This window comes from Littorina saxatilis, linkage group LG2 (assembly GCF_037325665.1).
Source record: "Littorina saxatilis isolate snail1 linkage group LG2, US_GU_Lsax_2.0, whole genome shotgun sequence".
Lineage (NCBI taxonomy): Eukaryota > Metazoa > Mollusca > Gastropoda > Littorinimorpha > Littorinidae > Littorina > Littorina saxatilis.
In genome coordinates, this window is record NC_090246.1 from 37,687,459 (window position 1) to 37,814,958 (window position 127,500).

Below are 127,500 nucleotides of genomic sequence, written 5' to 3' on the forward strand. Positions count from 1 at the left end.
CAGCAAAACAATTAAACAGATTTCTTGAAGTTTGTAACTATTACTTTTGGCGTTGGTATGCCAACATACTGGAGGTTTGTGGCACAAGGAAAGATGAGGTGGGGGCAAGTTAATCCCATTAGCTGGAAAAGCATAGCTTTATGTAGGGAAAATCATTTCTGCAGGGATATCCATGTCCGTTGCAATGGACAGATCACGGGTGTAGATATTCAGCATCATTGGCTGACGATGTGGTGTCGCAGAGTACACTAACGTCAGAGCAGACACTTTACGTGACGTCACTACGAAGACCCACAATCTGACCCGTAGATCTGGAGGTGGTGAACATGTGTTTAGATTGATTAAAGAGGGGAGAGGGATGGATGACGATGGAACTAGTTATGCATAAACGAAAGACCCCCTTTAGCGTATCACTTATAAGTTAGCCGACACGTTTTACAAAGTACTATACTGTGATGGAATATACGGGTTATTCGCCAGAGCTTGGTACCATTTTGTGACATGCATTCTCAATCCTTTTAATTGATTATAACGTGTATTAAATGTCAATTGTAATGTACTATCACCGCCCTGATATGGCCCTTCGTGGTCGGCTGGGCGTTAAGCAAACAAACAAAAATGTACTATCTTTACATTTTTCATTAATATTCCAGTTAGATCATGATACAGACATTCAACAAAAAACTTCTTTTTTTTAATTGTTATAGTATCTAAATCCGTGTCACATCCTCTGGTTTCCACGTCAAGCGAGTGATATATACATGTACTTTCAAATTCTGGTTATTATCTGAACATAGACCCAAAAATGTGCAAGTATTTCTCATTATTTCTCAGCAGGCCAAGGATATATATGGAACCAGCATCTATCAATGATATCAATGTGTATGAAAAAAAATGTCTCAGTTGAATAGGAAATAATTATCACCTTCGTAACGTCTCAGTTGAATAGGAAATATCACCTTCATAACGTCTCAGTTGAATAGGAAATATCACCTTCGTAACGTCTGAGTTGAATAGGAAATATCACCTTCGTAACGTCTCAGTTGAACAGGAAAAATCACCTTCGTAACGCTGTGTTCACAGGTATACAGCTCTGGAGTTATTGCGCTGTTTTCTTTTTAAACTAATGTTAAACGAAGAGACAAGAAGAATGCAGCACACAAAAACCAGTCACTTTATCACAGTGATCCTTCCAACTAAGCTGGAATAGCATAGCAGTGGCTTTGATGCGGTAAACTGTCAGATGAAATCAAACCCCGTACGACTGACGGGTCAACGATTTCTTTTCCGGTATTTTCAGTTAAAAACCGGTCAAACGAACGCTGAATATAACTTAGATTGGTTATTGTGTTTAATGTTTCTTCAACCGGTATGGCTACCACCAAGTCCGATACAAGTGTGTTTCCTTTCTCAGTTCACGTAGCCGTGGTCCATGGTTAAACTATACCGAGCAACAAAAGAAACGCGAATTATTTTTCGATCTTTTGATTTTAAAAAATGCAGTTAATCTGAGAGTGAGAATTTTCGGGATATAGATGCCATGTGCAGTCATGTGTAACAAAGCTGTTGTATGAATATTTTCCCATTGTGGCTGTCTCAACGCACGGGACAAGCAGTTTCCACGAGATACACATGATGCGCGCTTACAGCACGTGCAAGCGGAGTAGGAGAAACCTGATGTGTGAGATGTGTTCACTGATGCATTAGCAATAAAAAGAGACCACGGCACGCTTTCTGTCAGTCTCATTTTTGACAGAGCCAAGATGCCAAGATTGACACCAGAACAACGCGAGAGGGCAGTGGGTCGACTGTCGGCTGGTGATGACCCAGAAGCGGTAGCAGCTGCTTTCAATGTGCATCTGTCAACAGTGTATCGCCTTCAGCAACGTTTTGTCAACACTGGAAGCACTGCTGATATAAAGCGGAGTGGAAGACCTCGCGTTACCAGACTAAGGCAAGATCGCCAGATCCTGCGTCAGCATTTAAGAAACCGATTCCATACAGCCAATGAAACAGTCTGGAACACCGTCGGGAACCACCAGAGACCCATCAGTGGCCAGACAATACGCCGAAGACTTGCTGAGCGAGACCTCCAACACTGCCCTCCAGCTAGAGGACCAGTCCTCACTCAAAGACATCGCATGGCGCGCCAGTAGTGGGCCCATGATCACATCAACTGGAATTGGAGACAATGGCGAAACATTGTGTTCACCGATAAGAGCCGTTACTGCATTAGTCATGTTGATGGGCGTGTCAGAGTGTGGCAAAGAAGAGGTGAATGCTATGCTGATGACTGCGTCATGAAACACAATGCCCAGGGTGGACCAAACGTCATGGCCTGGGGTGGAATCGGCCTCAACCAAACCCTGTGACCTGTGTTTTTCAACAATCTTGGTTATGGTCGGGGAAACGGCATCACAGCACAGCGCTATATGGATCAGATCCTACAGCCTCATGTCGTGCCCTTTTTCCAGGCCCACAGAAACTGAAACAGAAACTGTGTTCTGCAGCAGGATAACGCTCGACCGCACACAGCCAGGGTCTCCCAGGCCTTCCTTGAACATCATAACATCGACATCATGGCTTGGCCCGCCCTCAGCACAGATTTGAATCCCATTGAACATTGCTGACACCAACTTCAACGAGAGCTCAACCAGATTCGCCCAGGACCAAGAACTACCGCAAAACTGCGTCAGGCCCTTATCCAAGCCTGGGGCAACATCCCGAGAGACGCCATCAACCGACTCATCAACTCCATGAGGCGACGCTGCCAGGCCGTTATCAACGTCAATGGGGGTCACACACCATACTGACCATCTGTCCTTGTCCTGGCTTTCTTTGCCCGTGGCATTGACAGACTATGACATAGCCAAGAACATTGTTTGAAGAACATTCCACCGTTATTTTGATTCGTTTCGATGTACCGTTCATGAGAAATGAAATATTCAATTTGTGATTAAACGTTTTTCTAGAGAAAATTCGCGTTTCTTTTGTTGCTCGGTATATTTGTAAACAAAAACAAAATAAAAACTCGGTTAAATGCAAAGGCGTTTCTGAGATACGGGCATTTTGTGAGAATCCATTCATCTTGCAAATTACTGAGAAAAATGCCACACCTTTGAATAATTGCATAACTATTTTTTTTAACAAGCGCTGATTTCAGCTAAGAAGGTCTTCTTGGAACCGGGAGCTAATATGTGTTGCTTTTGTCCAAGAACTGCATTCTAATGGCAGAATATTTGCATGGTGTTCTCATAATGGGGAAGAAAGCATTCTACAGACATTTGTGTACTCGCACGTGTGTTTGTGTCAGTGTGTGTGTGTGTGTGGGGGGTGCCTGCAACGTGCGTGCGTGAGTGAGTGAATGAATGCGTGTGGGCGGGCGGGCGTTCGTGCGTACGTACGTGCGGGCGTGCGTACGTACGTGCGGGCGTGCGTGCGTGCGTGCGGGCGGGCGTGCGTGAGTGAGTGAGTGTGTGAGTGTTTGATCAAGATCCTGTCACACACGGAGGATCATACTGAGGACACAAGATGTAGTTTTTCCCATGATGGAATCATACTGTCGGTGTGATTGATGGAAAGAGATTCTTAAGAAGATGGGCAAGAAATGTAAAAAGATAAATGCAAACAAATCTAATCACCCTTCCGTTCTCAAAATTAATATTGTTGGTCGGGTTGTTTTTTTACCGTAAGATGGACGCCAAATATCAATTCAGATTATAACAAAACCACGGATGCAGTGTTATGATGAACTTGTCTCTTTTTTTTTTTTTTTTTTTTTTTTTTTTACATTTATATATGCTTCGTCTTCGCAGTGAGGTATTATACTAGTGCCAGTATGTGTACCTAAACATCATTCTCTAAAATGTAAAGCCGAAAAAAACTCGTATGATATATTGCATTTGTCATAAACTATTTTGGACACAAATAAGGAGCTTAGTTTAATATGTTCAAACATAAATATAAGTTGTTTTTTGTTGTTGCATGAAATAAAATACAAATAACTTTTTTTAAGTGCTAAACGTATGATATTAATCCTATAAAGAATCTCTCAGACTGTTCTTTCAGGCTTCTGGTGTGTCTATTTTTTGTTGTTGAAATATAAAAAAGACGAATTAGTGGGCTTAGTTCACATGGACATTTTAACTAGACCAATAAAAATGAAAACAGCTACACATTATTTTTAGTCTTCACTTACTGTCTACCAGATGATTCGGTGCAGCAACTATAGAGTTTTGACAGAATTTACAAAAAGTACAGAAAGATAACATTTTGCATCAACACCTCTAGAAATAAAATCCACAACAAAATAAAACATCCAACACACACACACGCGCACGCACACACACACACACACACACACACACACGCGCGCGCACGCATGCACGCACGTAAGCACGTGCACACACACACACACACACACACACACACACACACACACACACACACACACACACACACACACACACACAAACCGAAACCTCAGCACTTTAAGAAAAATGTTAGCGGACCTTAACAAAATCCAGATGTAGTATTATATTCCGGTCTTCTCTTTGAGTCTTACAAATCATTCGTTGCAGCGCCTATAGAATTTGAAGGGGTGTTGCACTAGCACGTTATAACCGGAGGCCCCGTGTTGGACATTTCTGGACCTAATTGCGTTAAACGAAACCCTATTTTCCCTTTCCTGGCACGAAGACATGCGTTGTACCAAGCTGAGGATGAAAATTATTATGGTTTTATTGTTGTGATGTGGGAAGCGGAGTTCTATTTTGAGAGGTTTTGTTTAAGGGCACAGAGAGAAAAAGTGAAAAAGACTGAGAAAGAAAGAGAGAAAGAAAGAAAGAAGAAAAAAGAACAGAAAGAAAGGAAGAAATAAAAGAAGAGAGAAAGAAGGTAAATAAGAATGAAGGAAAGAAAGAAATAGATGAATATATAGAAATGGAAAGCCCAAAATGAGAAATGAAAAGTAAAAGAAACGCAAATGGAAAATCAAGAAATGGAGCTGGGGGAGGGTCGTCAGAGGGCTGCGTCGGATGAGAAAGGAATGAGTGGGAAAAGAAAAACATTCTTGGAAAACTGTCCTTTGAAATCGCCAGAATCACTCCCCCCCCCCCCCCCCCCTCCCCCGCTCTCTCTCTCTCTCTCTCTCTCTGTCCCTGTCTGTCTGTCTGTCTCTCTCTCTCTCTTTCTCTATATCTCTCTCTCTCTATCTCTCTTTCTATCTCTCTTTCTCTGTCAGTCTCTCTCTCTGTCTCTGTCTGTCTCTGTCTCTCTGTCTCTGTCTCTCTCTGTCTCTCTCTCACTCTCTCTCTCTCTCTCTCTCTCTCTCTCTCTCTCTCTCTCTCTCTCTCTCTCTCTCTCTCTCTCTCTCTCTCTCTCTCTCTCTCTGTTGTGAAAGGGCAAGTTGAACGGGAGTACATCGAGATGCTAGATTTCCGTTTGCTTGAAGCTCTGATTTCATCTCAAGCTCTTTCCTGCTCACGCGCAAATATGAGTTAATGAGTGCTGAGCTCCCAAAATGACTGTGACTGACAGTGTCTCTCGGTACGGATATGCAAAATCTTTCTTTCTTTTTGTACTTCTTTTTCCTGTATGGAGACCGCGAGAGAAGGGATGGAGAGGAGCCAAAAGAAAAAAGTTATGTTTGTTCTACAGTCAGTAAAGTTGTATTCAGGGCCGGACTAGGTAAGTACTGGGGGGGGGGGGGGGGGTTACAGATGGGGGTCAAGGGGGCAAAGCCCCTTGGTGGGGGTCCAGGGGGCGAAGCCCCCTTGGTGGGGGTTGCAAGAGGGCAAAGCCCCCTTGAAGCTGAAGCCTCTCCTTGAACGAAAAAGGTAAATTCGACAGCAAGCTGTTTTGGCAATGACGCATAGGCAACGGAATGCAATGCAAGGAATGTTCCCTTTTTCATGATTTTTTTTTGGAGGGGGTGAGAGGTGCGATTTCTCCTCGGATTTCATGATGATCCAGATGCAACCACCGCCCCCCCCCCCCCCCCCCTCCCCCCTCCCCCCCCAAAAAAATAAATAAAAATAAAATGCGTTTGGGAGGTACATGCCAGGGGGGGGGGGGGGGGTTGCGCAACCCCTGTAACACCCCCCCCCCCCCCCCACTAGTCCGGCCCTGGTATTGAATCGAGTTGAATCTGTTAATTTAACATAAATTTGGCCAAAACATTCTTGCGACAAATTTCGCACCCAAATTAAAGCATCAGTTCCCGTGTCATTTCATTCAAACTTTCTATGCCAGTTAAGGCCGTTCACTCTAATTTCTGAATCCCTTTTTGGATTAAAGATTTCATTATCAGGGATCACGTGACCGCCGCTCAAACAAAGGTACCCTTAAACTCGACCGGACAAAAACGGAAGGGACCATAAAAAAGTAGACGAAAAATCATACGTAATAGGCAACATTTTGCAACTTTTACATACTAGAAGAAAGTCAAATCAATTATCTACCCAGAACATGTTGTTTTGTTTAGCTAGCTTGCGTATTTTGTGATGCAGGTGTCGTTCGCATGAGCGGTCAAAAACGGGAGTTTTTTTCTCAATGTTGAGTGGTATCATAACAAAAAGCGCTGTATTTCAGCAATGACTTGGTGGATTGCTTTGAAAATTTCAGAGCATGTTAACTACATTGTAGACGTAATTCGAGTAAAGACATGCGAAGTCATTATATTATTTTACACAAGTGAACGGGTTTTAAAACTTGTTACGGATCATTGCATAACATCTAAACAAATACCTGTAACGATCCCAAATTGTACTCGAAGTACGTCTAGTATGTAGGCAAACTGTTCTAAAACTTAATTTGGGTGCGAAATTTGTTGCAATAATGTTTTGGCAAAGTGTGGTACATGTGGTAACGTTCCTGCTTCTCTGTCACATCGAGAATTACAGTCTGGGATTCCCGCTCAAAACAGCCGTTTTCAAGCTGAGAAACTCAGCCCTCAAACGTTTATTTTAAGGTATTTCTGGTGTGTGGTCGCATAATTATAACCCCCAACCCTAACTGTTTAGCTCTTGGGGCGATGACAGACAGTTTTCTTGTTAGACAGTATGACTTTCATGGGGGCATTGATACTCATCTTGTTGTCCTTTCCACAGTTGCCGCCGTGGTATGAACACTTCAGCTACTTCGCTCGCTACCTTACTCACCTCAACAGCGCTATCAATCCTATCATCTACGCCGGTTTCAACGACAACTTCAAGAGAGGTGAGTCTGACGAGCGTTATGTCTTGTAGCGTGTACCTTGTGCGTGAGTATAGTTTTGAGAAAGTGGGCGCATTATTATACTTTCATTAGACTTGTCATAGCGCAGAATCATGGGATGGAAACAGATGCACAATTGCGTGCGATCTTTGTTCGTGTTTTTTGTTTCGTTATTCTTGTTTAATTTTTTTTAATTGTTATTTTTTTTATGCGTATTCATTTTAGATTTCTTATTGCCGACAGTTTGGTGATTTTTTGTTTGTTTGTGTGTGGCTTCTTTACTGCTCGTTTTTGTGTGTTTTCTTTTAGCTTTTTCCACATCTTTAATTGTTTTACATTAGACTTATAATTGCACAGACTTTGTTTCTGGGTATCAGCTATGGATGTAAGGGAAGTAAACGAAGAATGACGTCTTCGGAACATGTTTGGTTACCGTGACTGGACGAGTCTTTGCCCTTTGAGTGCTGACTATTTCCCTTTGTTGATGCGTCTTTGTGTTCGGCTTTCCTCTCTACTTACCGATTATTTGCTTCTGTGATGTGGATTTGTATTTAATTTTATCGAAATAGGTGCATTTACGCTAGTTTTGAATAAACTGTCGAAAAGGCTTGTAATTGTTGGCATCAAAATTGGTTTTTTGTGTGTGTTTTCTCGAGAGAGAGAGAGAGAGAGAGAGAGAGAGAGAGAGAGAGAGAGAGAGAGAGAGAGAGAGAGAAAGTGTTTGCGTGTGTGTGCGTGTGTGTGTGCGTGTGTGTGTGCGTGTGTGTGCGCGTGTGTGTGCGATACCATATGATGTTGTTTTATTCAACCACACACAAAAATATCGCGAATTTGGCGTGTACATGTTTTGATTGCCTTTTTGTTTTGTTTTAGTTTTTCTTCTTCTTTTCTAATTGATTTTTTATGTGCGGGATTTTTTTTCTGAGGCGATTGAAATCATAGTACATGTAATAAGTTGAAACACATTGGATTTACCGTCATTTCTTTTTGTTTACTCAATTTTCTTCCTGGGCGCAAGATTGAGAGAGAGAGAGAGAGAGAGAGAGAGAGAGAGAGAGAGAGAGAGAGAGAGAGAGAGAGAGAGAGAGAGAGAGGCAACCTGTTTTTGTTTGTTTATGTGTTTGTTTGTTTGTTTGTTTGTTTGTTGTCGTTGTTGCTGTTTGGTTTTTTTGGGTTTGTTTGGTGTGTTTTTTCTTTTCTTTTTTCTGTTTGTTTGTTAGTTCAGTTTAATTCTTTTTTTGCTCCCATTTGTGCAGGGGATTAAATTTAGTTTTTTTTTCTTTTTGCATGCCGTCTGTGTTTCACTTACTTTTGATTTCCCCAGTGTCATTAGTCGCTTCGAGCTTTATTTATGCATAATCATGACGGGAAAGTTCATGCTTCAGAGCGCCATGTTCTAAATGGTGATCTGAGTTAGTTCAGCCTCGACTATGCGGCCAGACTTTGGAATAAAATAAATTTACAAGTGCAAAAAGATCAAAAGTTGTAGATACTTAATTTTTGCATTTTGATAGGAATTTTAAGTGAATTGTTTACGTTACGAGTAAGTGTATTCTCGAAGAAATACGTTTATCAAATTTGAAAGTTTTGACCATACCAAATTGTGAGTTTTCTAGTTTTAATTCCAAAATCTGGCCGAATCTAGCGGTTGAATAAAGATACTTTTTGTTGTTTTGAATAAAGGTAAAAACGTCTAAACTGTGCGGCATCATTATTGGTCTTTATTTCTTTTCTTTGGGCAAACAGGCAACTAAATGAAAAATGTCTATATTGGGCAAAATGTTCTACTTTACATGAATCAAACAGATTTTCTTTTGAATAAAAGTTTAATTAGGAACGAAAGCGGTTGAGGGGGATGAAAAGGGGCGGGGGGGGGGGGGGGGGGGGTAAGAACAGTTTAAACACTAACAGAAAAGTTGCAGTCATCTACGCGTGCCTATAACTTTTCTTATTAATTTGCAAGCTGCTATTTTAATAGATCCGTTTTGCTTGGTTCTGTAAGCACCTATTTAACTTATACTTTACTTATTCCGTGTAACTTTTAGTTCTTATGTTAAAATGCTTTCCTTTTACGTGTAATACAAATGAAAGTCTACTAATTTCTACTTACTTTCCCTGCAGCCTACTTTTTGACGACAAAATGCGGGTGACTGCTTCTTTAAATGTGTTCTTCATCAGACATTGCCTTTCAGCACAGTGTGCTTTAAGATATTATCGCACTTCTCTGTTTCCTTTTAACTCATTGTTGTGTTCATCTCTTTGTCCCGGAAGTGTGCTGCCGAGGTTACGTGCACATGCGCAGACGGACTATTGCTAGGTAGTATAACTAGTTTTGTGATGTGAACGCAATGGTTAAATATTTCCCTTTTCTTTTCTTTAGTTCTTTGTGTCTTGCTAATAGTCTGTCAATGTGATACTAACCCTTTCGACTAGAAGTATTTTGTAGTTACGTTTCGGTGTGCCTTTTTGATTGCTTGAATAAAAACGCAGCAAGCTGAGCATTTGATTGAATAGCCAAACGTACAGGAAATCTTGGGTTTTAATGGGGGATCATATTCCACGAGTTCATTTTGTTTTAGATAAAGTGGAATGTGTTTAAGTACAGCCTGACTTTCCTTGCTAGTAAGTCACCGTTTCAAATTAAAATTCGTTTTTCTTTGCAGTCAGTCATGCATCTATACGTCTTGAACAAACTGGTGTTTTTTTTGTGCAAAATAACCTTGGAAGTGATGTGGATTGGAGTTTGTCGTGAAATATACTCTGTAGATAAGTCGCCAGGATAATTTTTCAAATATTGGTCATTTTGTTAATTTGAGCGGATATTTCAGTTTCTGTGCAAATCATTTGTTCTTTGAAGCATACAGCGCCAAACTGGTGGGATACTAACAGAATGTGTATCACTAGGGGAAGAAAAAGGACATTTCTTGACACATTATTTCATTTGTATGTGGGATCATTCCTTTCACAAAATAGGCTTCATGCTTTTTTTAAATTCAAAACGTTTCATGCTTCTTTGTTTTTACCATTGTTCTCTTTTTGTTGCAAGACATTTCATCTTTGTGTTATTATCAGATTTCTAACACGCATTTGTGTGTATTCAGTTGCTTACATCTACTGTTCTTTTGGCTTTTTTTAATTTGTATTATGTTTTGTCATTTGTTTTTAATTTCATGTTGCAGGATTATACTGTTGTAAATCTTCCGTTACTAAACAAGTGTTTATGAGTAGTTATCATGGAAAGTGCCTATCCATTTTGAAATATACTAACATGCTTTTATTTCTTGTTTAAAGCTTTCAATATTTTTAAAACTGCATTTGTCTAAAATTTCAGTGGATATTTTATGTGACATTTTTTTCTGGGAGGCAGATGTATTATTGATGCTACCTTGCTTAATTTGAATAGTGGTACAGGCTATCACATGGACACGAGGACGCTCTCTCTCTCTCTCTCTCTCTCTCTCTCTCTCTCTCTCTCTCTCTCTCTCTCTCTCTCTCTCTCTCTCTCTCTCTCTCTCTCTCTCTCTCTCTCTCTCTCTCTCTCTCTTCCAAAAATGTACAACCTTTTGCTTCTTTTTCTTTTTTTTTTCCTCTCAACAACCATGCCGGGAATATCAAGCTGTGCCCATTCCCTCTCTTGCTAGTGTGACAATAACATTGTGACAGAGAGAGAGAGAGAGAGAGAGAGAGAGAGAGAGAGAGAGAGAGAGAGAGAGGAGGGTGTGGAAGGGACGGAAGGAGTGAGAGGGAAAGAAGGAGGATCTGAGAAGAAGGGAGAAGGCGAAGAGGGAGTACGGTTATCGGGAGCAACAAGTGCATCAATATGTAAATTTGTATCTTTTCTTTAGAAATCGTGAACGTATTGAAATAAATATAGTAGGAAGACTGTGCTCTTTATTTCAGGCAAATTACAGTTTTCCATTTGTTCAGTCTTGCTGCATCCACTTCTTCTTTTTTTTAACCGTGTCATTTTCTCGCCTAGCCGCTTTTAAAGTTTCCATCTTCTTCTTGTTCTTGGTTTTTGTTATTGCTTCCTTTTTTTCTCTTCTTTTTTTCTGTTTTTGTTTTGTTTTTTACTTTGGTTATTACTTCTGTCCTCTTTTATCCGAACAGTTCTCACTTTTCTTCCTCGTCCTCCTCGTCCTCCTCCTCCTTCTTCTTCGTCTTTTTACATTTAGTCAAGTTTTGACCAAATGTTTTGACGAGGATCGTACGTGGTGTGTGTATGTGTGTGTGTGTGTGGTGTATAGATCTGTACCGAGAAAACTACTGGACCGATCTTCATGATTTCACCTGAGAGTTCCTGGGTATAATATTCCCTGACCGTTTTTCCTTTGTTCCGATAAATGACTTTGATGACGTCATATCCGGTATTGTGAAACTTCAGGCAGCACTGTGGCGCGCTCATTTTTCAACCAAATTGGTTGAACATTTTGTTAAGTAATCTTCGACGAAGCCCGGACTGAAAGGATTAAAACTTAATGAATGAGTTTGCTCTTTAAAGTTGTCATTAAAATCAAATTTTCGCAAAAATGATTGCATCGTATTCTTCATAAAATTCGGAAGCTAAAGGTATATAACTATGTAATGTTTACTCTAAACAATGTTATCACAATTAACGAAAATAGATTAATTAGATACTTCGATTAATATTTTAGAAATCGATCCAAAAATGATTTCATCGTATTCTTTATCATTTCCTGATTCCAAAAACATATAAGTATGTTTTGTTTGGATTAAAAATAAGCTAAAAAAATAAAAAAGAATACAGAAAAGCGCTCTTTACTGCTAAGTGCAAATGCTACTGTGCTATACTGGCTTGTCACGTTCACTGCGTTATCCACGGGGAAATCGTCAAAGATTTCCTTGCCGCATGGATTTCTTTTCTTTATTTGGTGTTTAACGTCGTTTTCAACCGTTCAAGGTTATATCGCGACGGGGAAAGGGGGGAGATGGGATAGAGCCACTTGTTAATTGTTTCTTGTTCACAAAAGCACTAATCAAAAAATTGCTCCAGGGGCTTGCAACGTAGTACAATATATGACCTTACTGGGAGAATGCAAGTTTCCAGTACAAAGGACTTAACATTTCTTACATACTGCTTGACTAAAATCTTTACAAACATTGACTATATTCTATACAAGAAACACTTAACAAGGGTAAAAGGAGAAACAGAATCCGTTAGTCGCCTCTTACGACATGCTGGGGAGCATCGGGTAAATTCTTCCCCCTAACCCGCGGGGGGGGGGGGGGGGGGGTGCCGCAGGGATTGACGAAGCTGTATTTTCTCAGTGAAAAAATGCAGTGCGTTCAGTTTCATTCTGTGAGTTCGACAGCTTGACTAAATGTAGTAATTTCGCCTAACGCGACTTGTTCTTCTTTCTCTTCTTCTTCTGGAAACCAAACTTGCTTTGTTGTTGTTTTTCTTTCTGCAGAAACGTAAGCAAACTAAAAGCGTGTGTACCTTCTTCCTCGAGAAAAATAAAATTATGTTGTTGGTATGTTGGGTCGGGTTTTTTCTCAGCAGAATTGGAAAAACTAAACCGTGTTTGTCTTTGTGTCTTGTCGTTTCAGAATTCCTGAACTTGTGTCGCGGGAAAAAGAAAAAGTGCCGCTACAGCACCATAGTTTCCAGAGTCGACTCGTTCCAGAGTTCTACTCACATGACAAAAGTGTGAACCCATTCCGTGGTTCCTCCCGCTCTCCCTCCTACCGCCACCCACACTCCCCCTCCCCTCGTCTTGCCCTTCAGTTGCAGCCATCACCTAGCTCCAGCCTCCGGTCGGCTTCTTATAGCGTGAGTGACCGAGGCTTGACATCGACGTCAGTCTTAATCGACATGACGTCAGAGAGGACTTCATTACGTCATGTGGTTTCTTCGTGATGACGTCATTCGTGGATTAGAGAGCACATATCGGGATTTTTGTGTTTCTTGTATTGTGTTTTCTTCTTCTTGTATTTGTATGAAAGAGGTGGCTAATATGGTTGGATTTTGGATCTGGATTGTTGCTTTGTTGTCCATGATCCAAGGTCTTAGAAAAGTTGATTCATGACAGAGACACGTTATGTTTTTCATGCTTCAGAAGGTCAAGTATAGCGAGATTGTTGGACAAAATAAATGTGAACCTTTAAAATTATATTCAAGTGTTCGTGCGATGTAAATGCGCTGCGCCAATCTGGCGGCAAAGTTTTCAAAGCAACCTGCTGTGTAATGGTGTATGAAAGTATCAATGCTTAAACTGCAATGTTAATTGAAACAGAGCTCGCCTTTACAATTTTCAACGTTTTAGATCTAGATATATTGTGGTTTTTGCTACATGGTGTGTACTAACACGCTACCCGCCGTGTTTTCTAAAAGCTTCAACATTTTGGGGATCAGTATGTTGTCTACTCCTAGCTGAATTATTATTGTTGTTTTATGTATGTATGGATTCATGAGATATATATGTTGCGGAGAAGACAAAGTTATGCTCTGCAACGAACCCAAACAAAGATGAAGTCATTTTTCTTGTCTATGATCTTATTTTGCTATCCCCCAACACCCCCCCCCCCCCTCCACCCACAGAACGGACCCATGAGGGAGAAACTTGTAACACCGAACGGGATGCTACAACTGCAGCATTAAGTGCCCTTCACGTCGCAGACTTTCAACCAACTTTTCCCCAACATTTGTTGGTTTGAAATCGCTCCCGAGTTGTCGAAGCCAAGTCGGCGAAAAGTATGTCATGTGAACTCCCCCAATAACGATTTAGATTCGATTTAGGACAGATTAGCCGCGACTCGAAAATCAGTTGAGCGCTGCTCGACTCGACCGTGACTTGGCGCAGTTTTTGCGCAGACTTTCCTTATAACGCTTACTGATTGGTTAGCTCTATCCAAACTGCTCTTCACGCATTATAGTAGCTCTGATAGCTGAACTGGCCTTCAAGTCTGCCAAGAATAGTTTCAGCATTTGCGCTGTTAACATGTGCAGCGATTTTGATTTGACTTGGCGCCGACTAAAATCGCTTGAATGTTCGGAAAAAGTTCTTAGAAATCCTGCCATGTGAACAGCACTTTAGACACGAAAAGAGACATCATCTTTGTCTCAGTTCTGCACTGAACATTCGGTCGTTTCACATGTTATCTTTATATTATCGTCTGCTGTCCGGCGGGAATTTATTTTGAAAGCCACAAAAACTTTACACCTTAACATTATGTGTGTTTCATGTTCTAGGTTATATACAGTATTCCAAAAATGTTGCGTCCTTTTTAAACCTCTCTGATGTGTTTTGATATATTGTTTTTGTTGTTGTTGTTATTACTATTGTTATTGTGCGTAATTTAAAGAGCTTTTGTTGCGTTTTTCGTCGTGCTTGTGAGTGCCAGGAACTTCCGTCTGGATATTTGAATAAGAGAGTTGAGAGTATTGCTGTTAACAGGATAAAATAAGACATGTTTTTAATATCCGGATAATATATTTATGTGAGTTATTGTTTACATGGACTGGGAATCGAGACGAGGATGGTAGTGTGTGTGTGTGTGTGTGTGTGTGTGTGTGTGTGTGTGTGTGTGTGTGTGTGTGTGTGTGTGTGTTTGTGTGTGTGTGTGTGTGTCAGTGCGTGCATTCGTGTGTGTGTGTGTTCGTGTGTGGATTGGGGGGGCTGGATTTTGTTTTGTGTATTATTTTACCTTCCGTATCTCCGTGCGTGCATTCGTGTGGGTGTGTTTGTGTGGGGATGGGGGGGAGTTGATGGCTGGATTTTGTTTTGCGTATTATTTTACCTTCCGTATCTCCTTGAATTAGTGTGTAATCCTATTCATTCATTATGACGTCCATTATCATTAAAAACTAAGTGACCAATTACTCGTGTGGCTGTAAACTTTTTGATGATTGTTTGTAAACCTTTTCCAATCTTCTCTTGAGGTTTTTTTCATATTCTATTCATCTATACATGTATTTCACAAGAAACGTGGTTTTGTTTTTTTAAGAAGTGTTTTGGATGTCTCTACTGAGATTTGCCTGAGAAATCAGCTAGGCCTGATCACTTTTCAAGATTGTGTGTAGGCCACTATTATTTTCTCAGTGTTGTTGTTTTTGGTTTTGTTGTTGTTGTTGTTGTTGTTGTTAATTAAACCCTACAACGGTATTGGTGTATGTTTTTGATTTCGATCAGAAAATTATGAAGATTTGTAAATTATGAAGATTTGTAAATTATGAAGATTTGTAAATTATGAAGATTTGTAAATTATTGTTTGTTTGTTTGTTTGTTTGTTTTTGTAGATTTGAGAACATGTCATCGACGTCAAAGTGTCTTTATTAGATAAATATTCTTACGGGTGAAGATATTAAGCCTAGCAATGCTTGTGTCAAGAAAGTTATGCTTGCTTGGCGTTTCTTTGCTTGTGTGTTCTTACATAAGCACACACATTTGACAGCTTTAATCACTGACATGTATTGTGTGGTACAAATGCACTCAACAATGACAAAACCTGTCGATATGACAGTTATAAATGCAGATAACCGCTTCAGCAATTTTACTAATTTTCTCTGGTTAAATTGCCATTGATCTAAATCAGGAAGTGGAGCCTGGCATGACAACACAAACAAATACGGCCCCTCGCTCTATAATTGTGTAGAATGACAGTAGCAGTAAAACTTGGCTTGCATTCACCACAGCGTGTGAGCGGCTTTCATGCAGTCTGACATTTTTGCTGTTCAATGAGTTCACAGTTGGATTTTTCAGTTGATGACCTTTTCTATTTTTCCCTGAAAAGACTAAAAGTATGTTACATATCTCGGAACAAATGTTTGGGTTTTTTTAGTAGACGTACCAAAACAAATGTAATCATACGTTTTCTACATTTATCTGAAAAAGAAAAGGTGCGATTTAAACAATAGTATACCAACGACATCTACGGATTCCACGTTTATACTCAGTCAGTTCAAACCAAACCAAAACAAAGAGCCACAAAAAAGCAAACAAGAGGACATTCTCCAAAAAAGGGATGACTGTCACAAATCTGGGTCTTTTTGTAATTATGGTTATTCAGTGCATTTTCGCTTGCGATTTTTGTATCGCTTTTGGCTGATCAGTGTCAACTTTTCGTTAGATTGAGAGAGAAAAAACTACGTAAAACTGAAGCGACTGACAATGACGTTAAGGAGTGATTTTTGCTCTGAAGAGCAAAATAATGTAGGTCTCGTCTCACATATCGGCGACGGGTTTTTTTCAGGTGACCATCGCTAAGAAATATTATTGGTGTTAAGTTGACAAACATTGTATTTGTGAAGGTTTTGTTATTGTTTATTTGCTTATAGAAAGCGTCATAAGGACCTAACTTTTTGCATAGCTTATGTGCTGTCAGAAAAACTCACAGTGGACAGAACTAAGTGGTTGTGTCTTCACTCAAAATTGTGATTTACTTTCAATGCGTATCCTTATCTTGACGTTTTTGTTTTCCTGTTCATTCCGCTTTAGTTATGCTATTCTGAAATTTGCTGAGTGTTTTTGTTTAGTGCAAAGGCAAACCAAATGCTATATTTGGACTGCTACTATGCTTATTTTCAGTTTAAAAAAAACGGATTCTCAAGCTTAAACAGTTTTTCGTTGCCTTAACTTTAAAAAAAATTCGAGCTTTTCTTAATGCTGAATAAGTGGCTAACCTATTGTGCTGATTTGTTTTATTTAAAGTCTGTCAGAGCACTGATTTTACACAGAACGATGCCTGTCAAATGTCATACTATATACCAGTAATCCATATACTAGGCTTTGACGTATATGTGTGGGTGCTGATCCAAATGCCTCTTATTTTGTTTTGCAAACAGATTTAGATGTCGATTTACTTAAAACAAATGTTGATGAACAACTCAAAGTGCGCCATTTATGCTGGACATTCTCAATACTTTATCCTGGTGTCATAACGCAGCAGCGGACAAAGAATCTCTGGATTAATATGCGTCGACACTACTAATGTCTTGTTATTCGCATGACGGGAAATGTTATCGAGAAAGAGAAGTGTCAATTTTATGTGAAAGCAGATATATGTGTACTAGCTGAAAGTCTGACCTGTACATTCTGTACATCTCACTTTTCTGGTGCAAAAGATACGTTTTCTTGCGTTACAGTGCCTCAATAGAGAGTTCCAGAAAGTACTTTTTTCATGACGTGTACGTGTACGTGTAACGTCATCAAATGCACCTTTTATGTCACACGTTTGCCAGGATCTACACGTCTTGAATATATGTGGACCAAGACTCTTGGACGCGTACGAGTGACGTCAAAACCTAAACGCACACGTCTTGGCTACACCCAGTGCTTCTGGCTCTCTTTATGGACGTCCATTGACGTTCCTATGAAAACCTCATAACAGGCATTATGCGTCACTGGTGCTCTGCCTGTGTTCAGAAAATGCGTTTCTCGGGTTAAAAATAAGGTCCAGAGACTATTTATTGTTTATGGTGCAGAAAGTTAGTAACAGACGTCCTCCACACAACATTCTCTGACAAAAATTTATGAAACAAATATCTGTGTTCGTTATAAATCTGAGATCTGACTGTTCACAGCTTGGAACATGCACCATGCCGCTCAAAACTCACCATATTTGCGACAATTTCTATGATCGTCCATGTAACATTAAATTAACAAAAATAAAACAAACAGGAGTGGGCAATTGTTGCATTCTATCAAGTTTACAACAGAATAATTAGAATCAATCTTTGTACATATGATATCAGTGTGGAAATCCTGTTTAACAAATGCAACAAGTATTTGGATTTTGCTGAACAGCAATAGCTGGTGCACAACCCTGAATAAATAAACGCGTTGAAAGCGGTTGCTTATCCTAATTTGAGGGTTCTGGTCAAACTTAAAATGAGAAGCCACTCTCCCTCTGTCAGTGTCTTCAGGTCAGTGTCATGATATCATGAAGATATCTTGACTAAGTGGGTTCCAAAACAGCAAGTCAAACAGAAATTGAACTCGACACTTTTGTTCCGGAATCAATTAATCATCTGGAAAGATGTCAATTGTTAGACGTGATTATTTTCTGCAAAATTTTGAAAAACATTCTGAAATGTCTCTCTTGAATGTTTCATGATTTTATTCATATTTCAACCCGGGTGTTTTGGAGACCTGTGCCCCCAAGCATAAAAAGGTTGTAACAAATTTTCCAAACTTTTATGTCATGGAACATCGTTGTTACAGTAGGGTTGATTTTTACATTGGAACTGTTGGCTAGGACGCTACATTGGTGATCACAGAAATCAATAAATATTTGTTGTTTTCTTCAAATGTTTGGCGTTGGTTGATCAAATGTGTATAGCTTGATGCAAATCTCTCTCTCTCTCTCTCTCTCTCTCTCTCTCTCTCTCTCTCTCTCTCTCTCTCTCTCTCTCTCTCTCTCTCTCTCTCTCTCTCTCTCTCTCTCCATGTGGGGGTTGGAGATACTGCGCAAGAAAACGTTAAAAACAAGTCTGGAAGATTGCCCCCAACCGTGACACCACTACAAACGTCCGTCACCCTCACGCCCTACCCATCCTTTACCGCCTTCTGAAATCAAAGGAAACGAAATAAGAACAAGTCGCGTAAGGCGAAAATACAATATTTAGTCAAGTAGCTGTCGAACTCACAGAATGAAACTGAACGCAATGCCATTTTACTCGTAGCATCGTCAGGCCACCGCTCATGGCAAAGGCAGTGAAATTGACAAGAAGAGCGGGGTAGTAGTTGCGCTAAGAAGGATAGCACGCTTTTCTGTACCTCTCTTTGTTTTAACTTTCTGAGCGTGTTTTTAATCCAAACATATCATATCTATATGTTTTTGGAATCAGGAACCGACAAGGAATAAGATGAAAGTGTTTTTAAATTGATTTCGACAATTTAATTTTGATAATAATTTTTATATATTTAATTTTCAGAGCTTGTTTTTAATCCGAATATAACATATTTATATGTTTTTGGAATCAGCTAATAATGGAGAATAAGATAAACGTAAATTTGGATCGTTTTATAAATTTTTATTTTTTTTTACAATTTTTCGATTTTTAATGACCAAAGTCATTAATTAATTTTTAAGCCACCAAGCTGAAATGCAATACCGAACCTCGGGCTTCGTCGAAGATTACTTGACCAAAATTTGAACCAATTTGGTTGAAAAATGAGGGCGTGACAGTGCCGCCTCAACTTTCACGAAAAGCCGGATATGACGTCATCAAAGACATTTATCAAAAAAATGAAAAAAAACGTTCGGGGATTTCATACCCAGGAACTCTCATGTCAAATTTCATAAAGATCGGTCCAGTAGTTTAGTCTGAATCGCTCTACACACACACACACACACACACGCACGCACACACACACGCACGCACATACACCACGACCCTCGTTTCGATTCCCCCTCGATGTTAAAATATTTAGTCAAAACTTGACTGAATATAACAAGTCGCGTAAGGCGAAAATACAATATTTAGTCAAGTAGCTGCCATTTTTCAGCAAGACCGTATACTCGTAGCATCGTCAGTCCACCGCTCATGGCAAAGGCAGTGAAATTGACAAGAAGAGCGGGGTAGTAGTTGCGCTAAGAAGGATAGCACGCTTTTCTGTACCTCTCTTTGTTTTAACTTTCTGAGCGTGTTTTTAATCCAAACATATCATATCTATATGTTTTTGGAATCAGGAACCGACAAGGAATAAGATGAAAGTGTTTTTAAATTGATTTGGACAATTTAATTTTAATAATAATTTTTATATATTTAATTTTCAGAGCTTGTTTTTAATCCGAATATAACATATTTATATGTTTTTGGAATCAGCAAATGATGGAGAATAAGATAAACGTAAATTTGGATCGTTTTATAAATTTTTATTTTTTTTTACAATTTTCCGATTTTTAATGACCAAAGTCATTAATTAATTTTTAAGCCACCAAGCTGAAATGCAATACCGAACCCCGGGCTTCGTCGAAGATTACTTGACCAAAATTTGAACCAATTTGGTTGAAAAATGAGGGCGTGACAGTGCCGCCTCAACTTTCACGAAAAGCCGGATATGACGTCATCAAAGACATTTATCAAAAAAATGAAAAAAACGTTCGGGGATTTCATACCCAGGAACTCTCATGTCAAATTTCATAAAGATCGGTCCAGTAGTTTAGTCTGAATCGCTCTACACACACACACACACACACACACACACACACACACACACACGCACGCACGCACGCACATACACCACGACCCTCGTTTCGATTCCCCCTCGATGTTAAAATATTTAGTCAAAACTTGACTAAATATAAAAAGGCATCTGACAAAAATGTATGACAAATAAAATAAAATTAGAACCGAAAATCCGTTTTGTCTGGTATTTCGGATTTAGGATTTCGTGCTTCCTTTTTTCTTTCACTAATTCCTGAGACGGCATTCAAAGCTTACTCGAATCTGCCCACATGGTACGATGCAGAATAAACTTTGAAGCACAGGACAGGAAATGACGTCATTTGTCTGACTGGCAAATCACGTTTACCAATGAGTATTACATCCCAAGAAGGAAACAACTGAAGAAAGTAGATCAGTTATTCGGACAAGAAGAATTTATATGCCAGTGGAGCAGCAGCCCACACAACTGACCCAGACAATTAATTTGTTCCTTGGGCGGTGCGCTAAGCGACCAAGCCGCTTCCAACAAAGACGAATAGAAAAGAATTACGACGGAAGAAGCGCAGACGACAGATCCACTTAGTACCTTGTTCGTGGGTGATTTGAACTAATGAGATAACTTACGTGAGGGTTATCGATGCTGCTCCATCTGTCGACTTCAACCTTTTCAGGGTTTCACCAGGGCGTGACATTAACAGTTATCATGTTTTCAGTGTAGCGATAGGTGACATAGGTATAGGGTCAGATATCTTGACCAGAACAAGTAGGCTATAATCCTCCGAGTCGTAGAAATTTACACTTGTTTGAGTCAAAATATCCGACCCTATCGCTACGCTGAAAACACGATAACGTTTAAATTGCTATTCTGAGCTAGGTACAGGGTTATAAAACTTGCAAAATGTAAGTTTTTGCTTCGATGCAGCTCTTTTATGACAAGAGCAGACGAAATTTCTTTGCTCATTTTTATTGCGCATACACACTTCTCTGCCCTCTCGCGGCCGAACAACGCAGCGGAATTCGTAATCAACACAACGTCAAGTTTGAGGTTTTTCGCCTGTTAAAAAACGATACCATAATGACGATGAGGAAGAGCGCTAAATTTCAGTTCTTTTCTCTTTTTTTCTCTCCATTTTGGCGGACTGAAAATCCTTTTTCAGGTGAAGTAAACACGCACGCGCGCGTCTCACAGACTTGTTTTTCATTTCAGAGATGTTCAGTGCTGGTGTTCAAGGGCATACATTGTATTCCTATGTCATGTTTCGTCTGAAATAAGCAAATTATGGTATTTTAAAATCGGCTTTAGCTTTGGTAAGCATTGGTAAGAAGAACTGCATGTCTTCGATTGAATGATAGCAGTGGAAAGGCCGTCTTTTCGTGTTGAACCGAAACCACGTGAAGCCTTTGTTGTCGTAAATCTCAAGAATATTGAGCAACTTCCGTGGAATTATATATCGACTAATGATCGAAAGAGGGCTGTGTGGGGCTATCCAATCGAAGCCCCCAAATTGCCCCACGTGTCTATCAGAATACCAATATAAATACATGTACGTTAAAGCCGCACCTCGACAGGTATGCGGGTTTGGCAGATTTATAATTGTTCCACACCATAGCCGGTGTCGCTGACGCTGTGGAATATACTTACCCCTGTGTTATTCCACTGTTACGAGCCTTGGTGATTGGGGATGATGCACGCGAGAAGGTGCCAACAGGCTGAAAGTATGACTTCAGAAATTATACTCTAGTACAATTATTTGCATTCGGACGTAATCGTGCACGCGTGAGTACGTGTATGTGTGGGTGCGTCTCTCTGTCTTTCTCTTTCTCTCTCCCTCAATGTCAAAGTGAACGTGTTTTTCTCCCGTTCTCTCTCTCCCAAGTCATGCGGATCTTGACGTTCCATTTTAAACGGACGAAAACACAAGTATATCTACATTCGCCTGAAATGACTGTTTTACATAAATAGAAACATTGACTAAATGATAACAACAGATACAGACTTACTAAAAGAATGAACAAAATGTGGGTGAGATAGAGAAAGAGGGAGAGACACACGCGCACACGTGATTTCACTAGATAATCATAATTTTAAGTTTTGAAGGTATACTTATATCTATTTATCTACGAAAACGTCATGTAATTACGCAATTTCGAGCCATATCGGAAAGACACGTTACAATGATACAAATCGAAACATATTATTATATTAAACGTTAACTAGGGATTATTACCACTTACAAAATACATGTCTTTAGTCGACACTGAAAGCTAAAACAAAAACAGGGTAGCTACACAGGACAAGGACGGATAGAACTGTCGGCGACACCGAAGTGTACTAATTTATCATAGATTATATATACCTCTCTCTCCCCCACCCCTTCCCTCCCACCCATTCCCTCCCCCACCAAACACTAGAAATAAAGAAAAGGTCACTAAAACGGAAGAAAGAAAGAACAAGTGTTGACCTTAACGGGGTCAAGAAGCCGCCCTTGGTAATATGGGGGTGGGACACGGAGACAGACAGACAGAGGGAGGGAGATTTTTTTTTTAAATGAATAAAAAAATAAAGATAAAATTGTTAAAGTAAATAAATAAATGTTAGAAAGAATTAATTAAAAAAAATTAAATGAATAAATTAATGAATAATTTTAAAAAAAATTGATCGAGCTCTTTACACGTGGTGACATGGTAGACAAACAAACACATGAAACCCGGACAAACAGGCAGAACAAATCCAGTAAGCACCCTTTACAAGGCGGCTTAATAATCCTACGCATGTTCGCATGCTGTCAGTGATAGAACGAGACCCGAAGGGAAGTAACTCATTACTGCCTCTTTCCAAAGTAAATGACGTACACACTTTTGCGTCACTTAACCTTCACAGTACCAATGATATTACTCATGAACGGCCCATACTTTCTAAAGAAATATTCAACATAAAAAGTATCCTTCTACACAACCCACGCCATCCAAATAGAAATAATCAAAGTAAAATGCCTTTTTTAATTCAAAAGTGGGTCGTCCACAACCCACCACATAATTATAGACTGTGTAGTTCAAATGACGTCACTATTTATTTGTTTATTTCCGGAATAATTCTTCAAAAATCGGTCGTTGTGAAGGATCTATGGTGTTTGAGATTTACATGAAGTCTCGATCACAAATCCATGTCCCACCCCATATTACCAAGGGTGGGCTTCTTGACCCGTTAAGGTCAACACTTGTTTTTGTCCGGAGTTTTAATCCAACGCATGCTGACTCGAAGGGAAGTAACTCGGAGTTCTGGGTGCGGGAATTCACGCAAACGTATGAGTCTGTCAGTGGGTTTCGTCCCCTGGCTCGGTTTGTAAAAGCGTTAAAAGCTAATATCTTCCGTTTGACTACCGTTAGGAATGTAATTTTTTGCATACACCCGTCTAACCCTGTTCCTAACAATTTCACGAAATTTGAGCTTAATTGACCCACAGATACAAATCTTACCCGACAAATACCGACCGACCGACCGCCCGCCTCAAACAACCAAACAGACAGAGCAAAATCCAGTAAGCCCAATTATACTAATGGCGGCTTAAAGAAGAAGCCGCATGATGTGAGCACATTTGCAAGAGAATGGTAACAAGGAAGAAGGGAGACAACTCCGTCGTTTCAAATTATCTTTACGCTTGAAGATGGATTGCCTCCCACCAAGCGCTCTTTTTTAATAGCCAACTTGCACAATACCCCGCGTGAATAGCTCGACAGGCCGATAGGGAGCGAGTTTTAGCGTCAACTAAGGTGACTCGAGTCGAACCGGAGGTCGCAAAAACTCGGTCCGGTACGACTGGAGTGACGTCACCGGTTAACCAACTTTCAACCTTGCTTCCTGCGTAGGGTCTCTCCAGTTCCAAGATGGCTGCCAAGGCGAGGTGAGAAACTTCTGCAAATATTTTTTGACAAAGTTACGGATTGTGAGAAGACATTTGTTGTAAATCACTTAGCCTTTCAAAAATTAAGGATACTGGGTTGGATACTGTCTTGGTTTTAATGCATTTTATTTTAGCAGTGATGTTTATTTTGGGAAGAAATGAGGTCAACAGGAGTTTGGGTGCGATTTCGGCTCAAATGTACTTTAGCGCCCTGAACTTTTACCCGGCTGTTTTGCGCTCGATTTTCACGCTCACTTCTTCATTGACGTTCGAATCGATAGTTCGATGTTTTGGCATTACATTCACATCAACAATAAAACAGTACTGCTTGTTCATCATCGTCGTCCATCAACTCTCCACAACAGTAAATCCGTAACGCGCTTGTCGCCATCTTGTTGCAAGGGACGCGACTGGACACAACCCAACAGCGTTTCCGCGAAGAAAAAAACCAGACATGCGCAGTGACCCTACCGTAGCTCAACCCTGTTCCTCGCGAAAACTCGCTCAGGGCAAGTCGCCTATTGACATCCACATGTCTATTCATACAAAAACCCAAAACCGGTTTTTCATTGCGGTCTACACATCACAGTGTTGTACTTTTGGTTTCACTTACTTACCTGTTTCCCGGAAATTTGTGGAAACTGGAATCGACTGTTGCAAAGCAGACAGGCTGTTGTCACTGTTCCCTCTAGTCACGCATTTGTGGAATTGAACATCAAATCGAGAAATTCCAACTACACGACGTACGTTGAACTGCAGAGAGCGACTGAGTTGTGAATCCTTGGATTTGACAGACTTGACGCTGCTTGCAACAATGGCGGAAGACAGACCAGTCGTTTACAGCGAAGGTAATAAGTGGGCGGGTGCCGTCACAAGGCAAAGCTTCCAGGGGGTTAAAAAAAAAAAAAAATCCTGAGATTCGTGTTTTCTTGTGAGGTTGAAAATTGACCAAACTTTCTGTGTCGATTATTCTTTTATTCTTTTACCTATCTGCACAGATTTCCTATAAATATGCTCTTTGTTTGCAAGTTCTCGATCTTACATTCATATTTTCATAGTCTATTTGAAAATGGCGAATGAGAGGATATTTCGTTCGAGAATATTGTCCCAAATTCAATCAATACAAGCTGTAGTCAAGATACCAAACATTGCAGATTGACAGAACAGTGTTAATCTGTTCGAACTGAATCTAAATCGTGGTGAAAAGCGATAATTTTGAAGTCGAATTTCGATTTATTCCATAAACCTTGTTTTTATGTTCAAAGGATAAGGCAGACTGTTGACGGAGAGAGTTAATTTGGAATTTCGAATTATTCCATAAACTTTGGTTTTATGTTCAAAGGATAAGGCAGACTGTTGACGGAGAGAGTTAATTTGGGACACAGTTCTCGAATGTTTAGCTTGAACTCATACCTTGGTAGACTAGTGGACACAAAATAAACCCTAGCAACAATGTGCATTCCATATTTTGCAAATAATTGCGCCCTGGTGCAACTGTTGCAACCCACATTTACCCCTGGTAGTTGTACACTGCACACAAAGCACATTTTCCAGTGACAACATTAAAACTGCCAGTTTTTCATTGCAGAAATGATATGCCGAAATAAGGTGTGAATATAAAGACACACAGTGAACATGACATTAAAAGAAATATTAGGTCGCTGGGAACTTAGGCAATAGATAAATAAGATGCATTTTAAACAAGTAGGCTACAGTGTTGTTGTATTCAGGTTAAGTCATGTGATCCAGATAATCTGGGCAAGATACGGGATTCAACTTCGCTGCGTGCAGCTGGGTGGATAGGCAGCTTGTTGAGGCATGTAGTGGACCCGTTTACACAATATCAAATTGCATACACCAAACGTCATTTAGCCTTGACACGCACAATCGTGTATTTTCTTTCTTTCATTTTGTTTTATATTCCTTTTTATCCATAGTCACTGACTAGACAGTGGCAACCAGTGTGCGGTTCGGGGGAGGGGGCATATGGGATTCCATACTGCATGAAACCTTGTAGCAGCACTGAATCAGACGCGCTTGTGAACTGCATGATGTAGCAATTTACCGCTTTTCTAATACCCTAGTAGACAAGCCGTGAAACCTGACAAGAAAAATTAATGGGTTGTATGTTTAGAACCTTAAAGGGATATAATGGACCACATTAATTAACTGTCTCCGATAGACGTATCGACAAGCCTCTACCCCAGTAAGTGCTGCACTAAAAAAAAAATTTAAAAAGTCTGGGGATTCCGAATGTGAGTGACACATATTTATGGAAGGGCGCTGGTTCTGTGCGACGCTTAGTTTTCAAGATAGGTGTGACTGACGAAGAAAAGGACGTCACATTCCAAATAAGCACGACTATGTTGCAGGTGGAAGCCGCTGAGATTGCATTTCTTCGGGAGGTTTCCGCAAAAATAGATATTACACGATTTGCGCGAAACAGTTGAGAAGCAGACGATCTCTGAGATCTCTGTTCGTCTCGTGATAACGTTATTTTGTATGATAACGATTCACTTGCAAACAAAAGTATACACTTTGGTGTGTCAGTGGTAAATGTAAATACAAATGTGTAATACAGACAAAGCAAACAAATAAACGTGTTTTTCTCGTGAAAATGTTGCGTTGTGCGGGTGTTTGGGTGGTCACGTGATGTACACAAAGCAAAGTGCGGGACGGACTCTGCTCTGTGCTGTAAACCTAGCAAGTTCAAAACACGAGAAAAACGATTTCGTTATGCGGGCAGCCACGGGGGATGTATATTTTTCAAATGGTTGTAAAACAGGGCCGGACCAAATGAGTTGTAAGGGGGGGGTTCCTCCTTTTTGGGGGGGGGGGGGGGGCAAATCAGCGAAGTGGCGAAGCCACAAGCGCAAATCTGTGCAATCTGGTGCATTCTGGGCCTTGTTTTGAGGGTTAGGAGCAGCATTGTGGGGGGGGGGGGGGGTACCTTTTTCTCATCGGATTTCACATTGAATAAAATTTGTTAAAGACACAAACAAAATTTATTTAAAAAATAAAAATAAAAAATAAACACTCAAAGCAAGGTACATGCTTTTTCCAGGGGTGGGGTTCCGGAACCCCTGGAACCCCCCCCCCCCCCCCCCCCCCCCCCCTGGGTCCGGCCCTGTAAAATAAGGCTTGTATTTATCACCGTACTCAGGCCCTGTTCTTTTTTTCGTCACACCTAAAACCGTTATTTCTTGTGAGCAACGCAGCATTAATAACACTGTGCAATCTCTATTTAGCACAGCATAGAATGAGTGTGCTCTCCAGATATCTAGTATATAGACGAATGCGTACCCACAAGCACTGAATAATAATTATGACAAAGGTCGAGACTATTTGACACAGGAGATGGAGATTACACTATGAGTTATTTCTAAAATGCTGACTGTCAGCAAATGATAACAGGCATGTCGAGAAAAAAGATATCAAGCATGAGCCTTTTAGGCGAATGCTGATATCGTTAGTGAGACATGTCTGTTATGATTTGCTAACAGTCAGCATATAAGAAATAACGGTTTTATTACGGTTTAATTCGACCAAAACAAATTTCGAAGCGACCCCGCGAATTAGACAGAACAGCTGCAATGGGAACTTGAGCGCTCCTTCCTGATTATGCCTGTCATTATCCAGGCATCTTAGCCACTTTAGTGAAGGGAACGTTGAAGTGACAATGACTAGGTTTAAAATGTCCCTTATCAGAAAGTTCAACCTCAGTCCTTTGATGTTTATTGAACAAATTTTCATATAAAGTTTGCGCTTCATACGGAAAAATGGCTTTGAAATTGACCCTAATCCTTCTTTGGGCTCTGTAAATGTCGTTTGGGGCTATGGTTGTAAAATGGTATCTACTGGTCACCCCAATGTATAAACTGAAAACTCTTTCTGCACCAGAACACGCAGAAAGGATTGTATCTGCCTGATGTCTGATGCTTTTCAAAATCCCCAACCACTAACACCTTCAAAACGGACTTTACCTGACACTGTTGTTTTTCCCTATATAATCCTTACTATTTTTCCGAGACGTCGTCGTGTTGTGTATTTAGCTTGCCGCAACCTCATACATGGTCCTAAAAGTTAAAGTTGAAGAAAATACTAAAGATAAATGAACAAGCTGACGCAGTGTCATTCGCACCGTGAATCCCCCCATGGGAACATACTAAAGTCTGGTTCCAAATAGGCTCAATTTCCTTCTATTTCTTTGTATTTCTCCCTCGTAGGGGTGGGGGTGTTCAAACCAAAGGCACCTTTAAACCAAAACTCATATCACACATCTTACAATACTAAGACACTCAGCAGTGAAAGGGTGTCTGCTGGTAAAAAATTCCAAACAATCCTAAGAGTACTTCACTACTAAACGTGCTTTTAAAAAGAGCCGTTATTTTTCCCTCTATAATCAGTATTGTGTTTTCTGCGAACATGTAGTCTTTTTAGATGGTTGTCATGTGCACATGAGTTGCTAAAGCGTTTTCAGTTGGGCATATGTCGAAAAGCAAAAAATTAGCCCTTTGAAAACCATCAGAACTGTCACACAAAAATAACATTTACCTATCTCACCAACTGACCAAACATAGGGCTTTTCCTTATGTATTATGTATTGTCGTGTTTTTTGTAGCATACTTGTGAAAACAGCCACCACTGTTGTAAATGATACTTTAAAGAGCATTATTTCATTTTTACAGTTGAAGGACAACCTGGACTGCCGTATATTACAGCTGTTTTACAATCAGCCAAAATTTTCTTAACAAACGTATGTTTAAGAACAACTCCCATAGTGAAATTGAAGGAAAACAAAGTGAAAACCCCCCTGCCATAGAGGAGCTAAAGAATCAACAATAAACGACTGCATGGATAGCTTGATGCACGAATGCATTGCGGACATGTTTGTCTCCAACCAAGAGAAAGTTCCAAAAAATCCCTTTTGTGCTTCTTATTATACAGTGACGTCAAAGACAGCCTTTTCTGCTGTTCATACATTCAGGGGTTATGGTTACACTAAACGACGTAGTTGTAGCCATACTGCCATCCAGATTTATTTTTTCCTTGCGAGCAGTCACAGGGTGTTTGTGCTGTCTGCCAACCGTCAGACGACCCCGCCCAAGTCTGTTAAGGGACCGTTTGACCGTTATAGAACGCGTCTTTTTGATTTTTTAGCACATTTGGAAACGGTTGATTTTTATCCCTACCATTGTTTCCAAACATTATATAGGAATGTTTTGTGAACAACGGATAATAGCCGCTACTCGCATGTGTAGCAAAAGTGAGCGTACATACTCACCCTGGTCGTACAGCCGTTGTCCGTTCCCCGTCTTCATCTGTCTGTACAAATCATTGCCTTTGGATTTTTCTCGAACGCTATGAAGTGAAGAAACACCAAATGTTGCAAAATGTTGTATGACCCCAAGAGCTCAAAAAAGATACTTGAGAACCTTGACCTTACCTTAAGGTCAAGGTCACAGGGAGAATGAATGTGGTCTAGAAAGGACGGTTTAATATAAAGACAGGCCCAATATCGTACCCACTCCCTTACTCTGAGTACGGTTTGATTGGGTTTGGTTCACTCTGAGGTAGGTATCACTCGAATCAAGTTGTAATTATGTTGCATTAATAATGACGAACGTCTCTCCTACATCTAAAATCAAGTAAATGTTAACCTTTGATTTTAAATAAACAGAGTGGTCCATAAAATTATATCTACGCGTATTTTCATTTTGCTTTCACGTCTTTGTTTTCGCAGATTTTCCATTAAAGTTCAGGCGAGGAATGGAAGAGACATGCGAGTTAATGAGATTATCGATTCCGATGAAAAAGGAGAATTGGAATTCTTGCATTTCAATTGTGTGCAGTTTACACAGAAAACTAAACTAATTTACCAACAAAACGTAAATCTTATGTAACTTTTTGCAATCAGGAAACAAGCCCTGTTTTTTTTCTTTAAGATAGCACCAATGAGACCTAGGATAACCCACGCATGTTAGACTTTATTTTGTAAAAAGAAGAAAAGTCAAGTAAGAATGAAATTGGACGTTGGCGGCTACCATTACGACTATTGTGGTTTTGGGCACTCACTGTAAGTTTGAGTTTGTCTAAAAGACATCAATTACCTGTTCTGTCCGACACAATCATGTCCTCTATCAATGAAGCTCTCGCTAAAACGCCCTGTCCACGCCTCCCGTCAGATTATAAATTCAGCGTCGGTCATTTTGGACATCTATCTATGACATCCACATCGAAAAAGTGATACATTCTCACAAGGATCCTCTATACTTGACCTGAACTTTAAATGAAAACCCATTCAAACACAAATTTGGGAGCAATATAAAAGGTCATTTTTTTACGATCCTGAAATTTGACTTTTGATCTCAATGGCTTGCGGTATCAAATAAAAGCTTTCATCTTGTTTTAACTGAACGAGTGATTTTTTTTCTCTGTCTTATGCAGTCCATGAGAAATGGCGAAGGACACGAGAGAAAGAGGTCAGAGAGCAGAACAAGTTTTTAGACGAGTTGAACGTCTTCCCAAACCTTTTTTCTGTGAAATACCTTCTTCATGATGATCGACATGCTCAAGCTCTCCTTGAACGGCAACAGACGGAGATGAAAGATGGTGGTTTTCAGTACGAACTAGAGCGCGAACGATGCCACAATCTTATTATTTTTCTACAGTACGTTCTCGGGTATAAACAAGAGGCAATGGAGTACGCCAGGAACATCCAGACACAGATGAACAAGTCCGTCATCTTTCTCACATTACAAGCCGCCATGCAGTGGGAGCTAAACTATAAACCTGACTGCGCTGACACAATGGCAGCTCTACGCCGGCTGAGCAAAACACAGGAGCGCAACTATCTTCTAGCGGTTGCAGAATCTGAGATAGGTCATTTTCTCATTTGCACTGGCCCTAGAGGTTTCCTCCGTGCGATGGATATGCTGCAAAAAGCGATCGACGGCTGTCAAAACCTGCAACGCGATGTTTACCTCTGGAAGTTTGATCTTGCTCTTGCCATCAGACGAAACTTCAGCATGTTTGCTTACTCGGAGCACCGTACATTATCCTCTTCGTTTCTGGCAAATAAGGCGTTTGAGTTGTTAAATGACGTCGCCCGGGATTGTCCACTGACAGTATACAAGGCCAGAGCAAAAGTCGAGTTAGCTCGGCTAATTTCCAGTCTGAAGTTCTTTTCCCAATGCTGCAAGAAAGACGACAAAGCAGCTATTCAAAGATTATGCAAGACGCACAACCCACAGGGATTCCTGGCAGATGCTCTTCGCATCTCCAGAAATGATCACTATGTTCTGCGCGAATGCGGTCGACAGTTTTTGTACGACAGATCTTTTGAGAAGGCCATAACATGCTTACAGGATTCTTACCGAAAGAGGAAAAACTCCATGGTCTGTCAGCTTCTCGGCAAAGCCATGATTCGTAAATATTTAGCTGGACTTCGTGGCGCCCGTAAAGGCAAACCACAAGCAGCTGCACCCAGTGACTCTCAATGGTGCTGGCGCTCGCCGAGGGGGGGGAAAGGTCTGGGATCCGCTCACAGAAGTTCGGAACCCACAAAACCGCACGACTCCGCGACTCATGAGGTATGTTTTCTTCTGCAAAAAATACGTCTACAAAAAAAGAGAATAACAAATAAAATAAAAACACGCACACACACAAACGCACACACACACACACACACACACACGAGCTACAAAAACAAAGAAAAACGAAGTAGGTCACGAAATATACCAAGCGTATCCATGTATAGCCTCCGAGCTTACAAAATCTTAAAGGCACAGTACGCCTCCCGTAAACCATCACAGATACTGTCAGGCTTTTACACACAGTACAAACACCCTTTCATTTACACACTCACCGCTTTTGAATATCCTAGGTGCCCTACGTAAAGAGCGAGCAATTTTCAAAGAATTAATTTTGCGGATTGTAACAAAATCGGACGGTGCGTTTTGGCGCTAGACCTAACTTTTAAAATTTAAATAATAAATTGACAGCTTGTTACACAAACATTCTTAAATCATAAAAGAATTCTTTTTTCATCAAGACAAGATCAGTACAATTCGAAGTTTTGAAAGTTTGAAAAAAGAAAAGCCCGGAAGCGGGGTCTCGCAAGGTCGTGGTTCTCGTAGCAGACGACGGTAATGCCTATCGCCAGTTCCTCTGAACAGTCAAAAGCCATCGCTAGAGTTTGTGTGAATCACAGCCGTTTGGTGCGTTTAGATTCAGAGGTACATAATAACGTGCTATTGCAGATAAGCTTACAGCGAGTCGCATTGGAAATCACAAACTGACGACTACATTGTGAAAAAAAGGAAACTGGATCACACGGGTTCACGATGGCTCAGGGGTAAGATAAACCACGCAAAAATAAATTCTTTGAAAATTGCTCGCTCTTTACGGAGGGCACCTAAGATGTTCTCAAGCGGTGAGTGTTTAAATGAAAGGTTGTTTGTACTGTATGTAAAAGCCTGACAGTATCTGTGATGGTTTACGGGAGGCTTACTGTGTTTTTAAGTGGCCACTTGGATGTATTTATAGGCTAAAATGAGCACTAGCCATCCCTCTAGTCTTCCTGTCCCAAATATAACCCCTTTAAAAACACCTCAGAAATGTTTTCATGTTTTGACTTCTTTTGATCTTACAGTTAGTACTGATCCGTCGAATGCCAAATTCAATCTCCGATAAATTGCAGAAGGGTTTTGGACAATCTGGGCTATCCCTTTCTATCAGAAAATCATTGAGAAAAGTATTGTCACAGTTCGCGACTAAGTATATCATTACGTCATGTTTAAGCTGAAGATTAATTTTAAATCTGCCACTCTCTTTGAGAAAAGAAAAAGCGATAAGGGTAAATAAAATATTATATTTTCAACGTGGCTTAAACATGTGAGAATTTGGCGTGAGAATGTTTCCCTCAGATTTGTATTGGTCTGTGCGCTGATAGAGTCTTTCAAAGCAATTCACGGTGTAAGCATCGACACAGGCAAGTTTCCACATGAGTCCAGAAGAAGGGACCTAAGGGACGTCATCCAATAGTCATATTACAGAAGGAAATTTACAGCGGGCGAACAGTTGTGCTTGAATAGATTTTAAAACAATAAAGTTTGCACCCTAAAAGACCGAAGTGGTCTTAATAACCCAAAATGTATTGTTTTCTGTTGTTCGCAACCGGATGTCACCATCGTTACCTGCCCCATAAACGATTGCAACTTCCTGTTTTGAACAGCATAAAAAAATTCATTCTGCATTATTACGACCAGCTCGCTCTTAGTTTGGGTCTTATTCTTTTCAAGCCTCCCCGTCCATAAAATCGAGCCAAACGGAGCTACTTTCGCCCGCTGCAATTTTCCTTCGGTAACATGACTATCGAATTGGCTAATTACGTCCTGGTTAATCGATCAGGGCCAAAGTCTTCTTCCAGATGGGTTTTGTGTCCAACATTGTTTCCATATGTCTCCTCCTCCCTTCTAAGGCGTAAGGTCTTCAGCTTCGGCCTCGGTCACGGTGTCCTGCAAGTCGTGAATAGAAAAGCTCAAGTCAGAAAAAAAAGGATGGGGACTGAGAAGAACTTCCGAAGATTATTTTACAAGTTTTGAAAAGACGAAAAAATTGGACTAGCATTGCTTATGTCGCACGAGTGACCTTGAAATTGAACGTTGAAACATTCTAGACAAACGAGTATTCTGAATTGACCACTTGTGTTTTTCTAATTTTCAACAGTAAAATTGTACTGTAACTGGGTGACATTAAAGATCACGAAGGTCAATCAAATCTTATGCAATTTCCGAGGGGCATATGCGGCTTCGAACTAGCCCAGTTTTAAACCTCTATCTTCAAAAACGTTTAAGAAAAAAAAGGTTTTACGTGTGGAGGTAATTAATTGTACCTTTACAATGTGAAGTTGTACAAATCTGGCCTGAAAAGATGTTTTTCTTTTAATTTTGACCTGCATATGACCCCACTGTGACCTATTGGGTCAAGAAGACTTTTTCTATGTCTAGAAATGCTCTGAAAGTTAATAGAGTTTCAAAGCTCTAGCTCAAAACAAATTTTTTTAAAAAGAAAGAAAAAAAGGGCATCTTTATTTTGTTTTCCTGCACTCGATCAAGCAGGTCGTGACCTTGAAGTGTGTCTGCAAGTTTATATGAACCTTTAAATCTTGTGAAATTGTAAATTTGTTTGTTTTTCTACGGATGGAAGCGTCAGACCATTTGGCCTGCGTCCAGCTGTATCAAGTGGTGCGTCACAACCGGTGTCCATTTCTTCCCAAGCAACATTACTTCAGTGGTCTCTAAGATAATCTCATAAACGCTTTAAGACACTCTAATGAGACTGAATAGAGTTATGTTAGCTTCCTTGGCTGCCATCTTGAATATATTAATTTCCTCAAGGATGTCCGAGTGCAGTGGCATTCTCTTGATGGTCCTCTTGATAGGTCATCAACAGGCTTCACAAGCTTCAAAACTATTAAACATTCTTCTGAGGTATTTGTAAGTGATTCATACGAAAACTGTTAAACGTGATAACTGCAAGTTTTATTGAGATGTACCGTTATCATTTCAGCTTCAGAAGAAAGACTACACTTTTTTTAAGTGGTACACAGCGTTTAACTTTTAGATTTAGGAGATTTGCATGGATGAGCTTCGTTTGTAACGAATGGAATTATTTTTTGGCTATTGTATTAATTTTTTTTCTTTGCTCCACAGAATTCAGATTTATCGCAGCCCCCTTTGAGCAGGAGAGGCAAAATGAAAGAATGTCCCGCTGCCCATGGTTCTCTTCAATGCATGCTTAAAATCAACAGACAAGACGTCTACTTTGACGCCGAAGACAGTCTTATTCAGGCTGCACAAGCGTTTTACCTCGAGGGACTCGGCTGCGACTCAAGAAACTTCTCACTCCTGTATGATACTGGTGCCTTTTATGAAGGGATGCGACAGCCAGCAGAAGCGCTTAAATCTTATGAGGGCATAATCAGCGGAAAAGGACTGGCTAGCCCACTTTCTGTGGTGAACGCCTACATGCGGGCTGGCTTGTGCCTGATGGAATTGAGTGAACAATGTCGGGGGAGCTCCGAAGGTGCGAAGATGGTGAAGCGGGCTCAAGACATGTTCCTGAGTTCCCTGGTAGAATGTCGCCAAGCAGTTGCTCAGCTCCCACAACTCAGGGACAAAAGAGCATCACTCTGGGATTCCTACGCACAACTTTTGAGCACCCTTCAGAAGTCGGAGAGCTACAGCAGCAGAGACAAGGAAGCCGCGGTACACGAGCTAGTGGGTAATTACCTAGCAGCGATTGAGGTTCACAAAGAAGCACTGAATCTTGCGATCACAGAAGAGGGAAGAACCAAAGCTCTTTATGGAACCATTTCTAACTATCTCAGGTAATTTGATATTGGGCTTGTGGGGTAGTTTGAAATTGGACTTGTCCTTAAATATACTTTCATTACTGTTAGACCGACAGAAAAGTCAAAACTGAAATAAAAACTAGTTTTATCATCTGATGTTATTTTAATTGTGCTCACACTTTATAAATCTTGCATTCATTCCTAAATTGTCTCATGGTTTGTTTCTCGCCGACATTTTTGTTTTTGGTAATCACTTCAAAAGACCCTGAGGATATTCATCAAAGTATTAAGTAACTATGGCCACAGAGCAGAATTACATGAATGTCTGTAAACGTGTTTGCTTACGTTCTTTCTAATTCTCTTTCCAACAAGAGAGAGAATATCGTCATGTTGATATGGAACAAAAACCCACGTTTGCCTCATTGTATTATATTGTACTTCACTGTTTCAGCACGAACAACGTGAAAGAAGCGAAGTTCATCCTGGACCTGTTCCTCACATCCGATCAACGCGAGTTCATTTTTAGGGATGTCGGCGAGACAACTCAACAGCTTCGCGACGTGGCGACTGAAGTGTATCGGGCAACAGCACAACAAGCACTGGAAGCAGGGAACCTGGCTGACGCACACTCAGCGTTTCGATTGGCGCTGGTTTTGAAGAGGGTACTGCCGGAGCGGGATCAGGCTGCTGAGCAGCCCATGGACTTTGGTGCTACTGCCTCACTGAATGTCCCAGGGCAACAGGAACACGATAGTCCCCAGCTGATGGAGAAGTTTGACATTTGTGTTTTTTACGAGGGCAAATCGCCAACTGAAGGACTGAAGGCGCTTACAGAAACATCTGAGGCTGTTGCGTCAATCATGAGAAGATCGCTGGGACTGAGGTACTGTTGTGAGTTTGTAACTGCTTTAAAGGGATACTTATGATCTGAGTATTTTGGGGAGGAGGATCGAATTTGACAAATCTGAAGAATCTGGGGAATCAACAGTACTTTAATCAAGGCGTACACGGTATGATTTGCTAAAAAAAAAAAAAAAAACCAGAAGTATGGTAATTAATCAAATCAAAGTGAGCGAATGCGTTTCAAGGCGCTACTTCTCTCGAGTGTTGGAAATTCGTCTTCGACTCGTCGGCATTATATTTGTCTCATCAAAATATCGGACCCTATTGCTATGCTGAAAACACAATAGCTGTTAATGTTCTTGATTTATAAGTCGTATGAGTGCAACTGCCATGTAGACTCATAGAATCACTACCACTTTTGTCTCCGCAGGGTTTCAGTCAATGACGAAGGGGTGGCACTCGGACGTCTCATGCTCAACTCCGAGCTCTTGCTGGCAGAGTCTGCTCCCCTCGTTGTCCTGGTTATTGCCCCTGGATTGAAATTGTCTACTCGGATGGCCTACATCACTGACACAGTTCTTCGGTCTCACGAACAGAGTCGCGTTTTACTGATCGTTGTTGATGGCTCTGGTCGTGGTCTGCCAAGCCCCCTTGATCGCCTTCAGCCTTACTCAAGGACAGATGAACTGCTGTCTTTGGATGAAAGTGGCGTCAGAAGTCACGTGAGCAAAGCTTGTCATCTCTTTGACGCTTTTCTCGAATGAAAGGAGCTGTGTCCGTGCGAGTGAGACAACCAGGACCAACATATTTTTGAGCCTATGGAAATTCCACATCGATAGTTTGTAGAATTATGCGTGTTAAGGATAGTTTTTTTAACATTGTGCATAGCTTCCTTCCCACCAGTACTATACATGTACCTCCACTTTACATACATTTCCGGTTGTTATAGTCCTGTGTTTTTCATGTGTTGAACTGACAACTTTTTCTCTGCTGTGTATGATGGAGTAGTAAACAGGTACTTAAAGTTCGTTTCGTAATGTTTTACTGTACTAAACAAGTTGACAAGTAGATTCGTTGACAAAGTTGTGAGGTATCAGCCCAGTAGCTCATTTTTGTCAATATTGTTCTGCTGCCTTTTTAACGACAAAAGTAATGGATTAGTTTGATTCCTAGTATGATAACTCATGAGATATGTACTTGTATAGACCTTTTGTAGTGTGTTTTTAGTTATGCAGATAATGCAATATTTTCCACGTTGTTTTGGAGCGAGCGTGAGTTTATTGTTTATTCATCGCTACAGATGAAGTCAATAATTCATGCACATCCAAAACTTTTTAATGCAATCCATGTAAGTGGTGATTTTTCTGTTCACATCCCAGCAATTGGGTGCACAATTGATTGCTGTTCCTGTCTCGTTTAATGTGTTGCAAAACACATTGTCAGTGGAAATAACCAAAGAAACCGGTTAGATTGCTTGCTGGGGAAAAAATGCAAAAAAGGGAGGAAAACACTGCAAACTGTTTACAGGGTAGCTTATTAAAATCAGCGGGTGTTTGACGCATAAAGCTTAAAAGGAACTCGTTCAAACAACTGAAAAGGATGTGCAATGAAAAGGACGATCACTATCTTATCCTGCCGTACTCATCTCAGTTTGAGTGGACTTTCCTCAAACGTAGACTTACACTGAAACGACCAGACAAAGGAGATGGGAGTGTCGATCACTTTGCATCTGTGCATATGCGACCTTTTATGCATTTCTGTCTGTCCTGAACTGTTCGATGTACGTTCACGCTGTACTGTTCCGACGCTAAATGGAAATGTGTACGGTACTTTCATTTTTACTTTTAAGACCTAACACCAAATTTGGCAATACACTTGTTTTACCGCGTCATTTTCCCCTAGCTTATACAAGAATTGTGCGGAAAAAACATTGGCTGTAGATATCTACACACGAGTTGCGGGAAAGGGGGGGGGGGGGGTCACGTCATGTCAATGTTGATCTACAGAAAAGCACGTTTGTCTAGTTAGTCTAAAACAATGCTAAGCCGCCAGCAAAAGAGCTGTGAGCGTGTTCTTTTTGGTATTACCAACGACTACTCTGGCATGGTCTCCTCGGTTCTTTTGTACGTTCGTGAAAGTTAAAATGACGACGGACCATTCCTTAGCGTCGTATGCTAATGAAACAAGGGCTACTTAGTGCACAACAAGTGTATATTTTTCACCTGAGGGCCAAACAGTGTATCACGCAAACGTAAAGCAGTCCAATTTTATTTTAGTTTTTTAGTTTTGCGGAGCACAATGAAGGACTGTCAAGGAAGCAAAAGCCCCATGAGTTTGCAAGTTTCATCAAATTACTCACGTGCACTAGCACGACTGACAGACTGTACCATTCAGATATAAATGTGTCAAGTATTACCTGCACTTTGCCTTCACTGGTTTAATTTACATAGGTTGATTTATATTTCAGTAGTCCCTCAACTGTTTCAGAAAAAAACCCTTTTTTTTGGTTTCGACAGCAAAGGCACAAAAGGAGGGTTGTGTGAGTTGCTTTTATCCTAATATACGTACTGTGGTTTTGGTGATGAAATGTGGCAATGGCACTTTTTGTGTGCACTTGTCTCTGATGCACATCATCTTGTTTGAGGTGTGCACAGTTACTTTATTATTGTTCATGCATGATTATACTCATATATGCATTACCAGAAATGCTTTGTTAAATGATGTTGTTAATACTTTTATTGTGGTAAAGGTATTTATATGGCGAAAATACTACTACACACATTTTAAGTTAACTTTCAATGCAGATTTTCATCTTGCCTGAACGCCTACATGTTTCCCCTGCTAACTTCCATACATGAAGATGGATTGAAGGTGGTACACATTTTTGTTTTCTGAAATTAATCGTGTTGATGTGTCTTGAATACATTTGTTTGTCACAAGCATTTGACAATTTTAATCAGGTAGATAACAACAAAAGTGTGAATGTTTCCCCTAAAAAGACTTCTGTGGAAAATATTGAAGCCTTAGTAAATTTATAGTTAGACACAGCATGACAGAGATATCAACTGTCTTCGTTTTTTAAATGCACAATGTTTATGAAAAAAAAAATTTAAAAACAAGAAAGAAAAGTTAATGGTTGAGTTATAGATAGAAAAAAGGAAACATTCAGTAGAAACTCGACTTAATGGCTTTTTAAGTGGATGAACAAGATACAAAACAGACATGATAATGATGGAAGATGGTAGGAAGCAAATTGACTTAAATGTGAATCCCGCAGGATTTAATTTTTCCAGACAGGTCTGTCTTTGAGCAGATTGCTTGAAGATTTTTTTCTCGTGTGTGTGTGTGTGTGTGTGTGTGAAAATACATTTCAAAAGATTAACTTAGCTCTATAACGGACAGCAAGACAGGTTTGTGTCTTAATCCAGCTGTAATGAAAAACCTTGTTGTCAGAGTCATACATTTATTGGTGTTTTTCTTCTGATCCGGAGGATATTTCTTGAGAACGCTTGATATGGTATTATTTCATGTTTGATAGGGAAGTAAAGGCTTGAAAGCCTCTGCGTGATATTTGAACCCAACGAGAAACAGGAATCGAACATGGTGTGTATTTACACAGTTCTGCCAACATTGAGCACTTCTTGTTATGTAAAGTAGTTTCAACTTATTCTGGCACAATCAAATATGTAATGGATATGTATATATACGTGTGAATTTTTAAAATGTTTGTTGGTCAGTATACTTTTTTTTTACCTCTCTTTTAATGAAATAATGACGTCATAACTCATCATGACAATTTAATACACTGTAGATCACGTGCCGTCATTCCGTACTTTCTTACCATTCTGACGAAGGCAGTTTATCTGCCAAACTATTCATCAAAAAAAGTACCTAACCTGGTTACTGGCGAGTCTTTTTTTATTTAAATGTTCTCTCTTTTAATAGTATAAAACCTCGTGTGAAATGTTTAACTGTTAAAATTATGATTTTATTTCTGCATTCAGCATAATATTTGTAACATAAGGGTAGATTAACCTGTGCACATAATCGTAACCAAAACCATAAATGTTTTATAGTGAGGAGTTTTTGTTGATTTTCACATGTTGAGACCAGGGAGGTGATGCCTAATGAAATAATTTCAGCTGCATACACATCGGAAATCAAGTCTTTAGTATGCGCTACAAAGTAACTGATACAAAAGAGTAGTGGGTATAAATTGTAAGCGGATTTAGCACGGGGAAGAAAGCCCTTGATCCGTCTATATGCAAACAGTTGCTGTTTCAAAAGTATGACGCGATTGGACAGAATTGTTTTCTTGAAACATAATAGGAACAATGTTGAAATGGTTTTATTTTCAGCTTATATACGGAATTTGACCAAAGTATTTTTATGTGTGTAATAGTATATACTTTTTTTTTTATAAAATACAAAATGTATGCTCTTTTTGTAACCAGGAAAGAAAGATTTTGTTGTTGTAAATTTGGCCTTTAGAGTGCAGAATGATAAAGGATTGTTTGGTTATTTTGGACAGGATGTTATGGAATTGCTACACATGTTAAGCGTGCAAAATTAATATTTAGTGAGATAGATGTATTGAAAAAACAGATTCACCCAACACTGTTAGGGGTCAGTTTAATCTTCGAGGAAAATGTACTCTCTATAGATGTACAGTAGAATTATCAACAATACGACTGGTGTCATTTTTTGCAAACTTTTCATGTAACTGTAAAAGGTTGTGAAGTGTCCAGATATTTAATGGAACGGATGTAATGCTTTAATGTTGTGTTATTCACCTTACTGGCACTATTTCGCACATTGCATTTAACATATTTACTGTTGCTTTTTACATTTAGTCAAGTTTTGACTAAATATTTTAACATAGACTTGAAATCGAGACGAGGGTGATGGTGTATATATATATGTGTCCGTGTAGACCGATTCCCAGAAAACTACTTGACAGATCTTCATGAAACTTTACATACAGACTCTTCCAGATGATATCCCCACACTGGTTTTTGATTTGTTGGATAAATGTCTTTGATGACGTCATATCTATCTTGTAGTGAAAGTTGAGGCGGCACTGTCACGCCATCATTTTTCAATCAAAGTGATTGAAATTTGGGTCAAGCAATGTTTGACAAAGTCCAGACAATGGGATTGCATTTGAGCTTGGAAGTTTGAAAACTAGTTAATGAGTTCGGTTATTAAAATCATCGACATTTTTCTATATATAACTCAAATTTAAAGTAGAGATTGAAATATTATTGCATTGCATTCATCATTCCCTGAATCCAAAAATATATACATATGTCATGTTTGGATTAGAAATAAGCTCAGAAAGTTAAAACGAATGCAGAAAATCCCTCTTTCCTGTTAAGCACAAGCGGTACTGCACTATACGAGCTGTAAGTTCAAGCGAGACAGCCAGCAGCTCGCTGTTAGGCCCGCTTTGCACGAACTAATAGAAAGATATCTTCATACAATGTGTCAGCGCTTTCTCGCCCGCGGGGTATCGCCGAACCCACAGTCTTGGCGAAAAAAGTGCATTGCGTTCAGTTTCATACGAACTGTGAGTTTCGACAGATTGACTAAATGTATTAATTGCGCTTTATACGACTTGTTATTTCATTCTTTCATCACATACATATATACAAGGGAGGAAGCTCAGTGGGAGTAACACAACACAACACAAAGAGTGCTCTTTCTTTGCCCATTTCATGACATTGAAATAAACTTTAAAAACACTTGCTTTTGCAAAGTAAAGTTAGTCCAGCGCTGTAGCATTATTTGTAACACATAATCTTATGTTATATGTATAATTTTGGAATCGATCTAAGGGCCTTTTTTTCTTAGTGTTAAATCCTTTTTAAAAGGCCGTCCAAAGGGATTATCGAAGGTAAAATGAAGGTTTTGAAATCCATTCGGTACGCAAGCTCATATAAAATTATTCATGCAACAAACTCAGACCAGACCAGAGTTGTGATTGATAATGGGCACTTTACAGAGTTGATAAAATTATATACATCATTACATGACAAAATAAGGTGGTCCCGCTGTACAAAGGTTAACACACACACACACACACACACACACAGTAACATTGTACCATTTATTCTCACATTCAAGCGGTACCACTAAACAAAATTATCATTCCATATAAAAAAAACCATTTCACTTGGTCAAGCAGATGACAACAAACACAAATCTTCACATTTCCACATTGTCTCATCTGTATTCAAAAAAATGAACCAGTCATTCATGCTGACAAAATAACATGAATAAAGCCGTTCTTTTTGTGTACACAATATGACAAGTGTGGGCGTTGACCGCCGCAACTCTTTGATGTGTTACGACTCTCTCTGGACTATCACTCACGGACACACGTACAAAGACATACACGTCTTTCTCTCTCCGGTCCGTCCACAACAAATGTGACAACAGCAGAAGATATAACTGGCATGGCATTCTTTATTCCTGTGTCTATCTTCCCTCCTCCTCTCCGCCAACCCGACCGAAGCCGGTGGCCACAAGCCACAATGCAAAGTTGACTACATCTCCTAACACAACAAAATACATCCACACTCTTCCGAAGTTCTCAAAGTTCTCTTTCACACCCTAGCATGTACATACATAATCAAACTTTACCATCTGCTGGCCAGCGGCTACCCGTCTCTTCCTAGGAGAGCGGCTTAAGTTCAAAGGATCTAAGACTATATTGTCAGAACATGGACACAGACGGCTAAGCGCGCTTAGGATCTTTTTTTCTTGTTTTTTCTTCTTTTTTTCCGTCTTTACACCTGTTCCTTTGTCCCGTTGTGCTCTCACACCGCCCCGTCCCTGCACTCGCTGCTCCAACCACCTCTGAATTTCGTTCCGCTGCCAGACTTGTCGATTTTACCGCCGCTCCAGGGAGGGATGTCGGGTCGCTGCGGTAGGCTACCCTCGGAAGATGACACTGCACTTCTGCCGAGTCACTTCGACGGTGTTCAGTAGTGGGTCTGTCCCAAGCTAACGGACGCAACCCACTACCTACTATGCCCCCTACAAACGACATTGACTGTAAGTCGCGGAGCCAGACTGAGTGAGCGTCCCCTCCAGAGAGCAGACCGCCACCACGTCCCTCCGTCGACCCCCCAGAACGTCACACGTTGAAGACTGACAGCAGAACTACTATTGAGGGAAGGATCGAACAGGAACACTGAGACCAAGGTCACCATGAGAGCTCCGGGCATGAAGGGCCACAAGAGCAAGGACAATTTATATTTTGGATGATTAATGATATGAGGATGATTATAATGATGCTTTGGATTTCCAATTTGGTTTTGAGACTACGTGACAGGGCAGCACTCTACGCTTACTGTCATAATATATCCTGGCGTCAACCAGGCCCGAGAACTGCCGCACCTGCGGTGTTGGTCAGGTATACAGAACCTGAGCACCCTCAAAGTCGCATTCGTTAAGTGAATGACGCTCGGCTGTGTGATTCCAGCCTTCCCATAGGAACCATAGCACTTCCACTCTGGGTAGGAGCCGACCGTAGCCCGAAAAAAACCACATGACCCTGATGGGATTCGAACCCACGACCTCCCGGCCCGCAGCCCGATGCGCTAACCACTGCGCTACGGGGGCCGGTAGCACGCTTAGGATCTACCGGTGACTGGACATGTGCATCTCAAAATTTAACTTCGAACATATGACAGATAATGGCATTACACAAAACATAACGCGATCGGCAACATGAACTACACTCACTAGACTGGACAATGACAAAAACTTTACTCTATAATTGGTGACTGGTCGCCCTGTCACAATGACACAAACTTCGAATTCTAACATTCTAGTTGATAAACGCAAAGCAATGTCCATATTGTGTTTTGCTTTGACTTAATTGTATGTTAGGTGTTGATGGCATTATCAATTTTAGAACGATGAAAGAGAGCGATTGCTTAATGTTTAATCTGGATCGCATTTATATAAGATATAATATTGCATTATATCAAAGAATATATTGTCTTAAAGTATAGACATAGCAGAAGAATTACTCAGATTACTGAGGAAACATTTCTGTCGCACTGAAAAACTTTGCGAGGAATTTTGCTTTTTGTCTTGTTTGCCAAGAAGCATTATTATTATTATTAAAACTAGGCAGATCATTCCCAAGTTATTCTGTTTTCAAATCTGCTACCAACTCATTGAAAGTAAAGTTTTTCCTGTCACGACCAGCCTTGAGCACAGTTTTTTCTCCCCACTACAAAGAAGAAAGGCCTCTTTCTCCTGAAACATTGACTCACATAAGGGAGGCAAAGCATTTATTTTTTTCATTTACAAATACAATGTCTTGCAAACAGTCCATGACTGGTACCTGATAACAAAACCAGAATTAAATTCCCTTCTTGTCAAAATTCTTTTTTCACAAATCACATTGGATGAGTACATTCAGGATTAATCAAATTATACATTGCGCGCACACACACACACACACACACACACACACACACACACACACACACACACATAATCATCATCATCATTATCATCATACAGACCTTATTGGTTTTTTATGTTTAAGTGGTACTGTAAGCAAAAGTATTGTACCATTCTTGGGTGCGACGTTTGAGTTCAAGTCTACCAGCGTGTGCACAGTCCCATGATCTGTTCTATTTTCATATATCACTTCTCGATTTAGTACTATCAACTGTGCCACCCAGCCTCTCCTAACCGATCTCTGACCTCTTCCCAATGTCTGATACCATCAGTTAACCTTCGCCCGACCGGGTTATCGACTACACAAGGAAGTTCCTTCATTTTGAGAAACATGGGTCCGCACGGCCCCACGATGTTTTCCGTGTGTAGTCGATATTTGACCTTTGTTTTTTTAATTACTTCTCGCTGAAAGTAGGGAGAGAAGTCACAAACCTTCAGGTATTGGCTCTAAACATCATTTTCTACGATCTGTTAAATTTTGGAGTTAATAAGCAAGTCGCGTGGAGCGAAATTAATACATAACAATGTCGGTCCACACGGCCCCACGACGTCCACAGAAGGGTATGCACAATTTTCCTTCTTTGAGAAACTTTCGTCCGCACGGTAATAATTAAATTAATAATTTAATTTAATTACTTCTCGCGGAAGTTTTTTTGTTTGTTTGTTTGTTTGTTTAACGCCCAGCCGACCACGGAGTGCCATATCAGGGCGGTGCTGCTTTGACATATAACGTGCGCCACACACAAGACAGAAGTCGCAGCACAGGCTTCATGTCTCACCCAGTCACATTATTCTGACACCGGACCAACCAGTCCTAGCACTAACCCCATAATGCCAGACGCCCGGCGGAGCAGCCACTAGATTGCCAATTTTAAAGTCTTAGGTATGACCCGGCCGGGGTTCGAACCCACGACCTCCCGATCACGGGGCGGACGCCTTACCACTAGGCCAACCGTGCCGGTCGCGGAAGTTTAACCACGGCGTCTACGGAAGGGGATGCACGTTTTTGCTTCTTTGGAAAGCATGGGTCTACAGAAGGGTATGCATATTTTTCCTTCTTTGAGAAGCATGGGTCCGCACGGCCCCACGATGTCTTCCGTGTGTAGTCGATAACGACGTCGGGCGAAGGTTAAAACTACCCCTAAGTGAATACAACTTGTGGGGGGAAAAAAAATTTCAAGGGAGATAATATGAAGAGGTTTTTTTTAACAGTAAAAGGTGCACAGTGATATCATCAACAACAAAATAAAGAATAAAGGTCTCTTCACACGTTGTCTACCTAATTTTCTTGATTGCATTAATTGCTTTGAAGTGAAAATCTTTTTTGGTTAAATTTCACACCAAGACACACACAGGGAGGCAATTAATATAATATACTGTTCAAAAAAAGAAACGCATAGCTTGTAATATTTGGTTAATTTAGTTATATGGCTACAAGGATATCCACCAAACTGCAGAAAATGTTTATCTGGTCGTCGACCTTTCGTCCATTGCCACAAGTGAGCTCTGCACGTGACGCATGCGTTATCAGTGGCTACAATGTCAAAATTGCTCATTTGGCATGACCACTCGTCATGCTTCAGTGTAATCTCGTGAAACTCGGGGAATATTGAGCTCTCACCATGTCTTCCAAAACCCATAAAAGCGGATTGTTCGCCACAAAGAAATCAGACGACAATTCAGCGACGAAAGATGGCCCGATTGAGCAGAGAAGACCGCCAAATTGCATTGGGTCGTTTACAAGCAGGCCAAAGTCAAAGTGCAATCGCCAGGCACTTCCACGTGTCCCAGAGCACCATCAGTAGACTGTGGGTCAGGTTTCAAGCCACTGGCTCCGTTGCTGACTTGCCACGAGCGGGAAGACCAAGGGCGACAACTGCTGCTCACGACCGCTTCATACGGCTCCGCCACCTCCGGAATCGTTTCCTGTCGGCCTCATCTTCTGTCCAGGCTCTCCCCGGGCCACACCGATTATCGGACCAGACCGTGCGGAACCGCCTGCATGAAGCTGGTTTGAGAGCTCGCAGACCTCACAGAGGAGCTGTCCTCACCCGCCGCCATCGCCAGAACCGAGTGCAGTGGGGCAACCAGCACCTTCGCTGGACCGTCCGGAATCACTGGAGACACGTGTGGTTCAGCGACGAGTCCTACTTCCTGCTCCAGCGACATGATGGTCGGAGGAGGGTCTACCGGAGAGTAAACGAACGTTACGCGCCCAACTGTGTGGATGAGGCACCCTTTCATGGTGGTGGAGGCGTCATGGTGTGGGGGGCGATCAATACCGCTGGAAGGAGCACCCTGGTGCACGTCCAAGGGCGCATAACTGCCCAGCGATACGTGGAGGAAATTCTGCGCCCACACGCCCTTCCTCTTCTGGCTGACCAGGATGCCATATTCCAGCACGACAACGCTCGCCCGCACACAGCACGACTCACCACCCAGTTCCTCACCGACCACCATGTCCAGGTGCTTCCCTGGCCATCCATGTCGCCAGACATGAACCCGATAGAACACCTCTGGGATGAATTGGACAGACGTGTGCGCAGGCGAGAAGAAGCGCCGGCAAATCACCGCGATCTATTGCAGGCACTTCAGGAGGAGTGGGACACCATCCCACAGCAAGATATCCGGCATCTGATCCAGTCCATGCCCAGAAGGTGCCGGGCAGTTGTTGCTGCTCAAGGCAGTCACACCCCCTACTGACTTGACAGCCTCGGCACCCAATCGTATTGATTGACTGATTGATTTGAAGATGCAAATGAACTGTGTGTGCATTCAACTGTGTCCATACCAAATTTTAAACAAATAATCTAAATATTGGATTTTCTGTTAATTTTTTCGAAAAATAAAACAAATTTGGCAAGTAGCAACTATGCGTTTCTTTTTTTGAACAGTATAAAATGAAGGAAACTGTACATATTTAATGAAGTCAATTTTTCAAATAAGACTAGATCCAGACTATGACTTTAAAAAAAAAGTTTTACAATGTGTGTTTTTTTAAAATCAAAAGTTCTGGTAGCCCAAACAAAATGTTAGTTTGTTTTGTGTTTTGAGAGCGTTGGCACTGAATGCCTTGCAGCCTAATACCATTGTATCATCAACCGTTGTACGCACTAGACCTATTGAGCAATGAGTCCTGCATTCATTGGCTGGCAGTTGTCGCAATATCGTAATACTTTTGCGATAGGGCATAGCAGTTTTGTGACAAAGCAGTTTTTGAAGAGATACTCAGGGCCAATAAATGCTCTCTAATTTGCGATAGATTTCTAGCTTGCATGTTTTCGACAAGTTCCTTAGATTTTGCTCCAACCCTATTTTTACACTCAAGCCTAGTGGATTTGCCAAGTATCTTAGATACGAATGAATCTTGATTATACCCCAAAACATCTATTTATATTCAGCATTTGAACGTTGCAGTCAGCCATCACAAGTATTATCACTTCAAACGGCAGTTAGCCAAAAAATATAAAATGACTAACTAATCTCCACCCACTAAAAGTCTCACGTTAAAAATCGCAAATAAAAATTGGACTAGCAGTTAGAATGGTACCGGTAAGGGGTACGTATCACATACACATACACAAAAACAAAACCTTTATCACTGGCAGAATTTTTAATCACAACTGTATTGCTCAAGGAATTTTAACCGAAAAACGACGATTTTGACGATACATATACAGTTAAAAAAAAACACCATATACACCGTTTCTTTTGTTCTTACCAAATGATGATAGCAGAATTGTGCCCAACAACCATATATTGGAGTTACATTTGATAATTTAACAATGTTGAACCGAAAAGGTACTGACCAACAATCGCTGTAAGTGCATACAAAAACCAAAGACGCACAAATAAAAACAAAACATATGTTTTACAGCTAAAAATGCACCATGAACGTGAGTGATTATATATAAATTTGGTTTAAGTATAATTAATATGAGGATCTTCAATAATGCCGTTCTCCGGTATTCCAATGACCTGTTTCACAATGTGTATCAGGTATTGCAATGAGTTATGGAAACGGCAAGTTGTTAAAACTCACTGTGTAGATGTGAAACACTACAACCACACTAGGAAACAAAGACAATCGAACAGAAGTGAGTTTAGGCTACGAAAATAACCTACAAAAATTTGCTTTACTATACACATTTGCACGCAAGAGCATGACAGAGAGACTATTGTCAAGGACAGCTCTCTAAAACTAACAGGTTTAGTCTGTTTGAGGGGCCAGGAGTGGACTTGTTTTTTATTTTTATGTCATGTATTTTAAAACAAATTAAATCAAATCATGTAAAGGGCTTTAGAAGTAAAGCTGTTCGAGACGATAAGTAATATTTTCTGTTAAAAGAGTAAAGTGCTACTCTCAGGTTGATCGTATTTTGCTCGACCTTGGTAAATGTTTCAGTGATACGACCAAAATTGGGTAAAATGTTAAAAAAAAAACGTCTACCACCTGCCAGACTATATGCACCCAAGCCCATTGAAAGCAGAGGGAACAACTCCTGCTGGGCTGTTCTGACAAGGGTGAGGATGAAGAACACGTCATATAGACAAACATAAAAAATTAAGTGTAAGCTGGCTACGGGAGAGAAAAATCAATATAAATCTCTCAGAATGATGCTTGGCCGTCATAGATAAAGCAGATTATCAAGCTTACTTTCAAAACAATTCTGCATCATTTTAATTCAAAAGGCTATATAAATACTTACTCTTTTGGTCATCTGGAAGGCAACATTCACAACACGCTATGTTTAAAAAGGGTTGGCTATTTTAAAGCAGAGATAAGCAAAGCATCTGCCCTTTGGGATTATTGAAATTCATTTTGCCTTGCGTTGCCTTGCCTTGCCACAAAAGCTATTTGAAGCAAATCTTTATAAGCATGATAGTATCATTCATAGCAGCACATCTCGTGTCCCTCCAAGAAAGCCTCAAACAGATTGCAAACAGCGTCCACGTGGTGTCTGACGTCACTTCCAACCACAGGCAGTATCTCCTCTGCCCTGACGTACGGCTGAAGGCAATGAAGAGGGTTAGGCAGACGATGAGTAGTGCCATCTCCTACAAGAATTGGTAAAACGCTGCCCTTCTTGTGAGACCGAAGAACTGTGTCAGCGATGAAGGTCATGCGTGGAGACAATTCTGATCCAGGGGCAACAACCAGGATGACCAGGGGAGCAGACTGTGCCAGGCTAAGCTCACTGACGAACGAGAGGCGTCCTAGCGGGGCCTCCTCGTCATTCACCGACACCCTGCAAGGATGTACTGCAATGATGTACTACTTGCGATATCGTGTAGGTATATTCCAAACAAAATTAGGTTTTCAAAATCTCTCTCTCTCTCTCTCTCTCTCTCTCTCTCTCTCTCTCTCTCTCTCTCTCTCTCTCTCTCTCTCTCTCTCTCTCTCTCTCTCTCTCTCTCTCGCGCACATATAAATATGCCGCAAACATGAGAACCAATACAGAATAATTGTAGTTTCAATATTTACAAAGACAGTAGAATCTACAACAGAAGTAAGGTAAAAAAGCAAAACAATGAAAATGATAAAACTAGGTGAGCCAGGAAAGAAAGTGAGGACAAGACAAAAACTGATTGAATTGTCCGTTCGTCGCGCATAATATGGATTATGAATGTGAAGTTTGTGTCTTATCTGAAGTTTATACAATGCAACACAAATGCATTTCTCAGTCGAGGTAACAGAGTATAAAGCACATGGCTTTCCTCTGTGATAACAGGTTTACGCGAGTTTTTTTCTTTTACATTGAAATGCGAGTGAGAGCTGCGCTCCGTCATATTTTAAAGTGGCTTTGAGAGGGTTTCAATACACATATTGACAGTCGGAAAATTTCAAAAAGAAGTATATCAATGTATAATATTGCAACCCCTAGGCCACATTTAAATAATAGCATAATATACACACATGTGAACTACGTATGCAGGATAAAGTTTTCTAAGCCTATGTCAATGACCACGTCTATATATATAAGCCTTACCTCATCCCAAAAGCTGTTCTCGTTATTGTGCTCAAAGCCTCAGACATCTCCTCCAACCCAACATCTGGTCCATCAGTGTCGTGATCGTTGTAGAAGATGCAGACGTCGAACTGCTCAAGTAGCTGCTCAGCGCCACAGTTCCCTGCTTGTCCACGAGCATCAGCATCTGGCAGTATGTGCTTTAAAACCAGAGCTGAGCGGACGGCTGCATGTGCATCAGATGTGTCACCAGAGGCCAGAGCTTGTCGAAACGCTCTGCTGTACACCTGTGCTGCTACATCACGAAGCCTCTTTGTTACGTTGTTGTCATCGGTCAAGATGAATGAGCGTTCATCCGATGTGAGGAACAGGTCAAGGATGAACTTTGCTTCTTTCACTTTGGACACGCTGAAATAAAGAAAGAATGATGAGAGTGTAAAAGAAGTACAACAATATGCGCTCTCAATTGCTGCGAGGAAAGTATGCATATATATAAATCAATAACAACGACGATGAAAACAACAATGACAACGATGACAAAATAAAGCAGGCAAGCAAACAAATGCAATAAGTATACATCAGTACGTGTTTGATGGCTTACAACCATGAAAGGGTACACATTCCTCTAAGAACTATTATGAGCAATATATGTGTAAGGATCTCGTTGTCTGCCAGACTGAGGGCAAATGTCAAATTTCCCCGGTGGTTTAAAAGGTTCCATGAGGATCAAATGGCAAATTATACTTCAAGTGGTTTTAAATATTTCCATAAGAACAGAATGCCAAATTACAAGTATCTCAGGTAGTTTAAAATCGTTTCATAGAGATAAAATGTTAAATTATAGTTGTTTATATATCAAAATGATTTCATAAGGAATACTGTCAAATTCCCTCAAGTGTTTTAAACATTACCTCAGTTGGTCGGAACTCGTTCCTTGAAGTTCGAATGTCAATCACCTCAGGTGATTTGAAACGGTTTCACAAGAATATAATTTCAAGGTACGGGTGGTTTTTTAATCATTCTATGAAGATCGAATGTTAAATTACCTCAAGTGGTTTGAAATGGTTCCGCAAAGAGCTTCAGTTCTTCCTTGGTCTGTGTTAGCAAGAGTCAGGACCTCTTGGTACACTTCAATCGCCTCTAAGTGTTTCCCAACCAGCTCGTGTACGTCCGCTTCCTTTTGCCTACTGTCGCCCTCTGAGTGGCGAAGGATGTCCAGCAAACTGGCGTAGGAGGTCCACAAGCTGGCCCTGTTGGCGCTGATATGCGGCAGATGAGTCACTGCTTGGCGGCATTCCACTAGGGAACTCATGAACATGTCTTCTGCCTTCCCCTTCAGATGCTGTCGCTCCTGAACATCTTGCAAGAGCTCGCTCATATTCAGATAGCACCAGCCGCTTCTTTCATAAGCGTTTACAACGTTCAAAGCGTTGGCCGATTTTCTCTCAACAAAGATACGTTCGTAGAATTCAAGAGCCTTCCGTGGATCACGAAGGCTTTCGTACATACGACCTATGTCGTACAGCAACCCATAATTTCTGGGATTTAACTCAATACCCTTGAGATAAAAGATCTCTGCAGTTTGAATGCGAGGGTCTGAAATGTTGTAGAAGTAGCATCGATGTTTACATTGAAGCAAATTGCTGACGCCCACTTGGCCGATACCACCTTCCCTTCCTTGGTAGGAATTCCTCGTTGGTGGCGGAAACGAATGCGAGGTCTAAATGAAATGAGCAAAAGTTAGCATGATAGTGTAATGATAAGCATACAAAAAAACATTGAATCGAGCAGACCTCCTCTAAAAAAAAAAAAAACTCTCTCTCTCTCTCTCTCTCTCTCTCTCTCTCTCTCTCTCTCTCTCTCTCTCTCTCTCTCTCTCTCTCTCTCTCTCTCTCTCTCTCTCTCTCTCTGCACGGTGCGCACACACGCTCACACATACACTAGACACTCGTCATTCAGACCTGTACAAACAGATTACTTTCTCGAGTCAGTTAACATGAAATGCATCCACATATGCTTCAACCGTTCTTGCACGCTTGCTTTCAGGACTTGTTCAATCAGTCTCCCCGGCAACAGATGCAAAAAAAGACACAAAACAGAATTATTTACCTGCAGTGTGGGCCTTCCTTCTTGTGGGTTAGAGGGCCATAATTGCTCGGGTGGTCTAATGCTGCCGATACCGTCTCGTTGAGAGGTCCTTAGTGTTCCATCCGGGTTCAAGAACGCTCGTGAACTCTCCTCGAATTCTTCAAGAAGTCTGCTCTCCACTGCACTCTGAGCCTATTTATTTCATACATTTTACACTCCTCCTCCTCATCATCATCATCATCATCACCATCAGCAGCAGCAACTATGATTGTCATTATCGTCACTATCATTGCTGCTTCTTCTTCTTCTTCTTCTTCTTCTTCTTCTTTTTCTTCTTCTTTTGAGCAATGGCACAGGTATGTTTGCATCGAAACAGAATTGATTAGAAGCTCATTTCCATTTAACGGACATTTCATATTTATACCAAAAACAGAGGGCAAACAGTTAAGTTAAAAAATAACGTTCTTCCCGTGTGAACGATCATTTAAACAACTGCAGATCTGTCTAGACTGTTATGTAGGACAAGAGCATCCCCAAACTTGGACACATATATTAAAAAGTCAACAGCCTGGCTACTTCCTGCGCAGATATTTTTTGCTGCATACGTTTTGTAACTACACATTAATTATTTCAACATACGAATTTACTTTCGTTGGTGTGTGTCCAAGTGCAAATTATGCTCTTGTCTCATGTATAGCGCCATAGAACAAGAAATTTCAAAAGAACTGACTGAAAAAAGTAACAAGAAACATGCACGTACTCACAGCGGCATATTTACAAGATTAAATCAGAAATGTAAGCTTTGAAACAAGAAAAGTAAATAAATCAGTCTTTTAGTATTTCAAATAAAATGTTTGTGCAACGATTAATTATGTGCAACGTCATTATACTTAAAGAATAAGTTCGACCATGGTAAGGAACAAGAACTTTAGGAACAACATTTTTAGGAATGATGCAAAACTCAGATGCAAACCACAGGGACGATTCTTACTCTGGTAGGTGGATGACGATTCCTGGACACATTCTCGGCAACGCTCGTTTGAGATGTTCCAAACTGGCCACCCGTGTCCATATAAGGCCTTTGACCAAACGTGCCATCCATTCCGTGTTGTTCGTGACCACGTCCAGTTGTGTCCAGTGGACCAAATGGAAGGATGGAGCCCACTCCATCAGACTGTGTCGTTCTGAAATGTCCCGCTTCGTCAATGAATGGAGTGCGGTCAAATTCAGCTGCCAACAGCTCAGCTTCCCCGGGATCGTGTTGCACAGGACACTGACCAGGAGGGCACTGAAACACGACAGCATTAGGCCTACACTTGGCCACTTCATCGGACCATCGTATCATTAAATCGTTGTATACATATAGAAAACCATTTCACAGGAATTAAAGTCACAAACAAGGTTGTCTCTTACATTTTGCTCGTGAACGAAGTTCATATATTTTATGCAGTTTTAAAAATGCATCGATCATGAATTTTTCACTCGAAATAACAAAGTTGTCTATGTCTACACTGTCCGTCAACACAACGAAACACTATTACACCATCTCAGTGACTAGACTAAGAGAGTAAGGTGTTGTGTAGAGAAACAGTCATTTTGAATTCCACACCTTTCTTTCGTTAGTTTCACGAAAAACAAGGGCGCGCTCTGCAGTTAGACAGTACTGCAACGCACAAGCATTCGTTTGGATATATATATGTCATTTTTTCCGGTTTGAAACCAAACAACCTATCAGTTCTGGTTGTTATCGTTGCAACCCGTGTGCCAGTAACAACGTGAACGAAAGCGTTTCAGATTACTCTTGTTCCACAAAGAATACTATCCCTTTAGCCCTACGTTGGCCCTAACCCTATCCATTACTCCACTGTCAGATATTTAGCCTTTTATGACAACTGTAGCAGCACCAATAAATTACAGTCTTTTGACAAGAAATCAAGCTCTGTGGTGAAAACAATCCTACCATAATTGTTTGGACTGGAGAGAGAGAGAGAGAGAGAGAGAGAGAGAGAGAGAGAGAGAGAGAGAGAGAGAAAGAGAGAGAGATAGACTCAGAGATAAAGAGAGAGAGAGAGAGTGAGAGAGAGAGAGAGAGAGAGAGAGAGAGAGAGAGAGAGAGAGAGAGAGAGAGAGAGAGTATCTGCTTGGTTTTGACGTTTCTGGTTCTTCAACAATAACTATACAGAATAAACCTTAATTCACGTAATCATGATTAAAAAAATTGATTTATATTTTTTTTAAACTATTAACTAAAAAAAATAAGACATAATAAATGAATAAATCCTCGTCAGCAGAGGCTTCAGTTCTTGTATTACTCTTCTTACAAACTGAATAAAAGCATTACTAACGTCGAGCTTCCTCCACCACCACCACCACCACCACCACCACCACCACCACCTCCTCCTCCTCCTCCTCCTCCTCCTCCTCCTCCTCCTCCTCGTCATCATCCTCATCATCATATTCATCATCAACTTCATCGTCGTCATCATCACCACCACCACCACCACCACATCCATATTCCCAACCACCAGCAACTATTCAGCCTCACCAAAGAACAGCAGGATCCCCCGCACAACTCCGTAACATAACTGGACGAATCAGAACATCCCGTTTCCAATGTCTCTCCATCGCTGGCGTTATTTTGCTCTCTACGGTCAGCTGAAAAACTTGAAGGAGGTATGAATGCTACCTTCTTCCCATACATGTAGAGGTACGTTTTGCCAAAGACTTGATAAACCATAGAATTCTTGTGTTTTCGCAAGGACTCGTCAAGGCAACGCACTGCCCTGTCAAAGTCATTACTGTGCAAAAAGTGACGCCCACACTCGCGAAGAACGTAGTAGTCTAGATCCTGGAAGTGATCCATAAGCTTTTCAATTAAGTCTGCGTCGTCGAAGTTTTCGCACAGATTTTTGATGGGTTCTCTATCCTCTTCTCTGGCAACTTTGACGAATCCCAAGAGATGAGTAATCAGCCTGCTCAATTCGACCGTGGCCCTAGCTTTGTAGATAGGATTCGGACATTTGCTTGCTGCATCGTTCAGCAAATAAACAGCTTCTCTGGCCAGGTCAGACGCGGAAAGCTGTTGGTGCTCCGAGTAGGCTTGAACATTGAAGTTTCGCCTTATGGCGAGAGCAAGATCGTACTTCCACAGAAAGACATCGGAATCCGGACACGCATTAATTACTTTCCGCAGGAGATCCACCGCAGTGAGAAACCCCTTTGGTCCTACACAGATGAGCAGGTGGGCTTTCTCTGATTCTGCTATTACCAGCTGGTATTCGAAATCCGGTACCTTGTACAAGTCCTGAAGATACTCTACTGTACGGGCGCAGTCTTGCTTGCGGTTTAACTCCCACTGAAGGACAGCTCGCAACGTCAGGAAGATGATGGACTTGCTTGAATCTTCCAAATCGGCCTCGCAGTGATCAAAGGCCTCCCGAGTGCGCCCCAGATGGTAGAGAAGGAAGATGATCAGGTTGCGACATCTCGTTTTCTCCAAGTAATAAGGGAAACAGTCCTCTGCCATTTCCGCTTGTTGCCTTCCCAGCAAGGCCTCGATGTGCGGAGTGCTAATATTTTGGCGGAGCCATTGCCTCAGGGAGAAGAGGTGCGGGAAGACGTCTAGGTCCTCACAGAACTTCTGCTGACGCTGGTCCTTCTCTGCTCGCCATATCATATAATGCCGCTGAGCTGCAAGAAATGAAAAGACACAGATATAGAACGTTCCATAGGCTGTGTTTGTGCTTAACTTTGCAGATTTCCAATGTTGCCAGTCAGCGCCATGTCAAAGTCCCGCTTGTCAATTGTTTTGTTTTTAAATATTATTATTATTTTATTTTTATTTTATTTTTCGGGAGGAGGGGACAATATGCATTATCTACAGCACTCAAATCCAGACTGATCAGCACATTACCACATTATATATCCATATTTATCATTAAAAGGTTAATATCAAAAAATGTCTTAACATAAAATGAACATTTTTTTGAACATGTTTGGTTGATTCTGACAATTAAAAACTCCGCGCGTAATTTTTGGAAAAGAAAAAAATAACATCAGATTAAAAAAGATGTTTATTGGCTGTAAAATGCAAAAAAGAAAAAAAGATTGCATCTGTTGCATAGATTTACCCAACCAATATATATATGGGAGTAAGAAAAATGTACAGGCCTGCATCATCATGCATTCAGTGAGGAAAATTGGTAAAAGAGAATTCAATGAATACAACAAATAACTACCAATAATATTGGTCCAAAAGAAATTTAAGTAGACAAAGTATAATATGTAATGTTAAAACTTTTCCTATACTTCAGTTCGTTTATATTTTCCAGTCTCTGGCAGTGCCTTGTCATGTTTTACATCACATTAAGTCCATTGTGTTTAGGTTTATTTTGAAGAAAAACACGTGTATTTGAAAAAGTAGGACAAAAAGTAACGTGTAAAGTAAGAGAATATGGTTTGAATATGATCAGTAAATGTTGTGTTATGCACAAATCATTGTTTGTGTTTTTTGTCTTGATAGTCTGCAAAACTCGACGCACAATTATTGGTCTGTTATTCCAAGATAATGTTTGTCAAGGTTGGGCATTGGTTTATCTTGTTTCGATTCACATGCATCTTCCAAGGCGTTAATAATTTCAGATCAGTGTTTTGGAGACAACTTTTACTGACCTGGCTAGATAATAAAAGTATTTTTTGTAAAAAGTGTGATCTTACACCAGTCCAGTATTGTTAAAGGACCAATGTATTTAGAACAATATGAATACATGTATAATAAAAACAGAAATGCTTATCATTTAAATACTTTATTAAATGTCTTATTTTACTTGTTAAGGATGTTATGAATGAAAATGGTGTTATTATTTCATTCTCAAAAGTAAACAAAAAACAAAACTACTTCATGAAAGGTCATACATTCATCAAAAACAAATGAAACTTAGCGATATGTTTTGTCTTCTTACAGAGTCATGGAGTGCGTGTATCTGTGTTTCGATGCACAGACGTTCGGAGAAACACGAACGTCAAGTTCAAGTAAAACGACCCCTGACACACACATTTTGACCCGTGACGTTGTATCGATAAATGAAGCACAAATAAGAAACAATAATAAAAGCAAAGAAAATAGCAACAAGATATGCAAACATCTAACAAAGCCGAGCAAGCAGAATGACAGGTCTAATGAAAAACAAAGAGGTTCTGAGTCGGAAACAAGATCGCGATTCTTTCCTTCGCTGCACGACGCAAATCTTCTGTGACCTTTGACCAAACGTAGCTTCCACATTCGATCACTCAGCTTAATAATTACAACAGAAAGCCGAGGGGGTGGAATACCGAGATGAACCTACAGAACTGTGCATCCTCAAACCTGACATATTCATCCCAACATTTAATGAACTCAAAAACACAGAAAGTTGCTTTCACACGCCAGCTCATTCTGATAATCCTCGCTCCACGGCTATCGTTGATTGCCAGTGGTTATCAAACCGGGACTCGTGTGGTTATCAGCACGGAATTAACCCGTGTTTCAAAGCATGGCTCCCTGGGTTGATTGTGCACTTATTTTCTCACTACCAAAATGATGACAAAAACGATGTTTGGTGGTTTGTTGACGGCCGCGGTCAATAAATATGAAACAAAAAACGATATGCTCCCCCTCGGACCGACAAAAAAGCTGGTCTGTCAACAACCCATCAAACATCTTATATTATGCACAGCACTTAAATCCAGATTGATATACACATAACTATACCGACATTTTTCACTGCAGGATTTAATTATTAATGTTAGTAATATAACACCAAAGCATATTATAACATGTTTAGTTGATTTTGATGTTCATATTTCCAAGTGCCTGTGATTCAGTTTTGAAAAAGAAAATATATTGTCATCATTTTCACGAGTTTTCATTCACAAAATAAATCTCATGTTCCCCAGGCAATAAATCCCCGGTTACCATAGTTGCAGGAAGCAGGTAATCAAAAGCAAACCCAATAGAAACGCTCGGGGATTCTTCGGCTCTTTTCATTGGTGTTTCCCCAGACCTAAACAGACGACACGACACTGCTTTGCAAAGTTCCAAAAACGAACTTGCAAACTGGCAAAAGTAAACAAATAACAAAACTACTTCATGAAAGGTCATACATTCATCAAAAACAAATGAAACCTAGCGATATGTTTTGTCTTCTTACAGAGTCATGGAGTGCGTGTATCTGTGTTTCGATGCACAGACGTTCGGAGAAACACGAACGTCAAGTTCAAGTAAAACGACCCCTGACACACATTTTGACCCGTGCACAAGACGTTGTATCGATAAACGAAGCACAAATAAGAAACAATAATAAAAGCAAAGAAAATAGCAACAAGATATGCAAACATCCAACAAAGCCGAGAAAGCAGAATGACAGGTCTAATGAAAAACAAAGAGGTTCTGAGTCGGAAACAAGATCGCGATTCTTTCCTTCACTGCACGACGCAAATCTTCTGTGACCTTTGACCAAACGTAGCTTCCACATTCGATCACTCAGCTTAATATTTACAACAGAAAGCCGAGGGGGTGGAATACCGAGATGAACCTACAGAACTGTGCATTCTCAAACCTGACATATTCATCCCAACATAAAGTTGCTTTCACACGCCAGCTTTGATTGCCAGTGGTTATCAAACCGGGACTCGTGTGGTTATCAGCACGGAACCCGTGTTTCAAAGCATGGCTCCCTGGGTTGATTGTGCACTTATTTTCTCACTACCAAAATGATGACAAAAACGATGTTTGGTGGTTTGTTGACAGACCAGCTTTTTTGTCGGTCCTCGGGGGGCATATCGACTTTTGTTTCATATTTATTGACCGCGGCCTTCGGCCTTGGTCAATAAATATGAAACAAAAGACGATATGCTCCCCCTCGCACCGACAAAAAAACTGGTCTGTCAACAACCCATCAAACATCTTATAATGTTGACTTGGAAAAGAGAAACTGGTTATTGACTGTAAAATGTACAAAAGAAGGAAGGTTAGGTCTGTTACACTGGAAAATATTGCATAAAATTTACCCAACCAGTATTTTGTTAAACAACATGGGATTAAGAACATTTATTTATTTATTTATTTATTTGGTGTTTAACGTCGTTTGATTAAGAACATCGAATAAGTGTTATATAATGACTTGGACACCCTCGAACATTTTTTTTATTGCCAAGAGGTGATGAAGGGTTGGAAAGTATGCACAGATTTTGTTTGTAAGACATTTTATATTCAACAAAGTTTTAAATGAAAAAGATGTATTATATTTGATTATTTTAGGGAACAATAGAAAAATGATTATATTTATTTTGTGAACTATTGTATCTTAATTACAAAAATGACCATGGGAAAATCTTAATGTGGGGGGAAAAGCTAGATTTGGGTGTATTATTGGAATTTTGAGTTAAACATAAGAAATTTATGGTATGATTTTTTGTGTTGGTTATTATAATATCAGTTTATTAATTAGGTTTTTGATAAGAAAATGTAAGAATTCGGTTGAGAAAAAAAGACCGATGAAGAAGGATACTCCCCGCCAGTAAAAGAGAAAGAGAAAGAGACAAGACAAGACAAGACAAGACAAGACAAGACAAATTCTTTATTAACGAGGGTAATGGCATAAGCGAGAGAGAGAGAGAGAAAGAGAGAGAAAGAGAGAAGTTGACATACTGACTGACGTGCATATTTTAACACGGTGGGGGAGGGGGGGGGGGGGTTGATGGCATCTTAGTGGATTCAGGAACTGGAGGATCTTATTTGGATATTTTACACTTTGTCTAGAGATTTGGTCAGCTTTTGATGACTCAGTTTCTCAGATTGCTAAGGTGTGACTTGGAAAGATTGTTTTCTTTAAAATTGTTATTATTTGTAGATTGTGTCAGTACTTCGTATTGATGCGGAACTTAACTCTAGTTGGTTTCCTTCCCGGCTGATGACCCGTCCACTTGTGTCTAATCAGCGGCCTGGTCACAGAGTCAAGTCCTGCCAGTTGCCAACTGTTGAACTCCGAAATAGCACACATTATCAACAGCATTAGTCAGTTCTACCCTTGCAAGGACATGTGAGTTTATTGTCGGATACACACAGAATTAAACGCTCGAGACTTCGTCGAGTTAACTACATGTCACGTATCGTAAGTTCCGGGTTAGTACGCCAGTGGTGAGTGGTGTCTAGTGACTCACCTTCATCGCCGTGGACGGCTGGCGTCGCGTTCGCCATGACAAAACAGGGTCCGGATCGTCTCTCAGATTTTGTCACATGTACAAGGTCAACATTTCCAAGATTACAAAATATTCGTGTAAAACACGATTACCATAATAAAAGTACAATTCGCCATACTCGAAGAATGTTCGAGCCCCTTCCGTGAAACCGAAAATTGCACCACGCTCATTGGTTGAACTAAGCAATCTTCTACATTGAAGAGTGTTATACGGGAAGTAACGCAGTTATTGCGAATCTTTGAAATTGACGGAATTCGCTCGCTCAGCAGAACCAGTGACAGTGTAATTCACACCGAGCGAGTTTTCGCGAGGAACAGGGTTGAGCTACGGTAGGGTCACTGCGCATGTCTGGTTTTTTTCTTCGCGGAAACGCTGTTGGGTTGTGTCCAGTCGCGTCCCTTGCAACAAGATGGCGACAAGCGCGTTACGGATTTACTGTTGTGGAGAGTTGATGGACGACGATGATGAACAAGCAGTACTGTTTTATTGTTGATGTGAATGTAATGCCAAAACATCGAACTATCGATTCGAACGTCAATGAAGAAGTGAGCGTGAAAATCGAGCGCAAAACAGCCGGGTAAAAGTTCAGGGCGCTAAAGTACATTTGAGCCGAAATCGCACCCAAACTCCTGTTGACCTCATTTCTTCCCAAAATAAACATCACTGCTAAAATAAAATGCATTAAAACCAAGACAGTATCCAACCCAGTATCCTTAATTTTTGAAAGGCTAAGTGATTTACAACAAATGTCTTCTCACAATCCGTAACTTTGTCAAAAAATATTTGCAGAAGTTTCTCACCTCGCCTTGGCAGCCATCTTGGAACTGGAGAGACCCTACGCAGGAAGCAAGGTTGAAAGTTGGTTAACCGGTGACGTCACTCCAGTCGTACCGGACCGAGTTTTTGCGACCTCCGGTTCGACTCGAGTCACCTTAGTTGACGCTAAAACTCGCTCACCGTATACCGTGGTTGCACTAGGCAAATCTGTCCGAAGCGGTTGCACCCTATAATTATTGTTCTGTCCGAAGGGAGACACGCGACGTAAGTTTCTGCACAAAATCACCTGTAATTCCTCACAAATGACATATCATCACAAAACTACCGTTTGTACTTTGGCCTAAGCCCAAGCCGGTGTCATACTATGACTCATAGCATTGATTTGTTTCATTGCTTCAATGTGTTTGTGAACGTTGCCCTTCAAGTATTTACACATTTCAAGCGCATTATGTGCAAATTTTGACTTTCCGCAGTTACTAGGGAAATTCAAGCACATGAGAAAGGCTACACACGCAGGGATGTCGTTAGGCGTCGGACATCGGACATATAACGATAAAAAAAAAAAAAAAATATCCGATTCACATTGCCGCATGTATCTGTATCTGTATCTGTCTGTTACGCTGCACTTGTAGAACAAGTCATCCAGATGTCTGGCATTGTTGCAGCGGAGTGGGGGGTGCGCAGCTAGTTCTTTATCGTCGTCTGGCTACTGCCAGCGCCGACTTGAAGCTCTCGGTCGATGCCGAGGTTACAGTTTCTTCATCTAATTGGTTCCAGGCCACTACAGTCTTTGGGAAAAACGAATGTCTGTATTGCTCAGTGTTACAGCGTGGCACAGTGAAGCATCTGCTATTGTTCCTGATGTAGTTGTCTACTGGATTCGAGGTGCTAAAGTCTCTGGAAGATTGACGTGGACGAATGAGGCGTCCTGGTTTTTGAGGGATCAGGAACTTGTCAGGCGGGATTGCCGGCACCAGCCCCTCAACCACTTTGTAGAAGGAGGTTAGACGCAGGTGTTCGCGACGTTCCTGGAGGGTTGGTAGTTGGAGCTTGTGTAGGAGCCCAGTGACGAAGCCAGGAGTCGTGGTTCTGTAGTCACCAGAGATGAAGCGGGATGCGTTCCGCTGTATGCGCTCCAATCTCTCGACGTCCTGCTTAAGGTATGGGTCCCAGATGGTGGCACCATACTCAAGAAGAGGGCGGATGAGGGCAAGGTAGGCGTTGTGCCTGCAGTTTGATGGGCAGTGGTGCAGGTTGCGGCGGAGGAATCCGAGGGTGCTGTTAGCTTTCTTAGTGATGTAGTTGATGTGGGTGGACCACTTCAGGTCGTTCGAGAACTGAATGCCAAGGTAGGGGTTCGTGGGTACACGGCTCTTGAGGATGGTGCTGTCTAGGGAATAGAGGTAGGAGGAAGGGGTTTTCCGTGCTAGAGTCATGACGTAGCATTTTGTAGCGTTGAAGGCATGCCCCATCTCTCTGCCAAGGATTCAAGGCTCTTCAGGTCTTCCTGGAGGGCGATGTGGTCGCTGAAGTCAACGATCTCCCTGTAGAGGAGGCAGTCATCTGCGAAGAGGCGCACTTGGGACTTGGCTGCATCCGGGAGGTCGTTGATGTGGCAAAGGAAGAGAAGAGGCCCTAGCACGGTGCCTTGCGGGACTCCAGAGTCGACAGTGGTTGGGGCGGAGGTCGTGCCTTCCACAACTACCTGCATGGTACGTTGGGTGAGGAAGGTCTGGAGCCAGGCGAGGATGGGGCCGGAGATTCCGTAGCTGTTGAGTTTGTGGAGGAGACGATCATGGGGTACCGTATCGAAGGCTTTGGAAAAATCCAAGATGGCCATGTCGACTTGGCGCCCCCGGTCGTATGAGGATAGCAGGTCTTCTGTTGTTGTCAGGAGCTGGGTCTCTGTGGAATAGCCGGACGAGTCGGAAGCCATGACTTTAGATGTCCTATCGTTTTAGCCTGAGCGTGGTCATTGTCCGATATGTACTCCATTCCTTCGCGGACAGCGCGATATTCGTTAATTTTCATTTCAAGATACAAATCTTCTAAAAGACCGAACGCTCTTGTGTTCAGCTGACACAGAAGTTGCCAGTGCCGCGTGCGGATCTTTTCTTTTGTCGGGAATTCCCGAACCGTTTGCGGTATGCGCCGTTTGGGTATAACCATCTCGGTGCAGCGCACTGATCTAAAAATAGTGGATTATTTTTAGATCAGTGCATGCTACAGGAGTACGGGAGACAACTCCAACTGACTAAATTTGTCGTCTGCTTTTGTTTTCGATACGAGACGAAGCACTGAATTATGCCGCTGGAAAAAAAACTAAAGCCTGCAAAAGATCAGCATTAGATCAAACCGATCATTTTGTTTTTCAACTTTTATCTAAATCATGCAGTTTGTAATCAGAGTAAGAGCTCTGAAGTTGTTGATGTTGGTTTCTTTTTTGTGTTTTCTTTGAAACTAAACAAATACGACATCGTACGCACACTGTGTTGATGTATTTACTATATTATGTGTGTGTTCTACAGCGCGTGGGTGTGTGGGTGTGTGTGTGTGTGTGCGTGTGTGTGTGGGCGCATGACTTTGGAACAATTCCATGAAATGTGTTATAAGCTGTTTGCAATTTGGCGCAAATTCATAATGTCCTATAGTACACTTTCTGAAAGCGGTCAAATGTCCTATTGATGCTGAAGAACTCAGGACATTTGTCCTATAGGTATGAATTTGTAGCAACATCCCTGCACACGATTGTAATGTGATCTATGGTCATTTCTTGACATCTGAGTCAGATGGTATGATTTAGGCAGTATACTTGGACCGGTAGTTTTAACCATTTTTAGTAACGACCTCAGTACCAGGCCAGGTGCAATTTCTAGTGCATGTAAAAATTGTGCCGATGATGAAAAGAATTATATTACAACAGATAACAGTGTAATTTTACAAAATAATTTCTAGAATGGTCGGGCACGTGGAATTTGTATTTTAATGCTGCCCTCTGCTCAGAACACTGTTTAGCAACGATTTGTCTTTTTGTCGCTCATAAGTCGATTTATTTTCACAACTATCCCCAAAATGTAATTAAAGGCACAGTCAGCCTTCCGTAAACCATCACAGACACTGTCAGGCTTTTACACACAGTGAAACACCCTTTCAGTTAAAGGCACAGTGCAGCTCACGGCCTTCGTTTCGCGTTTTTGTTGCAGCTGAGTGCATTTACAGTTCAAAAATCCTCCTATGGTAGTAAAACAAACCCAAAACTAACCAACGACGACATCTGTGAAGCTCGACAGTTTCTTGTTCGCGCGAGTGCATAAATTAACCTAGTTATTACGTGGTGTTTGGTCGGAGTTCGATTCAACTGAGTGATTCCGGCCTCTATTTTGTTTCACACAAACTCATGATGATGTCTGACATAGTTTGCTAGTGACGTGTCTTTTTGTGCATGATGTGGTGATCTACCTGATCTAAATTTAGATCCAAAAATAGGTCAAGACCAGCCGGGTCCGAGTACGAAATTAATTCGTCAAAAATCGCAGTTCTTGACTGGCTTTGGGTGCAAGTCAATGAAACTTGGTAGTTCTTCTAACGGATAGCTGCCTGATGTATGACTAAAAGCCCCAGGGGTTCCGTGCACCTGGATTTGACAAGTTCAGTACCTTTAAACACTCACCGCTTGAGAACATTCTATGTGCCCTCCGTAAAGAGCGAGCAATGTTCAAAGAATTTATTTTTGCGTGGTTTATTGTAACCATGAGCCATCCGGTGAACCCGTGTGATCCAGTTTCCTTTTTTTCACAATTTAGTCATCCGTTTGTGATTTCAATGCCACTCGCTGTAAGCTTATCTGCAATAGCACGTTATTGTGTACCTCTGAATGTAAAACGCAACAAACGGCTGCGAGTCACATGAACTAGAGCGGTGGCTGTTGGCCGTTAAAAAAAACTGCTACGGTGAGAAAGACGTTTCCGGGCTTTTCTTTTTTCAAACTTTCAAAACTTCGAATTGTACTGATCTTGTCTTGATGAAAAAAGAATTCTTTTATGATTTAAGAATGTTTGTGTAACAAGCTGTCAATTTATTATTTAGATTTTAAAAGTTAGGTCTAGCACCAAAACGAGGCACCCGATTGTCCGTTCGGATAGTCCACGAAATTAATTCTTTGAAAATGTCTCACTCAGTCTCAACAGAAAGCAGCCAAGATATTCCCGTTCGGTGAGCATTCAAATGGAAGTATGCTTGCACTGTATGTAGAGGCTCGGGGAGCTCAGTGATGGTTTACGGGAGGCTTACTGTACCTTTAACATCCACCGTGACCACGTTATTGCGGGTCTAAAGGCTGGGTGCGGTGTGCCAAAATGGACACAAATAACCGTTTTACAATTTTCTTACGTAACCAAGCACAATGTCTTGACGTAAACTCCCCAAGATAGAAAGGATTCTCTCTTTCATCGTGACTTCTCGAGTTCTCGGTAGGCATTTGACGTAATTAGTTCACGTGCGGGACCTGATCGTCCTCAGCTAGAAAAATGATGAAAATTCATTCGTAAAAATATTGCAGTTTTCGACTCCTTGCAAGGTCAAGAAAACTTGGTATTATTTCAAATGAATAGACGGTTGGAAATGAGAAGCACAGTCATTTTAAATTCGCATTTCCCCCGGCACTGATTCAGCTTTCAGATACAATATATACTCGAGACTAAAATGTTTCCTGGTCAAATTAAAGAAGTACACTTTTTTAAGGAAGAAAACCATGTCAGTTTCAAACCAGGGCCGGACCAAACAGTGAGTTGTAAGGGGGGGTTCCTCCTTTTTTTTTTGGGGGGGGGGGGGGGGGAATCAGCGAAGTGGCGAAGCCACAAGCGCGCGCCTGCTTTGCAGGCGCGCGAACTAGGGGGGTCCGGGGGCATGCTCCCCCGGAAAATTGTTGAAAAACGGTTAAAATCTGTGCAATCTGGTGCATTCTGGGCCTTGTTTTGAGGGTTAAGAGCAGCATTGTTTTGGTGCTAAAACTAGTAAAAGTCAAAGCAAGGTACATGCTTTTTCCAGGGGTGGGGTTCCGGAACCCCTGGAACCCCCCCCCCCCCCCCCCCGGGTCCGGCCCTGGTTTCTTGCAAATGAAGGAAATTGGTGGTAAAATTTGATAGTCACCCTAGTATATATTCGATTTCTTCGAAAACGTGCACAGGGTGGTTACGTCCCTTAAATGAGAAGGGAAGTAATTTTAGGATGAAGCAGATTTCAAAGTTTAATAAAATGTTTTGGTTGAACGAATTTGACCCCATGAATATCAAGTACCTAAGCTCGATCATCAATACTATGGTTGGGAGGGGGGCTTTTCAGCGTGTAGATTATACATGATCAAGGAGGCCGAATCAGAAAGCTGAATGCCGGGGGAAAGCTGAACGTCTTACACGGGCACTTGGAACTAATTATGCATTGCTTTTATTGCTGGACATGGACGCGAAAAGCACTGTAACTTTATAGGATTTAAAAGATTTTGACTGCGTTTTTTTGGACTTACCGACCTTTAGAAGGGTTAGAGGTGATTTAATCCAAGATGTTTGTTTAGTTTAGTAAAAGCCGTTTTAGGAATATTTTTGTTTCACAGAACTGCACCTCTTTGGCATGACCTTGCACCATCTGTTAAAAATAGCACAAAATGAAAAATCAACTCGTTAAGAATCAGCTGGACGAAGATATTATTTTTTTAAGACTGAATGTAAATGATATATAGTGAACTAGATGAATACCCACTTCGCCGGGAAGAAGTAGAGCCGAATACCCGGCGCAGCCGGGTGTACGACGGCTTTGCCGGCGCACGAAGGAAGGGAGATAAACGCGCAAAACACTGGAGAAGATAAGGAAGAGTTGTGGACAGTGACCTTCTAAAAACAGTAACGGGAATATGGATGAAAGCGTTGTGGACAGTGACCTAAAAATAGTAACGGGAATATGGATTGACGCCACACGAAGGAAGGGAGATAAACACAAAACACTGGAGAAGATAAGGAAGAGTTAATGGGAATGGATGTAGTGGATGTACAGAAAAACCAAAATCGGTTCAGCGCTGCGCGCTGAGAGCACATGTTGAAAATTCTCATCGACCAGGTTGTGTCCGGGGTCTACCTGAATATGCCCACCAAATTTGAAGCAGATCCATCGAGAACTTTGGCCGTGCATCGCGAACACACAGACAGACAGACAGAAGCCATATAGATTACCCAAAATAAATAAAATAATGTTGACAGATATTGATGGGGCTATTCTTTTCTTTATTTGAACGTCGTTTTCAACCACGAAGGTTATATCGCGACGGGGAAAGGGGGGAGATGGGATAGAGCCACTTGTCAATTGTTTCTCGTTCACAAAAGCACTAATCAAAAATTTGCTCCAGGGGCTTGCAACGTAGTACAATATATTACCTTACTGGGAGAATGCAAGTTTGTTTGTTCGTTTAACGCCCAGCTGACCACGAAGGGCCATATCAGGGCGGTGCTGCTTTGACACATAACGTGCACCACACACAAGACAGAAGTCGCAGCACAGGCTTCGTGTCTCACCCAGTCACATTATTCTGACACTGGACCAACCAGTCCTAGCGCTAACCCCATAATGCCAGACGCCAGGCGGAGCAGCCACTAGATTGCCAATTTTAAAGTCTTAGGTATGACCCGTCCGGGGTTCGAACCCACGACCTCCCAATCACGGGGCGGACGCCGTAACACTAGGCCAACCGTGACGGGGAGAGAATGCAAGTTTCCAGTACAAAGGACTTAACATTTCTTACATACTGCTTGACTAAAATCTTTACAAAAATTGACTATATTCTATACAAGAAACACTTAAGGGTAAAAGGAGAAACAGAATCCGTTAGTCGCCTCTTACGACATGCTAGGGAGCATCGGGTAAATTCTTCCCCCTAACCCGCTGGGGGTGATGGGGCGATTCATCGGCTTCGTGGCCTACTGCATTTGTACCACCAAACTAAACTAAACTTGCTTTAAAATTATCTGAAATTTCATGGGTGTCATGCTTGAAATTCATTACTTAAGTCGGGATCAAGTTTTTTGGTTTTTTTTTACAATTTACAAGTAAAGTAACGGTGTTCTATTTTGTTTCTCAGTCACTCTTTTATGGGATGATCATTTCAGGTGCACTCACGTGGTCGTGCATGTTCGGTTTGGGGAGCTGGAGGAGACGAAGAAGTGAACTCGAAAAAGCTTTTGGTACTATGAGATGCATGAATTCATATTCAATGATTCATAACTGCTGTTTTCAACTGCAATGATCAAAGGGACCAACAGAAAGTGGTAGTTATGAAAAGATGAATTGCATAAAATATGGATTAATACAAAATTACCAGCTGTTTGAATAAGTTCGAGTGGTCGAGTGCAACACCGGTCTTACTTACAAACCAAAGGCTAACTAATATTTTACACCTGAATACACAAGCACCCAGAGAGAGAACCACTTAATGTCCTCATGCGAAGACACTAAACAAACAAATCATAAGCCAAGTGAACAAGCTTGCGTTTCTCACATCATTCTCACTATACGCACACAACACATGCACTGCTCATACTTCTCAAACACAGCAGCATAGACCATCCTCAACATTTATTAACATCCCCAACATTAATTAACACTGGAGGCGAAGTTGGTTGCATTTTTTTCACTTTTCTTCTTCACAGTCATGAATCGACCTTGACAGTTTTTTTCATCACAAGACAGCGTTTTCTTAGCGTGCTGCCATGGACACCTGCCAGACTCGGATGAGTTTGTCGCTGTATCCAGCAAAGAGCGTCTGTCCGTCAGCAGACCAGGCCAGGGACAAGCACATTGGTGGCTCACGTCCGTGACCAGCTGTCATCACGTCGGGTTTCAGCTCATCCACGATCACCTTGCCTTCCAGATCCTATATTGAAAGAGAATACCATTAGTGACTGATCGCTGATGGAACAGCACCGTACTGTGCACAAAGTGACAACTCAGACAAGTGTCTCCCTGTTTTTCTACTTCCATCCATCTTCTCTTACCCTGACCTAATATCTGCCAGGGAAAAGTTTAAAGTACTTGTTTTCAAAGAAACAAGACCAAGAAAAAAGCCCAAATGGCACAGGCAGACCCATTAGCATGACTATATGACAGAAATTAATATGTAAATCGCCGTGAGCTCTTGTGAGAAACGGCGATTAATAAATGTCCATTATTATTATTATTTATATTTCCCCCATCGACAAGACAATTAACATTTCCTTTTTTTTCTTCTTTTTTGTTGTTGCAGGAAACTGGCTTAAATTGTAATAAACGACAGCATCATGAAACATGTCTACTCTCAATTCAACTGCTAAATCACAAACACTTAATTTATTATAATATTATTGATTGCCAATGTATGGTCTCCAGTTACATCAAATCACTCAGGGGGTAGTGAAGTATGAACTGCAGACCAACGTCACTTTTGCACTTTCGTGAAGATGGCACATTTAGAAAAATGGACACCGCAGGAAAATGCTTTCCATCAGTTAGCAATCTCTACGTCTTGGAGCAGGTGGTTGGGGAATGCTTCTAATGCGGTGCCTTTTGCAGATAAAGCCAGTTACCATGCTTGCTATCGAACAGCGTAAGGTTTTAAAAAAAACATGGGAGCCATCATTAAACAAGAAGAGCAAACGCTCGATCGAGTCACTTTCGCAGTTCTGAATATTATATGAGGCATCAGATGGACAGGAAGAAATTGCTATTCACAACACAATGAGTCACGTTCACATAAAATTTGAGCCCGGTCACTTTTATAGTTTCCGAGAAAAGCCCAACGTTAAGTTGTGTGTTGCCGAACAGAAAAGGCTAGTTATCTCCCTTGTTTTTCTGATAACGTTCGTAAAAGGCTACAGATGTAAATACTTTGATGTAAAGAATAATCCTACAAAGTTTCAATCACATCCGATGAACTTTGTCAAAGATATAAAATGTCTAATTTTTCCTTTGACGCTGACCTGTGACCTTGAAAAAGGTCAAAGGTCAACGAAACCATCGTTAAAGTGTAGAGGTCATTGGAGGTCACGACTAAACAAAATATGAGCCCGATCGCTTTGATAGTTTCCGAGAAAAGTCCAACGTTAAGGTGGTGTCTACGGCCGGCCGGCCGGCCGGACAGACTAACACTGACCGATTACATAGAGTCACTTTTTCTCAAGTGACTCAAAAACATAGCGCACTTGCTCTGAAAAAGCAATAGTTATTCAATCAATCAATGCCTTCCCAAAACCATTCCACCATTCTCCCCCCCCCCCCCCCCCCCCCCAACTTTTTCTTTGTGACAGTCTACAGCTGCCACACAACCTCAAATATCTTTGATTGATTAAACCAAACAAGTTCTTTCTGTATTTCACCAGCATGACGACTTACCCAGATCTTGATGGAGGGTCCTGTGGCGGCACAGAGCCAGTAGCGGTTGGGGGAGAAGCACATGGCACGGATGCCAGCACCGCCGTCCAGGGTGTACAGGTGCTTGCCCTCGTTCAGATCCCACAACATGGCCTGTCCGTCCTGGCAAACACAACACATTATTTTGTCACACAATGTCTTCAATGAAACACACACACAGAAGTTGAATTTCACAGAGGAAACCCTGAATTAGCCATATTTGCGATACATATTCTGAAAATTTTGCATTCTGCGGAATTTGCACTAAACCGCTATTGTTTTGTGACGGGAATGCCGTCAACACGATAAAGTTTGCAGCAGCAAAGGCAGTCCAGAATAGAATCTGGATTGTCATTGCAAATGCCAGCTTTTCCCCGTATGTCATAATGCATGAGAACGATGTAGTTAGGATTTCCGTAAGGAACGAGTTGTAGTTTCGTTATGGGTGATAGCCGCCATGTTGTTTTATCAGCGAGTTAGATGCTGGGAATAAGACGAAAAGTTAACAAACCTGTTATTGTAGCGTTAGTGAATAGTTGAACGTTTTAAGCAGTAGGAGAAGTTATAATAAATATGTTCCCGGGTCATTAGAGCCCGTTTTAAAGCTCGGTAGGAGACACGATCGGCTTAGCGACCGATGAAAGTTGTGTTCTAAAGAACAACGGTCTGCCGACCGGAGCAGACGAAATGTTGATCTAATGGGCAATTGAAGCTCTTTTGAATAGAATAAAATTGTAGAGCAAGCAAGTGTATTGAAATGTTAATGAAACGATGTCTGCGGACATCGTAATTGTAGGGAAAGTAGGGATAATGAGGGATTATGTTTTACTGCGGATGATTCCGCGAGAGAGTCGGCCATTGTTGCTAATTTAGCCAATGCGAAACATCAGGACATTATTTTAGAGTTACTAGGTTAGAAGGGGTATAAAAGATCGGAGCGCAGAAAGGTCGTTAGGTTTTGCAGGATAAATTTGACAGAGTAGGGTAAATTGCTAGCAGTAAAGAATCTTGTGATTCTCTTTCATTCAAATAGGCAGAGTAGGAGTACGATTAGTTTCAAAGGACGATCATCACCACTCGGGCCAGTCGAATTGTCTGGTTCCGAGCGATCCAAAAGTTAGGTTAGGAGAAAAATCGTCGTAGACAGATAGAAACTAAAACAAATCGGACCTGGTAGGTCCGACAAACTTAGATAGATAGGCGACAGTAAAACTACTGGACGTACGCGTGCGTTTGTTAAACCCATTGCAGTCGGGTTAGACAGCGTACAGTACGTTCATAAATAGGAGTAGAACTTTGAGCATAGGGACTAAAATATCGTCGACGAGATAAGGGCCGAGGCCTGGGTCTCTCGATGATCAAACTTTAGCAATAAGGAGTCTCAGACTATCCATTTAATAATTCCGTAGCCTGGTGAGGAAAGAACTGTTCTTCCGTTTGCAGCCAGGAAAAATAAGTAGCATCCACATCGAAATTCTAGACACCCAAAGTTAGCTAGATAGGGAACAAATATATCCTGTATGGGATCAAGGATTAGTTAGCTAGGCGTCAGACTGCAGAACCTCATCTTAGATAGATTCGGGGGTTGGGAGAATAGGTAATTTTAGATAACATCTTACTTGAACGAAAGCGTGTGCCTGTAAGGTGAATTTTGTATCATGTAATTTGTACTTGACTTACCATTTTATGCTGGTCGTTTGACCGTTTTGATAAATAAACCTGCTCGAAATATTACAACCCATGTGTGGACTCCCTTTATGTTTGATCTATGTTCAAGTTGATTGAGTTCCTGTTCAGTTCATAGAATTAAGTGTTGACCAGTCAAGCCGGAATCTTAGGAAAAGCAAAGAGATAGCAATAGACTAGGGTTAGATTTGCATTGCACTAGGAGATAGGGAAAAACACAACGCGAGGTAACATCATAAAAGAAAAATAACATCAACTGCATGCACTAGTCTGCAACGCTGGGCAGAGAGAAACATATAGGCAAATTTATCTCTCTCTGTTCCTCTTTACAACTTTTACTAGTTCTCGCCGGCAATTAGCTTAGAAACAACAACATAGTAAGCTGTAGAATTAGGAGAACTGCCACAGTTTTATCCTTTTTTATAAAAAAAAAAGTTCTGAAATAACAAGGAACTCAAATAGAGTTCACTTTCCAATCTGTCAGTAGGATCTGACAAACTAAGCAGACTCTTCAATTGTTCAAGTCAACTGGAATTTCTGCGCGAAACATGGGAGGTAGAATAATTTTGTACATGTAATGCACTTTGTAGTTCTTCCTCTCAATGACTAAGTGGTTACTTCCCTTTGCACATGGTCAGAAATACAGTTGAGACATCCACAAATCTTAAATCAGGTCTGAACAGCGAGTGGGTCTTAAATGGAGGTACATATACAGATTTAACCTTTTCCCTGCCTGTAAGACGTCAACTGAAGTCCTACGTAAAGTGCATCCCCAGTGCCTATAGGACGTCTTGCTTTATTCTGACTTTTCCTGCATCCGTATCTGGATCAAAAGTAGTAAGCTTCTTCAAACAGTTAGCGGAAACCGTTGCGATGGTTTAATTTAGAAGGAATTGCGAGGTACGTCATAGGGAAAGCTATTTTTTCCGATTGCTGATTTGCTGCTGGCTGCTCAGAGAGGAGTTTTTCAACTGCGTGTAAAAACAATGGTGTCGCACGCTTCGCCACAGCAGCCATGTGGTTCTACACAGACAACGTACACCACTTTGCAAGCTCTGCAGCTGATTATGGAAGATGAGGGAACTAGTTCTGATATTGATTTGCAGTCAGATGATTCTTTAGAGCACGAGGATGATTGTGACAGCGAGTATGATGTTGATATGCGGCAGTTACTCGAGCGACTTCAGGAACCCGATGCTGTGAAGTCAGACTCGCAGGTAGAAAACGCAGAACCAACAGACAGGTAACTAATGAAACAATACTATTCACAGTAGATGCAGTTTGAATCCAGATTCAGAATTCTCATTCATTTTCCTAAAAAAAATATAACATGTGCTAAGCTAACTTAATTAGGTTGTGTGCTAGAATTTTTTTTTAATTTATTACCGTTCCAACCTCAAAATATCCTGGCACTGGGTATGCACTTAATTGTTTACTGGCAGCGAAAGGGTTAACAGAAAATGTGGAAAACCAAAGTCTTAAAAGGTGTATTTCTTCTGTATTCTTTTTCAAGCACAACAAGAGCACACAGGAATTGGCCTGATAATGTGCCGAGTTTTGCCTTTTTCAAACATCTACACGTCAAGGTCTTCCTTGTCAAACTACATACAAGACTACAACACAATGACAAACGCTCAGCTTAACAGGTATAAAACTTTGAAAGTTAGTTCATGCAAGTGTGTATGGGATAGAGAACCCACAGCAACCTCCAGATTTATTCCAGTATGAGGTCACACTGAATGAATCTCAAAATATTTACATTTTTTTCCAGTGCGACATCGTTAGCTCGGGGCTATTTCTGGCAAATAACCACACCCACTGTGCACCTAAAACACACGCAGTACCCTCCACACTAACGCATGGTCACGTTCTCTGACCAGGAAAGTTCAACATCAAGAGACTTACCATGCCACCAGAAGCACAGAGGGATCCATCAGGAGACACAGTGACGGTGTCCAGGGGCTGGGTGTGGCCAAAGTGGTTAGTTTTGAGCTTGCAGTTGGTCAGGTTCCACACCTGACAGAGGAAAAATACATACAGGCTTAACTCACTTAAAGCCCAAGTCCGTCTCAATTGGTTCAAAGAACGATTTAAATCTTCTAATGAAAAAAGCAGTTCTAACCTCATCGAACACACTTGCAATAGCATTTAATAGCATTCAATGACACAGTTCGTTTGAATGGCCATTTAGCTCGCGTAAACCAAACACCTGTTTTCGTGGTTTATCTAACCCCTGAGCCACCATGAACCCGTGTCTAGCGCCAAAACGAGGCCCGTCCGATTGTCTTACAGAGAATCCGGCTGGCCACGCATTCTTTGAAAATTGCTCGCTCTTTACAGAGGGCACTTAGGATGTTCTCAAGCGTTGAATGTTTAAACGAAAGGGTGTTTGTACTGTGTGTACAAGCCTGGCAGTGTCTGTGACCAGAAACTGATGGTTTACGGGAAGCTGAGTGTGCTTTTAACCAGACCTGCCAGCGTAACACTTCAGTGCAATAAGAAGCAGATTGTGCGAGCATAGCAATTTTGTGTGCGACAGAACAGCGTAGCAATCTCTTAAAACGTAACATGCTACGCTGAAAGCATAACGATTAGCGGCTCTGTACAGTGGAACCTCCCTTTTGATACCTGAAAAAATCTGGGGAAATCATGTCTTCAAAAGGAAGAGTTTTAGAATGGATGTAAATTTACAGGGATTATGAACCAAAAATCTGAAAAACCAAGGACTTTATATGATGGAAGTCCTAGACTTACATTGGGAGTTCCACAATTGATGTGTAAGTTTGTGAATTATGAGTCTACTGCTCGCTGATCCAACATAATAGCTCTGATTAACATAAACAAGTTTTGAGGGGACAGATTTTTAACCCCTCCCTGTACATTCTCTTTTTTGAAAGGTATAACAGTAAATCATGTACATTAATAAATTGCAGGTGTTCAGTTTCTAAAGAGAAAAAAGTGATTAGATCAAAATTTTCAAAGGGATTAATTCCTGAAGTGACGCCCTACCTAGCACTAAAACCCAGGGCAAACAAATTCTCAATGCAGGAACTTCTTTGTTCAACAAATACATTCCTCTGGACTTTTGGTAAATGCCAAACACATAGCGAGACCGCAACTTCAAACATGAAATTACAACTCACCTTCACGATGCGGTCCCATCCGCATGACACAATGATTGGGTTCTGGGCGTTGGGGGAGAAACGAACACATGAAACCCAGTCCTTGTGCTGATCTTCCTATTGACAAGAAACAAAACCAGTAAGATTAAAAACTATCACTTATGATACATAATTGCAGGATGTTTGTTTCACAAAGTCAATACTAAGTTAATGTATGGGTTGTAATCATCAAGTACACAGCCATCATCCACCCGGAAAAGTCACATACACACTAACCTTTTATCTCAAAATAACAGCACATGCAAACTTACATTTGCCACATGGAAAGAAGAAGAAATTCACATCTCTACAGATTGTATAACTAAACCGATCATTGTAGTCCCATCAACAATGCTTTACAAGAGAATACATTAGAATAGTAACTTAGATTATATGGGATTTTCAAAAATGACAAACTAAAAACTGATTGTGTTTTCAAAGAAGATTCTAATGAAGGATCTACACTACAAAGCATTTAACTCACAGCATTCAAAAACAAGAAGGGCAAAGCCCATACGACTCACATGCTTGACCTTGACCTTTACATGACCTTGACCTCCAGGGTCAAATAACTAAACCTAGCAATGACATCATACACTAAGAACTGCTTTACACATTTTTCCTACCAAAATACATGTGACCTTGACCCAAGGTCAAGGTCATCCAAGGTCATGCAACACAAAGCTGTTAATTCAAGACATAGGAAGTACAATGGTGCTTATTGGCTCTTTCTACCATGAGATATGGTCACTTTTAGTGGTTCACTACCTTATTTTGGTCACATTTCATAAGGGTCAAAGTGACCTTGACCTTGATCATATGTGACCAAATGTGTCTCATGATGAAAGCATAACATGTGCCCCACATAATTTTTAAGTTTGAAACAGTTATCTTCCATAGTTCAGGGTCAAGGTCACTTCAAAATATGTATACAATCCAACTTTGAAGAGCTCCTGTGACCTTGACCTTGAAGCAAGGTAAACCAAACTGGTATCAAAAGATGGGGCTTACTTTGCCCTATATATCATATATAGGTGAGGTATTCAATCTCAAACACTTCAGAGAAAATGGGAAAAATGTGAAAAATAGCTGTTTTTTTAGACATTTATGGCCCCTGCGACCTTGACCTTGAAGCAAGGTCAAGATGCTATGTATGTTTTGGGGGCCTTATCATACACCATCTTGCCAAATTTGGTACTGATAGACTGAATAGTGTCCAAGAAATATCCAACGTTAAAGTTTTCCGGACGTCCCCGTACGGACGGGGGGGACGGACGGACGACTCGGGTGAGTACATAGACTCACTTTTGCTTCGCATGTGAGTCGAAAACAAACATTCATATTAAATATCATCCCCCGCCCACAAACATGAACATGTTTTGTTACTGCATTATTCAAATATAAATATATAGATTATACACAAAACCTTCCCTCAAAACACTAACATTTCCTACTGCATTATTCGCAAACCTGCCCAATTAAACAAAGTTTTGTGGCCTTACCTGCACGGTGTATTTGCAGACACCCAAAGTATTCCACAGCTTGATGGTCTTGTCCCGTGAGCCAGACACGATCTGACGGTTGTCAGCAGAGAAGGCAACACTCATCACATCCTTCTCGTGACCAACAAAACGACGGGTCGTCTTGCAGCTGAAAGCAACAACTTAGGGTTCATATGCTGACAAATATGGTGACAGTGAGGTATGTTCAGATATAGCCTTTCTTTCTTTATTTATTTGGTGTGTAACGTCGTTTTCAACCACGAAGGTTATATCGCGACGGGGAAAGGGGGGAGATGGGATCGAGCCACTTGTCAATTGTTTCTTGTTCACAAAAGCACTAATCAAAAATTTGCTCCAGGGGCTTGCAACGTAGTACAATGTATTACCTTACTGGGAGAATGCAAGTTTCCAGTACAAAGGACTTAACATTTCGTACATACTGCTTGACTAAAATCTTTACAAAAATTGACTATTCTATACAAGAAACACTTAACAAGGGTAAAAAGAGAAACAGAATCCATTAGTCGCCTCTTACGACATGCTGGGGAGCATAGGGTAAATTCTTCCCCCTAACCCGCGGGGGATAGATATAGCCTCTTGTAAATGAAGTCACATACCAAAAGAAGGATGAACATTTCGCGACTCATTCATGTTATGATGTTGCGCTATAAAAATTCTCATTTATTATTATTATTATTAAGTGTGACAATAAAGCTAACCTGGGGCTACATCTGGATGTTGCCAACAATGCAGTTAGCGTTTCTTCAATGCATGCATAGGCCTGTAGCAATTGCAGGCCCAAACGGCTCTGCTCTAGTAGAGCAAGCTTCCCCAATGATGTGCACTCTCATATTGCAGGACTTCTTGTTTCATATTAAAAGCAATGTTACAAATGTGTCGGTTTATAATCACAGAGTGCATTGGGGTAATTCTTCTTCTTCTTCGGCGTTCGTGGGCTGAAACTCCCACGTACACTCGTGTTTTTTGCACGAGTGGAATTTTACGTGTAACCGTTTTTACCCCGCCATTAAGGCAGCCAATTGGGGTAATAAGTGACTTCCATATGTTGCTGCTCACTGTTCATCTGCCAAAACTAAGAGTCTGTGGTGCTTAAAATAGCAAGTTTTGTCCTGTTGCAGGCACACATAACTTTTGTTAATAATTATTTATTTAAAAAATCAGCATAATTCTAACCCAAAGGAGCTTCCACAATAACAAAATATCTGTCTAATGTAACAAACTGTATCACAAATTCATACACAAACAAGAAGATTTGTTTGTTTGTTTATTTGTTGCTTAACGTCCAGCCGACTACGCAGAGCCATATCAGGACGAGGAAGGGGGGGATGAAGGGGGCCACTTGTCAAGCGATTCCTGTTTACAAATGCACTAACCCATTACTTGTGTCCCAGCAGGCTTTAGTAAAACTAAATTAATACCTACTGGAAGATTACCAGTTTCCAGTATGTTAAAATAGGCTTAACCTATCTACTGCTGGACTTACATCAGAACACTAACAGATTAAACTATACATGAATCGCGAGACAAGCGGCAAGAGAAGAGATTTTTGGAAAAAATACAGGTGAATGAGCAAGAAGGCAGAAAAAAGAAAAGAATTCATGAAGAAAAAGAGAGCATGACAGGAAAGAGGAACCAAAAATCTACCTAACAGCAAACTAGAAAGCTCCTGCGGTTCCAAAAACAGGAGGGGCCTTTAATTTCATAACCGCAGTGCCCCACTGCGGGACACAAACAAGAGCAAACGCTCGATCGAGTCACTTTCGCAGTTCTGAATATTATATGAGGCATCAGATGGACAGGAAGAAATTGCTATTCACAACACAATGAGTCACGTTCACATAAAATTTGAGCCCGGTCACTTTTATAGTTTCCGAGAAAAGCCCAACGTTAAGTTGTGTGTTGCCGAACAGAAAAGGCTAGTTATCTCCCTTGTTTTTCTGATAACGTTCGTAAAAGGCTACAGATGTAAATACTTTGATGTAAAGAATAATCCTACAAAGTTTCAATCACATCCGATGAACTTTGTCAAAGATATAAAATGTCTAATTTTTCCTTTGACGCTGACCTGTGACCTTGAAAAAGGTCAAAGGTCAACGAAACCATCGTTAAAGTGTAGAGGTCATTGGAGGTCACGACTAAACAAAATATGAGCCCGATCGCTTTGATAGTTTCCGAGAAAAGTCCAACGTTAAGGTGGTGTCTACGGACGGCCGGACGGCCGGCCGGCCGGACAGACTAACACTGACCGATTACATAGAGTCACTTTTTCTCAAGTGACTCAAAAACTATTTTGATCGACCCGCCAGGGGTGAGAACAATGCCTCAGATTTTTAAAAAAAAGTATGTGTTGGTGACCAAAAACAGAGGCCTGAGAAGAACACTGTGTCTGTAACAATAGACGATTTTTGGAAATAGGTTGGTATGGGTTGCGGAAGTTACCTTTTCTTGCCAAACCTCTGCCAAACATGGGAGGGGCCAATCACAAGTGAGGGGAGTGTCGGAAACACTTTAGCGAGGTGTGTGTCAAAAACACGTGGACGGGAGCTTGTGTTACCGACACTACCCTCACTAGCAATTGGCCCCAACTAGTCCAGGGATGTCGTTAGGCGTCGGACATCGGACATTTATTGATGAAAATCCCCAAATGTCCGATTCACATTGCCGCATGTCGGTCAGATGTCATATCGTTTTAGCCTGAGCGTGGTCATTGTCCGATATGTACTCCATTCCTTCGGACAGCGCGATATTCGTTAATTTTCATTTCAAGATACAAATCTTCTAAAAGACCGAACGCTCTCGTGTTCAGCTGACACTGAAGTTGCCAGTGCCGCGTGCGGATCTTTTGTTTTGTCGGGAATTCCCGAACCGTTTGCGGTATGCGCCGTTTGGGTATTTATAACCGTCTCGGTGCAGCGCACTGATCTAAAAATAGTGGATTATTTTTAGAATAGATCAGTGCATGCTACAGGAGTACGGGAGACAACTCCAGCGGCTCTGAAGTTGTTCATGTTGGTTTCTTTGAAACAAAACAAATACATTATACGCTCACTGTGTTGATGTATTTACTATATTATGTGTGTGTTCTACAGCGCGGGCGTGTGGGTGTGTGTGTGCGCATGACTTTGGAACAATTCCCAGACCCGTTTACCCTAAACCTGAGGCAAGAGTACTTTTTCAAAAAGTTAAGTGTATTTTTCAAAAAGTTGGTGTACTTTGCAAGCAAAGCCATATGGGCTAGGCAAAACGTACGCCGTGGGTGCAAACGTGTTTGTGTAAGAATAGCATGTCTTGTGAACATCTTCAGAATTTAACTCCTTCAGATACAACAGGGATAAAACAATTTTATTTACCTGTCAGTTTATAACATTATAACCAGTGTCTTCCAAGCAGATTGATAATGAAAAGATGAAGTTCGTGAAATAACATCTGCGGTTGACAGTCGCAAGTTCATTTTTACAATCATCTCAGAAAACAGTCAGACATGAGACCAGCAAATGTTCCAAAAGTAGGAAAGTAAGCCGGGGTCCAGGGGCCGCATAGGCCCCCGGTAGGGGGTTCAGGGGGGCAAAGCCCCCCTGACGGAAAATGAATGTTAGAATTATAAAGGCCATTTTGGGGCCTCTCCTGATAGCAAAAAATTAGATCATGCCTTTTTAAAAAACTATAAAAACCACAAGAATAATATGTTTTAGCATTTTACAACAAAAGTGTAATTTATAACAATCACACACACACAAAACTTACTTGAAAACTTTCAGAACCAACACATTTTTTCCACCAAGTCCGTATTTCACCAAGCAGTGGCCGTTGTCGCACCACGTGCACACGGCCTGACCGGGAATGGATATCTTGGCGATACTGTCGCCAATGAGCTGGCGCCTTTCTTTCTTGTTGATAATGACAGTCACTTCTTCTGACAGCCAGTTGGCTTTCCACTTGTTTTTCACACTTTGGTCGTCGATCGTAAGAGCTTCCACAGCCGACAAAACAATACGGAATCCAGACGCCATGATGCTACCTTTTTCACCTTCGGCGTTTGGAGATCGGCAGCCAATCAAAACAACCCGCAAACCGCCATCGGTGAATAATTAGGCCTAGGCGATAATCGTCGGAGATCGACAGCCAATCAAACGCGACCCATGATACTGCTATGGGTTCACGCGAGTGCTGGGGTGGGAATGCACTGACTTCAGACGCAGACAGCTTCAGCTGAACGGTTCATACCACCACCCCCCCCCCCTTTTTTTTCTCAACGAATTTGCATCGATCTCAAGAATGGTCTGTGAGCTAAGGAAAATATCGGAATTCCGATAAAATTCGGACCAGTCCCATGTCTGAACATTGCTTCAGCACGGACTACAGCCTTTTGTTCTGGCAGGATTTGCTTTGCGGGAATTAATCTAATAATTCCTTGGCAGCTTTCAGCGGATTTCTTTGCAGCAACCTTGTCCATGTGAGTTTTGGAACTGCAGTGTCGTTTTTCCCATAGTAGACTCCACAATTCCTGGCTCTTTCTTATATTTCTCCAAGAAAATCTGCTGCTTCTGCTGTTTAGACTTGGTACAGTCATCCGAAACTGGCACATTTTACCGCTTCATTTTGCCACGATTGTCCAGACGATCGCACGTGCCAACAACTGAACAAGGTTTCCACAGCTGAAGACTCGCTGTCATAGTTATCTCCCTTCGACCGAAACCGGTATCAGTTGTACCATCCCGTAATCAGCACACCAACACCGGAAAACGTATTCTAGACTTTTTCTTATGCGTATTTTGTGCGTGTGTCGCGTATGGATAATAATTTGGCGTACAAAATACGCCCAAATCGTACTGGTAAACAGGTCTGAATTCCATGGAATGTTATAAGCTGTTTGGCGCAAATTCATGTCCTATTAAACTTTCTGAAAGCGGTCAAATGTCCTATTGATGCTGAAGAACTCAGGACATTTGTCCTATAGGTATGAATTTGTAGCAACATCCCTGCTAGTCCAATGTCTGGCAGAGGTTTCGCAAAAAAAGTCACTCTCCCACAACACAACAGTTCTTTTTGGAATTTTGTCTATTGCAGGCCCAAGTTGTTTGGCTCCTATTCCTAATCAAGTAAGCTTCTCTTAAGGATGTGCACTCTCATAATTGCAGGACTTTTTGTTTCATATTGAAATCAATGTTACAAATGTGTCGGTTTATAATCACTGAGTGCATTGGGGTATTAAGTAGCTTCTGTTATGTTGCTGCTCTCTGTACATGTGCCAAAACAAAGAGCTTGTGGTGCTCAAAATAGCAAGTATTGTCCTTAGGCAGACACACAGAATTTTTTGTATTACTAATTATTTACAAAAGCAGCATAATTCTTGCCCCACGGAGATTCCACAAAAACACACAATGTGTCTAACAAGAAGAGCAAACGCTCGATCGAGTCACTTTCGCAGTTCTGAATATTATATGAGGCATCAGATGGACAGGAAGAAATTGCTATTCACAACACAATACAGATGTAAATAATTTGACGTAAAGAATAATCCTATAAAGTTTGAATCAAATCCGATGAATAGTTTCAGAGATATGATATTTCAATTTTTTTCCTTCAAGACATACCTGTGACCTTGAAAAAGGTCAAAGGTCACCAAAGCAGACGTCAAAGTGTAGAGGTCACTGGGAGTCACGTTCACATAAAATTTGAGCCCGGTCACTTTTATAGTTTCCGAGAAAAGCCCAACGTTAAGTTGTGTGTTGCCGAACAGAAAAGGCTAGTTATCTCCCTTGTTTTTCTGATAACGTTCGTAAAAGGCTACAGATGTAAATACTTTGATGTAAAGAATAATCCTACAAAGTTTCAATCACATCCGATGAACTTTGTCAAAGATATAAAATGTCTAATTTTTCCTTTGACGCTGACCTGTGACCTTGAAAAAGGTCAAAGGTCAACGAAACCATCGTTAAAGTGTAGAGGTCATTGGAGGTCACGACTAAACAAAATATGAGCCGGATCGCTTTGATAGTTTCCGAGAAAAGTCCAACGTTAAGGTGGTGTCTACGGACGGCCGGCCGGACGGCCGGCCGGACAGACTAACACTGACCGATTACATAGAGTCACTTTTTCTCAAGTGACTCAATAAAATGCTTATTACTTAAAACAGGTAGTGCTATCTCAAAGCCTAAATTTGAGCATGCCCATTGTTCTCAGACTCAGGACAATAGGTCAGCTGGACATACACTAAAAATGTGTATAGGTTCTGGTGAACTGGCTAGAAAAAATAATTCCGTCAGAATACTCCCATTTATATGTAAAAACTATCTCAGCCGACCGGCCGGGGTTGAGAACAATGCCTCAGATTTTTTTTAAAAGTATGTGTTGGTGACCAAAAACAGAGGCCTGAGAACAATACTGTGTCAGTAAATGTAACACGGGGGCAAAGCCCCCCAGACCCTGGACCCCAGGTTGTGCCCCCCCCCCTCTCTGGCTTAACTGCTCCGCCCCTATAATCTGTGTTCCTAAGACAATGATTGTATGTATTGGTGTTCCCCTCTTGAGCCTTGTGCTTCAATGACAATGTTAATTGCGGTGACTTTGTATGAGCCAAAATAATAGCCGAACATTTTCCAAGATGTCCTAAAGCTTTCTGACAGTTTCGGCCAAATGTCCTCACATGAAAATGTCTGGCAACCCCCCTGCAACACATATAAACCCAACAGTTATTTTCTGAATTTTTCTATAGCAGGCCCAAGATGTTTGGCTCCTATTCCTAATCAAGCAAGCTTCCCCCCAATGATGTGCACTCTCATAATTGCAGGACTTTTTGTTTCATTTTGAAATCAATGTTACAAATGTGTCAGTTTATAATCACAGAGTGCATTGGGGGTAACAAGTAGCTTCCATTATGTTGCTGCTCACTGCACATGTGCCAAAACTAAGAGCTTGTGGTGCTCAAAATAGTAAGTATTGTCCTGGGGCAGACACACATAATTTTTGTTGTTATTAATTATTTAGAAAAGCAGCATAATTATAGCTAGCCCCAAGGAGCCTCCACAAACACACAATATATTTCCATATGTGTAATGAAATGCTTATTACTTAAGCCACAATCAGGTTAGTGGTATCTAAAAAAAAGAAGAAGAGTCAAATGTCTAATTTCGAGCATGCCTATTAAATTGTCCATCAGGAAAAGGACATAATCGGTGTTCTCAGACTCAGGGCAATAGGTTAGCTGGACATTATCATACACTAAAATTGTGTATAGGTCCTGGTGAACTGGCTATAAAACATAGTTCCATTACAATACCTCCATTATGTTAAAAACTACCACAGATGAATGGCCGGGGGTGACAATACCTCAGATTTAAAAAAGTATGTGTCCGTGACCAAAAACAGAGACATGAGAACAACACTGTCTGTAATAAATGCGGACCCAAATCCTATTCCTAATCAAATAAGCTTCTCCAAAGGATGTGCACTCTCATAATTGCAGGACGCTCGTTTCATGCTGAATTCAATGCTAATAATGTGTCGGTTTGTAATCACCGAGTGCATTGCAGTAATCACTGGCTTCCATATATATATTGCTAATTACTGGGCATGTGCAAAGAGCTTGTGACGCTCAAAATGACAAACTATTGTACAGTGAGTCGAGCGACAGATAAATGCTAAGGCAACACTTATTTACTAAGAAAAACAGCCAAGAGATTCCTAAGTAATGCAACATCTGGCTAATGAACTTTTTAATCATAGGCTACCGGCAAACAGGCAATAATAGTGTCTTAATTAGTTAATATCAAACTTTCAGCATGTCTATTCAGTGTACAGGAGAAAAAAGCACCATGGCATAGTTACTATGCTCCAGAATAGAATTGCAGACACTCACTCAACCAGATCCCACAGACGCAGAGTCTTGTCCCAGGAGGCCGACAGAGCAAACTGGCCATCAGAAGAGAGCACCACATCGCTGACAAAGTGGCCATGGCCTGTCAGTGACTTGTATGGGACACCGTAGTTGGTCTCATCACGAGTCAGTTTCCACAGGATCAGAGACTTGTCTGAAAAAAGATCATGAAAATTAATACAAACTACAATACACAATGTAGTTCCAACAAACCAAAATGAAAAGTATAAAAAGATCCATGCATCAATCTTATTTTTGCACGATTTAGAATCAGTCCTGTGGAAATGCAGGGGTGTTACTAGACATTTTAATGTTGGGACATTTGGCCGAAACTGTCAGAAAGCTTTAGGACATCTTGGAAAATGCTCAGATTACACCAGAACACAATTTCATGGAGCATCCACACACACACTTAAAGCTGTGGTCTATTTATGACTTTCCGGGGCTACGAGGTTGAAAAATAGGGATACAATCATGTACAGAATTCTGTACAGCAAACGCTACCCAAAACCCCACCTATACGGAGTACCTTGAGAGCTTCAGTCAACGCTTGAATTTTGCAGGGATAACATCCGGTTTGCTCTCTCAAGACTGATCATATTTTATCTTCAAGAGAGACCAAGGGGAAAAAATAAATGCCCAGGCGAAGATTCGAACTCTAGACCTCGAGTCTCATGTCCTAACCACTAGGCTAATGCACCAATTGAGAAAAAGAAGGAAAAACATTGATATGAATTCATGTTATGTTATTCTTGAAGCAGCATGATTTATATCTCTATCAGCCCATTGTTCAGAAGTGAATACATGTATAACTATTTCTTAGATGTCTGGTTTCAACTGCGCAGAGCTTTGGAGAGATTCAATTACTGTTCTTGTCATTTTCTTGCATGTTGTAAATAGAGATATCGCAGCTATTTGCATGGCGCGAATGTCGTGTAGCATGACGGTGTAAACATGTACTGCGATTCCGTGAAACATGTTTGCAAATAAAGGCAAATTTTAATGTCAATGTTGACTTTTTTGCAACGCATGAATGGTAATTCAAGCGTAGAATGATATAAAATTATCAATTTTTTATCTTTGACAATACTGGTGAAGTGGCCTAGCGGTTACGACATCGGCCCCGAGGCCTTGAGTTCGAATCCCTGCCAAGTCGTTTATTTTTTCTGCTCGATCCTTCTTGACAATTAGGCCTATGCTCAGCTCTGCGAGAGCAAACCAGATGTTACCACTGCAAAATTCAAGCGTTGACTGAAGCTCTCAAGGTCATACACGCCGTATTGAGGTCTAACGAATGACGTATCACAACGTGCGCGGTCGTCCTTGGCGGTCAAGAAAGCCGCGGGCGCCGCCGCGATCATTGCGCAGACGACACGCAGGGATGTCGTTAGGCATCGTACATATAACGATGAAAATCCCCAAATGTCCGATTCACATTGCCGCATGTCGGTCTGATGTCCTATCGTTTTAGCCTGAGCGTGGTCATTGTCCGATATGTACTCCATTCCTTCGGACAGCGCGATATTCGTTAATTTTCATTTCAAGATACAAATCTTCTAAAAGACCGAACGCTCTCGTGTTCAGCTGACACAGAAGTTGCCAGTGCCGCGTGCGGATCCTTTCTTTTGTCGGGAATTCCTGAACCGTTTGCGGTATGCGCCGTTTGGTATAACCGTCTCGGTGCAGCGCACTGATCTAAAAATAGTGGATTATTTTTAGATCAGTGCATGCTACAGGAGACAACTCCGACTAAATTTGTCATCTGCTTTTGTTTTCGATACGAGACGAAGCACTGAATTATGCCGCTGAAAAAAAACTAAAGCCTGCAAAAGATCAGCATTAGATCAAACCGATCATTTTGTTTTTCAACTTTTATCCAAATCATGCAGTTTGTAATCAAAGTATGAGCTCTGAAGTTGTTCATGTTGGTTTCTTTGAAACTAAACAAATACATTATACGCACACTGTGTTGATGTATTTACAATATTATGTGTGTGTTCTACAGCGCGTGGGTGTGTGTGTACGTGTGTGTGTGGGCGCATGACTTTGGAACAATTCCATGGAATGTGTTATAAGCTGTTTGGCGCAAATTCATAATGTCCTATTACACTTTCTGAAAGAGGTCAAATGTCCTATTGATGCTGAAGAACTCAGGACATTTGTCCTATAGGTATGAATTTGTAGCAACATCCCTGGACACTTCTAGACCGCCAATATTTTTTGTGCGCATCACGTGCTCCACATAAATCGGCCGGAAACGAAGCAATTGGGAAACCTGGATAGGTGGGGTTTTGGCTGTACAGAAATCTGTACATGATTTTGTCCCTATTTTTCAACCTCGTAGCCCCAGAAAGTCATAAATAGACCACAGCTTTAATAGCACTTCGAGCATTCATTCTTTCAGTTTTAACTATTTGGTTGAGAAGGTTAAATCCCTCATCGTCATTTTCTCCAAAGACTGAGCCCTGCAGTCTAGTATGATTGTGACACAATATCACTGAATAACAACTGAGTGGTGAATTACACCTAACATGGACTTGGGGACAATAAAACCCTGATATCATATCCACTAATCCAGACATGCCCTTGTGATTAGTATAAGAAGCACAGAAAGCTACACATTTATGATCATGGAAATACAGTTCCCAGCTTGTCATGATCAGAATACAGTCAAGTTCACCAATATAATATAAATCATCCTCGTAAACCGGGACTATTGAAAGAAACTGCATGAAAACCCCTGTTCAATGGGAACTCTACCTCTGGAGGCGGACAAGATCGTGTCCGGATACTGAGGATTTGTCGCGATCTGCGTTACCCATCCACCATGGCCTTGGAGGGTACCCCTCAGGGTCATCTGTTCTTGCGACATTCTGGAAAATATTCGTCAACGTCCTCGATGAATTTCGATTTGCATTCACGGGGACGTGTTAGGCGGCCATGAAGTATGGTTTACGCCGGAAAAGGAAGGCCGGATTGTGGTAATTTAAAATCATGCATTGCACAAAAGCGAAAGCAGAACTACGAAACGAACCAAATAAAAGTAATCTGATCGATTACTAAAACCCAAAAAGTAAAAACTTGAAGATTAATTAAAAAAAATAACCTAGCACGCACCAGAATATAATCATTGATGGAATTGAAGATACCCAAGGCTAAATAGGAATGCAAAGCCTTTTGTTGGATGTTAACTTGCCGATCAACAGAATACAAAGGGTAAGAAATTGAAGAAAAATGCTGAACACCATACCAGTTTTTCACGCTAGAAGTAAATAATATAAGGACTGAAATGGCAGTGGATGATATACATGTTGGGAGAGAATCTGACGGTGTATGTATATGTATGTATGTATGTGTGTGTGTGTGTGTGTGTGTGTGTGTGTGTGTGTGTGTGTGTGTACGTGTGTGTGTGTGTGTGCGTGTGTGTGTCTGTCTGTTTGTCAGACTGTCTGTACAACACATTTGACATCGAAAGAAGCAACAAAACATAAGGAAAGAAAGATACAGGGAAAACAATAGGCATAGGGATTTGTAGCTGGCAAAATTTGCGTATGCGTGCACCACGCCGGTTTGTTTGTTTTTGTCGATATTGTAAGTTTGATCGATTTCATCTTCAAATATACTTTCGATCCGTTTATTTACTCTGGAATACATTACACAAAAAACTGCTATCAATACGGCAATTATAAATAAGTCGAGTTATTTTTCACACGCCCTAAGAAATGGTCTCTCCAGTGGAGTCTGAATGTCAGACCACCTTTTTATTTCGAATAGGATGTGACGTAAGTCCCAGAGTTTTCCGAAAGGTGGCGCACCGTCCTGGATCGCCGACCGTATCCATGCATGAGAATTAGACCAAGAAACTGAAGGTTCGTGTTTTGATTCATAGTCGGAGACATGTGCAGGTTGATTCTTATTTTTCTGATTTACGAGATGAAGAGTAGACAACTGTTTTGGGGCCTGTTGCGGTGTTTATTGTTTCCTTTTTTTCACCGTGACGTCAAAGAATTATTCGCATTTTGGCAGCCATCTTGTTCCGTCTTGTTTGAGCTGTTTCAAAAATTGAATTGTATCCAGGGTAACGAGATCTTTTGCTGGAATTGCAGTATTGTAACGGGATAAACGTCAACCTTTCAAGATGATGGTAGAGGACAGAGCCGCTGCCAAGGAGCTAGACCAGTGGATTGAGCAGCTGAATGACTGCAAACAGCTCACTGAAAATCAAGTGAAAACTCTGTGTGAAAAGGTAAGTTGCGGTGGTAATTGGCATTTTTGCCGGCGAATGACATTCCTTAACACTCTAAAACCGTCTTTGCAGTATCAGCAGCTTGCAAAAACATGTGCTCTGCATTTTTTAGAATCTCGTAGACGTGGTGGAGCAAGTGTAAACTGCTTATTTTGCCTGATCCGAGAGTCCCCCTTCCTTATTTGGGGTCTCTTCTTTTTCCTTTTCCCCCAGTTCTTCTGACTTCTGTACAACTGGGTTACGCCCAGACTGAATAGTACCAGTTACCAAGTTATTTATATTAAAGGAGACAAAGTGTGGAATCATGTTTCACTAACTTTGTCAGCCAAGTCTGTGCTTGTTCCTAATCCTATTATTGTAATTTGTATGAAACCACAGAGGCATCAAGTACTCTTTGCTCCTCATTGTCTCTGTCGATACCCTTTTTAAACCAGTTGCTTCCCTTCATGTAATAAGCAGAGCATGTGGCGTCATCGCACAAAAGGAAACCTTCAAAATCAAAGTCTCGAAACTGTTAACTGGATTTAATTCTGGGAGAGTGAAACCCTTTTTAATAATAATAATAATAACTTGACGTTTTTAAGTGCCTAACCTATGGCTCTAGGCCCTTTACAAAAGAACATATATATACAAAAGAGAACAATTAACTGTACAACCTTGTAAAATGACATCAGTGCTCTTCGATGCTTGGTCAATGTGTTTTGGTGGTTAGAAGTGTCAACATTGTCTGTCACGATTGTGTTAGTCATGCTTGATTTTTTAATGCCACTTTCCAACCTGATACAAAGTGAACGGAACAATTGGGGCAGCTATCATGTATCACACATCGAACAATGAGATTGATAAAGCGTATAGGAGTAGGGGACAAACATGAGCGTATGACTACTATGACTGGGGAACTGACGAGTCAGTTACGCACTCGCCATGCTCAAGAACTCACGAGTAACTCTCAGATAATAAATGTACTTGATTTGGCCCCATTCGCACATTTGGGAGCGCTCCAGTCTGCTACTGAGCTAGCCCGGTAAGGTCGCCCTGCATTTAATCTTTCATTTCTTCTTTTTCTAAACCATCAACATACCCAACATTTGTCACTTCACTGCAGTGTCTTAATGATTCATCTTAAAAGTTAAAGTAATAATACTAATAATAATATGCAACAAGGTTTGCATGAATTTTGCACTTGTAAGTTACTTCCCTTGAAACATATCTATGAATGCTCTGTGCTGTGTTAAGTACCATCAGCTCGTTGCAAAAAGGCGCATGTATCACTGCGCATCAACTGTTGCCAATGGTTGATATTTACTTTAAGTTAACTTAATGCACTTGAGATGAAACTGATAGGTTAAGTATGGTGCCCAACAGCCTTAACCCTTGCCTCCTGCACAAAATTAAGCCATCTCCTATGCAGTTCCCATAACATAAAACTCCGTCGATTTCAAAATTAAAAAGTCATAGCAAAGTAAACACAGTGGGTTTTTGAAACCTTGCAGGAAGCAAAACAATGGCATAGTGTTCTCAGAGTCGGAGAATAACTGAGAACCATTTTCCATAATTTCCGGCTGATCTGCAAAACATTTTTACGTTGGGGAAAATATATTTATATCAGAGCTCACTTGTTCTTCGGAAAAGTATAATTTGACTATTAAGTTACGTCCCTTAATAGCTCAGTATCAAGGCCATTTAAGAGACCTTGTTTGACTGTACAACTTGGCTCTGCTCGCTGCTTTATGTCAATTGCTATGTGTCAAAAACTAGCAACATTCGCTTCGTCAGTTTAACGGGAGTGATAAGACTGAGGGTTACTGATTTAGATTGTGTGGTTGTTTGTTTTGTTTTCTTGAAATTCTTCAGTTGTATTTTTTTCCTCAGAGAAAAATCTAAAATAAAACAAGTCGCATGAAGTGAAATTCATACATTTAGTCAATCTCACAGAATGATACTGAATGCACTGCATTTCATGTAAACCTTGCTTTGCCGATAACCGCGACCCAGACTCAAAGCGCTGACATATTCACGCGGAAAACTTTTCGGTTGAAGTGACAAGCTAGTTTAGCGCAAACATAGTAAAGTAACTTGCAGAGTGTAAACAAGAAAGCGCACTTTTCTTTATTGTTTTTATTTTTCGAGTTTTTAATCCAAAAATCAAGAAAATGTAAAGAATAAGATGAAATCATTTTTGGATTGACAACAATTTTTTGATTTTAAACAGAATTTTCAGATTCAAATATTTATTGAGCTTTTAAGCTGAAATGCCATACCATAGTCCGGGCTTCCTCGAAAATTGACAGTACCGCCTCAACTTTCACGAAAAGTCGGACATGACATCATCAAGACATCGAAATAGGAAGAAATGGTCCGGAATATCATCTGGAATAATTTTTTGGTGAAGTTCTCATGAAGATCAGTCGAGTAGTTCCCTCCCAATCGATCTACACTCACATACACCATGACCCTCATCTCGATTATCAGTCTATTTTCAAACATTATGTCAAAATTTGACTAAATGTAAATAAAAATTAGGGAACGTCATTCGGCAAGGGAAGTAACTCACTTCCATTGGCTACAGTTCAAGTCGAATGAAGGCTTATGACTAAGTGAACCAGCACAACGAGTCACTATTATAAACGTAACATAACTTAACTAGTTTAGGATGACGCGAGATATAATCATATAGTTTCACATTGTCTGATTATTGTGTGTACTTGATGGTTAACTTTTTTCCTTCCTGGTTGTGATTTTGCATGTTTTGAAGTACACTTGTTTCTTAATATTTTTTTCTCGCACAGGCCAAAGACATTTTGTCTAAGGAGTCAAATGTGCAAGAGGTAAAATGCCCGGTGACGGTATGCGGCGATGTGCACGGTCAGTTCCACGACCTGATGGAATTGTTTCGAATTGGTGGCAAGTCCCCAGACACAAACTACCTCTTCATGGGTGACTACGTTGACAGAGGATACTACTCTGTGGAGACGGTCTCTTTGCTTGTCGCTCTCAAGGTACTCCTTCTGTTCTTTGTACTTGTAGAGTGCATGCTTTTATCTGTCTGTCTCCCAGTCTCATTCTTTCATAGAGTGCAAGGCCATGAGATGTTGTTACAGGCCGACTAATCTCCACCAGTTTGTCAAAAAGAAAAACTACAACCCAATTGTTAATTTTTCTGGGTTGTTCATGGTCAGTTAAGAATTAAAAAACCAAGAATGGTATGTTATTTGAACGTTTAATTTATGACAAAATAAAACTTGACTAACGTTTTGTAAAAAAAAGTTAAACGTTCCAATAACGTACCATAGTTTTTTTATTCTGAATTTTGGGGCATTAGCAGTCTATCTGTTTTTGGATTTGATGGCCAGTTAATTATAAACAACAATTTGACTTTGTTTTTCTGTTGTTTTATAACAGGGGGTTGTTTAAGAAACATGTTTTGGTCACCTGCAACCAAGTTAACACATGCTTACGCGTGTTGTGCATTTTTGAAGGTTTGCGTCCTTATTACGATGAAGACCAATATGTATTGAAGTTTATTTTGAAGTGTGTGTTGTTTATGTCAGGTGAGGTTCAAGGACAGAATCACAATCCTGAGAGGGAACCATGAGAGTCGTCAGATCACACAAGTTTACGGGTTCTACGATGAATGTTTACGGAAGTACGGCAACGCAAATGTATGGAAATATTTCACAGATCTGTTTGACTACCTTCCTCTCACAGCCCTAGTTGATGGACAGGTAAGGAAAATATTATCGATACTATCAGTTGATCTGGTATTTGTTCAGAGTTTCATAGTGTTTTTATGTTGTTGGTTTTTTGACTCACATGCGAAGCAAAAGTGAGTCTATGTACTCACCCGAGTCGTCCGTCCGGAAAACTTTAACGTTGGATATTTCTTGGACACACTATTCAGTCTATCAGTACCAAATTTGGCAATATGGTGTATGATGACAAGGCCCCAAAAAACATACATAGCATCTTGACCTTGCTTCAAGGTCAAGGTCGCAGGGGCCATAAATGTTGTCTAAAAAACAGCTATTTTTCCCATTTTCTCTGAAGTTTTTGAGATTCAATACCTCACCTATATATGATATATAGGGCAAAGTAAGCCCCATCTTTTGATACCAGTTTGGTTTACCTTGCTTCAAGGTCAAGGTCACAGGAGCTCTTCAAAGTTGGATTGTATACATATTTTGAAGTGACCTTGACCCTGAACTATGGAAGATAACTGTTTCAAACTTAAAAATTATGTGGGGCACATGTTATGCTTTCATCATGAGACACGTTTGGTCACATATGATCAAGGTCAAGGTCACTTTGACCCTTATGAAATGTGACCAAAATAAGGTAGTGAACCACTAAAAGTGACCATATCTCATGGTAGAAAGAGCCAATAAGCACCATTGTACTTCCTATGTCTTGAATTAACAGCTTTGTGTTGCATGACCTGGATGACCTTGACCTTGGGTCAAGGTCACATGTATTTTGGTAGGAAAAATGTGTAAAGCAGTTCTTAGTGTATGATGTCATTGCTAGGTTTAGTTATTTGACCTTGACCCTGAAGGTCAAGGTCATGTAACGGTCAAGGTCAAGCATGTGAGTCGTATGGGCTTTGCCCTTCTTGTTTCAATTCATCCTAGTATTGTTTGGGCATTTGCAATGATTCCTTCTTTTTTTTTTAGAAAAAGTGATAATTTTTCTTGACTGTCCAGAAGTTTACGGGTGGAGATTTTGGCTAATTTTCATCTTCTGGCAGTCTCAGTAGGTGCAAGGGTCTAGTGCTAACTGCTACGTTTCGATACAAATTGTTATGCCAAGCTTGAAATTGCTACACTCAAACAAATAATCACGAGCATGCAACAGTTTGCCCTTTCTTGAGATTCCTGGTACTCACTTCTGATTCTCATCCGTGTAGAGATCAGAAGATGTGTCATCAAATATTTTCCACACTGAAAAGTGTCAATGCCGACAGCTATTATGTTTCTGCTTTCTAAATAAGCTTTAAAAAATATATATTTTCTTGAGCGAATTAACAAAAGTGCGGGTGTGTGAATATATAATTTTAGACATTTGCTACACTGAAATTCGGGAAAAGAACTAACTTGAGGCTTCACAATGTTTGGCAGGTCTGGTGTAAGTACATGATTCTTGTTTCTTCTCCTTATACATTGTACATTGTTTGAATTTTTGTTAAAGAAAACAAATCAGGCATTTGGTTAACAGCAGGTGTTGTTCTATTTCAGATATTCTGTCTACACGGAGGATTGTCACCGTCCATAGACACCCTTGACCATATCAGAGCACTGGATAGGATACAAGAGGTGCCCCATGAGGTGAGCTTTGCCTTTCTCAATTCATGGGTGGTGGTTTAATTGTTTTCTCTGGAATTTTGTAGTCTGTACAGTGGTTATGGTGTCTGGCTATTTTTTAAGCCTGCTGCGCAATGGTTTGTTACTTTATTTGATCATGGCCAATCAACACTGAGGTATGGTCAGTAAAGTTAAAGGTCAGACAGTTACAATAGGAGAATATGTTGAAGGAAAATAACTGCTCACAAGGAAATATCCCCATGTCCAAAAGGACAATCCCCTAGCGCAAAAGAGTACTGTCAGGGGTGCTGATGGCTATGTCTGAAGCAGACATAGCCATCATTCCAGCAGTTTTATCAACTTTCTGATAAGACAGATGTCTCTTGACTATGAATTAGTGAACCAAGGAAGAGAATAAATCGTTTTATTTCCTCAGAATTTTTTCATGCAACATTTTGATAACCAGTCTACGACCACGTAGGTCCAGTACCGTGCATAATAACATAAGTGTTCTTGTTGTGCAGGGTCCTATGTGTGACCTGCTCTGGTCTGACCCTGATGACCGCGGTGGCTGGGGCATCTCGCCACGTGGTGCTGGATACACCTTCGGTCAGGACATTTCTGAAACGTTCAACCACAGCAACGGACTCACTCTTATCTCCCGCGCTCATCAGCTGGTTATGGAGGTGAGGCTGTCTTCTGCTGTAAAGCATTTTGATATTCATGATGATATAGCCAGTCCTAGTTAGAGAAGGCCTTTTGATACATTTTTGTGTGTGTGTTGTTTTTTTATGACTCACTGCGGAATGGTCATGGCTGGTGTGATCAGTGGAGTAGTTTCCCTTTTGTAAAATATGCAAAATACAGTTTTAAACTTTGTATTTTGACAGTGTTTAGGGGAGAGATTTCTTTTCTATGTCTCACCGCCAACGAGCACACACATACCACAATTAAAAATGTTAGTTTTACTACAAGAAGTGAACAGAAAATAGCAAGAATGTTTACCGTTTGCATGTTTATGATGTTTCAGGGGTATAACTGGTGCCATGATCGCAACGTTGTGACGATATTCAGCGCCCCCAACTACTGCTACCGCTGTGGCAATCAAGCAGCCATCATGGAATTGGACGATGCCTTGAAGTATTCCTTGTAAGTCCATTTGCATCACTGATTAGTGTTGTTCCCAGACCAAGCGGACAATAGCTCAGTTGGACCTAGATTGAAAATATATGTAGATCCAAGTGTTCTGGCTACGAAAAAAACTGTTCAGTCAGAAGAGCTCACACATGTCCAGTGTTCCCAGACACAGAGGACAATAGGTCAGTTGGACCTGGATTCAAAATATATATATCCGTCAAAATGTCCTGGCCAAAAAACAATTGTCAAAATATATCCTGTGTGTCGAAATTATCAGACATTTGACAGACCTTGGGTCAGAACAATGCATCAGATCAAAATCGTATGCCTAAGTGACAAAAGACCATGGCCTTGGAACAACACTGCATGTCAAACTGTCGTACAGTCAACCAGCTAAGTGTCAGAACATCGAATAAGATCAAAGTGAATGCGTAAAATTGCCGAATATCGAGCCCTGTGAACAACGCTTACTGATGGTATTTGACATTTCTGTCAATAGCCCTAGGAATTGCATGCGGGGTTTAAAGTGGCAGGTGGTAAAGTTTTTGCTGTAAGATGTGTAAGTTATGGAGGTTATTGAGCTTTTAAGATACTGTAGTTTATAGGAAAGATGAGTGTAACTGTGCTTCATAGCCTTTGACAAGGTCATTATGTTTTCAAAGAAAGATGATTAACTGTGATTTGTTTTTCTTTCTTTTTTGTTATCTCTTTTTTCTCTGTCTCCTTTTTATATTTAGTCAAGTTTTGACTAAATATTTTAACATCGAGGGGGAATCGAAACGAGGGTCGTGGTGTATGTGCGTGTGTGTGTCTGTGTGTCTGTGTGTGTGTGTGTGTAGAGCGATTCAGACTAAACTACTGGACCGATCTTTATGAAATTTGACATGAGAGTTCCTGGGTATGAAATCCCCGAACGTTTTTTTCATTTTTTTGATAAATGTCTTTGATGACGTCATATCCGGCTTTTCGTGAAAGTTGAGGCGGCACTGTCACGCCCTCATTTTTCAACCAAATTGGTTGAAATTTTGGTCAAGTAATCTTCGACGAAGCCCGGGGTTCGGTATTGCATTTCAGCTTGGTGGCTTAAAAATTAATTAATGACTTTGGTCATTAAAAATCGGAAAATTGTAAAAAAAAATAAAAATTTATAAAACGATCCAAATGTACGTTTATCTTATTCTCCATCATTTGCTGATTCCAAAAACATATAAATATGTTATATTCGGATTAAAAACAAGCTCTGAAAATTAAATATATAAAAATTATTATCAAAAATTTTTTTTCGAAATCAATTTAAAAACACTTTCATCTTATTCCTTGTCGGTTCCTGATTCCAAAAAAATATGGATATGATATGTTTGGATTAAAAACACGCGCAGAAAGTTAAAACGAAGAGAGGTACAGAAAAGCGTGCTATGCAGCATAGCGTAACCACTATACCCCGCTCGCGCGCTCTTCTTGTCAATTTCACTGCCTATGCCGTGAGCGGTGGACCACGAGTATACGGTCTTGCTGCGTTGCATTGCGTTCAGTTTCATTCTGTGAGTTCGACAGCTACTTGACTAAATATTGTATTTTCGCCTTACGCGACTTGTTCTTTATTTCTTTCTTGTCAGCATTTTTGCAATACAGAAGTTCCAGGTGTTGTAAATGTAGCACCGTGACAACTGCACATTTAAAAAAAATTAAATGTAGCCCACTCGTACAAGTTGGAAAGTTACACTGTGACCACTGAACTATTTGCAGATTTCTTAGAAATTGAATATAGACCACAGAAGTAAATCCAGATTTCAAATAAATGTTTACCACACAGCAAATTTCTGGCATGTAAATGTGATGTGTCATATGTGTGCAGCCTTCAGTTTGACCCTGCCCCCAGGCGAGGAGAGCCGCACGTCACAAGGAGAACTCCAGACTACTTCCTTTAGTCCCCGACAATCACAGCTCTTCGACTCTTCCCACACAAGAAAAGGGATTTTGCCATGTCACGGACACATTAATTAGTGGGCGCGGGGAGTCAGTGTAGCAACTGTGTGATACTAGAACCTTGTGCTGCCATGTTGTGGCAGCGGTGAGCTGAGCCGACGTAAGGCCCTGGTGTTCTTGTTCTTGTAGCCCCACCTCTTTGTTCTAGAGCAACAACTGTTCTTTCTCATGCTTCGTGATCAAATATTGCCACCTTTTACACTCTTTGTTTTCCTCCATCACGGAAGGTTTGTGGTAGAAGAGGGGACATGGCCACGCGCACTGCCGTCTGCCTGATTCAGCTGGCTGTTAAGGGAGTTTTGCTTTGTGTGTGTATGTGTTCAGTAATAACAGTGCTGTAAGTGTGCCTGCGGGTGTTTTTAGTGGTAACTACCTTGCATAAGTCCAAACCTAACATAGTAATGGAGACTTTTCAATGTAACTGACCCCAAGCTTTCAAGTGTTTCAAGAAGTTGTATGCTTCAGATATCATCCCACTAAACATTTCACTGACAGGTTTGGGGTGGGATGGGGGGTTCTTAATGCTGTTTTCATCTTTTATCTGGGGACATACTATTATATCTAAACCTACTGATATATGTGGCCAGTAGTGTAATAGTGCTGCCCCACTCATACCAGATTCAATGCATGCTTGAAGTTGAAGGAACCAATCTATTGGACTTGTAATGGAACTGTAATTTCTGTAAGTGTTAGTGTGGCATATGTGCCCACTTTGTGAGATTCAGGCTCTTATTGATATGATTAAAGCAATGTGCATATTGAGAAATTGTCTGAAATGTGTTTCCTTGAAAGGCAGGAGATTATGTATGATGTGATTTGCCCCTAAAGCAGACACTCACCAAGATAAAAGACACACACGCACACATATGGACATGCTTGTGGTGATGTCGAGTGCAATCTATGTAGTCCAAGTGATGAACAAAGGCATGTGCTTGGTTTATCCATTCTAAGTAAGGTAGGCTGTAGACTCCTAACAGTTGTGTTGGCCTATTTCTAGACTCCTAACAGTTGTGTTGGCCTATTTCTTTTCATACATATTTTGTGGACTGATCACCTCTACCCCTTTTCCTGGTTTTTCTTTTATATATTTTTTTAATTTGAGGAATGGGCTGTGCTTTAACCCTGTGAGAGCTGTTGGATCAGCATAGCATAAAATGCCTTTCTAAAGGTAGCAGCTTTCTGTCAAAAACTTATGAGCTGGCACTGTGTTCTATCATTTAAAATGGGACTGAAGGTAGGCCATGTTTTCTTCACCAAAATGCACAAGTCATGTTGAGCTCCCCCTCTCCTTTAATTTCTGTGAACAGTAACAGGATTTTTAAGTTTTGGGAAAACAGACAAAGTGGTATGAGTACTCTTCAGATGAAACACAGGTCATCAACAACAAGAAACAAACGGTCCGGAGTTTGCAGAAAGAAAAACATTCTCAACAGTTCTTTAAACATGTCGCATTCTAACATGAGAAAGGCTACATGTAACAGATATGAATGAATGGGTTGATATGTGATCACTGTGGTTGCATAACTGATTATAATTCGTTACATTGTTTAACTTGAGCGGATGAAGTGCTTTTTTTCTCAGATCGTGTCATTTATGATTGATTCAAATTTAGTGGGTAATAGCCAAAGAGGGGTATTTTAGCCAGGTGATCAAGATTTTGACGACGGTATACGTTGACTTGATGGAGACCTAGTCACAGATTGATGAATTGGATGAAAAACTGTTCAGTGGCTGTTGTTTGTAGTGTGAACTCATTTAAATGATCATTTACTGATTTACAGATCTTCAAATATTCACCCACCCCAGTATGCAGAGATTGTCTTTTGTCAAAGAGTATTAACTGTAGTCGAAGCACAAAGTTCAACATCAGGTGAATTTGAAATATTGCTTTGGGCACAGTGTATTTATTTGTCTTAGTTTATAGCTATTTCTAGACCCTTGCTATTGTGTTGAGTTACTGTTTATGATTTCAGTGTTATGCGATTTTATTTGATATTTTGATTTCTATTTATGCATTGTGTGAACGACCATTAAGATTGCACTCGGTTCTTCACCCATGGTCTGTTCGCTGCTCAGCTCATAAAAAAAAGTCTTGTAAGTTGTGAAATGAAGGTGAATGTCAACTTGTACAATAAACCTTATTTGTTGTTCAAAAAGGAAATAACCTGTTCAAGGTATCTGATGAATGAAAGCGCATGAATGGGGGAAATGTAGCATTTCAGGCAAATGATGTATAGATATTGTGTGCTTGAGTGACATGACCATTAGGATTTCAAGCACCAGCACAGACACCCACACAAGAATGAACAAAACAATGTGCGAATCAGATACTCTTTGAATTTTTTTTAAAAAACACCTTAGACTACAAGTTTTCATATCCAGATTACTAAGACGCTTATTTAGTATTAACTTGTGCAGTTTTTTTGAGCGTTGGTTTAATTACCTGCACAATATACAGAGCTGCCAACAGCTACGCTTTAAGCGTATCATGCTACGTTTTAAGACAAATTGCTCCAAGATTAGAATTGATACGCTCAAACAAATAATCACAAGCATGCAACATGAAAAGTGTGCTCTTTCTTGTGAGTCCTGTAGTGGAATGCATGAATGGAGACTATTATAGTTAGCAACTAAACGTAGGTTCGAACTACGCAGTTCGTAACTACAGATTTAGTCAGTCTGCAATGCATGAGAGCGAACTTGGTCGAGACTACTTAGTTACCAGCTAAAAGAGTAGGTCATAACTTTCAGGTGACGTCATAGGGAAATCCCCGTCATTGCGCAGGCGCGGTGAACTCTTCACCTTCGAAAGTGGTAAACAAACCAGCATGGGATTGGGAGCATGGTAACAGTGCGAACTTGAGTGGTTGATCGATGCAATATTATTTTGGCGAGCAAACAAGACAAACATAGGCAGAACGCAAATGTTTCTCTCAGTTCTTCCGCACATTACGAGAGCTAAAACTGCCCGACCGGGGAGATGTACGCAGCATATAGGCTGAGTCAGTGTCGTCGAAGATTTGAGTGATGGCTCAGTCGGTATGTACTGGGAAAAAGTCTGTGTCCCTCATACTGATTGTGCATTTTAAAGCAAAGCTGGAACTTTGTAACAGACAATGATGTATGGATGTATTTAAGTTTGTGTTTCAATTTATGGGAGCGAAACTGACATTTCTGAACTGAAAAAAAGTCGTGTTTTGTGGAGTTTAGAGTTGTCAGTAGAGACCGAGTAATCGTTGAAGAGAAATAATTGCATGGTTCACCGATGGAGAGTTAAACGACCATAAAACCGCACCACAGGTATGTCACGAAGCTGTCTAAGTTCTACACTATACAACAAAAGAAAATTGAATGAGGGAATCAAGACAATAGATCAACTCTCTCTCTTTCTTTCTCTCAGTCTATCTCTCTCTCTCTCTCACACACACAGGCATACGCACACACTAACACACACACACTCACTCTCTCTCTCTAAACCGCTAAGAGGGAGGGACAAAGTTGAGAACAAGAGTGCCAGATAAAGGAAGGAATGTAATTTGGAGCGATCATGAAACAAATTAAGAAACAAGCAAGTTAGCAAGCAAATCCTTGAAAATGTGTGATGTCATACAAAAGGAGCCAACAATGTTTTGGCCTGGTGTTCTACTTACAAAATAAACTAGTAAAAGAATTGTGAGATGTAAAGACAAGACATCATCAGTGATTTGAATCATGCACTTATGATTTTCTTCCTTTTTTCCAGATCGGGTAGAATACTTTATGTCAGTGACATATTTAAATGATTGCAATTTTGTGCTGGTCTTTAACATGAATAATTAGATACAATGAATACATTATTCAATGAGTAGGAAGTGACAATATTTTAATGTGTATGATCTTGTTTGATAAATGCCGCAAACACTCTGAGAAGTTCTTCTAAGCAAGCAAAGAAACAGAGGTAATGAAGTTGGATACTGAGATGACTATATTTTGTAACTTAGACACTCTGTCTATAAGGAAGCTAGCTGTTTCTTGAACATCATTTGAAAATTAATCTGCGCCAGTTTAAATGCATTGCTTCGGTATGGTAGAGCTGATCATCAAAATGCATCTCATGTGTGAAATTTTAGCTTTGATGTTGCACTGACTTCAGAAGACTAACCTGTTTCGTGAGTAAAATCTGCAAACATTTCAAGCTGACAAGAACAGAACGATGTTAAAATATAAGATATGATAAGGGAAATGTGAAGGCTAAATTAAACAAAGAATGAAATTGTAACCCACTCTGTACAAGTGGCGCGTTTTGCTGCATTGATCATCTTTTATTCTTTCATGTTTTCTTTTGAGTTTCCGACAACATTTGTTGTGTCATTGTGTATGAACGTTTTAATTTAAATGATGATAAACAATGATTGCATATTTTGTGTAAACGATTTCGCTCAACGTCTCAGATGTGGCATGCAGGCTTCACGTGGAATAAAACCATCCCTCCACTTTAACATATACCAGCTGTCAAAAACACGTGTGTTTACTTTGAAGTGTTGGAATGTTTGATCAATTAATTTGTTTAACTTCTACTGGCATCAATCCGCAAAATGTATTCATTCAAACATTCCAACTTTGACATGACCCAGTCAGAATGTAAATGTTTGGTATGTATCAAAGTGTATAGATGGCCTAACCTCATGTAAGAGCCCATGCAGATATAAAATAGTAAGCCAAACTTGGCGTTTGCAAGAAGAACGGTGCCTTGAAACTGACAGCAGCAACAACAATTTAATTATCCACAATCACAGTGTCACTCAGCTTTTCACCCCATCCAAACCACCAGCCATCCTCTCACTAAAAACCAAAACAAACTCCCCAAAACACACACACACACACACATATAAGCACAGAGAATCATGAGATTTGTTTGTTTGTTTATTCATCCTGTAGAATGTTTCTTTAGCCACTGAGCCAACTATAATACTCGTCATAAAAAGTAGGCAGATCCGTTTGAGGGCAAATCTTTATGATGAGGCCGTTTATTAAAAAAACCAAATACAGGTTGACCCAAAAACAATGCAACCCACAACAAGTTAATAACCTACATTTGTGGACATAAACTTCAGCCTATGCATGACCCTTCTACAAAGTGACAATTTTGAAGATCAAATAGGCTGACTTTTGTGCAATTTTAAATTAAGTTCCCAATTTTGGGGATCGACTCAACGGTACGGGTTTTAAAATTGAGCGGTAGCCAAACTTGCCCGATCTAAGCGCTCAAGATTGTAATTCGGGGCAATTCGAATCACAAAAGTATACCTTAATCAACATTCAGATCTGGGAATCCCTGTTTTGGACTTGGAGTATTCTCAAACAAACTTGGTGTATTTTTTTTTAAATGAGCGTACTCCACATTTAAACATGCTTCACACGCGTCTGTCTATGAGTATATAACTGCTTTCTTCAGGTCACCGATGATCTAGGGGGTGTATACTCAGACATTCAGATAATATAAAAGCTAAAAGTCTGGAGGGTTTAAATTAAGTAAGTATTGATACCGTTCATGGTCAAACTTCGTTTTAGTGAATCGACCGCCGAATTTGGAATTTATTTTTTGAAATAGAGCACAAAAGTCAGACCATTTGACCAGTTACATTTGATCTACAAAATGTCCACTTTGTGGAAGGGTCATGCACTGGCTGCGGTTTATGTACCTTAAAAATAAAGTGATTCGGTCAACAGATGTAGAAGTTATTAGCATTGTTTTAGTGTTACATTTTTTTGGTTTATCCTGTATATGACTGAAAAAACCCATTCATTCCCCAAACCTATTCAGAAAGCAGATTGGGTTTATATGACATAGTGTTTATACAGTGGAAAATACAACACAGACACCCTGCAAAATCAAATTCGCAAAATCAATGTTCCCGCGTTAAAATTGACAAAAAATCAGAACTGCCAAAACAAAACATCTTCTGCACGTCAATAGAAAAAACAATCAAATCTGCATCCAAATCAGTCAGTTTTGTTCACATATCTGGTCTAACACTGACATTAAGGCATGTTGATTTGTGTAGGTGTCATTCCTCTGAGAAGCTGTAAAAGGCAGTTTTAGTGGGTAATGAGACAAAAACCGGTACGTTTTCGTAACTCCTCAACGCATTGCCTTCAACGTTGCGGTGATTTGTGCTAACAGTAGTAACACATGTGGGAAAGTTCATACGGATTTTAAAGTCATTTGAGACATTAGTCTGCTGTTAATTGACATGCCAGAAAGAGTTCTTAAATTGTTAGTAGGTCTTCGCTGACTCATTGAAAAACAATGTGTTGTTATCTTCAAGAACAATAACAGATGCGCCACACAATTAAATTTCATGTACATATTTTATCAGACATTGGCGGTATGAGGATTTCAACGCGAACATTAATATTTTGCCTCATTCAGAGCGCTGAGCGCAAATGTAGGCCTACGCCTAGAAAAGCTCACGGCTGACACGCTCTTTCATTTTCCAAGAATGTGTGTGTGCGTACAAGTGCGCTGTGAACAGTCATAGTTGAAAATGTATGAAATTAAAGGTAAATTGAAGCTTTCATTTTCCTTAATGCATGCTAATTACATTTAGTCAAGTTTTGACTAAATGTTTTAACGTAGAGGGGGGAATCGAGACGAGGGTCGTGGTGTATGTGCGTGCGTGCGTGCGTGTGTGTGTGTGTGTGTCTGTGTGTGTGTAGAGCGATTCAGACTAAACTACTGGACCGATCTTTATGAAATTTGACATGAGAGTTCCTGAGTATGAAATCCCCGAACGTTTTTTTCATTTTTTTGATAGATGTCTTTGATGACATCATATCCGGCTTTTCGTGACAGTTGAGGCGGCACTGTCACGCCCTCATTTTTCAACCAAATTGGTTGAAATTTTGTTCAAGTAATCTTCGACGAAGCCCGGACTTCGGTATTGCATTTCAGCTTGGTGGCTTAAAAATTAATGAATGACTTTGGTCATTAAAAATCTGAAAATTGTAAAAAAAAATAAAAATTTATAAAACGATCCAAATTTACGTTCATCTTATTCTCCATCATTTTCTGATTCCAAAAACATATAAATATGTTATATTTGGATTAAAAACAAGCTCTGGAAATTAAATATATAAAAATTATTATCAAAATTAAATTGTCGAAATCAATTTAAAAACACTTTCATCTTATTCCTGGTCGGTTCCTGATTCCAAAAACATATAGATATGATATGTTTGGATTAAAAACACGCTCAGAAAGTTAAAACAAAGAGAGGTACAGAAAAGTGTGCTATCCTTCTTAGCGCAACTACTACCCCGCTCTTCTTGTCAATTTCACTGCCTTTGCCATGAGCGGTGGACTGACGATGCTACGAGTATACGGTCTTGCTGAAAAATGGCATTGCGTTCAGTTTCATTCTGTGAGTTCGACAGCTACTTTTACTTGACTAAATGTTGTATTTTTGCCTTACGCGACTTGTTTTTTTTTTTACAAATTCATTCAGTTCATTGGACAGGGTACATTTTTTTTTTAAATTCGTTCTGGCATGTCGCGCAACAGCAGAACTAATATCTCACATGACTTGAGATTCCGTGTGTACTTAACGACATGTGTTAGCCCAAATCACTGACAAGTTTTAAGACAATGCGTTGAGGAGTTACTGAAATGTACCATTTTTTGGTCTCATTTTTGTACTTAACGACGTGTGTTAGCACAAATCACTGACAGTTTTAAGACAATGCGTTGAGGAGTTCTGAAATGTACCATTTTTGGTCTCATTACCCGCTAAAACGACTTCAAAAACTGAGAGGATTGACAACTTCACGCTCAGCATGCCATAGCGTTCATGTTAGACAAGATATATGTGAACAAAACGGACTGTTTTGGATAAAGATTTGATTGTTCTGTCTAATGACATGCAAAACATGTTTGAGTTTCGGTTTAGTTGTTCTGATTTGTGTTGTTGATTTTAACACGGGAAGCTTGATTTTGTGAATTTGATTTGTGGGAGGGGGGGGGGGGGGTGTCTGTGTTGCAGGTTTCACTGCATAGACACTACGTCATGAAAACCCAATTTTGTTTCTGAATAAAGTAGGGAAATTAATGGCCTTTTCAGTCATATACTTGGTTTTTCAATCAACAGCCTCATCAGTAAGATCTGCCCTCAAACGCATCTGCCTACTTTTTATGACGGGTAGTGTAGAAACCTCTGCAAGCATTCTCAGCCGAATCAGATGAAAAAGCACAGAATTGTGATGGTACTCTGAATTTGATCATCGTCCCCAGCGAACCCAGGAACCAAGGTGCAAACAGCCTTCCCTTAATGTAGCGGTCCTTCCTGAAAAATAAAGAAAACATATAACTGAGCACCTTCAGTATTCACGGGGATGGGTTTTGGTTAGCGAGGGGAGGGTGTGTGTTGGGGGGAGAAGGTGTGTACGTGTTGAGCAGTGTGTGTGTGTGTGTGTGGGGGGGGGGGGGGGTGAGGAAGCACTTGCTCTTCACATGACCATTGGGATCGGGGATGGTGTGTGTGATATTGTAATCTAAACTATTAAAAAAAAATCTGTGCGTGTATGAACTTTGTGCTCGGCAGAAATGTTTCTCGATTTTAGTCAAAAACAAGTGTGCCCTCAACCCACACACTTTCGCTCTTCAGCATCAACACTATACAGTTTGAGTTTCATTGGGAAATGTCTCGATTTCAGTCCAAAACAGAACTTTCAGGATCCAAAGCACTCGCCTGTCAGCCTTTTTATTAAAATACATTCAACCCACCACATTTTCCAGTGATGAAGATTCTGGGGATGTGTGTTGATCCCATTGATTTTGGCCATTTCAGATCTGGCCAGTTGTACATGGGATAGGAACATAACTTCACCCAGACACATACAATATTGACACCCTGACAGTCAGTGACAGCTTCATGTGCATAGTTGAATTTTGTTTATGAACGAATTTCTCAAAAGTCACTCGCAGAAGTAAAGAAGTAACATTTTTGTTAATCTGAGAGTGGTTTCCACAACAAAATCTAACTCTGAGCAGGAAGAAGCCAGGGTGTTGAATGTAGAAGTATCCGAGTGAACAGATTCATTCTTATTCCATGTAAAAGCCTGGCAAGATCTAGGATGGTGAGCCAAGGGAAGAATAACTGTATGTGCCTTTAAAATAATTCCAGTAAATTAGTAATGATTTCATTTTATCTTGCAATTTTGTTTTACTTTCCTGTGCTGCATTAGTTCATTCACACTGTGTAATTTACTTTAAGAATAGTGGCAAAGGATTTGAGACTGTGCCAAAAGGTCAGGTGTCATGTCTACTGTCCCGAATGACACACGATTGCTGACATTTCACCATTGCCAACAGAATAAACAAATAAGAAATAGGTAGAAAATGAATGTGAAAACTGACTTTAATTGTTGATCAGTATTTTCTATACCACTAACAAATAATCTACTTGCACATAGCTGTTTGGCAAATGTATGTTGCATGGGACACACTGACATGAAAGTGGAAGATGTTTTTCCCTCTAGAGAAACTACATATCAAGTTACACTTTTTGTGCTCTTCCATTCCAGTTGGCAATCAATTGTTAACGCATGTTATTAGAAAAAATAGAACGAAAACAGATTAGATAGAATGAAAAATGTACTGGTGATGTCATTTGGGACATACTGACATGAAAACGTCACCTTTTGGCACAGTCTCATTTGAGAAGAGAAAGAGAACTAAAACCAAGCTTTATGTACCATTTTGTATAAATAGTACAAATTGTACTATGCAAGGATACATACAGATGTAAGAATTTATTTTATACAAAGCCGTAATATTTTTGTGTCAATAAACTTGCATCTCCTGCCACTACTCTCAGATTCAGATGTAACAAGTGTTGACATAGCTGAATGTATCTATCTAGATTGTAAGTGCATCTAATGTGAAACGCAGATCTCTTTACAACACAACGTACAAAAGTCTGCCAAAAACATCTACACAGCTTCAAACTACTATCACCAGTGCCAATTTACATATCATAAATCAATTTTACAATAACAATTTAATAGGCACAAGCAGGTACTTGGTAGTGGTACAGAAATGTGTGACTTACTCTTCATGGTAGTCTGTAAAGCAGCATGTCCACTCAGTCTGAATCCTCTCCAGAATCCATATATATCTGAATGCAAGAGCTGTATGAACACTTCATCACACATCATCTCTGGTTTCTTAGGAGGCCTGAAAAAACACACCATAAAATAATTAATTAACAATACATAATAACTGTATTATAATTAAACCACTCGCTCATTGATTCTTTTATTCCCTCTTTCACAATCATAGTTTATACAGCAGCATTTACCTCTGACTCTGTTCATGCAGAGTAAATATCAAGTATTTAAACAGAAAAATAAGTCATTCTTGAATAACCCTTCTAAAAAATACACAATAGACACACTTTCAGTGGCAGTGATTCAAGTGAAGTCCGTTTCTTTCTTCATTTGTATACACACAAAAATTGTTTTGGGCCAGTTAGTGTTACTCTTGGCTTTACACACTTACTATATCAAATTATACATGCATTCAGCTTAGAAAACATACTTCTAATGTTGGGAGTGCAGTGTGAGCCAGGACATTTACAGCAAATAAGGATACACAACAGTTCATTCAGAGATAGATTTGCCATTCACTGCATTATATTGTTAGTTGAATGAGATAGATCTACAGCGATGCTTCAATGCATTAGATTAGCTTCGTTTTAGTGTCTACTGTTCATTGCTCCACCGTGGGAAATTCAGTCAACAGTGCACAGTTCCGAAGAAACCGATGCTGCTGTGCATAATCATTGATGCATTGACGATCGTTCATTGTCAATGTCACTGTCAGAAAAACAACAACTGTATCTTTCATCGTCACCACTACACAATGGCTCGTAGGCCTATTTTCCTATGACACTGAACACGGTTTCGGAGACACTCAGACAGTACTGCCTGGCCCATAGATGTAGATCTACCCTTGCTCTCACTTTCTAACAAATGTATTATTGCAATATAATCTGACACACACTCACACACCGAGGCGTGCAAACGAACACACACACCGTGGGACACACAAACTACACGCACACAACGGATGAATCTTGCTCTTACCTGTTGGATGATCCAAACCGATTAAAATCGGCGACAGGAAGATGTACAAGCCAAATTTGTACAGTCGCTGATGTAAAAAGTGGAAATTTAGTCAATGTTCTTAGCAAATCTCCCGACTCAAGGTAGATCGTGTCCCAAATCAGCTGTGCCGGTCACTTCACGACTTGTATTTGAACCCCCTCCAAAGCGCAATCAATGTTTCAACTTCTTTGTCGACATCATTCTTTGGTTCATGCGTCGGACTGCCGAATATTTGATTTTTTTGTACAGCAAAATCAAAGACTGTCATGGCGGCCGCCATTTGTATTTTTGCAATAGTTCGAAACTAAGGAATTTGGTCCTCCTCGGAGGAGGACCAAATTTAGGCAAGTTAGTCACCAACTTAGGTCGGAACATTTGAAAATATCGTGCCATGCATTGCGCACTAGAGCGATAGTTTCGAACTTTGGATTTAGTTCCCAACTAGCTTGATAGTCTCCATTCATGCATTCCACTACTGGTACTCGTTTCTGATTCTCACTCAATGCAGCGGTCAGAATTTGTGTCATAAAACATTGTCCATACTGAAAGTGACACTGCAGACCTCTGGATTGGCCATCATGGGTTTTTTCTTCTAGATTAACTTTTTTTAAATGTATATATACTGTTCAAAAAAAGAAACGCATAGTTGCTACTTGCCAAATTTGTTTTATTTTTCGAAAAAATTAACAGAAAATCCAATATTTAGATTATTTGTTTGAAATTTGGTATGGACACAGTTGAATGCACACACAGTTCATTTGCATCTTCAAATCAATCAGTCAATCAATACGATTGGTTGCCGAGGCTGTCAAGTCAGTAGGGGGTGTGACTGCCCTGAGCAGCAACAACTGCCCGGCACCTTCTGGGCATGGACTGGATCAGATGCCGGATATCTTGCTGTGGGATGGTGTCCCACTCCTCCTGAAGTGCCTGCAATAGATCGCGGTGATTTGCCGGCGCTTCTTCTCGCCTGCGCACACGTCTGTCCAATTCATCCCAGAGGTGTTCTATCGGGTTCATGTCTGGCGACATGGATGGCCAGGGAAGCACCTGGACATGGTGGTCGGTGAGGAACTGGGTGGTGAGTCGTGCTGTGTGCGGGCGAGCGTTGTCCTGCTGGAATATGGCATCCTGGTCAGCCAGAAGAGGAAGGGCGTGTGGGCGCAGAATTTCCTCCACGTATCGCTGGGCAGTTATGCGCCCTTGGACGTGCACCAGGGTGCTCCTTCCAGCGGTATTGATCGCCCCCCACACCATGACGCCTCCACCACCATGAACGGGTGCCTCATCCACACAGTTGGGCGCGTAACGTTCGTTTACTCTCCGGTAGACCCTCCTCCGACCATCATGTCGCTGGAGCAGGAAGTAGGACTCGTCGCTGAACCACACGTGTCTCCAGTGATTCCGGACGGTCCAGCGAAGGTGCTGGTTGCCCCACTGCACTCGGTTCTGGCGATGGCGGCGGGTGAGGACAGCTCCTCTGTGAGGTCTGCGAGCTCTCAAACCAGCTTCATGCAGGCGGTTCCGCACGGTCTGGTCCGATAATCGGTGTGGCCCGGGGAGAGCCTGGACAGAAGATGAGGCCGACAGGAAACGATTCCGGAGGTGGCGGAGCCGTATGAAGCGGTCGTGAGCAGCAGTTGTCGCCCTCTGGTCTTCCCGCTCGTGGCAAGTCAGCAACGGAGCCAGTGGCTTGAAACCTGACCCACAGTCTACTGATGGTGCTCTGGGACACGTGGAAGTGCCTGGCGATTGCACTTTGACTTTGGCCTGCTTGTAAACGACCCAATGCAATTTGGCGGTCTTCTCTGCTCAATCGGGCCATCTTTCGTCGCTGAATTGTCGTCTGATTTCTTTGTGGCGAACAATCCGCTTTTATGGGTTTTGGAAGACATGGTGAGAGCTCAATATTCCCCGAGTTTCACGAGATTACACTGAAGCATGACGAGTCGTCATGCCAAATGAGCAATTTTGACATTGTAGCCACTGATAACGCATGCGTCACGTGCAGAGCTCACTTGTGGCAATGGACGAAAGGTCGACGACCAGATAAACATTTTCTGCAGTTTGGTGGATATCCTTGTAGCCATATAACTAAATTAACCAAATATTACAAGCTATGCGTTTCTTTTTTGAACAGTATATATATATACATGTAATATACATGTATGCTCATCAGTGCGAAATAGCCAAATGTGGATGTTCGAATACATTTTAGACAATGCTACACTAAAACACTATTTATATTTTGCTATACTGAAAATTCCCCCAACAGTTTTTAATTGCTACACTTGAAGTTTGACAAGGGTTGGCAGGGCTGGGAATCAAAACACCAGAGAGAACACCAAGTATCCACACAAGTGCACACCTACACATTTGAGAAGTGAGCAAAAGCAAAGTCATGTTCATTGCATAAAAAGACAGTCTGTGATTTTTAAAAAAAACACCACCACACACACAGTTATATCTTTAGAATATTACTATTCTGTTATATTGTTATCTTGATGATAATTATACCACCTGTTGTGACACATTTCTTTTATTTGGTACTACTGCATAATGTTATCATCACGCCTGATTCAAATTCTTTCTCTCTCAATAATCATATTGTTGTCAGCAGTATTCGCCTTTATATTCTCATTATCAAGTGTACGCCGTGAAGACGCTAGGCTTAGGTGTTATTTTTTGTTTCCTTCTGTTTTGTTTTTGTACCCTATGTCTGAACCACAGAATTTGCAGTTAGTCAATTTATTCATAACCGCACACGTAGGGTTTACACTATATGGCACTGACAAAGCTGATATCAATTGATAAAACTCTCCTTGAGATCGAAGTGTACTCAGTGCTAAGAATAGTTCTTCGCGTGACTGAGTTGCCAGTTAAAGATAGCATTCACCTCAGTGACACTGCTTTGGTGGCGGAGGACAGTGTGGATGATGACAGTGCAATACTAGGAGTGGTCGATGGGCAGCGTTCGAACAAAATGTTCACGTTTTACTTTTCTTTCTTTTTTTTTCGGGGGGGGGGGGGGGGGGGGCAAACTTAACACAGGCATTTCCTCGTCAATGACTTCGTTTTTGAGATCATAAAAATCCTGTAATTGTGGCGAGAAAATCAAGAGTGACTGACTGTTTTTTTCGAAAATAGTAGTGGTCATATACTACTTGTACTTGTCATTCAAGGCTAACCGTTGTCAGGTATGTTTGAGCTTTGTGCATTTATTTATGAAAGTCTGTCAGCTGATATTAGCTTAGTGGGTGAGGATGGAAACTGTGTTTGGCAGTGTACGTTACTATGCAATGGGCAGCCTATGTTTGGTTACGTGCATTTTTGCTTTGTGCAATCCTTTTCCTGCCGTTTTAAACTGGTGAAAAGACAGTCTCTGCATATATAACCGGTAAAATAATTGTGATCCAAATTTCGCCCCCAATCCATGCTGTGTTTGTTCATGAATGATGTGTGTGCTACACAGTAATCGACCGAAACCCGGCGCATGACTCATTGCTTCGCCGACTTGTGCATAAATACACCGAGAGACACGCAGGAGTCCTCAGTCGTTAGCCCAACGTCAAACAGTCGAACTATACAACAACTACACATACCTTTAACTCGCGCTTCAGATCATTTTGTTTTTGTGGGTTGTTGTTTTTCACCCGCGAAATATCCAGTCCTGACTAAGATTCACTTTAGTCAGTTTCAGTCAAGCTTTACATTCGCCTGGATTTAATTCAGCTTGTTTCAGGCCGGTGTCATTTTGTCTGTTGCATGTAAGTCGGATTTTCTTCTTCTTGGTACACGTATTTTGGGATAGTGAGGCATAACTTCAATTATAAAGTCAGGCAAAATCTGTTTTTAGCCTATTAAGAAAATTCATAATAGATAATGTTGCAATGCTTTCGGACGTTTCATTTTGTTGTTGATGTTTTTGTGTCAGTGTTTATTTTGTTTTTTCGTTGCACCTTTACACTAAACGAAGCTAGACTGAGGCATTGGCAGGGGCATTGACTTACTAACCCATTGGCAGCTGGAGTAATTAAGGTTTACTGTCATATATCCTGGGGGTGTTTTCATCATTTTTTAAATCAACACACGCCACTGTTATCGGACAAACCCGCTTGGCATAATGCATGGCACTCGCCCACTTAGCAATGTTATCTATTACTTCACGCTCATTTGAGAAACGTGCAATGAATAGTCAACATATTGGTGCAGACAACATAGGCAGTTTATGTAAGACCTTTCTGCTGTGCAACAAATGATTTGTTCTCCTTCTTCTTTTTTGAAACATGTGTTTTTTATAGAGTTTTATTTTACCTCATCGTTTGAAAAACGATTTTTCGGTCTCAAGACAATGCCTATAATTAACTGAAAGCTGTAATTAGACACGTCAGTTTTGAATGAGAGAAAGCTGCCAGGAAACTTTATTCTACTTAAACATATAGTTTTTATACAAATCATCTTTGGGCTGTTTGTTTATCTTATTTTTAACGTGAACCTGAAGCGAATGCAGGATTAGATTTTAATATGATGATTTGGTAATAAACCATGTGTTTCATTTTAATTTACCATCGTTTTTCTCCAGATAAATTGCCTGAGTTCCGAGTCCTGTTTTGACGGTGTACCATGGATTTGGATATGCTGGCGTCACAGCTCCTTTCTGCGTCAGAAGCACCGATGACGTCACTTCCGGAGAAAAGTGCTTGTAGGGAGGTAGACGGATGGATAGAACAGCTGATGAAATGTCAGAAGTTGCCCGAGGAACAGGTCAAAAAACTTTGTGATAAGGTAAGTGCAGAAAAAAGTTCAAGGGAAAAATTCAAGAACAGTGTCCCAAAGTCATGTAAGGAAGTTGCAAGGCACCTGGGCGTCAGTCCAGCGGTTGAAAGTGTGGAACAATCGATCTACTCAAATAATTTTGACCTTGATAATTGGAATCATTACGCTTTATTTTTGTGATCAAGGGATATAAGTTCATGATGGACAGTTGACATAGAGATTTAGTTTGGGACACCGTTCTTGAATTTTACCTCGACCGAGAGGTTCAAGATTAGAACTGTATAGCCTTGAGAGAGTAGCTCATTCAAATGGACTGTCTTTATGCCAACGAACACACACCCAAGTACACTTATTACCGTCGATCACATGTGCACTGATCGAGTAAAAAGCAAAGTTTCAAACATACATACGAATATAAGCTTACACACTGATTGACACACAAGTACACACACACACACACACACACACACACACACACACATGCACACACACACACACATATATATATATATATATATGACAAACACACACCGACACACACACACACACACACACGCACGCACACGCACACATATACATAAACATCACTTCCTGCAGACTCAATACAATACAATACATGTGCACTACTTTATTTTCTCAAACGAAAAAAATGAATTGGGATTCAAATGAGGACGTGATAATCTCTTTGCTGTTTATTTGTGCGCTTTACACTTTTCTATTTCTCTACCATTTCACGGGTTCGTCCTCTTTGACGTCACAGTTCGAACATGACGTATGACACTTTCTTAACAAAATGATGACGTCATTTTCAGGCCAAAGAGGTACTCTCAAAAGAAAGTAACGTGCGAGAAGTGCAGTGTCCCGTGACGGTGTGCGGAGACATTCACGGTCAGATGTATGATCTGCTTGAGTTGTTTCGTATCGGGGGGTACCCGCCTGACACCAACTACCTGTTCCTGGGGGACTACGTGGACAGAGGATACTACTCTGTGGAGGTTATATCACTGCTTGTCGCTCTCAAGGTAAGGGGTCTATATTTCATTTTTTGGTGGATGACCACAGAGAAGATAAAATCACGACGTGGAACGGTAACGCACGACTTTAATGGAAATGAATGACTGCAAAAGGATCTTTCAGTCAGCCCAAAAAGTCTTCATTTCTCTTGCTTGTGCAGGTTATTTTTCCTTTTCACACACATATACACACACACACACACACACACACACACACACACACACACACACACACACACACACACACACACACACACACACACTCACACTCACACACACACACACGCACGACTTTAATGGAAATGAATGACTGCAAAATGATCTTTCAGTCAGCCCAAAAAGTCTTCATTTCTCTTGCTTGTGCAGGGTTTTTTTTTCCTTTTCACACACACACACACACACACACACACACACACATACATACACACACACACACACACACACACACACACACACACACACACACACACACACACACTGCCTTTGTAAGTGATACGGCTCACCATCTTAGAACTGTTGAGGGTTTGTTTTCACGGAATGAGGCCACCCCTCCATAGGGACACGAACCCAAAATCAACATCCTGACTGCTCCCTGTGTGTGTTCACTTTTGTTTAAAATCTATTGTTTGTTTGTTCGTTCATGGGCTGAAACTCCCACGGCTTTTACGTGTATGACCGTTTTTAGCCCGCCATTTAGGCAGCCATACGCCGCTTTCGGAGGAAGCATGCTGGGTATTTTTGTGTTTCTATAACCCACCGAACTCTGACATGGATTACAAGATCTTTTTCGTGCGCACTTGGTCTTGTGCTTGCGTGTACACACGGGGGTGTTCGGACACCGAGGAGAGTCTGCACACAAAGTTGACTCAGAAATAAATCTCTCGCCGAACGTGGGGACGAACTCACGCTGACAGCGCGGCCAACTGGATACAAATCCAGCGCGCTACCGACTGAGCTACATCCCCGCCCGTTTAAAATCGATGAATTAATTTCGCAAATTGACCCAATGGTTTTTGAGGAAATAACTCTGCACGGGAAGCAGTTGGGGTATTGATTTTGATTTGTGTTCAAGTTGAGGGATGGCCTTATCCCATGTAAAAGTCTGAACAGAGATGGTGAGCCAAATCCTTTACAAGAGAAGTTCTGTGCCTTTAAAGCGTTATCGTTCGTTCTTGGTTCTGATTTTTTATCTTCTCTGATACGTCATACCACCTTGATTCTTTACATTGGCATATGTAGCTTTGTAATTCACTAGCGTTTCGCGCTTTGATTTTTTTAATGTTCAGTTATTGTGGTGAAGGGTTTAACTTTCTTGAAGGTGACACTAACCACTTACATGACATGAGAAAAAAAAAGGCAAATTTGATGTTTTTTGCTCGCAATCTAGTATAGAGGAAGCTCGTTCGTAAAAAGGAAATCGACACGAGACTAGCAAGAAGAAAACCCAGCCATCAAAAGATGAACCAATGTCCTCATTGAAGAGATTCACAAGTTCTGATGGCGGGATCAGAAGGCGCTCGCTGCTGCCACCTGACTGAGAACCAAACGATGGCCAACCCAAGAGCTACCTGGAACGACTCTTCCAAGCCACCGCCAAGAGCGTTGTCAGTGAGAATGTGTGAGTGGATCCGAGCAAATCATTCATACTTTTACAGTATTAGGACCGCATGACCTTTACAGAAACATTCAATCCACTTATCTAAACAGAAAAGAGTAATGCCACAACATGCTGGAGAAAAATTGATTATTTGACAATTGATGCTAAGTTAAACAAAGACGTATTTTACTGATACATTACAGTTAATAAACTAATCAATGACATGTAGACGAAACGAGCACTAATCAGTCTTTCAACCATTCAAAAGGTTCGTTATCCAGACAGGGTGAACATTCTTCGAGGCAACCACGAGACCCGCATGACGTCACAAGTGTACGGGTTTTATGACGAAGTGATGGCCAAGTACGGCAATGTCAAGGTCTGGAACCTCTTCATGGAAGTCTGCGACTACATGCCTATCACAGGACTTGTGGCAGGGAAGGTGAGCACGAACACACATACGCACATATGAGCGCACACGCCGCGCACACACCCACACGCACACATACGCACACACACACACACACACACACACACACACACACACACATTCGCTGTCTTTCATTCTGTCTGTCTGTCTGTCTGTCTGTCTGTCTCTCTCTCTCTCTCTCTCTCTCTCTCTCTCTCTCTCTCTCTCTTTCTCTCTCTCTTCTCTCTCTCTCTCTCTCTCTCTCTCTCTCTCTCTCTACCTAATCCATCTCGGAGTCACGCACTCAAGCACGCAGACCGAGAGATAAGTACATAGACACACTGTCACTTTTCAGTGTCATCTACTGTCTTCCAATCTACTCTTTGCATGTTTTCTTCAAGTGGTAGCTGCATCGTCTCTGAAATCATAGCCTCTCGTGTGTGTTCATCTTTGAAGAAAAACAACAACACGGGAACTTACAACCCAAAATATCTGTAACTTGACAATATTATGCCAAGCACCAACCAAGGAAAATAATACATTTCCCATGCAATGAAGCTCCGCATTAAACTCGAGTTGAACTATGTTTTTGTGTGTGCAGGTATTCTGTATGCATGGCGGCCTTTCTCCGTCCATAGACACCATTGACCACATCAAGACACTGGACAGAATACAAGAAGCTCCTTATGAGGTAAGGTTTTAGGTCAAAACCTCCATAATCAACGACCTACTTGTCATCGGAATGACTGGGGCAGTAGTTTTAAAGGCAAACATTTGTGATTGAAAGATAAGATACGGTATCTTGTAATGCAAAGTATTCGCATTGTTTTCCTTTTTTCAAACAGAGTGTGTTTGTAGGGTAGGAAGTAATTGTTTGAGTATATGTATTAAAAATGTGCAGTTACAATGGTCACCCTAACCACACACAAAATAATCGAAGAAAAACAGGTCTGAAAAACAGGAGTCTTTGCATGGAAGTACATTCCCGAACTCGTTCTGTAAAAAAATAAATTCGAGAAAACAGGGTATTAAATGGGGGTAAGACAGTAATCGAGAAAGAGGGTGAGATTTGGGGTACAGTGTGAGTTCACAGTACTGTAATGTCAAACGTTGCAATAGCTCGTATTATTTGGCATCTTGAACATGTCTTTTAATCTTGATTATTTCTTCATTTCAGGGACCAGTCAACGACTTCTTGTGGTCTGACCCGGAAGAGATTCAAGGCTGGGGGCGGTCACCGAGAGGGGCAGGTCACGTGTTTGGTTCAAACATCACCGAGGTCTTTCTCCATAGCAACGACCTTTCTATGGTGTCAAGGGCGCACCAAGCCGTCAACGAGGTAAGAATAGACAAATAGACATTGCATGATTAATTGCAAAAACGTTCTTAAAAACACTCACAGCTAAAGGATAATGTCCGAAATCTTTCTCTCTCTCTCTCACTCTCTCTCTCTGATTTGTTCGAAAACCAGATTGAATGCTGTGCATTGTATATTCTGAACATATTTTTGTTGTACTATTGCTACATGTTCGATTGCTACCAGCTTGTACTTATAATTACTCGCATAGTATGCATTTGATTTTATAAATAACCACATATGTATGCTCTTCATGCCTCATCTTCATCATCATCATCATCATCATCATCATCATCATCATCATCATCATCATCATCATCATCATTATCATCGTCATCGTCATCTTTATCATCACGTGCTGAAGTTTTCTGACCTCCTTTTCGGCTTTTGTTGGCAATCTTTTTAACTTTTTAATTTTTAATTTTTCAATTTTATCATTGTGTGTCTGTGCGTCCCAAGGACAGATTGTAAGAAAAGGCGTAGCCTTAAATCTTAATCCTTGTTAAATAAAGTTCAATTCAATTCAACTCTCTCTCTCTCTCTCTCTCTCTCTCTCTCTCTCTCTCTCTCTCTCTCTCTCTCTCTCTCTCTCTCTCTCTCTCTCTCTCTCTCTCTCTCTCTCTCTCTCTCTCTCTCTCTCTCTCGCTTAAATGTTGACCCATTCTGCCAACCATACTAACATGTTTAACTCACTTGTTCACTCTGACGTGTTTCAGGGCTACGAGTGGTGTCATGATCGCCAGGTCGTCACGACCTTCAGCGCACCCAACTACATGTATCGCCTTGGCAACAAAGCCGCCATAATGCAGCTGGACGAGTCTGTCAACACATCATTGTACGTTTCATTGTTTGTTTTAAACCTGATCTGATTCTTAATTTTATTCATTAATTTAGTTTCACGAAATTACTTGGGTTCATAATTGTTGCTTTGGTATAGCCTCGCCGTGTTAAAAGAAAAAACAATTTAAAAAAGAAAGAAAAAGAGAAGGAATTATCAAAACAGTGTCAAGTGTAATTGGAACTCTTTGTTTAAAAGCAGATGTGATTCCTAATGGTGTACATGTATTTAATGCAGCTTTACTGCGAACTTCCTTCAAACATTGACACTATGTCTTTGCAATTGTTGTCTCAATAGCCTCGCCATGCCATGGCGATAGAAAACGCACAGAGTTAAGGTCTCCGCGTTTAAGTTGCCGCGTGTTTTCGGATTCAGTCAGTATTCAACTGAAGTGTTGTAAAACAATAATAATCAAACAATTAGGGCACAAACTCAAGTAAAAAACTTATCTTACGTGGCACAGATTTCTGATAACAGATTTCTGTGATCACTGTCGTAACCTCAAGTGATTGTAGATTCTTCCTTGTTGTTGCTGTGGATGATGATAATGATGATGATGATGATGATGATGATGATGATATTCTTTATTTATTCTTTTTTTCAGCATTCAGTTCGACGCTGCTCCACGCAAAGAAGGCCAGCATGCGCCATCGAGATTACCGGACCACATGTACAATTACTTCTGACGTCACATTTTCCCCACATCACACTGATGATTAGTCTAGTTAGGATTTTATATTAAAATGACGTCAGTAAAAAATTTACTGACGTCGAAAGGGAAGGCCATGTACACAGACAATATGAAACACAAGACATTTTGCTGGCTCAAAATGTCTACCTAGAATGCAAATACCTGTCATGCAGTTTGTGTAATGTTTACACGTTCCTCGGTTTTTTGTTTGTTTTGTATTGACCAATCTTGACGACTCTGTAGAGCGGAGGAAAAATAAATGCTTTTTGATATATTGAACGGAATAGTTGTGTGTGTGTGTGTGCGTGTGTGTGTGTGTGTGTGTGTGTGTGTGTGTGTGTGTGTGTGTGTGTGTGTGTGTGTGTGTGTGTGTGTGTGTGTGAGTGTGCTAACACAAAAGCAGACTTGAAAAACGTGCCGCCATGAAAGAGAAACAAGTATCAATATAAGCTTATTTAGTCAATCTGTGGAACTTACAAGTTACAGACTGAAACTGAACGCTCTGCATTTCTTTCCACCAAGACTAGTAAATTATAGGCTTGCTAAAACCATACGGACGAGAAAGCGCTGATACATTGGGGAACAATAGCCAAATGAACCTAATTTGCATAACACGGATTTTCTTGAATGTTGTTGTCTATAGATCCAAACACATCATCTGTATATAATTTTGATTTCAGGAAATGATGAAGAACATAATTTTCATTCATCAATTCCTTTTAAATCTGCTGGCAAAATTTTGAGCAACAAATTAGGTAATCAATTTCTAAGCTGAAATGCAATCCCAAAGTCCGCATTTAGTCAACGACTGTTTTGCCAAATGTCAATTAATTTGATTGAAAAGTGAAGTCGCCACAATGCTGCCTCAACGTTTCCTTAAAACCGGATATGACGTCTTCAAATACATTTATTAAAAAAAAAATAAAAGAAAGACAAGATATCTGCTTATGTCATCTGCAAGAATTTGTTCTGTCAAGTTCTATGAAGATTTGTCAAGTACATTTCTGGGAATCGCTCTACACACACTTATACACCACCATCCTCGTCTCGATTCCCAGTCCATGTTAAAACATTAAATTTTGTCAACACTTGACTTAATATCAAAATGTTGTAACATGGCAAGGCAAACATCATTTCAGAAACCCATAGGGTGACATGAATTTGAGAGAAAAAAAATTACAATAAAAACAACAACAACAAAAAGGAAATATAATAAAGAGACACAACACTTCGTAATTAATAATCAGGAATAGGTCAAACTGGAATAATAGCACGATTATATCACAAATGTGTTAACAAGACGTGAGAAAATAATCAGAATTCTTCAAAATATACTTAATAGAATATAGCAAGTTTAATCAAAATCACTTTTTTGTTAATTCAAATAAATGTTTATTTTTTTCTCAAAAGCTCAGAAAGTTGTTACCAGTGCAATTTCGGAGAAATGCAAACGCAGTAACGCATGTGCTCTCTTAATTTTCACTAAAATAAAATGATGAAGACTTTAGTGCTTTACACCAAAACAACAATATTGTTGACTTTCAAAAGCATATGACGTTTGACACAAATATACTTCAGACATTTTTAGACCCCTGCATGAAGAAGCACATTCAGCACTGATTTCAATACTGACGTGACATCGTTATCATTAGCAGTACAGTTAGATAGATACACTTTGTCACCTTGTTAGGACTGTGACTTGTCAACGTACACACTGTTGGAGATAGCGCATGTGACTCTGTTGATCCGTCCTTTGGCCTGGTTCATAGGCATTGTTAGTCGCATGAGACGGTGTGAATAGTAATCTTAAACACTGGACGCACAACGCAATCCCTCTGTGCCTATGGGTTGGTCACAGGCTGTCTATCTTGGGTCAAGCCGTCGCTTACCTTGTCTTAAATCCGTGTGACCTCAGTTACTTATTACGTGTTATCATTCACATGTTGATGAGCCTGCGTGATCATCACTGAGTATCCAGTTTGATTGACTCACGGAATGTAACTTAGTGAGAAAGAGAGAGAGTTTGTGATTATGTGTGTGTGTGTGTGTGTGTCAGTGTGTGTGTGTGTGTGTGTGTGTGTGTGTGTGTGTGTGTGTGTGTTTGTGCGTGTTTGTGCGTGTGTGTGAGTAGGCTATATATGATATATATGTGTGTGTGTGTGTGTGTGTGTGTGTGTGTATGTGTGTGTGTGTATGTGTGAGCATGGTGTGTGTGTGTGTGTGTGTGTGTGTGTGTGTTTGAGTAGGCCTACAGACACTGGTACACGTAATCTCATGTTGTGAAATCAGTGAAAAGACCGACGCCTGTTTCTTATAGGCAAGGATTGTATGCGGCTACGTATTGGCAGGTGCGCGGATGTCATTTTTTCTCAAGTAGCGAGCACATGGAGCACCTCCAAATAATGCTCGCTCAAGTTACTCTCGCCAATCCCTAGCGTTTCTCGCGGCAAGAATTCCCCAAGAAACGCTACTTCCTCGTCCCACTCGCTTCACTGGGCTCGCAAAATCTCGCAAGCGCGCCGGCGCGGTGTGTGTGTGTGTGTCTGTGTGTGTGTGTGTGTGTGTCAGTGTTAGTGTCTCTGTCTGTCTGAGCATGTGTACATGTATATCAGTCTGGATGTCGGTGTGTGAATTGATAATGTCAAGCCGAGTGCCTGTGGTTTGACACAGCCCTGGCTGATGCAAGACCGGACCCTGATTGCACGAAGTCGGTTGTGAGTGTTCGTCATTATCTAATTTTAGCAACATAGTCATTCAAATTTGACTGGAGTATATAAAGCAATGCTCGTCTGCCCCACAGATCTTAGCGTACAACCACCTCATGTCCCAAATAGATCCTTATTCTGGGGACAAAAATAGAAAGTTAGCATAGCATAGCATAGCCCCACAGATCGCAACAAAGTTTCTTACCGTTCCGACTACAATCACCATACTGACAAGTTCAGTTTTTGCGCCGAAACAGATATCAAAACAAAAGGTGATACAAATGTATGGGGATATGATATAAGTTTAGTTTATATCATGATGGGTCCTTCTCAGTTTAGTTGATACACACGCCCCCTCCAGCTCTGTAGGCCATTCCATAAAATCTATCATTTGTCACTCAAACATTAAAAGCAACACGCAAAACACTATGAGACTTTACCAAAAACCAACATCATTTGTCACTCAAACATTGAAAGTAACGTGACACGCAAAACACTATGAGACTTTACCAAAAACCAACTTGACATGCAAACCACTATGAGACTTTACCTTTAAGACTTCTAAATCATCAAGTAGTGGTCAACTCATCATTTAAGTTTATGACTGAGGTGGGGAGGTGAACCATTCCCCCTTTACTGATACTTGTTGGCATAATAATATAATTGGCTTTTAGTCTTGGGTCACACATTGTAAACACAGAGACTGCGGATATAGGGAATACTCGGTGATATTCAGTTTAAAAGTTGGATTTGATCGAGGAGTTGGGGAGGGGAGGGAGGTTGGAACCAGTGTAACAAGGGCGGGGGGGGGGGGGGGGCGATGTGAGAGGATCTAAAATGGACGAACGATGAATGTTAAAGGCAGAATTAAACTGATTTTCATGCAAATCTGATGCGTCAGTACTACTAAATTATTATAACCTACTCATATCATCTATCGGGGGTTTAGATCATGATTCTATGAATATGTCAAAACATAATCAAACGAAAAATGTATGTTTCCAGTTCTCCTCTGTCAATATAGAATCATATTTACAATTTAGTACTGTTTATGCATTACAGACTTGAATAATGTTATGCACTCATATAACATCACACTACGACTTATAAAACGATGTATTGATGGTTTAAACATTTGTGTTTTCAGCCATAATGACGTCTGCATTGTTCAAGAAGAAGCCGTGCGGGGAGGTGAACGAATGGATAGAAGAGCTGCAGAATTTCAAACGACTCACGGAAACGCAGGTCAAGAAACTGTGTAAAAAGGTAAGTGCTTGTTTAATTACTTTGCATATTTCATTTGTTTGTTTGTTTGTTTGTTTGTTTGTGTTTGTTTGTGTTTGTGTGTGTGTTTCTTTGTCTGTGTGTTTATTGGATCGCTTGTTTGTGTTTTTGTTTGTTTGTTTGTTTGTTTGTTTCATTGTTTTGTTTTGTTTGTTCGTTCGTTCGTTCGTTCATTTGTTCGTTCGTTTGTTTGCAAACTCATAATTTCCTTTCTTGACGAGAAGTGATGTTGGTTTTTTTTGTGTTGTTTGGTTGCCCTAGTTGTTGTTGGTGGTGGTGGTTTCGTTTCTTATGCTGCTGCTCCTGTTAAAGCGTGTATTCACTAATTACTTTTTTTCCTTCATTCTCTTCCTTTCTTTTGGGGGGAAGTTGGTGGCAACCACGAGACACAACAATGTATTGTATGTCGGTTCAAGTTAAGGGACGCTTGAGTTTATACTAAACGTGAACATAACCCGCTTGTTGATTTTATCAGATATCAGTAGTGCAATATTAGTGCAGAAATCTTGTCCATAACTCAAGTTCTTTCAGAACGGTCGGAATGATCAGCTCTATCCCTGAAAACTGTGTTGATAATCACCAAAGGGTGTTTGTCAGCGCTAGATAACCGAGTTTACGAACATCTGTCATTGGTAATGCGTGTGAATGTGTGAAATTAGCCAAACGGCACGGGGAGAGGAGGGGGAGCCGACTGTCGGGGGAGGCCGGGGGCAGGGGCAGGGGATGGGGGTAAGTTGGTCAATTTCTCGTTTGTCTTTACGATTGGATGTTAGCCCATTTATGATTATTGTCGTCTTGTTGTTGTTATTGTTGTTATTGTTGTTGTTGTTGTTATTGTCGTCGTTGTCGTCGTCGTCGTCGTCGTCGTCGTCGTCGTCGTCGTCGTTATTGTTGTTGTTGTTGCTGTTGTTGTTGTTGAACATATCACATTTCACAAAGAATACGTGTGTAATGATGCAAAAACGTTGGATAATGACATCAAAACATTTCATACCTACAATGTTGTTCCGTATTTTTCCGTGTCACTACCTTACAGATACATCTTGTCATAAAGTACTAATTAGACGCCCTTATGACATGAACATATTACTTGCAGGCCAAAGAGGTCCTGTCACAAGAGAGCAACGTGCGAGAAGTGCAGTGTCCCGTGACAGTGTGCGGAGACATTCACGGTCAGATGTACGATCTGCTCGAGTTGTTCCGTATCGGGGGGTACCCGCATGACACCAACTACCTGTTCCTGGGGGACTACGTGGACAGAGGATACTACTCTGTGGAGGTTATATCACTGCTTGTCGCTCTCAAGGTATGTCGATTTTTGTTAAATATCCCCCATTTTACATTTTCGTCTTAGATTAGCATTTTACTTGTGCTAATCTTTCAATTTTTCGATAACGCTGAATGAATAAAAGTTGTATTACAGTAAAATAAACTGATGACTGTGATTGTGGTGGTAATGATGATGATGATGATGATGATGATGATGAGGCTATGACGATGACTATGAGTATAATTGTCTAGTAATGGGAATGCACGTGCTGCTCTCCACAACAATCGATGTACATGTCAAACGTTTACGTAAGATTATTCTTGGCCCTTCGTGCAGGTTCGCTATCCTTCTAAAATGACACTTCTCCGTGGTAACCACGAGACGCGGTTTACGTCACAAGTTCACGGTTTCTATGACGAGGTGATGGTCAAGTATGGAAATGCCAAAGTCTGGCACCTTTTCACGGAAGTTTTTGATTACCTTCCAATCACAGCTCTCGTCAACGGAAAGGTATATAGTAAACATTTTATTAAATTGAAGGACAGTTCTGACTGAGTTTCAGAAAAATCAAGGTAAAAATAGGGGGTGGAAAGGTGGGGTGGGGGTTGAAGCTGGGTAAGGATTCTGGGTTGGGGGGGGGGGGGGGATGTAACAAAGGAGAGGTCATGTTTTGCAAAAAGACTACTGTATAGGGGCTGATCCTAAATGTTATTGCAATTAATAGGGCCGTTGCTACTTATATTGTGGTGGTAATCCCAAACAAGTCGGATGAATTAAGCAATGACTACTGTTGTAAATATTACTTTAGTCCTGACTCTTAGTTCACTTCAGTTCCTTCTTGTCTTTCTCTGTCTATTTGTCAGTCTCTATCTATCTGTCTCTCTTTTTCAAGGACTCTCTCTCTCTCTCCCTCCCCCTCTCTAACTCCCTCTCACCCCCCCCCCCCCCCACCCCCACCCCGCTCTCCCTACCTCTCTCTCTTTCCCTACCTCCCTCCCTCTCCCTCCTCTCTCGCTCACCCCCCCCCCCCCCACCCCCTCTCTCTCTCTCTCAGTCAGTTTCGGAAACGCTTTCTCAATCGCATACTTAAACAAGAAAAATGTTCATTCAAAATGAACAGCGTCGATGCAATGTCCACCAAAGATTTATTTTGGGAAGTGTTAAAAGGTTAGGGTCGAACGTCAATGAATTGCATGTTGTGCTGGATATATAAATTGTTTATTTCAGTCAATGCTTGCTATGAATTGATCAAACAGCCACAAGAAAAAACAAGTCGCGTAAGGCGAAATTACTACATTTAGTCAAGCTGTGGAACTCACAGAATGAAACTGAACGTAGTCCGCCGCTAGTGCAAAAGGCAGTGAAAGTGACGAGCCTGTTTGGCGCGGTAACGGTTGCGCTGTGCTTCATAGCACGCTTTACTGTACCTCTCTTCGTTTTAACTTTCTGAGCGTGTTTTTAATCCAAACATATCATATCTATTATGTTTTTGGAATCAGGAACCGACAAGGAATAAGATGAAATAGTTTTTAAAACGATTTCGGAAATTTAATTTTGATCATAATTTTTATATTTTTAATTTTCAGAGCTTGTTTTTAATCCAAATATAACATATTTATATGTTTTTGGAATCAGAAAAGGATGAAGAATAAGATGAACGTAAACTGATTTGGATCGTTTTATAATTTATTTATTTTTTTACAATTTTCAGATTTTTAATGACCAAAGTCATTAATTAATTTTTAAGCCACCAAACTGAAATGCGATACGGAAGTCCGGCCTTCGTCGAAGATTGCTTGGCCAAAATTTCAATCAATTTGATTGAAAAATGAGGGTGTGACAGTGCAGCCTCAACTTGTACAAAAAAGCCGGATATGACGCCATAAAAGACGTTTATAAAAATAAAACCAAAAAAAAACGTCCTGGAATATCATTCCCAGGAAGTCTCATGTCAAATTTCATAAAAATCGGTCCAGTAGTTTAGTCTGAATCGTTCTACACACACACACACACAGACAGACACAGACAGACACACACACACACACACACACACACACACACACACACACACAC

At 40.7% G+C, this 127,500-nt stretch overlaps 7 protein-coding genes and 1 long non-coding RNA gene across 8 annotated transcripts in view; 5 read left to right on the top strand and 3 right to left on the bottom strand.

Moving 5' to 3' along the window:
• The window catches only part of LOC138958916 (QRFP-like peptide receptor), a gene marked incomplete in the record, with an annotated part of 130,893 nt that extends 112,414 nt beyond the window's left edge, over positions 1-18,479 (top strand). Inside the window, 2 exon segments of the mRNA XM_070330252.1 lie at positions 7,110-7,218; positions 12,787-18,479. Of these exon segments, the coding sequence (XP_070186353.1) occupies positions 7,110-7,218; positions 12,787-12,890 (213 nt within the window).
• A 6,304-nt stretch (positions 18,480-24,783) lies between these two features.
• On the top strand, positions 24,784-42,192 carry LOC138958911 (uncharacterized). Its single transcript, XM_070330243.1, has 5 exons — positions 24,784-25,097; positions 30,697-31,841; positions 34,965-35,641; positions 36,057-36,488; positions 36,879-42,192. The coding sequence occupies exons 1-5, from the start codon at positions 25,064-25,066 to the stop codon at positions 37,210-37,212; spliced, it is 2,622 nt and encodes an 873-aa protein (XP_070186344.1). The 5' UTR covers positions 24,784-25,063; the 3' UTR covers positions 37,213-42,192.
• A 3,914-nt stretch (positions 42,193-46,106) lies between these two features.
• On the bottom strand, positions 46,107-61,388 carry LOC138958909 (uncharacterized). Its single transcript, XM_070330242.1, has 7 exons — positions 61,189-61,388; positions 55,535-56,679; positions 53,981-54,277; positions 53,011-53,181; positions 51,948-52,621; positions 50,923-51,309; positions 46,107-50,181 (listed from the first exon to the last, which is right to left on the bottom strand). Exons 1-7 carry the CDS (start codon positions 61,223-61,225, stop codon positions 49,821-49,823), a joined length of 3,072 nt encoding a protein of 1,023 aa, XP_070186343.1. The 5' UTR covers positions 61,226-61,388; the 3' UTR covers positions 46,107-49,820.
• An 8,218-nt stretch (positions 61,389-69,606) lies between these two features.
• On the bottom strand, positions 69,607-88,649 carry LOC138958917 (small ribosomal subunit protein RACK1-like). The gene is made up of 7 exons (XM_070330253.1): positions 88,437-88,649; positions 85,659-85,830; positions 77,780-77,927; positions 76,260-76,355; positions 75,022-75,132; positions 71,413-71,553; positions 69,607-69,919 (listed from the first exon to the last, which is right to left on the bottom strand). Exons 1-7 carry the CDS (start codon positions 88,546-88,548, stop codon positions 69,743-69,745), a joined length of 957 nt encoding a protein of 318 aa, XP_070186354.1. The 5' UTR covers positions 88,549-88,649; the 3' UTR covers positions 69,607-69,742.
• A 785-nt stretch (positions 88,650-89,434) lies between these two features.
• Positions 89,435-100,506, top strand: LOC138958918 (serine/threonine-protein phosphatase 2A catalytic subunit beta isoform). Its single transcript, XM_070330254.1, has 8 exons — positions 89,435-89,545; positions 89,783-89,922; positions 92,712-92,921; positions 93,474-93,647; positions 95,154-95,243; positions 95,744-95,905; positions 96,250-96,368; positions 98,212-100,506. Exons 2-8 carry the CDS (start codon positions 89,815-89,817, stop codon positions 98,282-98,284), a joined length of 936 nt encoding a protein of 311 aa, XP_070186355.1. The 5' UTR covers positions 89,435-89,545; positions 89,783-89,814; the 3' UTR covers positions 98,285-100,506.
• A 5,111-nt stretch (positions 100,507-105,617) lies between these two features.
• On the bottom strand, positions 105,618-109,974 carry LOC138958923 (uncharacterized). The gene is made up of 3 exons (XR_011453548.1): positions 109,467-109,974; positions 108,431-108,555; positions 105,618-106,663 (listed from the first exon to the last, which is right to left on the bottom strand). It is a non-coding gene; the product is annotated as an uncharacterized lncRNA (long non-coding RNA).
• Positions 109,975-113,036: 3,062 nt separating this feature from the next.
• On the top strand, positions 113,037-120,447 carry LOC138958922 (serine/threonine-protein phosphatase 2A catalytic subunit alpha isoform-like). The gene is made up of 8 exons (XM_070330259.1): positions 113,037-113,254; positions 114,070-114,272; positions 115,076-115,285; positions 117,142-117,315; positions 117,884-117,973; positions 118,460-118,621; positions 119,356-119,474; positions 120,082-120,447. The coding sequence occupies exons 2-8, from the start codon at positions 114,111-114,113 to the stop codon at positions 120,161-120,163; spliced, it is 999 nt and encodes a 332-aa protein (XP_070186360.1). The 5' UTR covers positions 113,037-113,254; positions 114,070-114,110; the 3' UTR covers positions 120,164-120,447.
• Positions 120,448-124,026: 3,579 nt separating this feature from the next.
• Positions 124,027-127,500, top strand: part of LOC138958924 (serine/threonine-protein phosphatase 2A catalytic subunit beta isoform-like) — a 7,161-nt gene continuing 3,687 nt past the window's right edge. The window contains exons 1-3 of the mRNA XM_070330260.1: positions 124,027-124,139; positions 125,254-125,463; positions 125,764-125,937. Of these exons, the coding sequence (XP_070186361.1) occupies positions 125,335-125,463; positions 125,764-125,937 (303 nt within the window). The 5' untranslated portion in view covers positions 124,027-124,139; positions 125,254-125,334. The remainder of the gene's footprint in view (positions 124,140-125,253; positions 125,464-125,763; positions 125,938-127,500) is intronic.

Bases quoted from the DNA above. Each gene is read 5' to 3' on its own strand.
- LOC138958911 (XM_070330243.1), top strand. From the start codon at position 25,064: ATGGCGGAAGACAGACCAGTCGTTTACAGCGAAG. The intron at 35,642-36,056 runs GTAATTTGATAT...TCACTGTTTCAG, and splicing joins ACCATTTCTAACTATCTCAG to CACGAACAACGTGAAAGAAG. The intron at 36,489-36,878 runs GTACTGTTGTGA...TTGTCTCCGCAG, and splicing joins AGAAGATCGCTGGGACTGAG to GGTTTCAGTCAATGACGAAG.
- LOC138958909 (XM_070330242.1), bottom strand. From the start codon at position 61,225: ATGGCGAACGCGACGCCAGCCGTCCACGGCGATGAAG. The intron at 53,182-53,980 runs GTAAGAATCGTC...TGAAATAAATAG, and splicing joins ATCGTCATCCACCTACCAGA to GCTCAGAGTGCAGTGGAGAG. The intron at 50,182-50,922 runs GTAAGGCTTATA...ACATCCTTGCAG, and splicing joins AGAACAGCTTTTGGGATGAG to GGTGTCGGTGAATGACGAGG.
- LOC138958917 (XM_070330253.1), bottom strand. From the start codon at position 88,548: ATGTCGCAAGAACAGATGACCCTGAGGGGTACCCTCCAAGGCCATGGT. The intron at 77,928-85,658 runs GTGAGTGTCTGC...TGTTGCTTTCAG, and splicing joins CGTCTGTGGGATCTGGTTGA to CTGCAAGACGACCCGTCGTT. The intron at 71,554-75,021 runs GTAAGTCTCTTG...TGTGTTTGCCAG, and splicing joins TCTGTGCTTCTGGTGGCATG to GACGGACAGGCCATGTTGTG.
- LOC138958918 (XM_070330254.1), top strand. From the start codon at position 89,815: ATGATGGTAGAGGACAGAGCCGCTGCCAAGGAGCTAGACCAGTGGATT. The intron at 93,648-95,153 runs GTAAGGAAAATA...GTTCTATTTCAG, and splicing joins CAGCCCTAGTTGATGGACAG to ATATTCTGTCTACACGGAGG. The intron at 95,244-95,743 runs GTGAGCTTTGCC...CTTGTTGTGCAG, and splicing joins TACAAGAGGTGCCCCATGAG to GGTCCTATGTGTGACCTGCT.
- LOC138958922 (XM_070330259.1), top strand. From the start codon at position 114,111: ATGGATTTGGATATGCTGGCGTCACAGCTCCTTTCTGCGTCAGAAGCA. The intron at 117,316-117,883 runs GTGAGCACGAAC...TTGTGTGTGCAG, and splicing joins CAGGACTTGTGGCAGGGAAG to GTATTCTGTATGCATGGCGG. The intron at 118,622-119,355 runs GTAAGAATAGAC...GACGTGTTTCAG, and splicing joins CGCACCAAGCCGTCAACGAG to GGCTACGAGTGGTGTCATGA.